We start from the raw sequence: 142,037 nt of genomic DNA on the forward strand, positions 1-142,037 counted from the left end.
AGAGGGGGATTTCACTGAGGTGTTTGTGCATCTCAGCATTTGCACACAGCAACAGCATAGAGGGAAACAGCAACACAGAAACACTGAGAGGCCGCGATGCTGCTTAATAATGCACAAGAACAGAAATCAGAGGGGGAATTCTTATGTGGGTGCAGTGTGTGTTGGAGCAGAGTCCTGACAGTGGCAGCAAGGCAGGAAGGTGAGGGGAGGTGGCACCGGGTCCCCAGTCAGTGGGCAATGGGCACTGGGCAGACAGCAGGGGATGGCAGGCAGTGGGCATCCTGAGAAAGCCACATTCCACAGGGATCCCTCCCGAGCTGCACTGCTGCCCTGCAGGAGCAATTCTGAGCCATCCTCAGACAGTGCATCACCTGTCAGAATGCCCTCTGTCACCTGGCCCCAGGGGCACAAGGGGCCCATAAACAGATGGAGGTGGTCAGAGCCATCACCTGTGCAGCACCTTGGGGAGCACAGCACCCAGGGCGTGCCAAGGGCAGCAGGAGCACAGCAAAAGGGAACACAGGGACAAAATGCTGGCAGGTCAGCATGATGCTGAGACTGCAGACCAACGCAGCCAGAACAATCCAATGAGCCTGGAAAGCAATAACTGAAGTGCTGTCTGGCTGAAACACACAGAGCAGCAGCTCAGACACTGCTTGTTTATGACCCTTTGCACTTCCCAAGGGGTTTTACTCCACCAAGGGGTGATCCCACACTCTGAGGCAGGATTACCCTCCCTCCCTCCCTGGGTTCTGCCGAGCACACAGCCCCGTATGGATTATTGAGCTCCTCATTTGCCATGCACTCTGGGTGATGGCAATCTGTGTGCTGAGAGGACAACCTGCCGATTACTCAATTTCCATGTGCATTATTAACATGGCACATCGAGTACACACACATCAACAGCCCACGGAAAACCCTGTTTGCTCCAGACTCACACATTATGCAAAGCAAAGAAATTACTACAAAGAGGGCTTCCCCCCATTTGTTAGCAGGTTCAATTACTGGGCCACTTAACCTGTTTTAATGTTCATCTCCTTCTTGCTCCACATGAAAGCTTTATTGCCAGCACTACAATCATATAAATATAAGCTAAAGCCTGAGCCTGCTGCAGGGTGTTGGTTCCAGAGCAAGTAGAGGAGCACAGCAAGAGTTACTGAATGGGAAGGAGGCCAGCATGCACCATGCTGTGGGTGGGTACATCTCCATTGCCATTGCAGGGACAAATTAACTCCTGGGTTTAATTAAAGGTGAAAAGCCTGGTTTAGCTCTCCTGATGCCAGCACGGCACAGGGAGGCTTAGCGAGGCCCCTGTCCCCCAGCATGCACAGAGAGTCTGTCTTTGTATTTGCCTCTGTCAGTCACACATATCTGAAGGGTTGGTAGAAAAGACGGCCATATCTCATTTCTTTCCAGGAATCAGAGAGCAGCTTTCATTCAGGCACCGTGCCATTCCCTGGAGGTGCTGGCCATTCCCTCAGCAAGCAGCAAGGCTGCACCGAGGGCACCTGGTGCCCCACAGGGCTGGCAAACCCCTCTGGGCACCGGGCTCACCGGGCACCCCTGCCTGGGGCTCCACACGGACAGCTCAGCCCCGAGCTTCTTCATCAGCAGGGGCGGCAATTAAACACATCCCACTGCGGCAGCGCTTTGACCACACTGCTTTGGAATGCCACCACAGCTTGGTCACAAAACACAGAACAAATGTATGTGAGAACTTTAGAAAACTCATCAAAGTAGCACCAACATTTCAGTCTGACTCTGGGACTTTCACAGTGTTCCTTCATTCTCTTTTAGACTTCATGAAATATATTAAATACCTGAAAACTTTTTCCTGAATTTGAAAGAGATATCTATTTAGGGAGACACAGAGATGCCATCATGATTTAGTAGAACAATTCATATAAAATCAAAATTTTCAGTAGGCTTACTCAATCACACTCTGTCTTTACATATGTAGAAGAGAAAGATCTACTTATTTGTTCAACACTTCACTTTTCAAAGAGTAACATAATAAGTGAATTGATAAGTAGTGAAAGCATTAACCGTCATATGAAGATTATTACTCTGGTGCTTGGTCATACAATTAAATTTAGTGTTTGTTTCTCTGTCTCTGTGCAAGACAATAAGATTTCCCTTATGAATATCAAAGAAGGGACTGATAACATGAGGACAACTGCTCTGGGTGGCCAATGTAATTCATTACTAACCATGCATGTCATTAAAACTAAATTTTGCAATTACCTTAAGTGACCTCAAATGCTAAGGAAGAAGGTAATATTTAGGTGTGATTACAATAAATATGCATAAAACTATCCCCAAACCAGGTCACCCATTAAAAAAAAAAAAAAAAAAAAATCAGAACTCATTTGAATAATACTGAGGTGTAAAGCTGCATCAATTTTTTTGTTGTGTGTTCTGTGATGGACAGTAATAGAGGTGTGATTACATCCAGAGATATGAATTTATAGTTCTCATTTCTGGATAATACAGCCAGGAATGCATTAATAACAACTGAGGATCAATCAAAACCAGAAATGCTTTCTGAAAAAGGGGTAATTGAGAAACAGAAAGCTAGACACCTACAACAAATGGTTCTTGAGAGAGAGACATTATTTGAGAAATATGTTGACTGTTATCTAATTAAATAGAGGAAAACATGCTGGTGGCTGGACGCGCAGAAGGCAGCCTGCAGTTGTTGCTCAGAAGTGCTCATTAGCTGGGGAGCTGTGGTGGGCTGGAGCAGCCTGCAGAGGAGCTCGGTGACTCAGGAGCTTTGCTCACCCTTGGGAGACAAGGAGCGCCTCGCAGAGAGAGCAGCACAGTTTGGAGAGCAAAGGGCTGCCTCACCAGCCAGAGCCTCCAGCACAGACAGTTCCTCTCACTCCCGTTGGAATGTCAGCGCAATGCTCACTCCCGTTGGAATGTCTGTGTGATGCTCACTCCCATTGGAATGTCTGTGCAATGCTCACTCCCACTGGAATGTCTGCACAACGCTCACTCCCACTGGAATGTCTGCACAACGCTCACTCCCATTGGAATGTCTGTGCGATGCTCACTCCCATTGGAATGTCTGTGTGATGCTCACTCCCGTTGGAATGTCTGCACAACGCTCACTCCCGTTGGAATGTCTGTGCGATGCTCACTCCCATTGGAATGTCTGTGCAATGCTCACTCCCATTGGAATGTCTGTGTGATGCTCACTCCCATTGGAATGTCTGCACAACGCTCACTCCCATTGGAATGTCTGTGCGATGCTCACTCCCGTTGGAATGTCTGCACAACGCTCACTCCCATTGGAATGTCTGTGCGATGCTCACTCCCATTGGAATGTCTGTGCAATGCTCACTCCCATTGGAATGTCTGTGTGATGCTCACTCCCATTGGAATGTCAGCGCAATGCTCACTCCCATTGGAATGTCAGCGCAACGCTCACTCCCCGCTGTCTCTGGTTACGTGGTGGCCAGCTCAGAGCAGGCTCAGGTGTCCGGATGGAACAGCAGGCTCCAGCGATGACAGCAATGATCGCCCTGTCCCCTGCTTCACCAGGCTGTGCTTCACAGCTCACACATAACTCTGTGACAGGCCCTAACAATGGGAAGAAGCTGATCCAGTTCAAGCCAGCTCAGCTGTAATTGCGCTGTGTAGATGACCAGGCTGTCCTCCCAGCAAAGCTGGGCTCTGTCATGCTGCCCCGCGTGCCCGGGGGCTCTCAGGGCTGCTGCCACATCCTGCAGGCACCAGATCCTGGTGTAACACTATTCCTGGCTGGTTTTCCAGCCCAAGATCTTCCTTTCCATTCATTTTTACCACAGCATCCCTGTATACCCAGGCCTCACAGCAGCAAGCCACCATTGCAGAGACAACTGAGCACTGCCACACTTATTGAATCCATTGAATGCTTCCTTGATCACCTGAATTGTTGGTGATCCAAACCCATTTAATGTCCCCAGGAGATTCAGTTCATCAAGGTGGTACAATATGTGATCTACAGGATGTGACTGGTGCTGTTAAACTGACTACAAGATAATTAGATGCTAATGTCACCACTGTGTCAAGACGACAAGAATGTCACCCTCTAACACATCTGTATAATTTCTGAGTGACTGCAATGTCACCTTGGAGGTTGTGTAAGGCACCCTGATGGCATGATTGCAGGGCTGCCCCATGAAGGGTGGGCAGAGCAGGCACCAAGAGCAGTACAGGGGTGGAAAACTGTCTCACCTACCACAGCACAAAACCTGCAGCCAAGGGCAAGGACATAAATGCTGGCCTCAAACATGTTAATTAATGTCCCCCTGAAGAATGAGGACAAAACCTGAGATATTCTTCTACACTCTCTATTTAAATGTCACAGATACATAGAATAATGGAATCACTGGCTTGGGTTGAAAGGGGCCTTAAAGTTCATCCAGTTCCACGTCCTGCCATCGGCAGGAACATTGTCCCAGGTGCTCCAGCCCCAGTGTCCAGGCTGGCCTTGGGCACTGCCAGGGATCCAGGGGCAGCCTCAGCTGCTCTGGGCAGCTTGTGCTTTCTGAGCTCCTTGCCAGGCCAGACACTGATTTCTCCCAAGGGGGATTTGGGTGACAGCCGCCTCTGGGGAGCCCCATCTCCTCACACCTGCCGGTCTCCCCACCAGCTGCAGCCACAGCAGCCCAACACAGCCCCTGTGCAAACAGGGAAAGCCCAGTCAGCAACAAACACCTGGTGTGACAAGGAGAGGCCCTTCACAAGGAACTCCACACTGCCAGCAAGGACTTCACATGGATGATTACACCTCTGACTCCTCAGTGAAGCAGCTGCAATAAAAGGCTGCAATAAAAGATTTCAATGGCCTTTGCAGCATCTGGACCAAGACCAGCTCCTGTCCCATGTGATCTAATGAGAGGGTAAATGAGAGTTCAGCGCCCACCATGCATCCAAACCTTCTGCTTTTATGGGGTCTGGTATGTAGAAACTGTTCTCTTCTCTACCACAAACCTGAAGTCATTTAATCTCAGCTGGATCTTATCAGCTGTGATGTACCCATCAGCTCTTTGACACAGAAATCAAAGAAAACACTCGAAATAAAAGTAGACAGACATAGTATGACAGAGGAAGGGGTTATCAATAAAATATTATGAACTTTAAATGCGCAAATATAGTCCAGAATCCCATTCTTTTTTTTTTTTCTCAAATAAAATGCTGTTACAGACAGATGCCCTGTTCATAACAAAGATCATCAGGAGGAGCCCCATGGCCTAGAACAAACCCATTCATACCTCCCCTGGCCTTGAATTTAATTGAGCAGTCAATATTGGCCTTAGTGTTTTAATTATATGCTGAAAACTTTCTTAATTAAGGACATGTAGAATGGATATGGACACTTAGAAGTGCAGACACAATCTCTGTCTTGTAAATCCATTTGCCTGTGGTTTATGAGATCGGGGCCCATGCATCACCTCCAGTTCCCGTCCAGCACCTCCAGCTCCTGTCCAGCTCCTCCAGCTCCTGTCCAGCTCCTCCAGCTCCCGCCCAGCACCTCCAGCTCCCACCCAGCTCCTCCAGTTCCTGCACAACACCTCCAGCTCCTGCCCAGCTCCTCCAGCTCCTGTCCAGCACCTCCAGCTCCCACCCAGCTCCTCCAGTTCCTGCCCAGCACCTCCAGCTCCTGTCCAGCACCTCCAGCTCCCACCCAGCTCCTCCAGCTCCTGCACAACACCTCCAGCTCCTGCCCAGCTCCTCCAGCTCCTGTCCAGCACCTCCAGCTCCTCCAGCTCCTCCAGCTCCTGTCCAGCACCTCCAGCTCCTGCCCAGCATCTCCAGCTCCTGTCCAGCATCTCCAGCTCCCGTCCAGCTCCTCCAGCTCTCCTCCAGCACCTCCAGCTCCTGTCCAGCACCTCCAGCTCCTGTCCAGCACCTCCAGCTCCTTTCCAGCACCTCCAGCTCCCACCCAGCACCTCCAGCTCCTGCCCAGCATCTCCAGCTCCCGCCCAACACCTCCAGCTCTCCTCCAGCACCTCCAGCTCCTGCCCAGCATCTCCAGCTCTCCTCCAGCACCTCCAGCTCCCACCCAGCACCTCCAGCTCTCCTCCAGCACCTCCAGCTCCCGCCCAGCTCCTCCAGCTCCTGCCCAGCATCTCCAGCTCTCCTCCAGCTCCTCCAGCTCCCGCCCAGCACCTCCAGCTCCCACCCAGCTCCTCCAGCTCCTGCCCAGCATCTCCAGCTCTCCTCCAGCTCCTCCAGCTCCCGCCCAGCATCTCCAGCTCTCCTCCAGCTCCTCCAGCTCCCACCCAGCACCTCCAGCTCTCCTCCAGCTCCTCCAGCTCCCGCCCAGCATCTCCAGCTCTCCTCCAGCTCCTCCAGCTCCCGCCCAGCATCTCCAGCTCTCCTCCAGCTCCTCCAGCTCCCGCCCAGCACCTCCAGCTCCTGTCCAGCTCCTCCAGCTGCCCTCCAACACCTCCAGCTCCCACCCAGCACCTCCAGCTCCCACCCAGCTCCTCCAGCTCCTGTCCAGCACCTCCAGCTGCCCTCCAACACCTCCAGTTCCCCTCCAACACCTCCAGCTGCCCTCCAACAGCTCGGGCTCCCAGGGCCATGGCCTGTGCCCACAAACACCATTTATCCATGCATGTGACCAGTTAGGTACATAATTACCACTTTATATTCACTCTCAGCTGGAGCTTTTGAGTGCTGGGCATGTTCAGAGGCTTGACACTAAAACATGCAGAGCAGTGCATTAAGGCATCAAAAAGGGTAACTTAAAAGTCATTGCCATGGCTACATGACAACTTATTTTGCAGTATAATATGTTCTATGAAATATGTATGATCCTATTCAATATATATCATTTGTTTTTAGCATTTCATTTCTGATAATAGCCTTTTAATGATAATCATGGTCTTTTAATGACTGTAATAATTAGACTCTTATAAATCAACAAGTTTTATGTTAAATATGCTGAAATCCTTTAAAAATATTTATTTTTCTCTGCAGTTTAGAAAGTGCTTTGCTCTTTTGCAGTGTCTGGAATCTCTTTAGAATCACATTAAAAAGTCTTCCGGGAGCCTCACTTCCTTGCCTGTCTGCCAAAGGCTTCTCATGTCTTTTTCTTCTTCCTTTAAGGATGTGATAAAGACAAGAAAAATCAAGCACCCATTTTTTGCATCTAAAATGTAATTGGTAACATTCTCCATCTTTTAACTAACCAGAAACCATTAAATCTTGGTGCTGAAGTTGTAAACAAGGGTCTCAGAACAGCAACACAACACTGAAGTTGTTCCAGACCCATCACTCCCAGCACCACTGGCTCCTGGATGTCCACACAACCAACAATAGCTCTTTGTAGACTTTGCTTTTTTCCTTGCAGAGCCAATAGTAGGCAGCTTTGTAGTCTATAACTTCCCCATTCTTCAAAACCCCATATCGTTCATTCTTTCTTGGTGAAAAATATTGAGAGCTTTCAGTGAGGTCATATATCCAGAAGGGAAACTCACGGTTCATTCGATCTTGCAGCGCCCCAGATTACACAGGGAGGTTTAATTATACATCTAACAGTTACTCATTTCAACACAGCTTTGTTAGACTTTTATTAAAGACAGGGATGGAAAAAGAGAGAATTATTTGTAATTCTCTCTACTTTTTTCTACTTTTAAAGGGAAAGCTATATGCTGTGGAAGTTTTCCCACATGTCTGCCCCCTGACACAGACCTGACCCATCTCCTCTGTTGGTCATACAAGAGTCAAGATTAATTGTTTTTCAAATAAATAGGAAATACTGCAAAAAGTTTGAAATGAACAGCACATTGCTTTGTGCCTGCCCTCCTGCAGCCTGCCCTGCACACCCCCAACAGCAGGATGACCAGGAGACAGAAGGCACATTTTGGCCTGGCCCGAAGCAGCACATTTGGTCAATATAGGTTCTAACATTTTCAATTACGAAAAACTCAGTTTAAGCAATAATTATAGCAGATCCCCTCTATATAGTAGCAATGGAAGGAGAACACTGTCACAATTGCCTATGGCAACAACTTGAACAAAAATGGGTTAGAGGGGAAAGAACATAATTAGGATGAGACACACATGCCTGACTTTGAAAGGCAGAAAGACAGTTTCTGCCTGATGCATTAGAGAAATGGCTCCAGAAGAGCTCAGTAAGCCCTGGGCTTATCTATCCCACACAGGACGTGGCACACAGGCTCCATGGAGCTGCTGGAGCACTGGCCAGTCTCAAAGGCAGAAGAAAACCTCTCTTCTTTCTCTGTTTCCTTCCTTTTCTTCCTTCCTTGCCTTTGAAGAAAAAATTCCCAAAAGACATTTGTGCAACCAATAGACAATAATATATTTATAACAAATAAGTGCAACAGAAACATAGGCGATATATTAAAGGAAAAAAGTGCAGTATTGAAAAGGGAAAGTGCTGGGAACGAACAGAAAATAAGAATATTGATACTGCTGCCAGGAGCAGTACAAAATAATCATTCCTGTCTTCCTGCATCAGCATCACCGTTCAGGGAGCACATCTGGAGAATGCAAAGCCAGTTTTTGCTACCCACCCCTCATTTCCAGTACAAAGCTGCAAGGTCAGAGCTTGGTGGGTGTCAGGAGTGAGCCCTGCTCAGGGTGCCCAGGCTGGGCCCAAGGTGGGTTCTGGGGCTGAGCCTGAGCCCAGCTGAGCTGCAGCACGAGGCCACCACCCTCACTGGGGAGATCCTCAGATGGCTTAAATAGCAAAGAACAAGCCCAAACCTCTAAAACAATCAGGGAAAAAAACCCACCAAAACAAACAAACAAAAAAAAAAGAAACATTTCTCAGGTACATTTGCTATCAGGGAACTTGGGTCCAATCCCATCAATGCTACAAAAAGTATCATCACTTTTAGTGTAAAGCCTGATTTACAGGACCTCATGTTCCTGTCAGAACAAACCAACCCCATCCCCCTGCCTTGCTCTTTCGTGTCTCAGGCCCAAAAATCACACCACAGTCAGAAACAGACACCTTCTCCCACTCACTGAACACTCCACTGGAGTCTTTCTGCTGAACTCCTCCACTCTGCTTCTCACCAGACATTTTTCAAAGAGTGATTTACACTAGGAGTAATAGTTATCAAATATTTGGTGATTATATCAAAAATAGAAACTTGTACACAACACTGTAATGATAATACATTGGACTTCTGCTAGCATCTCCTCCATACTTTTTGAAGATTTACTGTGGTTGGGGTTGGGTTGGTTTTTTAAAGAAAGACTGAATGTATGGTGCCATCTCCTGGACAGTATAACCGAATCTACCAACAGTTAAGTGTTTTTCTCAAAAAACCTTGAGAAGCATTTGATTTTACTTCCCTACAGTTCACAGAATCACAGACAGGTTTGGCTTGGGAAGGACCTTAAAGCCATGGCAGGGACACCTTCCCCTGTCCCAGGTGCTCCAGCCCCAGTGTCCAGCCTGGCCTTGGGCACTGCCAGGGCTCCAGGGGCAGCCACAGCTGCTCTGGGCACCTGTGCCAGGGCTGCCCACCCTCACAGGGAGGGATTTGTCCCTAGTCTCCAATGTAAATCTCTCCTCTTTAGTTTAAAACCATTCCGCCTTGTCCTTTCACTATCTGCCAATGTAAAAAGTGACTCTCCCCCTCCCTAAGTTCCTTTAGAGACTGGCAGGGCTCTGGGCTCTCCCTGGATCCTTCTCCTCTCCAGGTGAGCACCCCCAGGTGTCCCAGCCTGGCTCCAGAGGGGCTCCAGCCCTGCAGCAGCTCCATGGGTTCCTCTGGGCTCTCCCCATCAGCTCCAGGTCCTTCCTGAGTGGGGGTCCCGAAGCTGGGCATGGTGCTCCAGCAGCCCTGCAGTGCCAGCTTGCCCACCCCAGAGCAGGGAGAAGGCAACCCAGCCCATAAAGTGGCAGCTTAGCTTCAGACCGTTTGTATAGAGGGAGAGAGACTTTTTTTCTGGGCTTTGTCAATTTATTTCTAGCAGGTATCAATGTCTGTTTAATTCTAACATACTGCCCCATGGGACTCATTAGCAGTTTAACAAACTGTCCGGGTACAAACACACTGCAGATAAAAAGACAGAATCTTAAAATATTGTATGTATGCCTGCAATAATAATCTGGGTGAATGATGAAGGGTGTCAGGGAAGTGCTCAACCAAATCAAACATTGAAAACATTCCTGAGATGGGCTGTTTAAATATTAAATAAATACCCTGAACTTCTGCAAATGTCAAACAGGACAAATGATGGAATGCTATTTTTCCTAATCTGTTTCCCACTGTAATTATGGACTCTATACTCCAGCTAAAAAGATCATTTATCTTCTGCTAAGCATTTCAATTGCTTTGTCTCCAATAAATTGCAGATATTACCTTTGACAGGTATCTAAGCCCAGCACAGTCACAGCTGATGTGCCTAGAAAGTATTTAACATTTTTCTTACATATGACTTTAATAAAATGTTTACAAAATGTTTCACCTCTACTTTAGTGGAAGTTTTTTTACCAAATTATGTATTGCTAAAAAAATAATTTCTTTTACCCAGATATATTTTAAGGAGGCAAAGCTTATTTACAGGCAAATGGTCTGAACTGTATCCCCTTTTTTTATAATACCACCAGTGTAACAATATTTATATTAATATACAGTAGTATACAAATAACAACACATGTAAGTTATTTTTCCATGAGCTGACCTGGCCATCAGCATGCAGTGGGGACACTTCCACTGTGACACGGATACACAGATAATTTATGCAAAATAAACCCAAAGCATAAGTAACTGCATGTGTGAGAACTGGGAAACTAATCAAGTAGAGACAGCGCTAATGAGCTGGCAGGCAGGAGCAGGGGCTGCGCCAGGCGTGGGGACAGCGGGGAGGGGAGAGCGGGAACAGAGCGGGGCACGCTCTGCAGACGGAGCAGCGGGGCTGGAAGCACCTGCGGGCTCACCGGGAACCGAGCAGGGCGCGCTCTGCAGACGGAGCAGCGGGGCTGGAAACACCTGCGGGCTCACCGAGTGCCACCCGGGAGGGGAGAGCTCAGGAAACACCTGCGGGCTCACCGAGTGCCACCCGGGAGGGGAGAGCGGGAACAGAGCGGGGCACGCTCTGCAGACGGAGCAGCGGGGCTGGAAGCACCTGCGGGCTCACCGAGTGCCACCCGGGAGGGGAGAGCTCACCGAGTGCCACCCGGGAGGGGAGAGCTCATCCGCGGGAACCGAGCGGGGCACGCTCTGCAGACGGAGCAGCGGGGCTGGAAGCACCTGCGGGCTCACCGAGTGCCACCCGGGCGCCATGCCCCTGTCCCCAGCCCTGAGCGCCCCTCCAGGGATGGGCACTCCAACCCTCCCTGGCAAGGCCTGAGCCCCTTCCAGCGAGGAATCCCTCCTGCGTGGCACGAGCCAGCACCACACCTGTTTATTTTTGCCACCCGAACCACGTAGGCATTTCCTCCCATTTTTATGCAGCATTTAAAATCCAGTTCTAAGGAAAAGGACCATAAGAGCACAGATTCACAGCACTTATCAACACATTTAATTCACCTTGAAATACCAGATATTTACTGTTCTGGGTGGGAGTATAGGAAATCTGAGCTAAATCACAGACTTTAATTTAGCAGTTATTTTTTGTGGCTATTTAAGCCAGGCAAAGCTGAGCAGCGGGTCTGGTGTTACAGGTCCATCACTGCTGAGAACAAGCAGTTTCTCACTGTGCCTCTGCAAGAGCTTAGATTACAAAAATGACATAAAATCTCAGCACTTTCATAAATATTCAGGGCTTGAGCATTTTCCATCTGAGGTGTTGGAGGGAGTCGGGCTCTTCCACTGGCAGCATAGCTCACACCACAGGTGTGGGAAACCTCTCCCTCACACAGTTTGATGGGATTTGGTGGAATAAGTGTACTCAGAAACAAATGCCCGTGCTTGTTTTTTCACCGCACTACTCTAGCACAGCCGCGAGTGAAGGGATACTTGCTCAGTGATAAATGCAGCTGGGGTTGTGTCCTGCAATCGCAGCACAAGCGAGGTGCCAGCGCTGCGGGGCCGTGCTGGAGGTGCAGTGCCAATATTGGAGCGGGACATCCTGGGCATGCTGGTGCAGCATCCAAAGAGAGATCCTGCCCAGCCCGGCCAGGGGCCACAGATCCGCGGGGCCTGCAGGGCCTGGGCGCTGAGCAGAAAAGGGCTGCAGGGAAAGCCGGGACTGCCGGGCAGCATTGCTGTCAGCAATGAAAACCCCGCACGAAAGAGCAGAGGTGTAGCTCCAGCAGAAGAGAGCATCGTCCTTACTGGAGCGGGTCGAGAGCACAAGGAAGGATCAAAGGGATCTTCGTGGTGTGCATTGCTCTGATTAGGACTGTTATCCCCTGCATCACAGCCTCACACTGAGGAAGCACAGTGAAGCATTTATCTTTTTTTTCTTTAATCTTCTCTGTCAGCGGTTTACAATCACGAAAAACTATGGATTTATCGTACATTTTTTTAACTTCATAAATTCTTTTTTTTTTCCCAGTAGCTCCTATTGTGCTTTTACAGCTACTTTTTATTGTGAGATTTGTGTATAATGAGATCTTATCACAGCAAAGCCTTCTTTCATTCCCCTCTGACTGCATTTGGTATCTGTAATCTCACCAGACTCTCAATACAAACGGAACCCGCAGATCAAAACCCACAATATCCGAGGCAAGGAACCGCAGAGCGAAAAATCTTCAGCAGGAAAAACCTTCCGCTGTGTGACTCCTGCCGGTGGCTATGAGAGAAAGCAGGCGCTATCGGCCTGGTAGGTGCCGCTCCCTAGCTCCCAGCGGGGCGGGAGGGGCGGCAGACGGCAAAGGGCGAGTCCGGGAGCTGCTGGACTCTGCTCCTCAGCGGATTTACAAACCGGGCACCCGCCTGTACCCTCGGTGGGTGCAGGGAGCGGCCCCGAGCCGCGCCCGTCCGGAGCCCCGCAGAGCCGAGCCGATCCGAACCGAGCCCAGCCCCGCACAGCGGAGCTCCGCAGAGCCCAGCCCCGGCCCCGCCCGGCCGGGCGGTCCCGAGGGTTCCGCCCGCCCCCGTCCCGCCGGCGCTTCCGGGCCGCGCTCCGGGCCGGGCCCCGGCGCTCCGGGCCGGGCATGGGGGAGCGCAGCGCGGCGCGGCGGGAGGACACGGCCCGGCGGCTGGCGCGGTTCGCGGCGCTGCGAGGTGCGGCGGGCTGGGGCGGCCTGCGGGGCCGGGCCGGGCCGGGCCGGGCCGGGCCGTGTCCCGCGGGGCTGGGGGCGGCCCGCGGGGCCGGGCCGGGCCGTGCCGGCGGAGGCTGAGCGGGGCCGTTCCCGCAGGCGCGGCCGCCCGGCCCGGCGAGCTGTGGGACGTGGTGGTGCTGACGGCGGCGGACGCGGCGCAGGCGGGCGCGTTCCGGGAGCAGCTGGCGGAGAAGCTGCGGCGGGAGCAGCTGCCCAGGGCCGTGCGGTACCTCGTGTGCGCCGACCCGCCGGGGCCCAGGATCGGTGCGTGCGGCTCGGGGCTCCTGCGCGGCCGGGCCGCGGCTCCGGACAGCGCTTGGGGCTCGCTGCGGGGACGGCGGGCATCGGGGCGGCGGGAGCCCGTGTGGGACCGCGGGGCTGCTGCGGATCGGGCTGTGCCGCTCCTCGGAGCGTGTCCTCTGGGTGTGGGATAGCACTGACTCGTGTGTTGCACATTCGTACTTGCCTTGACCTGGTTATTTAAACAGTCTGATTATGTTTTAGTACACTACCCACTGGTGATGTAAAAGTGGTCTCGCTGCTCATAATACCTTCCTGTAAGTCTTAATTCCCATTCACTTTGATGTACAAATTAAGTAATCTCAGTATTATCTGCGGTGTAGAGTAATATGCAGAGGTTAATTCTCAGGAATCTGGCAGTTTTAAGTTGCATGAGCTCATAAAATATCCCAAACCGTTCCCTCAGATCCCAAACGTTTCTTATTTCCATACTGTAAATGTCAGGAGTACTTCTGAACACTGCCTTGAATCCATTACTAGGCTTTTATGTGACTTGTTTCTTACAGGAGCTGTTTTTTGTGGCTGAGTTATGGCCTATTTGATTGATTAAATGCTTCAGATGGTGGGGCTGTGCAGAGGTGACTGGGAGGGGAAATCACAGAGATTTCTCTGGAACTGTCTGCTCAGGATGCCATCCCCTCAGAGAGCACAGGCTTCCAGAGGGACTGTCCATCAGCTTCTGTGTGTGATCTTATCAACCGTGATATGGTAGAAAGTCTATCCCATCTCTCTGGCTGGGCACCAGTACACGTCACCTGTCAGAACAGGTCTTACTGGAGCTCTTCTCACAGATGCTAAAATGCTTTTCCTTTAGGAAATGGTGGATCAACTCTTCATGCTCTTCGGTGCTTGGAAGAGCAGTATGGTGATCAGTGGACTTCCTTCACTGTGCTGCTAATCCATTCTGGTAAATTTTATATATTTTACTATAAAGTGATACCTGTTCTTTTGTCCTTCCTTAAAATAATAAAGTGGCAGAGGAGCTGGAGATCCAAAATACTGTTCCCTGAGAAAAGTAACCCATGTGTCTGATAATTTGAAATTAGGCTAGTGCTTGCCAGATGTTACTGTCACTTCAACACTTTTTCTCAGCACCTAAAGTTGCTCAGTCAGTGAGAAAGATGTGATTCACAGGTGTGATTTAAATTTCTGCCTTGAAACATCCATTTAAGGAACACAACCCTCCCTCAGGGGACCTTGGGCTCCTCATGCCTCTGGGCAGGCTGAATACTTGCCTTCTCATCCACTGAGTCAGGCCACTTCCAGATGTGGGAGAGCATCAGTGCTGCAGAGGAGAAAGAAACCAAGTGATAACAAGTGTTGTGACCAAACCTTGGCCTATTTGACCCATCACTGGCTTAAAATTCCCATGAGGAATGTGGTGATTCTCCTCCAAGCACAAAGCGGGTAATGTTTGCTTTTGTCACTTCAGCAATAGATAGCTCTAAAACAAAAAGGTAACAAATCAATCACAGTTTTAATATGAGCTAAATAAGGCGGGCTGGGTTTTGGACATAAGGTCAGATGTGCTCTGAGACTTGGTGTATGACCAAGCTGAGAGGTTGTTAACGCTTTTGTGTAGCTGTGAAATAGCTGCCTAGGTTTAGTTTTTTGCTCACTTACGTGCAGTGTCTGTGTGGAACTGAAAGAGTCTTTTTCCAGGTGGTTACAGCCAGCGTTTGCCAAGTGCAAGTGCCCTGGGCAAGATCTTCACAGCCCTGCCGCTGGGCGAGCCCGCGTACCAGATGCTGGAGCTGAAGCTGGCCATGTACGTGGACTTCCCCCGTCACATGAAACCAGGAGTGCTCGTCACGTGCTCGGATGACATAGAGCTGTACAGCACCGGAGTCACAGAGGCCATCACCTTTGACAAACCTGGCTTTACTGCCTTGGCCCACCCCTCAGATCTGGCAGTCGGGACCACGCACGGGGTGTTTGTGCTGGATCCGTCCAGCTTTTCGGGAAAGGGAGGGCTGGAGTATGGATCATGCTATCGCTTCCTGCACAAGCCTGACGTGCAGACCATGCGGCAGAGTGGTGCAGTGTGCGTGAGGAGGGGTCACCCTCAGCTCGGCTCCCCTGGGAGCTGCGGAGACTCGGCCGTGGCCTCGGAGTGTGTGTACACAGACAGTGTATTCTACATGGACCGCAGCACTGCCCAGCAGCTGCTGCAGTTCTATAAGCAGATGGGCACTCTTGGCTGTGAAATAGATGCGTATGGTGACTTTCTCCAGGCCCTGGGGCCTGGAGCCACCCCAGATTACACCAAAAACACAAGTAATGTCTCCAAGGAGGACCCAGGGTTGGTGGCAGTGCGGCAGCAGCTGTACTCCCTCCTGCAAGGCACCGCCCTGAATGTCATAGTCCTCAACAACTCCCAGTTCTACCACATCGGGACTACTCAGGAGTATTTGTTTCATTTTACTGCTGAGAGCAAACTGAGATTTGAGCTTGGCTTGCGGCCTGTGGCTTTTAGCATCTTCCCTGACTCAGCCAAGACCTTGGATCAGTTGAGCATCATCCAGAGCATCCTTGAGCCCGGGTGTGTGATAGGGCCTGGCTCTGTCGTTGAATACTCCAGAATTGGGCCTGAAGTCTCAGTAGGGAAAGGCAGCATTGTTAGTGGGTCCTACATAAATTTCAGTGTGGACATACCCTCACACTGCTTCCTGAGTTCAGTAAGTGTGAAAATGACTGATCGAGTGGAGTATGTCACCATGGTGTTCGGTGTACGCGACGACTTGAAAAAGTGTGTGAAATTGCTGTCAGATATACACTCCCTCCAGTTTTTTGGAGTCACCTTGCCAGAATGCCTTGACCTCTGGAGCTTAGAGGCTTCAGACCAGCTCTTCTCCAGAGACAACACACGTCTGGGGCTGTGGACTGCAAGGATTTTCCCTGTTTGTTCTACTCTGAGTGAATCGGTTAGGATGTCCCTGAACATGCTGAATTCTGTGCAGCACAAGTCAGCTTTCAAACTGAGTGGCTTTCAGCTTCTGTCTGTTGAAGAAATGCTCACCTACAAAGATGTGGAAGACATGCTGAAGTTTAGGAAACAAATTTATTATGAAATCTGCCTACAAAGACAAAAAGAGAAGTCTGATTATAGAATGAACGGTACTTGATCAAACCTCCTGTTTTCATTTGTGGACAATTGATTACTTCCCTGCTTGTAAGAATCCTAAGGGAGAAGTACACAGATCTCTTCTCTGATCTCATTGAAGTAGAAATGAAGGAATTGCATAACATTAATAAAGCAGCAAATGCAGATAAAGTGTTCTTTGATTAAAACAGGGAAATATTTCAGATCTAAAAACAGTATTTGGTGACCTTTTGTGGGTTGGATGTTGTGTCTTGTAGCTTTTTGTCAGAATACAATAGAGAAAAAAATGTCTATTTGGCTGAAAACAGCTTTAAAAGCTTTCACAGGGTAGAATAGTAGCAATGTGGAATAATACAACAACTTATGTTTCCCTCTTTTTATGCTGCCATTTTGCAATACAGTTTCAGACAGTAGTTAGGTGGAGGTAAAATGATTAAAAGTGCTTTTAATTCAAGACATCTTGTCCTGGGCATTAATAAATTTTTCTCTTTTGTTTCTTAACTTTTTATTCTTTCTTGGTTTTTGTCAGAAGAAAAAAGATTGGCATGAGTGATTATTCTTCCCCTTGTGACTCATAGTACTGGGGTCAACACCAGTCATCAAGACATAATGATTTATTTTTTTTCTAGTAGTTGTTGGAAGCTGGCAGTGTGATGGAGAAGCTGCCAGCTCTTTGTCACCCACGAATTGACTGATGTGTGCCTTGCAAAAAGAATCACCTTGTATTTCTCTAAACTGAGCTGTTGCAGTCTTTGCTGTCCTTGGTGGGGCAGAGCAAAAGCCAGAGAGGTTTGTTGTGAGTGGCCCCACAGTACTTATCTTCTTGACAAACCCTCTTCCCCTTCTTCCCCTTCTGCAAATAAAGTTAATATTGAAGTCCTCCTGTTTCTACTTTAGATGCCCAAGATCCAGGTCCAAACAGATAAATCTGCTGGTTTTAGGAGTATGCTGTGCAGTGTATCAGCATGATTTGGCTGTAAATGTGATGCATCTTTTTCTCTTGAATGTCTCTGTGGGTTTTCATGTTTTATTTAATGTCTCATGATGACAGTGTTTATCTCCCTGCTGACTGAAATCCCAAATGACACCTTTCTTATGCCACCTACGAGGCAGCAGAGTAATGTCCCCTGAGCATTACCCACCCTTCTTTAACTGGCAGTAGGTTTCTTCTTCGTTAATAAACCTTCCAAGAAGAAATAGAAAGAAGTTAAATGTGGAGGTTGGGAATTGCTGGAGTTGGCTTCAAAGGAATAAGAATTTCTGAGCAAATAGTCTAACAGTCAGTATGAATTACTAGTTAAACAATGGAAGCAGTAGGTTTGGGAACACTCAAGTCCAAGATAAGCCCTTTAAGTCAGAAAGTGAAAGTAGTCATAGAGCATGGAGTTGTCATTTGTATATCGTCTTGTTTGCATGATTTATTAATCTATTGCTGCACAAAAGATTTTAGGAGAAACATGTTTGATGCAGACTTTGCATCTTGAGTTGGAGACCAAACTTTGGTTGGTACAGACTTCCCTGAGGGTTGCTGTGCTGCCAGCTGAGTTCTCTGAGTGTTTGGTGACAGTGAAATGCATCCTTTTAACATGGTTATCCACTTTAACTGATACAATTGCATTTGTTCTGAATTCCAGGTATTGATTTCATTACTGAAAGCAAACTGGATAAAAATAGGAAGTGGATTTGTTTCTGGTGCATAAGTATTGGCAGAATGAGGAAGAGTGGTGACGGAACAACTTGTGGAAAAGGTTGTGGTAGGTGGGGCCAGCAGCAGCTGCTGTGGTTTAGGGAGCAGTGTGAATTCCAAGGCAAAAAATAAAGGAGTGTCATCCTGGTGGTAGCCATGGACCAGCACAGCTAGCCCCCAGGTCAGATCTTGAGGCAAAGGTTTTAAGGAAAAAAGAAAGTCTGTTGTAATGGAATAAGCATGGATTTACCAGGTAAGAAACATTGCACTGCTTTAATTCTGAGTGTCACCCACTGCTTTCCTCTTACTCTGAACATTTTTGTCTCAAATTGAGAAGGCAGATTTCAGTCAGTATTAGCCCTGGATAGCATCAGCAGGCTTAATGGATTACTCTACGGGTATGGGAATATCTAGTGGTGTACGATTCCTCATTTTTACACTGCAATCAAGTTTAATGTAAAATGTTATGAAAAACATTGTATATTTTATTTACAGACAGCTATACTAGTTATTTTCCCCTGTGATATATTCAAAAGCCACGTGGATGTGGCACTTGGAGACAGAGGTTAGTGGTGGCCTTGGCAGTGCCAGCGGAGTGGTTGGGCTTGATGGTCTGGGAGGGCTTTTTCAGTCCAAATGCTTCTTTGATCCTACAGTTCTCTGTATTGCAGCTATTTGTGAAGTGTGTACATTTTTAGCTATAACAAATAGCAGTCCTTACAGCAAAGATCATGCTACAGTGTGAGTGCATCTTATTAAAATCAGAAAGCCTGCAGAGCAGACCCTTCCTGACAACAATAATCCAAGGCTGAGGTATTCAATCCATGTATGTATTTTATCCTATTGCATTTACAGCTCTGGGTAATCTTTGTATTCCACAGTCAGCTGTTAATGTAGATGACAACAATTTTCTCATGCAGCCGGCTGGGATAAGTGTGTCCCAGGGGAACTGAGAAACTTGTGCAAGGCCACCCAGTAAAAGTCCACAGCAAGGTCAGTAATTTGGGGGTTGCTGGTTTCCAGTACCAGGCCCTTAAAACAAGACCATCACAGCATCCTGGCCCATGATTTTCCTGCAGTCTGAGTGATGAAGGATGCAGTCGTGAGAGTGCCAGGCATGCAGGACCTCTGTGGATGTGAGTCATCTACTGAAACCTAGAGTTTGATTTTGTCTGATCCTCACAGTTTCCCAGATGGGTGCAACGTTCATATATCCTCTAGATCATTGCCTGGCTCCATCTCTCCTGAAATGCAATTTGGGCTGGTACAATCTCAAACAAACTCAAGATGAGCTTTTAATGATTTTTTTCATGTCAGCTTTCTTTATTCAATTAGTTTTGCTGTGTAGTGCAATAATAGGGCTCATAATGAACATGATTGCAATGATTTCCCTGAATGCCTTGAGCAGGCGCCGTGATCAGCAGAGGTTTAGCCCTGCTGTCTGTGCTATCCTGAAACCTGAGAGGGGGTATTTCAGTGACCTTTGGTGCAGGAAACTGAAACCTGAGAAATTGGGCCCTTAACAAAGAGCACAAGGGAGGGCAGCTGAAATAAAAATGAGCAGCTGAGAAGAATCTGTGCCAGAAGGATTTGGGGACCTGGCGAGAGGAAGTAAGCTCCAAGGATCAGTTGGATCTGCAGAGTGATGTTCGTGCTTTGTCAGGGTGCTTTTGCTCGAGTTCACAAGTTCCAGCCTCCTCTCGTTCCCAAACCTCTGATGTAAGAGCTCTGTTTTTTGCTCTCTGCACTTGAGCCCCCGTGCAAAGACCTCTCTAATGTTGTGGAGCAAAAATAACAGCGCAGTGCTGCTGTGCACTCTGTTCATCTGCTGCCACAGGGGAGCCACTGCGAACACCTGCTCCCTTACAAGGGCCAGGGTTCCTCCACTTTCTTCTTGAAAACATGTGTTTTCTTTTAGCGCCCTTTTCATTACCTGGGACATACCTTAATGTCACCATAACGGCAATGAACTTTATAGGACCAGCTTACAGCTTCCTCAAGTAAATGATAGATGTGGATAGTGTTAACTGTGGGTGTGTTCTGATTATCTGAAATAAAGATAATTTCAAAAGACTTACTCCTGTAAGCCCTCCCTGCAAAGGACATTTAAAACCTCAGCTCTCCCAGTTGTTTGGAGACTGGATGTGGGAATCAGTTGCCAGGCTGGTGCCCTTGTGCAAATCATTGGTCAAATATCACAGGATACACTGAGACAGCAGTTCAGACTCTTCAGACAAAGATCCTTGGGTTCATATGTAAGTTTCTGCGAGTAAAGGGACAGGCTGGTAGTGCCAGGAGTTCAAACTCTTCTGAAATAGATCCTTGGATTGGTGTGTAAGTTTGTGCAGGTAGGCACAGGCTGGTAATGCCAGCAAGGTTGTTACAGCAGGCTGCAGCGTGTGGGAGGATTTAGAGATGTGTGTTCTGTTAACTTGTCTGCTTGCCTGAAATCCTTCACTGCGATGAGAACTCACACACACAACAGCTGCCAAGGTCAATCACCTCACTTTAAATACATAAATATATCAATATAAATATTTATGTGTGTATGTTTGCATTTCACTTTGAATTCTATATTGCCCTTCCTGAGTGCCATCCCCAGATGCTCCCAGTGCCACCCCCTGTGCCAGGGGGTTGTGAGGGGCAATCATCCCTGGCCTCTCTGAGCTGGGCACCCCTGCGCTCCTTGGGGATCCTCACAGAACACCTGGGATTCAGGTGCTCAAATTCCCTTTTCTCTACAAAATCAGCAGCAAGCTGCCAAATTACCACTTCCCACTAGTTGTAAGTGCTCCGCAGATGAAGGCAAGTGTTTGTGTGGGAATGAACTGGGGATTTTAAGCAAGCTCAGTGGGTGTTTCTATGACTTTAGCCCAGTGGACAGCACAGGCTGTTTCGCTCCATGCTATTGTTGCATGACATTCCTCTTGGCACAACGTTTATTTTTAGCCAGAGACTATCACAAGTATTTTTCAGCAGGACTGTCACTGCCCCTGAACAGGGAATCATATTACTGCAAGAACTTTGCTGAAACAAAGAAGATAAATTGGACAAATGGGAAATTATAAATCTAGACCAACCCAGACTTGCACGGGTAACTAATGTCACTTTTTTACAGGCAGTGTGCCATCCATCCATCAGAAAGGAGCAAATGGTATTTCAGGAGATAACTCATTCCTGGTTTACTCTTGAGTTCAAGGCTCAGGTATTGTTCTTGACTTAACCCAGATACAGGCTGTGAAAGAAGACAAAAAAGCCAAAAAATCTACTAAACTAAATTTATTTGGGGCAATAATATAAGATCATAATAATTTGTATACTATGTTGATTTAACTCATACTTCATGAGAAAAACCTTTAAGTCTCTAACCTTTTTCTGCTGTGTGTCTGTTGAGGAAAAAAGAACTAACAAATGCAACCTGAACTTTAAGTTTTCTCTTGAATATTATTTAATATTAAAATACATATGCACTGTCTCTGAAATCCTTGTATATGGTTCTATATTAGCTGCAGTAGGAACAGTTTAATAGCTGTAATATTTTAAACTTTATTAGAAATATATGTGAAACTGTACAATTGGACGTTTAAAAATCCAGTGTTTTGGTTACTGCGACATTGTTATTTCTGTGCTTTGAAGTGTTTAATCAGTTTGGAGTTTTTGTTGTAGATGAATGGAAGAAGAAAGTCAGTGAATCCTATGCCACAGTCACGGAGCGCTTGGAGGACGACCTGCAAATCAAGGAAAAGGAGCTGGCAGAGTTAAAGCACGTTTTCAGGTAAAATATTCTGTGAATCTGTTTATCGATTTATTTAAAATGACTATTTGTTATCAAACAGTGTTTCCAGTTTCAGGTGTTTTATATGGACAGAGTTTCTCCTGTGTGGAATGCATGTTCCTTATGTCTATTTTTGGGAATATGTCATCACAGTGCTGGCTAGAGCCCCACAGCAGAGTACCAAAATTAGTGGCAGCTGATTATTAATGCCAATATTTTACAACACACACTTATATACTTTTGTAAAATAGTTAGCTCTAGTACAATGTCTGATTTTGCTGTGCACTTTTCAGTTTTGCTGGTGTGTTTCTGCAGACAGGAATATTGCTGAAGTGTACCACTGTGAGCAAACACAAAAGCAGTGGATTCAAAGTTAGGATGGGACTGGTTTTCTCAGAACAGCACATGCTCACACTCAGGCTCACCCAGCTGAGTAACACAGACCTGTTCGTTACCTGCAAAGCTCCAGTGCAGCCAGCTCCCAGCTCACAGACTGGAAAGGAGCTGAGAAAAGTATCGAAACTTCTTTTTTATTGTAACCTTGTTAAATACCTGTAATGGTTGCTCCTCCCTCAGGGTGGGTTTATTGTTACACAAATCCGAGTGTTCTGCAAACTCAGGGTCACGGGTGTGCTGATACTGGATGGAAACTTCTATGGGCAGGCCAAAATTGAGATTCTCCAAAGCAATATTAACTGTAGGTGTATTTTGTTTTCAACAAATATAATTACTTAGAGTGTCTGATGGATCACTAACAAATTAGTCTGTGCTGAAGGAAACCCACAAGGCTCAATGACAAAAGCTAAAATGTCCGAGTACTGTCTCATTTAACAACCTGTAAGCAAGCACAGTGATCACTGCCCCTGTCATTTCATCTGTGGAGTATAAACCCACTTTTTGATAGGCTTTTCCTGGTTATTCTTTTCATTTAGCAAGATGGCCCCTGCTATATGCATGTCCTACTCATTGATTTTAAAATCAATACACATATTTTAAAAATACATCATACTTATTATTACATTAATATAGACGTGTAGTTTATATGGATTGTTTATATTTTTAAAGAGTCTTTCTTCTGATTTCCCCTAATTTAGATAAATTTAGAATGTATATATTGTGATTGCATAGCCAGATTTCTCAGAAAACAATAAATCTGGACCACTCAACATGATAGTAGTAAAGTATTTCTAGATTTACAGACTGTACCCTGGGTATAAATTCAACCTCGCATCTCAAAAAAAATTGCATTGAGATTTCTCTTTTAAATGTTTCCTGTATGCAAGAGGCTGTGCTGAAAGATGAAAGAAATACTCATCTGTGAAATCCCTTTTTCAGCTCTGATGAAGCCTTCTGCAAAGTGAACCTGAATTACCGCACGGAGAGCGGGCTCTCGCTGCTGCACCTGTGCTGCGTCTGTGGGGGTAGGTGTGGGGCACGGCACCCTGCCCCAGCGCGGGTCTGCCATGGCTGGCAGAGGCCTGGGCCCTCAGGGAAAGCCTCAGCTGTGTGTGGGGTAGGTGTGGGGCACGGCACCCTGCCCCAGCGCGGGTCCGTTCTGGCTGGCAGAGGCCTGGGCCCTCAGGGAAAGCCTCAGCTGTGTGTGGGGTAGGTGTGGGGCACAGCACCCTGCCCCAGCGCGGGTCCCTTCTGGCTGGCAGAGGCCTGGGCCCTCAGGGAAAGCCTCAGCAGCATGTGTGGGGCACGGCACCCTGCCCCAGCGCGGGTCTGCCATGGCTGGCCGAGGCCTGGGCCCTCAGGGAAAGCCTCAGCTGTGTGTGGGGTAGGTGTGGGGCACGGCACCCTGCCCCAGCGCGGGTCTGCCATGGCTGGCCGAGGCCTGGGCCCTCAGGGAAAGCCTCAGCTGTGTGTGGGGCACGGCACCCTGCCCCAGCGCGGGTCTGCCATGGCTGGCCGAGGCCTGGGCCCTCAGGGAAAGCCTCAGCAGCATGTGTGGGGTAGGTGTGGGGCCCGGCACCCTGCCCCAGCGCGGGTCTGCCATGGCTGGCCGAGGCCTGGGCCCTCAGGGAGCTCTCAGCAGCATGTGTGGGTAGGTGTGGGGCACAGCACCCTGCCCCAGCGCGGGTCCCTTCTGGCTGGCCGAGGCCTGGGCCCTCAGGGAGCTCTCAGCAGCATGTGTGGGGTAGGTGTGGGGCACAGCACCCTGCCCCAGCGCGGGTCCCTTCTGGCTGGCAGAGGCCTGGGCCCTCAGGGAAAGCCTCAGCAGCATGTGTGGGGTAGGTGTGGGGCACAGCACCCTGCCCCAGCGCGGGTCTGCCATGGCTGGCAGAGGCCTGGGCCCTCAGGGAAAGCCTCAGCTGCAGCAGCAGCTCTCAGCTGTGTGTGGGGCACCCTGCCCCAGCGCGGGTCCATTCTGGCTGGCAGAGGCCTGGGCCCTCAGGGAAAGCCTCAGCGGGAGCAGCAGTTCCCAGCAGGGCTCTGAGCTGCCCTGCCCGAGGCTTCAGTGGAGCCCAACAAGGGCTGATCCTTCCGTCTGACCAAGGCTCTGTGCATGATGCAGCATGATCCACTGCAGGTGTTCAGCTCATCCTAAATTGCTTCTGATTGATCAATCCAAACCCATCGCAGAGCATTTCTGGCTCCACATTTCTGTCCTGGCTCGGGCTCCAGGACAGGAACCTTGTTGTAGCGGCACTTTGTGGTACTTACACCACCAACTTTTCTACCGTAATGAAAATATCTGTATTTCATTTCACACTGATTAAAAGAAGAATTACTGAAATGCTTTGCTGAGAAGCATCAGCTGATAGGGCTTTTCCAGATAGCGCATCAGAATACACAAGGGAGGAGGGCAAGATGTGTTCTGGGATGCTCATACAAACATACTAATGGTGGGATTTTCCACTTGGATCCACACAGCTGCTCTGTTATCCACAAAAAAGTCATTAGTTCATGTACTTGCTTTGCTCTTGTTATACAATTTTCAGCAGATACTGGCTGAGAGAGGCAGAGACTTTTACCCTGAGGTTTCAGCTCTGCAAAGTACTGACATGCATAAATGATTTTATCAATCTTAGTTAGATGTTCACTATGAGGAACAACCTGATCCTGCACTACTGAAAAATGAGTGGATCTTTACTTGTCATTTTTGAGTGCAAGATCCTATCCAAAGATGGCATCAATACATGGGAACATCAGTGCAGATGGGGTAGCTGAGAGGAAGTTTAGGAAAACACACACTTATCATTAGTTCTGTGAACACTCAGAGAAGGGCAAAGAACTGCTAGATCTGACATTGTCCTTGGCTATTGTCACAAATGCTCAAAAGGCAGATGAATTTATTGAATTTATGTATTTATTCACTGTGTGTCAGAAAGGTCAGAGCAAAGCTCCTGGCCTGGACCACATAAATGGAGCCACATTAGCACTGCCCAAAATGACTGTCCTTGTGAGGATGTCCTGTGTAGGGAGAGCAATGCTCCAGTTCTGAGATGGCAAAGGAGCTCAGTGACAGGGAAACCAGAGGCTCCAGAAGCACCTTCTGGCTCATGGAGCTCTCTGCAGCATGCTCTGCATGCCAAAGGAGGAGTTTGCTTCTCTAGAAGCTCAGCTACCCTTACCAAACCCTCATTAAAGTGTGAACAAACAGTGAGCTGGCATGTGGCCAGACCTGCAGTTGTCCCAGCCAATGAGGTATTTCCATCAATCTCATCATTCTAAAGTTTCAAAATATATATTTTATTACTTGCCTCAGGTCAGCAGTCAAGATATTTCTCTGCTTTCAAACTCACACAGGAGCTTCTTGCCTCATCTGCATGTTCTTTCCTGTAACTGTCTTTTCTCCACTTTTCTCTCTAAAGGCAACAAATCCCACATCAGAACTCTCATGCTAAAAGGGCTGCGCCCGTCCAGACTAACGAGAAATGGATTTACAGCTCTGCACTTGGCAGCTTATAAGGTAAATTATTTTAAATAGAATTGATGACGGGAAATCAGAACTGAGCAACTGATTTGTCTGAACTGTCCAGATGAGCTCTCTAGTCATTATTTCTGGTGAAAATGTAAGTTTCACATCTGTGGTGCATAGAGAAATGCCCTTTAATGAGCCCATGCACAGAAATCAGCGTGTGCTTTTGCAGTGTCATTCGCGCAACTCCAGTGCAACATCCAGTGCAGCTCGAGGCAGAGGAGCTGTCCAGTGCCACCATAAAATGAGGACAGAGAGTTTTTCAGCAGCCAGGCCTCAGTATAGAGAAGAGAGGCCTGGTGCTGGCAGAGCTGCCCCCGCCTGCCGCGGCACTCGGCCCCTGCACCGCGGCTGCTCCCTCTCCACGGCAGCCAGGGCTGGGCTGCGCGCTGCGGCTGCGAGAGCCTGTCCCAGGAATGATGTGCGTTCATCCCGGCCCGCAGGACAACGCGGAGCTGCTGACGGCGCTGCTGCACGGCGGGGCGGACATCCAGCAGGTCGGGTACGGGGCGCTGACAGCGCTGCACGTCGCCGCCATCGCCGGCCACCACAAGGTACGTGTCCCTGCGCTCTGCGGGACTCGGGTGAGTGCTGGCGTTGGCTGGTCGTTCTGGTTTACTGTCTTTCAAAACACAATTCAGAACTGCTTAAGTACAGCTGGATTTTGTTTAATTTTTTCTGCGTTTTGGGAATATCGTATCTGTGCATGTATTTTTACACTGAACAAACATGCACAAAAGGACGCAGGTCAAAGGTTGGACTTGATAGGTCTTGGAGGTCTTTTCCAATCTTGATGATTCTTTGTGATAGTTCAGTGCAGAATGATGGTGGAGCTGTTAACCTGAGCCCTGACTCTGGGATGGTCCCATTCTCAGGTATTTACTGTCTCCTTTGTGGACAGTACAAAGAGATCTCCTCTGAGCACTCTGGGGTTTCAAGCAATTTCTAAAACATCTGGGCCTTCTGCCCTAAATGTCAAAGGCAGACCTGCTGTTGCTCCCTTGTCCTGAGCTCCTGCTGAGGTTATGGGCACGTTTAGGGTGCTCACAACCCAACAATATTAACTCAATAAGAAATAAACTGTTAGTAGTATTGAAAACTTTCTTATTTCTTCCTTTGGAATGATCAGCTCTGTATCTGAAGCATCTATATAGAGTGGGACTCTATATATATATATATATATATATATATATATATATATATATATATATAAACTCATTTGGTTCATCTGCTGCTCAGGGAACCAAGGATTCGTGGTCCAAGTTCTTGCTTTCCTTCTTTACATAGCTGTGAGTTTTTCAGTCAGCTTAGAAGTTCCTCTGCCAGATAAAGTAGCTTGTTTTGTCCACAATTTCATTAATATTTGTGGAAACATGGAATAATTTTTTCAAACCCCTTTATAAGGGTGGGTTTTTACCCCTTGCCCTTTTCCAAAAGACAAAGTCCTTATGATGTCTGTCTCATGGGGTTTTTGTTGGCTCCCTCTAACCTTCAGAGTGGCTTAATTAATTGTCTTTGAAGTGAGATCATTGACTTGAGTGTTCAAAAAACTTCTGATTAATAAACCTTTTGTAAGAGAATTTTAAGAAAAATTGCAAAGTAAGACTATTGTGCAAGTCGTTTAAAGTATTGTTTTGAAATAACATTTGGTTGTGCAAGGAGAGGGAAGCATTAGCTCCCCTTGTTCTCCAGGCTGTGCGGTGTGAACCCCTCTGGGATGCTGCGGCTGCCTTAGGCCAGCCCACCCAGCTGCTTTCTCTGCAGCTTGGGAACGTCCCCTGGGTTACAACTTCACTTCCACTCACTGTCAGTCTCCTGAGGATAAAAATCTTTGGGTTTTTTCCTACTTAGTTTCTGAAGTATTTCTATCCTTGCACATCCCTCCAGCATAGCCTCCTACTTGTGATGCCTATGACAGCTTTCAGTGCTTTCTAAGACTGCTTTCTTCTCTCCTAGAAAGATATCTTGTCTGGGAGACTATCAAGCCTGTCTCTGTACCCCTCTCATCATTTACACTTGAGTGGAGTTTGCTTAGTACAGCGCACAGAATTCTATTTATCAGGGGATCACAAAGCAGCAGGCACGGGTGCAATTGCTACAGCCTGGAAAATGTGTCAAAACCCATCTAGTTTTATGTTCATCATCAGGGATGGATCCACATCACTCAACACAGTTTTTTCACCTTGAAGATCCACCTTGAAAGCTTCTAGATGAATCTAAATTTTGAATTCCAGCTCCCAAAGAGTTTGAGGGGAATAAGGAGTTATTAATTGGAGTTATTCACATCCCTGAATGTGTTACAGCCTCACACTTCATGGCTAAATTAAAATCAGCCTAATCCAAAGACATTTCAGTTATATTAATGTAAAAGCTACGGGCCCAAACATCTCTTTTCAGAGACAACAGCTACAACTTCAGGTTTTTTTCATGGTAGTTTGCTGGAAAATGTCTTAGTAGACTAAGCATTTGAAAGCCACCAAACCATTAAATCCCTGGCTGGCTGGCTCTATGTTCCCACCTCTGGCTCACCAAGATATTGAAAATTGGCCAGACACAGGAAACACAGTGGAGGGAATCAGCTGTGTTAGCTAAATAATGGAGTGTGTTCTTTATTTAGCAGCTGAGCATATTCCCACCCATCCCCTGAGTGCCTGTTGCTGAGCTGATAGAACAGCCAGCAGAAAGATCTCAGGGGATCTCTCTTCAGATTTTTGTTATGTAGTCAAATGCTTTTTTGAAATCAGCAGCAAAACATATGTGACATTTGGCAAGGGAAATTCTGACTGTATGTAAAGGGGGAGAGGGGATCACAACGAGAGTGATGCAGCACTGAGGGCATTCCAGGGAGGATGCAGAACCCCACACTTGGCAATAATCACACCTGGCCCTGCAGTGCTGCCTCTGGGGGAAATCATAGCTGATGCCATGGAAAAATGGTTAAAAATAATGGGAAATGGATACATTTACATTTTTCAGGGCACGCACTTTGTGCAGAAAATATCTTCAGGCCTTCCTATGAAAAAAGAATAATTGTAACTGTGTAAAGAAGCAATCCCTGTACACTGATGTTGCCTGGGAAGAGTTTGTGTTCTCAGAGCCCTCGAGAGTTGCATGGGCTGGACTGACTGTCCTTGCTGTTGCATGTTTTATGTGATTTGGGGGTCTCAGCTGAGCGAGCCGGTGACAGAGGTGCACGGTGACACCTGGCACTGGCTGCCCTCCTCCAGGGGCTGTCCATGGGCAGGCACTGGTGTGAGCAGCACAGTGCAGGATGGCCCTGCTCCATCCTTGGTAGCCTTTCAACCCCAGCTCTTTACTCTCCATGGGCAGGCACTGGTGTGAGCAGCACAGTGCAGGATGGTCCCTGCCCCGTCCTTGGTAGCGCCTCAACCCCAGCTCTTTACCCTGTCCTGACTCATGGTTCTGTGTCCTTCATCATCATGACTCTCAAATCTTTGCACCCATCAAACTGGTATGCAGAATTTCTGAAGCAATCCCCAGCCCAAGCCCTCTGTGTGCCCAAGGACTCCCTTGTGCTTCAGGAAAACCCCCTCGGGCTTCAATGTAGAACCCAAAGTGGTTTCATTCAGCCTTCTATTTTGGCAGCTATGCAGCAAGGCATTTCCTGAGAGTTCATAGCTTTCAAAAAAACATGGGCCTCCTGAAGGACCAAAAAAAAAAAAAATTTGAAAGAAAGCACTTAGGGTTATTTATTGAAGCCAAAGAGCTGTTATGTTCTAAAATACAAAGAAATCTTTCCGTGTTTGAGGATTTACCTTCACACATTTAAATTTAAAAGGATCTTTCATTTTGTGTGACTTTTTCACTTCTAAAAACTCTGGTATGTTTACAGCTCTTTGTTCATAATGGCTAGAAGAAAATTAAAGGTTGTTTGAGACAGCCAGACGGCCATTTCTGCATCTCTTACTTAATAAATCAGTTTTTTTAGTGGCACGCCGATTTTCAGGCTCATTTGTAAAGCATCAGTGACATTCAGTGTTCAGTTCAAGTACTGTAAGCTAATCACTTTTACATGCTCTGCACCTTTCTAACCCGTTTGTTCGGGGCTGTTTGACGTGTTTTAAATGGGAGGCATGAGGTCTCAAAGTCCCGTTTCTCCAGCTGAGCACATGCAATGCATGCACGGAGCATTGTAGCGGGCCCGTAGCACACCCCCCCAGCGCTGGTGGTGGGCAGTGTTGCTGTTTCCTTGCAGGCTGTGGACATGCTGCTGCAGCACGGGGCCTACGTGAACGTGCAGGACGCCGTGTTCTTCACGCCGCTGCACATCGCTGCCTACTACGGCCACGAGCAGGTAAGGGCCCTCAGCCCTGCCCCGGGGCACTCGGAGCCTGCTCCTCTCTTGTGCTGCTTGGGCTCTGTGCATTTTCACAATTCATGTGTGCTTGCTTTTGAGAATTTTAATATTTTTATAGACATGTAACTTGAAAATGAGTTTCCTATTGAATCAATCTCTTCTCCCTGTTTTAACTTTACAGAGATGCCCATGTATAGTATCACCCAATGCACTGTTGTATCTGGTTTCCTCAAGGTTTTATTTTCATGTAATATTTTAATCAACCCTAATTAATTATTTAGGTAACCCACCTGTTACTGAAGTTTGGAGCCGATGTGAATGCGAGTGGTGAAGTTGGGGACAGACCTCTCCACCTGGCTGCTGCCAAAGGCTTTCTCAACATCACAAAGCTTTTGATGGAAGAGGGAAGCAAAGCTGATGGTAAGAAAACATATTTAAAAATCCTCTGTAACACTGTGTTTTCTAGACAGAGTCCTAGCTTCCTAACACATCCTCTTTGTATGTGTGTCTGTGTATCATCTTTGGACAACTGAAACAAGAAAACAGCAGTTGGAAAGCATTCCTTGGTTAAGCATGCTGGTTTGTCATCTCATGTTTACTTTATTTTCAGTAATAAGTTAGAGGTAAAAAACAGGGGCAAAAAACAAACTTAAGATTAATATACAGAGGTGGCTTATTATTTAGACATTGATTCAGGTAGGGAACATGTGGCCATGTGGTGGGGATCTGTAGTCAAAGTGACTCAAGTGCACAGAGAAATAGTGAACGCGGTGTAGGAGAAGGATTTAAAGTCAAAATTATGCTGCAAGTAATTTAAAATAATTCATAAGGAAGTCCAAATTCCACAGAGACTGTTTACAAGGGCCTGTAGTGCCAGGACAAGGGGAATGGCTTCACACTGGCAGAGGGCAGGGTTAGATTAAACACAGGGAAAAATCCCTCCCTGTGAGGGTGGGCAGGCCCTGGCACAGGTGCCCAGAGCAGCTGTGGCTGCCCCTGGATCCCTGGAGGTGTCCACAGCCAGGCTGGACACTGGGGCTGGAGCACCTGGGCAGTGGGAGGGGTCCCTGCCCACAGGGAGGGACCTGAAAGATCAGGGTCCCTTCTAACCCAGGCCATTCTACGATTCTGTGAAATACTGAGCAAATTCCAAATTATTTAAAGATTGTCTTATCCTCAGAGTAAGAGAAATGGTTTTTGGGACGTAGCAGTACATTGCTTGGAAATGTACTGCTCGTTAATACATCAATTTACCGTGTTCTCTGGGAGTCCTGCCTGCAATCACACATCCTCCTCCTGCAATAAAAATGCATGGAGGGAAGCAGCACAGTCAGGTCTGTGCGTGCTGTTTTCAGAAGTGAGCTCAGGGTGTTTCAGCCTCGATGTGTATGCACTGGGCTGAAATAATTATAATAAATGGGGGGAAAAAGAGACGTTCTCTCATCATGACAAGGCAGTGGGAGGTTTGCCCTCTGTTAGAGAGTTTATTCCAAAAGGAAAGAATCTGGGGCACCATTTCAGGTCCTTTTCTTTAAACTCAAAATCTTCTGCACAGAAAAAAAGAAAAGGGAGACTGGAAGCTGGAAGCCTTTTGCTCTTAAAGTAGCACACTTTGAAACTTGCTGTAAATGCAGCAGCAGAGGAAAAGTCTTTAGTGCCCAGGAATGAAAGGAACTGGGGAAAGAACCTGAATAAATTTGGCACTGTTCAGTGCAGACCAGTAATTGGGGTCACAAACTTGAACTGTTTCTTTTAACGCAGTGTGAGCCCAAACCTGCAGCAATTGCCCATCCCATAAGCAGGCAGAAGGCTCCCTGGCATGGGGAGCTCCATGACAGCTGGCAGGCTCCAGCACTCCCATCTGCAGATCAAGGATCCCCCAGGGACACTCTATGCAACTGCCCTTGGAATGTTTTGCTACGACTGGTACATGCCAGCAGTTCTGTGCTGCCTGGATGTTCCCAGTTCTGTTGATGTTGTTATTGTCTTACTTTTGCTACAAAATTGCTGTTTCTAAAGGTCATTTATAACTCATGATTCCTTCACGGAAAGCTTTGTCAAAAGACTCAATAAGTTTGCAGATGGAAGAAAGCAGTCATGCCCCAAGTTCAGAAAATCACCTTGACAGTGCACTGCAGGTGGCACAGAGCAATGTGGGTTTGATATCCAAAAGATCACAGAAATTTCAATTTTGAACAAATACACCCCCAAATATTGTTCCAGGAGGTTTCAAAATGCATAGACACAACACATAAAATTCTACTAAACATCCCAAACCACCCCAGATACACTGTGTTAAGGATAAAATCCTTTCTGTGGTCTTTCTCTTGGTGAACCGGCAGTGAATGCTCAGGACAACGAAGATCATGTGCCTCTGCACTTCTGCTCTCGATTTGGGCACCATGATATTGTCAAGTTCTTACTGCAGAGCAGCTTCGAGGTGCAGCCCCACGTGGTGAACATCTATGGAGACACACCTCTACACCTGTGAGTGCCCTGGAGCAGCTGCTGGGCAGGTTTGGGGCTCTTGGGAAGGCTGGTCTGGCTAACTCCTCTGTACTGGCTTCCTCTTCAGTGCCTGCTACAATGGGAAGTTTGAAGTTGCCAAGGAAATAATTCAGCTCTCAGGAACAGAAAGTCTCACTAAAGAAAATATATTCAGTGAAACAGCTTTCCACAGGTGAGGTGTTCAAATGCCAATGTCAGTAGAGCTTCACTTACACACGCGTGCAGCACAACACCCAAAATTACAAATGTGTCACAACACCCAAAATTACAGATGTCTCACAACACCCAAAGTTACAGATGTCTCACAACACCCAAAGTTACAGATGTCTCCCCACACCCAGGTGAGAGACAGAGCAAGCAGGGAGCTACACAGGGAGGGTGAGTTTGTGTCATGAGATACATGACAGGGTATGAAGCAAGAGGCAAAACAAGGCAGTGAAAATCAGATTCACCAACACCTGATTGGACAGTGGTTCCTCTCCTTGTCCAGTCTGAACAGACTGTTTGCACAACTGTGCAAAATTAGGTGATTCAGCAATAATTAGAATGTTTCTGAAACAATAAAAATGAATATGCTCTGGTGGATTAATCATGCATTTGCACATTTCTAATCATCCTTTATTACTGCATTTTTATTTCTTTGGAATTCTTTTTTGCCTACCCAAAGTACTTCTTTTATGGACTGTGGAACTCACCACTCCCTTTACTTCTGCAGCGCTTGCACCTATGGAAAGAACATAGAACTTGTCAAGTTTCTTCTTGACCAGAATGTTGTAAGCATCAATCATCAGGGGAGAGATGGGCACACAGGTAACATCTCCATACTTACTGTGTGTGAGGGTATATACCAGCCCCACAATATTGGGAAGCCATGCACCACCAGGATTTCCAGCACCCCAGTACCTTTCAGGCAGAGCACAGCTTTCTTGAAATATTTTTACTGGAGGCATAGAAGTGATAAGACTTCAGTGAGGATGTATCAGGCTCATTAGGGTGTATATGAGTAACAAAACCTGTTCCTCCCATATTAAGGCTTCTAAGTAGTGTTACAGATCATTCTGCAAAGAGATAGGCTTCTGGAATGTAGTGTCTGAAGGGCTGCACACCCTCCTGTCCCCACTACACAGAGCTGCCTTTGTTTCCACTTGCTTTTTCTCATATACAGAGTCGTTAAATGGGGTTTGCAGGTGGCAAAGTGGTGGCACATTGTGCAGAGGCAATAGATTGGTTCTTGCAACCTTAATGTTTAATTTTCACCTCTTGCCTCAGGTATTTTTTGACAACATATTTATTTATCGAGGAGATCAATTTGCACTTTACAGTTGTTGCTGCAGTCCCGTTCTGTGTTCTGACAGCTGTGCTCCCCACGCTTCTCTGATGTTGCAGGATTGCACTGTGCTTGCTACCATGGCCACATTCGTCTTGTGCAGTTCCTGCTGGATAATGGAGCTGATATGAATCTTGTAGCTTGTGATCCCAGCAGGTCCAGTGGAGAAAAGGATGAGCAGACCTGTTTGATGTGGGCTTATGAGAAAGGTATTTCAATTCTCCAGTTTCTGCTACAAAACCCACAGAAGCTGTGCAGGAAGGAGAGGGCAGCATGGGAAGGAGATAACACTGAAAAACAACCTGCCAATGTCTGCAGACAGAGTTCCCACCACCTGTTCCCCAGGCACTGGCACAAAGGGTTATAAACACCAGCCCTTCAATTGTCATCTCAGATCTCTGCTAAACATTCATTTAATCCAGCAAAAAAGAGTTCACTGAAGACGATTGTCAATTTCCTTTGCAGGATTTCTGCCGCAGGGTTTTCCTTTGCTGTATCTTGCATTTTAGGTGGACTCAAGAAAATAACATGCTTGTTTTTACTGGCAGAAATTTCCCATATTTCTACAATTAAGAATCACAGTAGGTTTAGATTAGCATCACCATGTGTTTGCATATTTAATAGTGATGTTTTACATTTTTTTAAAAAATACCCTGATTTAGTATAAAATAATATTTTTTAAGTCTTTTGAGTTACCTGCAAATCTTCATATTTCTCTTTCCTTCCTAGGTCACGATGCAATTGTGACCCTCCTGAAGCATTACAAGAGACCTCAGGATGAATCCCCCTGCAATGAATACTCCCAGCCTGGAGGAGGTATGGGCTGAGCAATCATTTTATTCAAGGGGCCTGATCCAAAGACTGCTGAAATCTCTGGAAGTGCTCCACCCATGTCAGAGAGCTTTGGGTCAGTCCTGTCCAGCACAAATAAAATCACAGTCATGAGACTCAGCACTTTCTGGCCATACTCAGATTCCTTTCGAGGCTGCAGCCATCCAGCACCCCAGTCTGCTGTGCTTGGTATAGTGAGGAAAATGAACTGTATCCCAGCCCAAGCCAGCTCCCATCAGATGTGTTGGTGTGTTCATCTGAATTCTCACCCTTTATTATTAATTCTTTCTGGCATCATTGACTCATTAATTTATCAGCACCATCACTTATGTTGTCGTTGAACTCCATCATTTCCTTCTGTTCTTTATTTCAGATGGTTCCTACGTGTCAGTGCCATCCCCCCTAGGGAAGATTAAAAGCATGACAAAAGGTATTTGCAATGGCAGATTGGGAAAACGTGAACTTTTGTGGTCCTTTGATCCAATGTGTCTGTCAGCCTGAGCATCCTACACAGGATTCATTATTCCTGGACTTTCTGTGGTACATTGTTCTATTTCCCTGGGGTAATTTTAGGAACATACTTAGCTTTGTTACTCAGTATAATGACAATTCCTGTATTTGTCCTGTTTTCATTAATTTTTAAAATATATATATATTTCTTTTTATTTCTTTGAGGAAAGGCTGTGATGTGAAATAGCACTAATGAAATACCCATTTCTCCATGAATGCAAAGTATCATTTAAATCACACCATAGAATGCCTGAATTATCCTTATAAGAAAATTTCTGTCCAAAAATAATTTGTGTTGCTCTGAAAAAAATACAGCTGAAACATTCAGATAAATATTTTAAGATATTTTAATATGTTTCCTCTTTTTTTTTTTTTTGTGGTACTTTGAATTTTCAACTTTAAATGTTCACTCTGAATGTCATCAAATCCTTGCATCCTTCACATAGCAGCATCAAAATGCTCTGTTTAGAAATATTCTGATAAACTTTATAATAATAAACTAAAAATTTCAACAAGAGAAAGACATTTGACAACTAAATTCAGTTGCAAAGTTTAGATTCCACATTTCACCAAGAGCCAGTGAGCTCTGGAGTAGCATCCCCAGCAGCAGCAATGGGCACTGGCTGCACAGAAAGAAGGGATGAATTCTCCATGTAAGGAATTCTGCACTACCATCCCATGGTTCAGGCAGAGTTTGGGGACGTGGGGCAGTGCTCATGGCTGGCAGGTGCCAAAGCCAGGAGGGCCCAAGGCAGCCTGTGGCATTGCAAGGATGTGTCTGTCACTGGGCTTTGCTGTAGCAGAGAGCAGGATTGGCAGTCCATTTACAGGGAAAAATCAGCTTTCCCAGCGCAAGAGCTCTGAATTTCAGTGCTTTTACGCTTGGTCCTCCCCCGGCCATGTTTTACAAACGGAATGGGTGTTTCTCTTGCAGAAAAGGCTGATGTCCTCCTCCTCCGTGCTGGTTTGCCATCACACTTCCACCTGCAGCTCTCTGAGATAGAGTTCCACGAGATCATCGGCTCAGGTACCAGAAGTGAAAAGGCATTCACTTTAAATGTTCCATGTTCATAACAAACATATTTGAGCTTATTTATTTTAAACTATTTTAGGGTCTTTTGGAAAAGTCTATAAGGGACGATGTAGAAATAAAATTGTTGCAATCAAACGGTAAGTTTGTCGTGCTTTTCCATCCTGCTTGGTCAGTCACCTAGTTTGAAGCATTTCAAAAGCCCATACTTTATGATACCTTTGCCTTCTGCTTCCTCTCATGTCACTCCAAGCTACCGAGCCAACACCTACTGCTCCAAGTCTGATGTGGACATGTTCTGCCGCGAGGTTTCCATCCTCTGCCGACTGAACCACCCCTGTGTCATCCAGTTTGTGGGAGCCTGCCTGGATGACCCCAGCCAGTTTGCCATTGTCACCCAGTACATCTCGGGGGGATCACTCTTCTCCCTGCTCCACGAGCAGAAGAGGTATTGCCCTCATCCACCAGCGGGCCTGCTTACAGAATTTGGAACAGCAGGGAATCTAAGCTGATGTAAATATCCATTTCAGCATAGGACAACAGGGAAAGGAACACCCTAGAAAATGCTGAGCTTTGGTTCAGTTTATTAGGTGTACAAGATAAACTGATAAGTCTTCACAAACTTGTTGTTGTCATTATTTTACAGTATATAGATTTACTTCACATAGATTATGTAACATTATTTTGCATGTAAAACAGTTTTAAATGTTGCATGATTTACAGATCAGAATAGTTTTCAACTGTCTATTAACTTCAGGTAATCTTTTATTTTATTTTACAAAATACAGAATTCTTGATCTGCAGTCTAAATTAATCATTGCTGTAGATGTGGCCAAAGGCATGGAGTACCTCCACAATCTCACACAACCCATCATACATCGGGATCTGAACAGGTCAGTTTCTGTCTCTAACCTAAAAATTTAGACAACATGAAGGCTCAAAGCCACAGGGACACTGTGCAGTGTCCTGCAACCCCAGTGTCTCATTAGCACTCAGTTGAAAATAATCTCAGGGGTTTTATACAAACCTGTACAAGTCACAATAGCTGAACTGTGGTTGTCCTGGAAGGCTGCAGTAGCTGACAGTGTTTTCCTGCACCTGTTTGTTTTCCTGAATCTCTGTTTTCCAGTGCTGAGTTTCAGCCTAACACCGTCTGTCAAAGGGCACTTGGTCACATTCCCTCTTCACTTCCTCTCCATCCCTTTGCTTTGTCTCTTTTGTGTAAATATTTCCCCCCAGTCACCGAGTTGGTGTGTTTCTTGGTTTGCTGAGCTCGTTTGTTACAGCTAACTAACAGCAAGCAGCTCTGATTGCTGCCCCTGGGAGCTGGGATCTTGCATGGGACTGGGCACTCCTCCATCTCCTTGGTGGTGTCCCAGTGGGAGCACTGAGGCCTCGGTATCTGCAGGGAAAAGCCTGTTCTTTCTGTTCTAGCTATGGGAACAGTCTTGTGCATGTTGCAGCAACAGGGGATGAAATACTGAGCTGCACTGACTGCAAGATTGAAGTAGAAAATGACCCTTTGCTAAAGCCAAAACATGGTCCTTTGCTCTCGAGGGCTGACAGAGCTATAGGCAGGCTGGAATGGCATCTGCACTGTGCTTTGAGCCTCCTTCACATACCTGCATCCCTGCCCAGTGCTTCCAGGCCACAAACCTGTGTTGTTCCAAGGGACAGCCTTGTTCCTGAGGCAGTGGCACGAGCCAAGAGCCCCATGGCTGACTCTGCAGCCTGTGGAACTGCTCTAGGGCAGCCAAGGCTCAGACCTCACAGTGCAGCCCCATGCCTTGGTGGCTCTGAGGAGAACAATTCTGCATTGCAGGATTTTAGAGAATTATTTCCTCAAAAGAAAACCCAAACCAGTACCTTCCTAGAGAGCCAGAAAGCCCCACAGCAGCCATACAGATCATATTTGTAAGGGTCAGAAGATAATGTGCTCTGGGGTTGTTGGTGCCATTCATGTGTGCTGCTGAGAGAACTCAACTTCTGAAAGTTTAGTGCAAGAGCAGGAGTCATGTTTGCAGCATGAGTCCCAGCCAACCCACAGGCACAATTACCAGATGAAAATCTTTGCAACAGCTTAAGAGAAAGACTAAGAGTGAAATTCTGTGTTAAGTTTTGCCAGTGGCTTCACAGGAGCCTCATATTTTTTACCTTAAATTTTCACATAACTCATAACCACCTTTGTGAATTCTGAAATCTAATGCACTGCATATAATGCATTAAATAAACCTGCAATATGGCTTGACAGAATAGAGAGGAAAATTAATCTTTCGTGTCTCTACCCTGGAAAAGGGGTTATCCTTCCATTTGAAGAATAATTGGGAGTTTTATTTTGCTTTTCAGTTCTGACTGCTATCAGAAACGGTGACATGCATCAACTTATTTCCACTTACACCATGGTGAGGGATGGCAGCCACGATGATTATAGCACTTTAATAAAAGAGACCATTTTATTATCCATTTAATTTAAGCCATAACAGCTGAACATGGCTGGAGGAAGCCTTTGAGCGACTGACCTGCTTTTGATGACTCTGACTATCTGTGAACACTTCTGAGAGCTGCTTGGTGAGGGAGATGAAAGAGAGGATGGCAGCCTGGTGTAATGAGGATGGAGTCTGCGACTCCTCTTTGTTGAAATATCCCTTGTGAAATCTTAAAATATCCATTGCTTTTCATTACACCCACAGCATGTTAAAGGCAGAAGGATCTTTTAATGGCCCGAATCCCTGTGAAAGGGACATGCTGAGCCTGTCACTTGCCATGGGAGAGAGAGGCCTCCGTGCCTGGCAGACCCAGCGCCACGTCCTTTCACAAAGCCAGGATGATTGCACACTCCTCGTTCTTATCTCGTTTTCTTCCTTCCATGGTTTCATGATGAGAACAATGCCTGCTCTCACCACTGCAATCCCTGTGTGACCTTAACAGAAGACAATTAATTTCTGATTCTGCTGAACTCAGTATTAGTCTTCTGCCAGCTCAGTTCAGCTTGGATTTTTCTTGCTGTATTTCTCAAAACACAAGCTTAAGAGTTACCTGTTTCATCTGAGGTTTTCAAATTTTCAAGTGCCACTGAGGCAATAATAGCATTTTTAAGATGTACCTTCCAAGCCTTATTTCTGTGGGGTGTATTTTTTACTTTAAAAAAGAAAAATCAGTAACTGTAGTGCTTCCTGGAGGTAGCAGACTGACAAAGCCCTCCCAGAGCCTGCTTCCTGCTCTCAGATATGCCCATCAATGCACTCAGCAGCAAGATGAGCATTTCAGCACTGTTGCTCAGATCCTGGCCCAGGGGAGGTTCAGGTTGGGCATCAGGGAGAATTTCATCACTGAAAGGGTGGCCAGGCATTGGAAGAGGCTGCCCAGGGCAGTAGTGTATTTCCCTTCCCTGGAGATGTCCAAGGAACAACTGGACGTGGCACCCAGTGCTCTGGCCTGTGGCAAGGTGGGGATTGGTCACAGGTTGGACTCTGTGATCTTGGGGGTCTTGGAGACTTCTTTTCCAGTCTCAAAGATTCTGTGCTTCTATGAAAGGCTGATGCATGCCATGAGGAGAAAGGGAATTTCAGTTTATTTCTCTGCTTCTCCACAAAAACTGTCAGCCTAGGTCTTCATTATGTCTTGACTTGTCAAGTTGGATTTATTCAGGTCTACACAATCCTGGAATAGATTGAAGTTGAAGCTAGGGCTCAGTGCAGTTTATTCACATTGAGACATGGTGATATTTTTTGTCCCTGCTGACAGAGGCCAAATTTGAGCAAAGACCACAGCAAAGTCTGTAGCTTTGTATGGCTTGTGTACCTGCACCTACCCTGGGGCACAGCCTTCAAGAGTCTCTCTAGTTCAGCCTTGTGTTTGATTCATATTTTCAGTTGGCATATGGTGTGGGTCTCAAAACAATTCCACGTGTCATACTAAAATCATGTCAATATTTTGATGGAAAGTACGTGTGAGAGCTAAAATCAGATCAAAGATAAATCAAGAGAGTCATGGTTACAGTTTTATGGTTAAATTTATCATCCCAAGGGTTGGATTTAGGTGAAGGCGAAAATCTTGAAGACAGTGATTTGTGGGAGTGCTGCTTGAGAGAGCTTAAATTTTTTTCTGTCCTAAGACTGTTATCTGTTAAAATTTGTGTTCCTCACTTGACTGTTCTTGTTTGTATCCGCAGCTCTAATATAAGCAAGTTGTGCTTTTTGTTGAGACCATCAATATTACTTCCATTTTCCCTCTTCATGTAAACTCTTGCCAACTTTTTCATTTCTGTTTTTCATACACTTTTCACTCTTCTGAATTTTCTTGGCTCAGTCAGCATTTGATAAATATCCTGAGAGCACTGTTGTGTCCACATTCCTTATGTTGTGATTTGCTCAGCCCTTCCACAGCCCTGTGCCATGAAGGTGTAGTGACTGGGGCAGGGAAATCTTCATCCCCAGAGGAACTGGAAACCTGTGACCTAGCTAAAGCAGCTTCTGGGTCTTTCCCCAGGTTTCCATTTTGTTTGAAACCCTGAGTTTTTGTTGCTGATTTCTAAAAGTCTCTCTGGATTTGTTGCATACAAGTCAGTCAAAGGTTGGCTTGCCCTCTTGGGGTAATGTGTACTTTCTAACAGTAAATATGAGGCATACCTATAGACATTTAGCTATCTGAGGAGGTAATTTGAGCTCAAATGTTTAGCTAGGACCCAAAAACTATAGCATTTTCACCGTCTTTAAGATGCTATCAAACAATTACCTATGGTTTTTTTTCCCCAGTCACAATATTCTCCTGTATGAGGATGGTCATGCAGTAGTTGCTGATTTTGGAGGTAAGGAGTTTTTATGAAACACTTATAAATTAACCCAAATTCTCTAAAAGTAAACATGTGCTTTCTGAGGGGGCACATGGAAATCCCTGTGAAATTGCACTTAAGGTAGGAGTTTTGTATAGTAAGTGTATTGGCCTGAGAGTAATTCTTTTTCTTGCTCTGTTTCAGAATCTCGATTTCTACAATCCCTGGATGAAGACAACATGACAAAACAACCTGGGGTTTGTTTCTTTTGTTTCTTGCTTTATTCCACATAGTTAATATCAAATAGGCAGGCAAACACAGTTTAGGAGAAGAAGACATTGGAAATACCTTTATTGGAATAGGTGGACAGGTGTAGTATCAAATCTCTCTCAATGTTTCTCTGTCTTGATTTTATTTTTTTCCTCTGTCTTCAATAACAGAGATGAGGGAATATATAACATCTGCAGCAGAAAACAATGCTTTATAAGGCTATCTTTGGAGCTCTGTTGCTCCAATTCCTTACTAAAGAGTTATTTTTAATCCACTCTTCCCTACTCACATTCTGTTGGCAGGTGGTTCCTTTTTCTAACAGCTACTCAGCACTGGTTCCCTTATTTCACGGTTCTTTTCTTCACAGCAGCCTGCTGCTCACAGTCAGATTTACAAGACAGCTGTTCTCTTCGTGGGTTTGCGTCCAGATGTGTGCTGTGTGTCACTCCACGGCCAGGAATGTTCACATTATCCCAGCTGTTAACGTGGCCCGGGGTGGGTGATGGCATGGAATGGAGGGGGCAGTGCCAGAGGATGGTGGTGCTGCCCCAGGCCTTGGCAAGCAGCTGGTTAACACTCAGGAGTGGCACTCACTTCGTGGTGGAGGGTAGGGAGCACAAGGACTCTAGAAATCCACCCTGAACCCATCACCCCAGAGAGAGAGGAGTTGCTTGTGAAGCAGCCTCAGAACTGGGGGTCTGCAGGGAGCAGCGAGACCCCAAGAGAGCAGGCTCCAGTCCAATGCAGCTATTGCCAGCTTTTACTTCTGCCAGCTGGAGCAGTGGTTAATTCCCATTGAATGGCATGTGGGCATATATCTCTCAGACCGTGTGATGTGGTCTCTGGACCTTGAGCCTGGGGTTCTGCTTTTATTCTCACCCTACTGTGATGTTTTAAGAAACATCTGTGGCTCTATGGACCTGAGACAGCCCCAAGCTAATGCAGGTACATATCATGCACTGTAACACACTGACTGGATCTTGCAAGCCAGGTGAAAGCTTTTCCTGGCAGATTACCAATTATTTTATGGAGTGTTGGAGGCAGGAAATATGGAAACAAAGGAAAACAAGCATACAAATACAGGAATAGGTGCTTGTTTGAGGAGGCAAACACTGCTAATGTGTGATTGCTGTTTCCTGGTGTGCAGAACCTGCGCTGGATGGCCCCTGAGGTGTTCACCCAGTGCACAAGGTACACCATCAAAGCCGATGTCTTCAGCTACGCTCTGTGCCTCTGGGAGCTGTTAACAGGGGAAATTCCCTTTGCTCACCTGAAACCAGGTAACATGCTCAATGAATTAATGTTTTAAATTTTGCTGAAGTCGAGAAGTAGCTGCACTGTGTAATTTTTAACCCATACCATACTGAAGTGTGCTATTAAGTGCTGAGATACGGCATTTGGTGAAGAGCACAGAACTATCCTATCTAGGTCTAGGACTAGCAACAAGACACTGACTACAGAGTGTCTGTCTCTCACATGAATATTGGGATTGCAGAGCCATTCTCTGGTACATCTCCTTGGTGTGCCTCAGGACAGCATCCACAAACCAGGGGTAAAGGGGGGTGTACAACAGCAGAGCAAGATTTCCAGGGCTGCCCTTTGCACTCGTGAGATTCTGCCCCCTGGGTGTCTGACAAGAGCTGTTAGGGGACATGAGTGCTGCAGGACAAGGTCAGAGCCAGCATGGGAAAGGAGGGAGGGTTCAGCCCCTGTGCCAGTGAGACCCTCACTGCTGTCTGACCTGTGACAGATGGCCTGGGGCCATGGCATGGGCATCCCAGTCTGCTCTTGGTCCGATGGAAAAAGCCTCCTTTAACCTCCAGCCAGCCTTTATTCGTTGGTTGGACGGCTCAGCAGAAGGTTTCCACACCTGCTGGGTGTCTCAGCAGCGGGCAGGGGTGTTCCTGGGGTTGGTGTGACTGCAGGGCTGTGTCTCAGTGTGGGCAGGGGTGTTCCTGGGGTGACCCCAGGTGCTGATGGTTGTTGTCTCTGGCTGTCCCGTGCAGCGGCAGCAGCAGCAGACATGGCTTATCACCATGTCCGTCCCCCCATCGGCTACTCCATCCCCAAGCCCATCTCTGCCTTGCTGATAAGGGGCTGGAACGCCTGTCCTGAGGTGAGTATCCCCAGCAGAGGGAAAATGGGCTCTTAGCTCTGGCTGATGCCCCCAAAATCACAGTTTCTGTGGGAAGGGTCACTGCAGAAAGCCCCCAAGCAGGTAATGGGGTGTGTCAGGAAATACAGGAGAGTTGGTGAATTGAGGAGGAAAGTAAATTAACACTTAGCCTTTCAACAAAACTTAATTAATCACGTAATGCTGATTGTGACTTGAGCTGTTACAGAATGAGTAGAAAATTCCTTGCTGCTCTCAGATTTTTGTAAGCAATGGTTAATGACAGCATGTAACACACATTCATTTTAAATTCATTAATAAGATGTCATATTAAAGTGCTGACTTAGGTGGGCACTGAGATGGGTACAGTCCCTGTGTCTTGTCACCATTCCCACAGCCAGTCAGCCCCTGTAAGGAGACACCATCTTTTCAGAGCCCCAGTACAGTTTGTTGCCCATTTGTGACTCCAATGTCACTTCATCTTTAGAGCTTCAGGACAGAACTATAAAACTATTGATGGTTCAATCAGCCCATGGATGGCCAGAACTTTGCACAAGATGTGATCAAAAACTTGCCAAAATTATCTTTATTAAGGGTTTTTTGCTATCGTTCTTTATTAGGCTCTATTTTGCTTTACTAAAAGTGTTTTGCTACCATTTGTTATGGAAAAATGGTGAGTTTTGGGGCTCAACGAGTGTTCTCAAGTAAAATCCCCCACTGGTCCCCAAAGGTCTGCTCAGTTTAAAGGAAAGAAAGGGAGTGGGGGTTTTGCTGGATGGCCATGACATGCCTCCAAGTTAGAAAATGTATCCTTTTATTTATCTTTCATTTCATTCAAGGCTCATCCCAGCTGAAAACTAGTTCCCATGTGCCATGTCCCTGTTTCTATTTATCAGGTAGTTGAACATCTGTTTCCCAGAATCTTTTGACAGCAGCTGTTTCCAAAGGCAAACTGGTGATTAGAAGATTAGCAGCATCTCCTGAGAAGTCGTTTTCATTGGCTAATTGGATTTGTGAGCTTTAATTAGAGCTAGGGAATTCGCCATAAGGCCTAGGGCTGAGCTCTGTAAAGAAGTAAACAGTTTTATTAAGTGCAACTCTCATGGACGAGGGAGGGAGGAGGATGGCCACACAGACAGGCTGGCCAGGAACTCATCCACTGCTCATCTCTGCTGTTGCTGTGTCTGAAGTCCTGTTCATGGCCAGAGAGAAAGTCAACCTAAAGAGCAGAGCCAATAATTTATTGATAGTTTTTTTGTGATCTAGTCATCATTAGCTGAAATCTAATTGTTACAGAAAGACAGATCAATTGCAGTTAAAGTTCATATGCACACACGTCTTCATGTTGTAGCTCAGCACTGAACTTGCAGATTTCATCAGATTCCCAGACAGACTGACAGCTATGCCATGAAGTTCAGAGAGGGGAAATGATGGGGACTGTGGCTCATCCCTTCCCTGTGTGTCAATCTAATCCCATCAGATTTGTCCCCTTCCATTTTTAACCCAGCTCTGGTTTTCCTGCTGTGTTCACAGGGGAGACCAGAGTTTTCAGAAGTTGTCACAAAGTTAGAGGAGTGTCTGTGCAATATTGAGGTAAGGACCTGGCTGCCAGCAGGGGAGGTCTGTGTGTGTGCAAGCGGATGGGAGTGCCAGTGGGCACAGGGACAGTGGCAGCAGCCGGGGACAGCGGTGGCTTTGGAGCAGCTGCAAAAGTCCAGGGAAAAGTGGGATGCGACTTATGAGAGAGATGAGGAAGGACTTGTAAATATGCCATAATGGTACCTTTATTTATTTTTTTTTTTTTTAATCCAGTTAATGTCTCCAGCCTCCAGCAACAGCAGCGGGTCCCTGTCTCCCTCGTCCTCCTCGGACTGCCTGGTGGCCCGGGGTGGCCCTGGCCGCAGCCACGTGGCCGCGCTGCGCACCCGCTTCGAGCTGGAGTACGCCGTGAACGCGCGGGCCTGCGCGGCCTGGGCACAGGGGTGGGTACGGAACCCCCTGCCTGGGCATGGGGTGGGTATGGAACCAACACCCGGGCTGCTTGGGCATGGGGTGGGTATGGAACCAACACCCGGGCTGCCTGGGCACAGGGGTGGGTATGGAACCAACACCCGGGCTGCTCATGGGGTGGATACGGAACACCCTGCCTGGGCATGGGATGGGTATGGAACCAACACCCGGGGCACAGGGGTGGGTACGGAACACCCTGCCTGGGCATGGGGTGGGTACAAAACACCCTGCCTGGAACCAACACCCGGGGCACAGGGGTGGGTATGGAACCAACACCCGGGCTGCTCACGGGGTGGGTACCCAACACCCAGGCTGCCTGGGCACAGGGGTGGGTATGAGCCACCGCGCCCTTCAGGTTCCCCTGACGTGACTGAAGGACAGAAGCAGGCTGTGCTGCTGGGAGGTGGCATGGCAGGAGGGGAGAGCACTGGACCTGTGCCATCAGCTTGTCCATCCCAGAGCGCAGGCTCCATTGGGAGAGCAGCGGGGGAAGGTGAAAGTGTCCTTGCTGAGAAGGGAAGGGGCAGGTGGACAGACAGAAAGACAGAATCCAGAGCCTTGCAGCAGCTACAGAGGCAGGAGACAACTATGTAAGGAAGAGCCTGACAGAGGTTTGTGGCAGTCAGCATTTCTGGGACTGGTTCTACCAGGGTACATCCTAAAAGCTGGGTATCACTCATTTCATGACTACAGAACAGTAAGAATGCCTGATATTTTTAAGGTAGGGACACACATGGGATCTACATTATTGTACCATTAAGAACTGGTTTCAAGGGCAAGCATAGCAACTCCCATCTCTAGGATCAGGGATGAACCACGTTAGCAGGATAGTGGGTTTTGTCCATGACTGGAAGATAATTCCACTATCTTCTTTGCCTGAGAAATGTATTTGCAAGAACCTTATAGCAGTGACACATAAAATACATGTCAATGACCCCGGATTGATGCCTGGAATTGTTTCCAAGATGGCAATCCAGAGACAGTTGTGAAGCCCCAAATGGAGTATTTGAGGGCAGTTACTCTGAGAAGGTAACTGTGTGCCAGTAAGCCCTGGGGGCCATGGTCTCACTTCATGACTTATTCTTGCTTTTTGTTTACTGCACTGCTGTGGCCAGGCCCCACGCTGATGTCTCATGGTCTTTCCTTCCACTCTGGAAAAAAAGTGCTCATTGTCTGGAGATGTGCCATCATCAGTCTCACAAACTGACACCTCGTGTTTAAATTGCAGCAGTGGGCAGCCCCCTTCTCAGGGCCTGTCTCTGGATGACATGAGAAGGACCTTCCAGTACCCAGCCGTGGACAAGAACGGTGAGCTGCTGCAGAGCGCTGCCCGCGTTGCCGGGGCACGGGCCAGGCTGCCGTGCTGGCACTGCGGGGCAGGGCTGGGGAGCACTCTGTGCCAGCTGCAGGGACCCTCTCTGCTCCGCAGGCTACGTGTCGGACCCCTTGAGCACCATGAGGTTCCACTCCTGCAGCAGCAGCTTGGAGGACAGCAGCTGAGGGAGGGAGCGTCCGCTGCCCCAGCCCGGCATCACCGCGGAGCCCTGAGTGTCACGCTGCCATCCCTGGGCTGAACAGCTTGGGTGTTGATGACAAATGTCCCTGTCCTGCATTCTGCTTTTGCACTCCCTCAGCTGACCACCCCGTGCCCTGCAGCACCACCTCTGACCCTGGGGCATTGAAAAAGAGAAGAGAGGCAGGGCAGCAGAAGTTGAACTCTTCCTCTAGAAGCAATTACAGAGTTAATCACGCTGATATTTTCTGGGGTCTTTTTTTCAAAGTAACAAAAGTTATCTGCAATACTGTCTGTGTGGCCAAGGCAGAGCTGCCTCCCTGGCTGAGCAGGAATCAGTATTTCCCATTGATGGCAGGGTTCTGTGATGTTATTGAGGATGCTGTTTCTCTGCAGCCATGATCCCTGAAGCAGGTCTGCAAAGAGGCCTCAAGCAGTGTGACAGACATGAGCTATGACTGCATGGTGGGCTCTGACAATGGCACACCTGCCATTACTTCAGTAGTGCTGAAGCAATAAAAATGGGGAACATTTCAGTAAGTAAAGCTTAGAGGTCGTTTTCCATTGGTTCTGTTTCACTTGCTGAAAAGTTGATTGGGAGGAAGCTGTTACAGCTCTGTCACAGCTCTCCCAGCACTGCCCCTGGTACCAGTCAGTGGTTACCACTGCTCCACTGGGCTCCTGTCTCAGGTGCTGTTCCATTTACACCAGCAGCTGCTGGGACAGTAGAAATGCCACAATAAATACGCAGGAAAGCCTGGGATGGGGCTCCCCAGGACCCTGCTGGACCCTGTCTGCAACTTCCAGGAAGTCACGAGATTCCCATGGAAGGGGCTGAACAAGAGGAACTATAAAGCTCCAGCAAACCACAACAACACAACATCCAGATTTGTCTACAACTGGAGGAAATCTGCTGTATTTTTTCTAGGAGTACAAGCAAGGTTGGCAGTTTTCATGCTGTGAGGGAAGAGGGGCAGAGCAGAAGGGAGAAGCTGCATCTGGGATGCTGATGAAAATTGCCTGCCTGACTCTAATTGGCCAGAAAATGATCTGCTCCACATGGCTGAGCTACAGAAGCACAGGCAGGGAAGAGGCTGATGAAAGAGGGTGGATAGAGATAAGGTCTCATTCTGGTCTTTGCATTGGCCAGAAACACCATTGGTGCAGAAAGGATCCACTGTCATATCTGAAACATCAGTTCCAGCACAGATTGTTTTTCAACAGGTATCTTACAAATATCTCTGCATTCTTTTTCCCTTGCTTAAAGTAACCAGGCAGTGACTCTGCATTCAGTGACTGGGCCTGAAAACCAGAAACTAAACTGGATTAGAAAAACAAAAGTGGAGCAAGGAAGCAGACTTCATGGGCATTAATACCTCTGTGTACTCACTGATACCTGAGCTGCTGGTGTCATCCCTGAGCACCTTCTCAGAACATGTCAGAGGGGAACACAGGGAAACAACAACAACAAAAAAATCAGAATGCAAAACTTTTTTAGTTTAAAAGCTCTTTAAAAAGACAAGTGCTTGCAACTAATTTTAATACTAATTAAAATTACTGGTTCCTTGAAGAATACAATGTCTTAGTTAATTGCTCTCTATAGCAGAAAATCAGGCTCAGGGGGAAAATGTGTTTCATAGGAGTGATCACTTAGTGAAACAAACAAAAACTCTGAAATATGTAAATGAGTAGAACATGTTCCAAAGCAGTTTGTAAGAGTGCAAGTAGCCTGTGCTGTTTCCAGAGAAGCCCCAGCACTCCAAAATATTTACCAAGAATGAGATGCTAAGAGGATTCTTACCCTGTTTTGGACACCTGCCAGTGCCTGGCAGCTGTAGTGATATTTTAAATGGTTTAACATATCAGCAGTAGGTGATCTAGATTAAAACAATCTGGTGTCCAACGAGACAAGGGTTTGGACAGCAGCCAGAAGTGAGCCCAGCAGCAGGTCCCAACATTCCCCAGCATGGCACAGCACAGAAAAGCCAGGACAGCACAGAACAGAACAGCACAGCACAGCACAGCCAGGACAGCCAGGATAGCACAGCACAGCACAGCACAGCACAGCACAGAAAAGCCAGGACAGCACAGCACAGCCAGGATAGCACAGAACAGAACAGCACAGCACAGCCAGGACAGCACAGAACAGAACAGCACAGCACAGCACAGCCAGGACAGCCAGGACAGCACAGGACAGCCAGCACAGTCAGTACAGCACAGCCAGGACAGCACAGCAAAGCACAGGACAGCACAGAACAGAACAGCACAGCACAGCACAGCCAGGACAGCCAGGATAGCACAGAACAGCACAGCACAGCACAGCCAGGATAGTACAGCACAGCCAGGACTGCGTGGCTGGCACAGCACAGGGGGCTGCCTCAGAGGCTCAGCCCCAATGGGCAGGCAGAGCAGTTGGTCCTGTCTGGTTTGTACAGCTGAGCTCCAAAGCCACGCAGCAATTCCCAGGCAGGAAACCCACCTTGCAGCCCTCGTTTCAGACAGATGGATGAGCTGCCCATGCTGTGCACCCCCAGCATCCTTGGTGGTGTCTGTGAGTCACTGTTGCACGTATCTGCCAGCAATGCCAGGGCTTGGTGCCCATTCCAGGAGCTAGACTTTAGACTTTCCCCATCCTGTGTCCACAGTGCACAGCTGGCATGGTTTTGAACTGATTCAATGCATCTCTTCAGCTGTGGAATGTCACCAGGTTCCAGCTGTTTGAGGCACATCTGAGGCACAACCATCAGAAACCAATGACAGGCAACTGAAAATACCTGACACTTCAGGGAGTTAAAAAAGCCTTCCTGATGAGCCAAGAATGAGTTTTGCCAGTGGCAACACTGTTGGATAGTTTGCTTTGCTCACATATGCTCACTTTAATAATTAGTCTTTTTTTCTTTTTGCTGCACATCTTGTTTTTCCCTAAGTGCAACCTACTTTTCATTTTGAAGTTAATTACTAATTAGCACAATATAGGAAAGCAGAAAGGACTATGGGAAGCTTTTCCAAACCTATACAATTATCCTTTTCCATGGTTTCACTTATTACCAAACTTCTGCCTGCTCAAGTGACAGGGACACTAACATTTTGGAAGTCCACATATATGTTCCTAACCGCAGGATTCTTTCCCCCAGCTGTTACAACCATACACATAAGTGTCAGTCATAAATATTTCAAGACTGTTAAATAATGATTTGTCAGCATTCCAGTTCCTTACAGTCACACTGCTCTGTTCATCAAGGCCTTCTCTGATGCCCTGGCTCTCCTGCAGCCCCAGAGGGGCTCCCAGGGAATCTCTGCCAAGGCAAATCCCTGCATCCCTCTCTGTCTCTGCTCACCTGTCCCTGGGAATTGCCGCCCCTGGGTCCGAACACCCCGGTGTGGCCACACCTGCAGCCCTGGGCGTGAGCTTTAGAGGGTACCTGCACAAGGCAGCTTTAGTGGCACAAACATTCACCCCAACATCAGTCAGCCCATTGGCAACCAGAGGCAGACACTGGAGCTCAGGCCCTGCTGCACTGGCAGGGCTTATTCCTACAGTTAAACCCCTGGCACAAACTGAAGGAGCGGCACAGACTGGTACAGGTATTTAATAGGCCTGAGTGAACACGTAGGCATGGGTATGGACAGAGAAAGCACAACCCTCTGAGACATGTGCAGACTAAACACACACATGCAACCAGCTCTAGTACAGGAATGTCTCTAGAAGCAAACACACAGCAACCACTTGATCACGTCTGAGTTTCCAGTTCCATGTATATTGATCTGACGTGACTCACGGCACCAATCCACTCAAAATCCTGCCCATTTCAGCGTCTTTTCCCTCCTTGAAAAGGCAGTTACAGTCCCCACTCTGTGGGCTGAGGCTGCTGCACCCACCAAGCTTGGAGTGCCTACAGGCTGCTGCACACCCAGCCCCGCAGGGGTTTTGCCTGGCCCAGAAGGGTCCTGAGGCCCCAGTGCTGCCAGAGGCGCAGCAGAGCTGAGAAGAGCCTTGGGCAGCAGGGAAGGGCAGCCAGGCTGAGGCAACTCTAAACTCACCACCCTCCTGGCAGCCTCAGCTGAGGCTCCGCTGACTACTCCTGAGTGACTCCAGCAAAAGCAGAAGGCCAAGCTTTATGCATTTACAAATACCTGTTGCAATTATTCTGATTTAACAAATTTCAACATTTCCACGTGCTGAGAATGCCCTGGAGTGTGGCCAGCAGCAAGCCTGGATGCCCAAGGGGAGGGAAGCCCCCCACACGCTCCTGGCACGGGGGCACTGTGCATGCAGGAGGGCTCCCCTGCCCTGGCATGGGTGGGGAAGATGCCAGGATAACAGCCCTGCCTGCCTGCAGGAGCAAGCGGCGCCTAGGGGAGGAGGGGAAGTTCAGTCAGCCCAGTACTTCTCTGGTTTTCAAGAAAAACAAGGCAGACAGGTGCGGAACAATCCTTGTGATTACTGTCCTCGTCCTTCCAAAGGAGTGCTGCTTCCCGGGCTGGCAGACACAAGCTTGTTCCCGTTGTCTGCTGCACGCTGAGGAGCTGCTCCAGTGAAACGTGACAGGTGGCTGCGCTACTCACGGGGTGAAGAGAGAGAGGAGCGACATCCCAGCCGGCACAAACCCGCGGCCCGCTGAGAGCATGTGGCAGGACACAACACCGAGGGGCTGCAGGAAAAGCTCAGAGCAGGGTTTCTTCCCCATCCTCTTCTGAGGACATGATGAGTGGGTCTGGGTATGCACTATCCTACAAAACAACAACCAAACATCACAGAAAACGTGCTGAACTCGGAGCTGCTGAAGTACTGCTGTGACATCTCCTACAAGGAGAGGCCGGAGTCACAGGGAAGCCGAATGCTCCCAGGGCTCACTCGATGCCACAACAACTGTAACACCGCCCGGAGGGGAGGGAGGGCGGAAGGGCTGTGAGAATTAGTGCCACAGCAAAGGCATTTATTTGCACGCGATTTTGGGAATAGGAAAAAACGCAGAAGCCGCCACTCAAAAGGACTTATCACCCCCTGACCCAGCTACCGTCAGCAGACATTTGAGGAACGGATAAAGAATGGGACGAGGTGGTGCATCCCGTCTGTGACAGAAATCGGCCTGGGCACTGCCGGGGGCAGTGGCTGCCCCAGGCAGGACTCACCTGACGGGAACTGCGGCTCGTGTCGCCCCCGTCAGCGGCCGCCGGGACACTCGGGCTCCCTCCGACGGGACCGTCCTTCCTCGGCTCCGCGGCTCCGGCAGCGGGCCCGGCACTGGCCGAGACAGCGGCCACCTCGCCCTCTCCGGTGTTCTCAGGGGCACTCGGCTGCTGCTCCCCGGCTTGCCCTGCGTCCCGCTCCATGCCCGGCTCCTGCCGCCCGTGCCTGCCCCGCGCTGTCCCTGTCGCTGCCGGCTGTGGCGGGGTGCCCGGGCACGGCCCCTCGCCTCCCGCTCCTCTCGCCCTCGCCGCCACTCCCCCGTGCCCGGGGCCGCTCGGGGCGGTCTCTGCAGCGGCCTGCTCCCCCAGCGCCCCCGCTCCGAGCCCCCCCGGGTGCCCGAGCGGCTCCGCGCCCGGCTCCGGCTGCTGTGCTCCGGCGGGCGCCGCGGCCCGCGCCTCGCCCCCTGCCGCCGCCTCCCGCTTCCCCTCGGGCCCAGCAGCCGCAGGTGCCCCGGCCGGCCCTTCCCCGGCCCCTCCCGGCTCCCCGCCCGCCGCCGACACCGGCTGTGCCCCTGCCCCGCTCTGTGCCCCCGGCGCTGCTGCCGTCACCGCGGCCTGTGCCATGGCCCCAGGGCCCAGCCCGCCAGCCCCGGGCACTGCGGGTTCCCCGGGCACTGCGGGCTCCCCGGGCACTGCGGGTTCCCCGGGCACTGCGGGCTCCCCGGGCACTGCGGGTTCCCCGGGCACTGCCGGCCCCCCGGGCACTGCGGGCTCCCCGGGCACTGCGGGCTCCCCGGGCACTGCCGGCCCCGCGGGCACTGCGGGTTCCCCGGGCACTGTGGGCTCCCCGGGCACTGCGGGCCCCCCGGGCACTGCGGGCTTCCCGGGCACTGCGGGCTCCCCGGGCACTGCGGGTCCTGCGGGCACTGCCAGCCCCCCGGGCACTGCCAGCCCCCCGGGCACTGCGGGTTCCCCGGGCACTGTGGGCTCCCCGGGCACTGCGGGTTCCCCGGGCACTGCCGGCCCCCCGGGCACTGCGGGTTCCCCGGGCACTGTGGGCTCCCCGGGCACTGCGGGCTCCCCGGGCACTGCGGGTTCCCCGGGCACTGCCGGCCCCCCGGGCACTGCGGGCTCCCCGGGCACTGCGGGCTTCCCGGGCACTGCGGGCCCCCCGGGCACTGCGGGCTTCCCGGGCACTGCGGGCTCTCCGGGCACTGCGGGTCCTGCGGGCACTGCCAGCCCCCCGGGCACTGCCGGCCCCCCGGGCACTGCGGGCTCCCCGGGCACTGCGGGCTCCCCGGGCACTGCCGGCCCCCCGGGCACTGCGGGCCCCGCGGGCACTGCGGGCTTCCCGGGCACTGCGGGCCCCCCGGGCACTGCGGGCTTCCCGGGCACTGCGGGCTCTCCGGGCACTGCGGGTCCTGCGGGCACTGCCAGCCCCCCGGGCACTGCCAGCCCCCCGGGCACTGCGGGCTCCCCGGGCACTGCGGGCTCCCCGGGCACTGCGGGCCCCGCGGGCACTGCGGGCTCCCCGGGCACTGTAGGCCCCCCGGGCACTGTTCCCCCGGGCACTGCCAGCCCCCCGGGCACTGCGGGCTCCCCGGGCACTGCGGGCCCCCCGGGCAGCGCTCCGGGCCCGGCCTGCCCGCCCAGCACAGCGATGGCCACCAGCCCCGGCTCCCCGGCCCGGCTCCCGCACGGGCCCGCCGCCCACTCCCCGGGACACGTCTCCTGCCCTCCCGCTTGCCCACACCTCAGCCACCCCTCTGTCCCCGCTGCCGGCTCCTCTGAACCTGCTGCTCCATCTGTGGCCTCCTCTTCATCCCCCGAGCCCGCTCCGGCCGCCCCTGCAGACCCTCCCACCGCCTCTCCCTCGGGTTTTCCTTCCACTGCTCCCTCTGTCTCTGCTTCGCTGCCCTCAGATGGGTTTCCACTCCAAAGTGCTTCTGCTGCACCCTCCTGCTGCACTGCCAGTGTCTCCTCCACCTGTGATGACCCCTCAGTGACAGGATCCCCCCGAGCAGCCCCCAGTGCCCCTAACCCAGGTGCCACTTCCCGTGCAGGACCCTTGTCAGCCTCCACAGACTCTTCTCTTGTGTCCTCCAATCTCTGGAGAGCCTGAGCACTCTCAAGTGCTGCTGCAGCTCCGGGGACAGCTTTCCCCATCTCCATCCACTCTTCCTCTGACACTTTCAGCTGGGAAAACTGACTTGGCTTAACAAACCCTTCCCCTCCAGACATTACTTCTCCTGTTTCCATATCCCCTAGTGCTTCCCAGAGAGCCCCAGGCTTCCACAAAGCCTCCTCCCCTTCAGAAAAGTCTCCTTCAACGGCCTTTTCTCCTTCAGGGCCCACAGCTCTGGCATTCCCATCTGTAGCTGCCACATCAGCATCCTCTCCCTCTGACACAGCCGCCACCGTCGTGTCCTTCCCTGCAGACCCTCCCTGCCCCAGGGGCTCCCCTGCCTCGGACACTGGCTGGCCCACCTCCTCCTCTGCTGGGGGCCCTCCTGCTCCTTTGAGGCCTTCGTCTGCAGCCTCCTCCTCAGTGGTGCCCCCAGCCCCCTCCTGCCCCTGGGGCACGGTTCTGTGTGCCTGCCCCCCTGGCAGTGCCCCAGCCGGCCCCTCTGTGCCAGCTGCTGCCCTTCCCAGCGCCACCTCTCTGTCCGTGCCCTCTGCCAGCACCTCCTGCTCCCCAGGCGACCCCTCTGTGCCCAGCTCCACTGCCTGCCCTGTTCCCTTTCCTCGGGGCCGTTCCTGTGCCACGGTGCCCTCCTCGGGCGCGAACTCCCCCAGCGCAGCCCCCGTGCCTGCCTGGGGCAGTGCATCCCCTGCACCCCCTGCCCCTGCAGCTTTTCCTGCGGCCTCTCCGCTGCCGGCATCTCCCCCAGCAGCCCCGTCCCGCGCCGGGGCTCGTCCCGGCCCTGTCGCCTCCCCTGCTCGTGCTGCTGCCTCCTGCACATCCAGGCTTCTCCTCCCTTCTGCCAGGAGCCTTCCATCTGCTGCTGTTGGGAGATAATCAGACATTGGTTTGCTCAGCAGCCTGCCGGTGCTGCATGCTTCACAGGGTTAGTGCTAAAGGTGCCATTTCTGCCCAGCCATGAGGGACAGCAGCCTGGGCACCCAAAGAGAACGTGCTGTGCTGCTGCTCATCACATCCCTGCACTCTGACCATGATTTGGTACTGCTGTTCTGGCATCTGGCATAAGGAATTTAACTAAAAGTGTTGATGCAAGGCCAGTCATGCTTGTCCTGCCTGCTCTGCCTCCCTCCCTACCTGCAGGGAGCTCATGTGTGTGTGCAACACCTGTAAGCTTGACAGTGACACTCAGAAAGTCAGAAATAGCTGACAGATTGCTCATGTGAAATATGCTCAGAAAGGACAAAGAACATTCAGCTTCCTGTGGATTCTGTAATTACACCAGGAAATAATACAGGGTTAATTCCTGCCCCTGGGAACCAAGGCATTTCCCAAGGAGGCTGCACACTACCAGGAAGCACATGGTACCTCACTACATTCCTGCTTTCCACAGCCATTTTCTGACTCACAGTTTTTTCATGGCCTGGATTCTTCTCCCAGAACCATTTAACGGCCAAAAAAAGCATTAATTATACATGACTACAGATGCCACCTAGTCATCACCTGATTTTTACAAGTTAGGTAAGAAACAAAGCACAAGGAGACTTAGATAGCCAAAGGAAAGGGAAAGGGCAAACACTTCCATTACAAGACTTCAGGTAATCCTTGTGTCTGACTGACAGCCAATCTTACCTCCACTGGCACTATGCTCTGTATTTGCTGCATTCTTTTCTCCCTCATTGGCACACAAATCACCAGGCTCAGGGTCAGAATTCACAGGATGATCATTTCCAGTTGCTTTTGCTGTTTCCTCCTGGACTGGTTTGCAGTCTTCAAAAACTATCACAAAGAAAACAGGAAGCAAGAAAGAGAAACCATTAAAAAACAAAAAGGGAGTAGAAGCCATTCAGCCATCTCAGCTTTAAAATGGTTTAAAATTCATTTTTGGCCAAATCCTTTAAGCACTAGCAGAGAAACACTGAGCCAGTGTAATGTTGTGAGTGGATATTGAGCCCACAGCAGCTCCAGCAGCTCCCCGTGCTGCAGCACAGGTGAGTGCAAGGCAAACAGAGCAGCACGGGCATGCAGAGCTGTGCAGAGGGACTGTACTCACCCCCTCCTTCCTCACGCCAAGGGGGCTCTTCGTTGCCATCCTCCTCCTCACTCATGTTACTTTCTCCTGACCCAGTCTGCTTGAATTCCCCGTTAACCTCAGGGTTTTGATGCTGCATTGCCCTTATGTTTTCATGAAAAATTCTAGTATCTTCCCTTGCTGTTAGATCTTCTGGTTTTGTCTTGTCTGCTTCATATATTCCTTTCTTTTCCAGCGCAGAATTCTCTTGATTTTCCTTCACTCTGAGCAGTTTCTTCTCCCCATTCTCATTTCCACAGTGTGCATGTGCTGCACTATCAGATGTACTTTTGATATTGCAATCCTCTTTGCAATTCCCATGGTCTGCCTTCATTTCAGCTTGCGAGTCAGTCTCAGAGCTGCACTGAGTGCTCATGGATGAGAGAGAGTCTGCAGGTCTCCTCTCTGAAAACAGCAAATTTTAATTTAGTATTTGTCACTAAACCTCTGCATTCACTGGGCACTCACAAAGGGACACAATCCCATCCAATAGCATTCTCTGAATTATACCATCTGAGGATATTGTGACAAAATTCCAGTAAGTGTAAATAGAAGAACATTGCCCAGATGTATGAAGTATTAAAATGAAAGCCATTTAACATGGAGGGTTTTTTTCTGATAATAGAAATAAATCAAAGATTTATAGAGTAGCTCTATCAATCACATAGAAATACACCTCCAAATGCACCTTTAAATATGGCTCAGACAGGGTTTAATACAGACTCTTCAGCTTCCTTAGATAAAATACTTCAACTACAGCAACAATCCCTCAGCACCCTTCTGTTAACTCATTGAATATTAGAAGGATCTCCAAAACCATGTGTAAACCCTTCAGGCTGAACTGGAGATGAAGTTCACTGTCTCCTCTAGAAAAGCATTAGAGGCACCATCATATTAAATTCATAAATGGAAAATTTGAGGGGAAAAAAGACTGTAATTCTCCATCAGACAGTGAGCTGAACAGCAGAGCTGACTTGCTGCTGTCCACAATCTACAGGGCTCAAGGACAGATTGGTCTAACTCAAGACTGAAAAATCTAGTCAGGCCAAGAAAATAAAAGTGTCAGAACTATAATCCATGCAGAAGTGCACTGCACTTCAGTGGCACCATTAATGGCAGATAAAACAGATTTCAGTAGGAAGGGCATATGCAGATCAACATACATACTGGACACGTGCAAACTGTAAAACATGCATCAGGTCAGCTTCTCCAAGCCTTGTCATGACCAAAACTAACCTGGCAGATTATCTTCAGAGTCCCTGTCATCAGAATATCTGCCACTTTTATCTTTCTCACTGTCAGAGGCCTGCAGTGCCTTCTGAGATGAGGTTTCACTCTCCTTTCCATAGTCTAAATTATGGTTTTTATCATTTGAGGATGACTTTGACATTCCATTCATTTGGTCACCAATCTGTCCCTCTTCATTAACTTCTTCATCTTCAAAATCTTCATCATATTCTAAAATAGAAGAATTGTATTGTGAGACAGGAAACAGAATTCACAATTTTAAAAGTTCTTTTTAAGCAGATAGAAACACTGAGCCAGTGTTAATGTTCTGAGTTGATATTAATTAACGTCATTAATCTCCTTTTGCCCTTGAATTTGCACAGTCTTTTTAAAGCCATGAGAGAATCTAAGACCACAGATAGGAATTGTGAGAGCATATTATCATAAAAAAGCATTGTGTTTTTCATAGAGTAGCAAAAATGTAGCAAAACTAAAGGTATGAGTAATACATTAAACCAAAAATAAACAAAGTTACCAGCCATGGAAAGTGAAAATTTAGAGCTGGGAAAACTCAGAAATTAAATGTAAGAATCTCTCGTAACAGGAGAAAAAACTGGATGTGATGAAAAGAAATTAAAAGCAATTGAGAAAGCTGGAGAAAGGTAATATAGTATACTGCAAAGTACAATAAATGTATATTGACATGGCTAAATAGCAAAGAAGTGTCTTATAAGCTCAATGAATTTAATGAACACCAGCCAAAGGGCACCGCAGAGGCACGCTGTTATCACAGTGCTCTAACGTGCTCCTCCAGCACCCGGGGGAAAACCCAGAGCAAAGCAAGCCTGCACAGAATCACCACTCTTATATCCACATTCTGGAGCTCAGGCAGGCTCTAGCCTGACGTCTGATGGACCACAGAGTAATCGTCTGATGGACATCTGAGAGATCCCTGAGCTGGAGGGGACCCACAGGGAGCCTCGAGTGCCGCTCCCGGCCCTGCACAGCTCTCGGCTTGGCTCTGGAGGCGGAACCCTCTGCATGCAGGAGCTTTAGAGAAGCTCCCCTGGCCCCAAAGCTGTGCTCTGCACACCCCAGGCACAGCACGGGCATGTCGGGGATTCCCACCCAAAATCCAGAGCAGCCCTGCAGCCGCGGGCTCCCTGCGCACGCAGGGCAGCTGCACTGCTGGAACACGCTGCTGGAACACCAGCTGCACTGCTGGAACACGCTGCTGGAACACCAGCTGCACTGCTGGAACACACTGCTGCCACACCAGCTGCACTGCTGGAACACGCTGCTGCCACACCAGCTGCACTGCTGGAACACGCTGCTGCCACACCAGCTGCACTGCTGGAACACGCTGCGCCACGCAGGCCAGCTGCACTGCTGGAACATGCTGCTGGAACACCAGCTGCACTGCTGGAACACACTGCTGCCACACCAGCTGCACTGCTGGAACACGCTGCGCCATGCAGGCCAGCTGCGCTGCTGCCACACCAGCTGCACTGCTGCCACACCAGCTGCACTGCTGCCACACCAGCTGCACTGCTGGAACACGCTGCGCCACGCAGGGCAGCTGCACTGCTGCCACACCAGCTGCACTGCTGCCACACCAGCTACGCTGCTGCCACACCAGCTGCACTGCTGCCACACCAGCTGCACTGCTGGAACACACTGCGCCACGCAGGGCAGCTGCACTGCTGCCACACCATTCCTCACTTTGCAGGTTTTTTTGCTGCCCTCCCTTCCTTCCATCAGGGCTTTTAATGCACGGAAGTGACAGAACACCAAGGACAGAAATGAAGAGTTCCTGATGCAGAACCAGTCAGGCAAACAAACAATTACCAAGACAATGAGAACTAAGGGAATAAGGAGATTTATTTTTCTGTATTAAAAATCAATTGAGATTCCAATTGCAGTGTTGGCAGTGAGGTCTCTGTCAGAAGGGCAGTTCCTCCTGAAGGAAAAAGGCTTCATTAATCCCAAACACACATCCGGAGGGACTAACGACTGTCAGATGAGTAGCAATACTGCAGAACTGTGAAAGCAAAAATAGGAATAGGAAGTAGGAATTAAAATCTCTCTGTGAATGCGATTGCCTCCAAAGAAGATTATGATAAGGAGGAAGTAAAGGCAGAGACTGAGCTTGATGCCTCTTCCATAGCTGAGTACACCTTCCACCATCCCAGACTGCTCCAAGCCCTGTCTGACTTGGACTTGAATGCTTCCATGGATGGGGCAGGCACAGCTGCTCTGGGGATCCTGTGTCATTGCCTCACCACCCTTCCTTACTCACTTGCTTGGCTCTTGCAAACCACCTCATCCTGTTGCCTGGCTGAAAGGAGCCCCTCCAGTTCTGTGGCCCAGATACAGACATCACCGCGTTTCTCATGCCCCAGTCAGAGCTGGCGGTCCACAATCCCAGACCTCCTCCAGAACCATCCCCTCCCATTTCTCATCCCCTGCTCATGTTTGGGAATACTATACCACTTTCACTGGTGGTTTCCTGAGTGGTGGTTTCCTGAGTGGTGCCTTCGGTCTCCACAAAAGATCGGTCTTCTGTTTGTGCTTCTTCTTCTACTTCTTCTCCTTCTATTTCTTCTATTTCTTCTCCTTCTTCTTCCTCTTCTTCCTCACAGCACTCCTGTTCAGAGTCGAGAGTTTCGTCGATAGTGTCCACGCTGTCCTCTTGGCTGGCTATGGTGAGTGACACCGAGTCTTCAATGGATTTGGGCGGCACGTTGCTGTCACAGGGCTCGCTGTGCGCGCAGTAAGGAGAGCAGGAGCACATGTGCGGCCTCGAGTAGAACTTCAGCTTCTTCTTGGGAGGGTACAGCTTTTTGTCCAGACCCATCGCGAGAAAGCACCTATAAAATAACGCAGATTGGGAAGTGTCACATTTTTCTTCCTTTGAACAAGAGAGGGCAGCAGACACAGCGAGTTCAGCTCGTCATCAGCAGGGACAGCAATGCCCATCTGCCTCTGCCCGCAGGAGAAGCGCCCCGAAACCCCCGAGAGCTCCCCCAACACGGATGCAGCTCTTCCTTGAAGCACAGTTATGCTGCCTACCCTGAGGCAACAACTGACACACAAACAGAACCAAAATTATTACAGGTGCCCATTCATTTGAAGCTGCACCGAGCACTGGCTGTGAAGACAGGACCACTGAGAAAGGCAGACAAGCTCTGACGTGCTCTGGATCCAGATCGTGCTGTAACTCCCAGCAGCGTGATAACTGAGCGTTTGGGGGTAACACTGGGGGTTCTGTACTTATCTGCTGGGTCTAGAACTGTGGGGGAAGAAGGTTGAAAGTAATTTTCTGTTTCTGTTCTGTTTACCTACTTAAAAGAAACCCAAAGAGATGGAAAACAAAGCATTTTGAATGAGTTGTTGAGACTGCCCCTCTTGTATAAAATGGAGTGATATGCTCCCCCTCTCTCTCACAGCCAGGAGCTCCACAGAACTGCAGAGCCTGGCCAGCAGAAAGCTCTCAGAGCAAGGCTTGCAGCATGGTACAGGAATCCCTGCAGCATCCCCTCGCTGTGAGCCAAAGCCTCGACCCACCAGGGAGAATCAGCTGGGACTTTACTGGCAACCAGAGTGGGCATTCCATGTATGTCATACAGCAGAAAACAAACCCAAGTGCACTTGGCCTGAAGAGGCGTGAAAATAGTTGTCATTTATGGGGAAAATCAGGTTAATGGAGACGATTTTTAGTCATCAGATAAGGTCAGCTGGATTGATAAGAGGCAGGAAAAGAGAGATATCACTAAGTGTAAGAGGGAAAGGGGGACAGAAAGGGAGAGTAACTTGGGAATTAATTAATCAATCCAGTTTTTGGATACTATATTAAATTCTGAAAATTCACTTCACATCTTTATAGAAATCACAAAAAGCTGAGATTGGGGCATTTCCTAAAATCTGTAGCCACTAAAGGCATTCTGAGTTCAGATGCTTCTCACTCCTTTGAACATGCAATGAACATAAATCATGTTCGTTGTTAGACTGGAGCAAAAACTATGGTACAATAAACTATCATTTTTTCCAAGAATTTAGTCCTTTCCTGAAGGAACAGACTACACCTCTGTGAAGAGTCTCTTGTTCCAACTGCTAGCTGCTCTTTTAAAAATTATTTATTAAAATAATACAGAAGATTTTAAATTATCCACATGTCCGTAAGTTTATGTATGGCCTGAATTAACAATTACAGAAAAGGAAGATTTTATGAAAATTAAATCCTCTTGGCGGAATCACAGCTGTTGGTCACAGCACTGACATTTGCCCAAGACCTTTCTGCACAGATTTGGTTTCTGAACCATAACAAATATTCAGTGCTGCCTTATTCTGAAGCTGGGACTATTACAACAGAATCTCACTTCAGAGGCAGAGCTGGTTAAAAATCAATTATGACAAAAAAAGCCTCTGGAAACCACAGCTAACTGAGCAGCACACTCGGTGTTTATTCCACTGCCACTGTGCCACAGCCACACGGGTGGCACACGGAGCCCACCCCGGAGGCACTGCCCTGTGCTCCAGCACAAGCGGTGTCCCCTCTGTGGGCACACAGCACTGCAACCGGCCGAGCTGGTGCCCTGGCATGGCAGCCCCGACAGGTGCCCTCACCCTGCCCCAAGCAGTGTCCCCCCTGTGGGCACACAGCACTGGAACCAGCTGAGCTGGTGCCCTGGCATGGCAGCCCTGACAGGTGCCATCACCCTACCCTGGCATGGGAGCCCCGACAGGTGCCCTCACCCTGCCCCAAGCAGTGTCCCCTCTGTGGGCACACAGCACTGGAACCAGCTAAGCTGGTGCCCTGGCATGGCAGCCCTGACAGGTGCCATCACCCTGCCCCAAGCAGTGTCCCCTCTGCGGGCACACAGCACTGGAACCGGCCGAGCTGGTGCCCTGGCATGGCAGCCCTGACAGGTGCCCTCACCCTGCCCTGGCATGGGAGCCCCGACAGGTGCCCTCACCCTGCCCTGGCATGGGAGCCCCGACAGGTGCCCTCACTCTGCCCCTTCCACGGGGCACTGAGAAACAGAGCAGGCTCCACAGAGCAGCGCAGATGGAGCCAGGGAGATGAAAGAAGAGAAACCAGCTGGAAACTCTCCAGGCGGAGTCCTTGTGAGCAAAGCGCGCTCTCGCCATACCTGTAGCAAGGAGGGGCTCCTGCCACGTGCAGCACCCTGAAGTAGGTGTTTCTGCGCTGCAGCCGGCAAGGCCTCTTGGTCTGAAAGCCTCTGTACTCACAGCAAGAGCTCAGCCTGTCAACTTGGAGCCCGTTCAGGAAAAAGGTGAGGCTGAACGGGTAACCGAGGTACCTCTTAGAGATGAACTGGAAGGTGTCTGCAATCACAGAAAAAAAGGGTTCAAAGAAGAACATTGTGCTTCGCTGTCAGCCTGTAGCAACTGCTCTATCTTAACTGCATCACCACAGCATCACCACATCACCCTCTGTGGACAGGCACTGGGGTTCTCAGGGCTGTCCGACAGTTGGTTCAACTCGACCCCTCCACACACACAGCCCTGGCTCTTGCCAGCCCCAGATTCCTAAGGTGGGACAGCTGGGACAAGTGTCACACTGTCAGCCTGGCCACTCACTGCTACAGCAGGACAAAGACCAGAGCCTCCCAGCCATTTCCTGTGTCCAGTTTTCCAGAACACAATTCATCTTTTACTGCTGTGATGAAATTGCACTCACACTTCCCAAAAACAGATGGGAACTGGGCTCTCACTATGTACTTTTACTTCTGGAATAAGAAGCAACATTCACTGACCCATATTAGCAACTCAGATTAACCCCCCTTTAAGGATGGTTTATTACTACAGCTGCTCTATTAACCATATAACTCTAGAGATAATTAGCATAAGCCACAAGTATTTTGTTAAATCAATTCTCTAAATTCTTCTACCATCATTGCAAAAGTAATTGTAACCTCACTTTCAATCATGGGACAGTAGATCCAGGTTTAATGTGGAGGCAGATGGTATAAACATCCCTGGATGCATATATCTTGACCAAGCTGAGCTGTAATCATTCTGATGTCAGGGCAAAGTTTTAGCAAAAAAACGACGTTGCCACAATCAATACGAACTCTCTGGCTCCATCCTTACCTCCTTCCAACAGGTCGCCTTTATAGACACAAATGTTTTCTGTTCCACAGTATTGCTGATAGACTTTGATTTCATCCTTGTGATCACGGAGTGACACGTGCTTACTCTTTCCCAGGTAGATCATGGTGACCAGGGCGTTGCTGCATAATGGGGACTTGGGGAACCCATTGGTATTCTGCAGCAGAAAATGCACAGAAATGCCTTCAGCTCCCAGCTCCAACAAGGGGCAAAAACACGGCTCACATCTGTGCAGCCCACGCTTGAGACTTCCAGGCTTTTATAACAGGAGGCAAGCTGATTAAATGGGGAAGTGTTTGTGACATGTAGAGGGTGTGGGATACATTTCCAACTGAAAACCCAATGCACTGGATAGCCCCAAATGTCAAGGACCAGGTTTAATGACCCATATCATCCCACCCAATCCAGGGCTCCTACAACTTTATTTACAGGAGTTAAAACTGGCTGCAGACAGTGTAACTGATGCACTGTTCACAGACTCAAGGCATTTCACAAATCCCAGAGATTCTAGTGCCAGAGACAGGATCAGACTGACTGAAGTGGCAGGCTTTGAATAACTGTTAATCTACGTAGTTGTTCAGCACCATTTTTTCTCCCCAGCTGATGAAAAACACCAAATGTTTTAGTTTACAGGGACATGCATAGCAATTATATATATTTTAATAGTTATACATTTTCTTTATGCAAACTAGGCATGCACATCTTTCAGCATCAGGCAAACACACCAGCGAGGAATGCAACACGCCTGTACGGGGACAGAGAGTACTCACATTGATCAAGAACTGCTCATTGAACCCCGTGGTGGAGTGGAACCATCTCTCGACGGGCAGCCCGCGCCGGATGCCGGGGATGCACCTGTCCCCGACGTGCGGGCGCGGCGGCGGCACCGGGGCCACGCGGCGGCGGCGCTTGCTGGGCCGGTACGGTGACGCGCCGGACACGTAATCCATCGGGTTCCTGAACTTGAGCTCGCTGCTCTGCCTCTGGAAAAGCACCTCAGTGACGGGACACCGCCTCCGCAAAACCCCGAGCGTACGGAACCGCCGCGGTCTGACCGCTCGGTACGGCGAGCAACAGGCACCCTTCTGACACAGCTCCTGACCCAGGGCCTGGAATTCTGCTCGTGAAAATATTCCCGTGCTAAACCACTTTCTTTTGTTTGCAAGGCAACATTCACATTGCTTGAAAATGTCACCTTCAGAGATACAGACAGCACTGCACACCAAGCCCTGGCTCCCGCGCCACCGAGATCCCATCTCAGACAGAACCCTGCACAGCCCTGCAGCACTGCTGCTCCCTTGCAGCTGGAAAGCACATCCCAGAGCAGCCAGTCATCCAACAGAAACATCCTGGCATCAGTTATACAGGATGTGCTTCAAAATGCTGCTTGCTCATCTGACTACAGATTTAGTCCTCTGCAGAATGAAATGGACCACAGCCCATAAGAGTAAGACATTATGGAGAACAAGTTCTGTAAACGCTGCTTGCTGTGGCTCTGAGTTCTCATCATGTTCTCAGAAATTACATCTGATTTAGTGCTCACAACTGTTTTGTCAGTTGTGAGCACTAAAGAAACCATTAAACCACCCATAATTTGAGTAGACATAAACAGGACCAACCAGCAAATTCTTGAAGAACCATGACCATGCTGATACACAGCAAGCACAGATCAGAAGGGAGCTATTTACACCAGTGGTAGCAGATCACAGTCCCAGTCCAAAGCCCTCTCACCCCATGGAATGCATATCACAAAACCAATTACATTATGTTTCTCTAGAATAGAAGACAAGTCCAAATGTCTCTTGAAAGTAACTGCAAATATATCAAGACCATGTTTGACTCTAATTCTCTAAGCCCACTAGTGTGATTTAGTAGAAGGAATCATCCAAAAAAAGGAATTTTTTGCTACTTTGCAGCTCCTTTGTAGGTGATGATGAAAACTTGTAGGGCTTGCAACTGAAAATATTCCAAAGTTCCTGGAGTCAACCAGGTGCTGCCTCTCTCTCTCTCTCTACATAAGAGAAAATCTACATAGAGGGAGAAAATTTTGTATGCAGAAAGATTTTATACTATAAAAGGTAAGTCACCACATTTTTCCTCACTGTGATCAAGAACTGGGAATTAGACCAGTAAGACAGTGTCTTGAAAACTGAGGGGAAGTGAAAAAGGACAGTTTAAATAAAAGTTGATGCCATTTGAAAGGGATGTTCCCTGTCATGTATACAGTTCTGGGAACCACAGTACTTAAACAATATTACAAAACTGTCCCTAAAGTGGGACAGTTTATTTTCAGAATGAAGTACAGCCTCACCCCACAGGCAAATTGCTGATAATGTTCCAGTGCATGGCACTTCTGTTTGGAAGCCTTTGATACAAACCCTGCTGCAGCCCCACCAGGAAGGGGGGTATATTTCCTGTATATTTCCTGGAGCTGTATTTGGTCACAAGGAACTCTACAAAAGGACAAAGAAAACAATGACAAAATCTCAGAGTATAGCTCCCAGTGCAGAGCAGCACCACAAAGAAAAATAATAGCACTGATGAAGATACCTGGAAGTGGTGAGTGATTACAGGTACCTACAGGACATGACATTTTCTAGTCTGCCTCCAAAGAGCCAGACCCCTTTAGGCACCTCTAACTGACCAGTCAAAACAACTCTTGGCCATAAATACAAGGTTTGCTACTATCTCCTCCTCACTATGCAGTCTTGTAGCAAACACAATGAACTCACAGAAACTGTAGCAGTGTGCTGTGACTTCAGCACACGGACCCAGGGAGAATGCACAACAAAAATGTACCGTTTTTGTTCAATTTCACAGATTTTTCTGACTGCTTTATTCCATGTTTTCCTTGTATACCCTTCAGAATACCAAGTTAAAACGTTAACATCCAACAGCACTGTTGAACTGAGGTTCACTCACCACCTTAGAGACGGGAGGCTCCTTGGCTCGGAAATAATAACGCCCATCACCATAATCAAATCTAAGTCTGGGTCCCCTCTATATGAAAAAAAAGGTCATTCAGGACTCAAAAGTTTCTCTTCAATCTGCATCAATTATCATTATTGATATAGAGAACCAGTTGAAACTGACCTAGATATTTGACCTTTGACTTCAGGCTTTAGTACTATTATATTTCAAGTATATTTTCATTATATTAACACTCCTTCTTTGCTGTTCACAAAGAGCAACAGCCAGAGCTCCTAGACACAGCCTTCTGAAATGACCTCCAGTCTGATTTCATTCCTTCAACTCTGTTTTCTAAAAGACTCCCACCTTTCTCAGGGCTTTACAACATGCGTAACGTTGCCCACAGCCCCTGTGCCCACTGACAATGCTCAACACACTGATACTGGCCTGCCTGAGGTCATGAGGCAGCTCAAAGGGAAAGACTGAAGCAGATTTGTCAGACAGAAAAGGTTTTGGGGTTTTTTCCCAGGTTCTGACGTGCCATTCCTGCAACACTAGCTTCTAGAGATTCTTTAACCCAACCCAGCAAAGAGGAAAAGAGCCTCAAGTGATGAAGGATGTGGTCCTAATGCAGAATGCCCCAGTGCTGGGGTCTGTGGGCACACCTGGAGCTGGCTGTGCCCCCATGGCAGAGTGCCCCCAGCAGTGAGTGCCCTGTGCTGGGGTCCCTGGCACACCTGGAGCTGGCTGTGCCCCCATGGCAGAGTGCCCTGTGCTGGGTCCCTGGCACACTGTCCCTGGCTGTGCCCCCATGGCAGAGTGCCCCCGGCAGTGAGTGCCCTGTGCTGGGGTCTGTGGGCACACCTGGAGCTGGCTGTACTGCCCTAATGCAGAGTGCCCCCGGCAGTGAGTGCCCTGTGCTGGGTCCCTGGCACACTGTCCCTGGCTGTGCCCCACGGCAGAGTGCCCCATGGCAGAGTGCCCTGTGCTGGGGTCCCTGGCACACTGTCCCTGGCTGTGCCCCACGGCAGAGTGCCCTGTGCTGGGTCCCTGGCACACTCAGTGTCTGTGCCCCTGGCAGTGAGTGCCCTGTGCTGGGGTCCCTGGCACACTGTCCCTGGCTGTGCCCCACGGCAGAGTGCCCTGTGCTGGGATCTGTGGGCACACTGTCCCTGGCTGTGCCCCACGGCAGTGAGTGCCCTGTGCTGGGATCTGTGGGCACACTGTCCCTGGCTGTGCCCCACGGCAGAGTGCCCCATGGCAGAGTGCCCTGTGCTGGGATCTGTGGGCACACTGTCAGCTGGCTGTGCCCCATGGCAGAGTGCCCTGTGCTGGGTCCCTGGCACACTGTCCCTGGCTGTGCCCCCATGGCAGAGTGCCCTGTGCTGGGGTCCCTGGCACACTGTCCCTGGCTGTGCCCCATGGCAGAGTGCCCTGTGCTGGGATCTGTGGGCACACTGTCAGCTGGCTGTGCCCCACGGCAGAGTGCCCTGTGCTGGGATCTGTGGGCACAGTGTCCCTGGCTGTGCCCCACGGCAGAGTGCCCTGTGCTGGGGTCCCTGGCACACTGTCCCTGGCTGTGCCCCACGGCAGAGTGCCCTGTGCTGGGTCCCTGGCACACTCAGTGTCTGTGCCCCATGGCAGAGTGCCCTGTGCTGGGGTCCCTGGCACACCTGGAGCTGGCTGTGCCCCCATGGCAGAGTGCCCTGTGCTGGGTCCCTGGCACACTGTCCCTGGCTGTGCCCCACGGCAGAGTGCCCTGTGCTGGGTCCCTGGGCACACTGTCAGCTGGCTGTACTGCCCTAATGCAGAGTGCCCTGTGCTGGGTCCCTGGCACACTGTCCCTGGCTGTGCCCCACGGCAGAGTGCCCTGTGCTGGGATCTGTGGGCACACTGTCCCTGGCTGTGCCCCACGGCAGAGTGCCCTGTGCTGGGATCTGTGGGCACACTGTCCCTGGCTGTGCCCCACGGCAGAGTGCCCTGTGCTGGGATCTGTGGGCACACTGTCCCTGGCTGTGCCCCACGGCAGCCCAGGGGGAGCTGCTGCACTCACCCGCAGCGAGCGCCCGGTGCGCTCTCCGGACACCAAGGGACAGAGCGCGTGGTGGTTCCTGGGGGCGACGGGCGGGTGGGGGGCGTACAGGGGGGACACTTGTCCCATCAAGCGCTCGATCTGAAAGAAAGGCAGTTTATGTCTCTGAGGCACTGGATCCAAAACCAGTGCTGTCTGTCTCATTACATCTGCCTGTCACTGGACAGCTGTGACAATCAGCTGGCCTGGATCCGATGGAACAGCTGGTTAAGGAAAGAAAGAACATCATGGGAGAGTGTGAGACTTGTTCCCACCTCTGATTCATTTTCCTGCAGCTCTCTCCAGCTGCTGACCCACTAGAATCAATTCATGTCTGTTTCTGTGTATCTCACAATTCTTGGTTTGTTTAAAGGTCTCTTTCTTTTTTAAATTTGAGGGCACCTGCCACTTTCCTGCGGTGACTGCAGCCTCTCCCCACCTTCTCACCTCACCAGCCCAGTGCTGGGATGGCTGCCCCCTGGAAACAGACAGCTCTGTCTCTCACCCTCCCTTGCTCAGCCATCTGCCTTTCTCCTTTCCTTTCAGATGAGCGACTCAGATGAATTCACTAAACAGATGAGGTGAGAATTAAATTACACCACTGGCTCCAGCCAGGCTCCTGCACCCCAGCACAGCACACACAGATCAGGTGTCTGCAGGTGTCTTTCTGAAGGAAGCAGTTGTGGTTTACGTTCCAAAATTATTCAAGCCCAGGATCCCTTGACAGGGTGCCTGAATCACTGCTTCCACGGGGTGACTCCCTACCACAGGAGTTCCATCAGCAAACTACACCTTTTCAATTTCCATGGTTATCAGTGTCTTTCAGGAAAATCTCCTCCTCTCTTTATGCCATGATTTGCTTATAGATGTATTATTTACAGTTTAACACACCTGACATTGTTTACCAGCTGCTCAATGAAGCAGCCACCTTCTCAAGGCACTCTTCTCAAAGCACTCAGGTTCCTAATACAGAAATAAAATTCTGAGCATGTTTCTGCCAAAATGAGGATGACTTTTCCCATATGAACTCAGGTGATTGCATGGGGAGAAGAACCAATGACTTCTATGGGATTTCCATGACTATAACTAGAGAATCAAGTTCAACCTACATGACAGCTAAATGAAGACTCCTAAAACTCTTTGATTTCTCACATGCCAGTTCTGCCCAAATCCTGTGGTGAGGCAAACAACCAAACACATGAGCTCAGTGCTCATCAGCGGTCAAAAGCAGAGAGGTCTAGAATTACTGGGAGGAGAACGTATCTTGAATTATTCATTCTGGTATGGTTCCCCATTTCAAAACAGAAATAGTAGAACGAGAAAAGGTAAAAAAATAGCAACGGTAATGAGAAGCCTGGAGTGGTTCACCTAAGAAAAATTCAGACTGAGGACCTTCGGCTTGGAAAACTGAGAAGGAATGAGAAGAACGTATGTAAAACCACAGACGCCTTGGAAAAAGAGAACATTTAATAACTTTTGTCATACCGAGAACAATGGAGCATCGAACAGACATATCAGACAGCAGATACATTTATTATTATGCAGAAATGCAAGGAGATACCATTTCATGCAATTCATTATTAAATCACCCAAACAAGACCACAGCAGAAGTAGAAGAATAACTAGATTCAGAAGGAATTAAATGCATAAATGGAAGCTCCTGAACTTCTGGACAAAGGAGATGTAACTGGGGCGGGATCATCCTCTGCTTGCCTGTTTCTTGTACTTTTCCACATCAGAGGCAGAGCACTTGTCTCAATGAACCACTGGTCAGGCCCACGGTTGCCACCCAACACAGCAAAACTGCTGAAGCCTTACCTTGGCTGACTGCATCGTCTCTTTCCTTGCAGAACAATCAAGTCTCCTGTTAATCCCCAGCTGATGATGATGCTATCAATATAAGAGGAAGAGAAATCCCATTACTGGCCATCATGAGATGTCAGTGTGTGCAAGATCTCTTGCTTCTGTCCTGCTTGTCCCATGCCTTCTCCCTGGCCACTACTCTCATTGAGCCCTCTAATAAAACTACTGTGTATTGAATCTCTTTGCATTTCACCTGCATGTATTCACGCAGCCAAGGGAACAACTGAGCACTGGTACAGTTGGTAAAGTTGTAGGAACCAGCTCCATTCCTGATATCCCATAGGAATGTGCCCAGATTTTGTACTCAGACAGCATATATATAAATATGTTCAAACTGGTTTGTTTTTATCAGATTTTTTTTAAGCAAATTAGCCCTGTGAATATCATCTCATAATCTGAGAGCTGTCAAAAAACAAGGAAGGCAGGACAGTGCCTGCTCTCACAATAGCATGGTGTGACAATGAGAGGCCCGTGGAGGTTTCATGTGGGGAGCCTCAAGCACAAAGTCTGTCCTTTTTCCCAGCAGGAAAGAGCCTTCCAGGGGAGCACGAGGGCACACGAGGAAAACAGCCCAGTACACGTCAGCAGCCCCTGGCTGTCAGTGGGGAAACAGCCGAGAAGGCTCATATAGTAGGAGTCTTAGTAAAATATCTGTATTGTATATTGAATATCTGTATATGGGCCTTGCCCTGATAAGCCCCGGTTGTTTTTGATGGGCTGCAGCGGCAATGTCCTTCATTGGGCTGCAGCTGTAGCTAGCGAAGATAACTGGGATAAAAGGGGCTGGGCTTGGCCAGTCAAGCTGAGCTGACAAGGAGCCCTGATGAAGAAGGAGCAACAAGCAGGAGAAGAAGTCAGAGCTGTGAAGAACTGCCCCCAAGAAGTATCACCGAGAAGGTACGACACTTTAGAAATATGGTTGCGACAGTATGGGACTTTAGAAATGCAACAACAACAGGCTCACATGTCCTCAGTAAGGGCACACCTCAATGTCAAGGACCTTGTGATATATGGCATCAGCCAAGCAGCCCTGGACGTGTCTCTGGTGGTCCCTCCTTATGGCATTGAGGCGGTATTCCTTCTCCGGTATGATTCTGCCGCTCCTGGAGATCTGCCACACACAAGCAGAACGTTACTGAAAAGTACAAGACGAAATAAAGTACGTTTGGAAACAATACAATTTCCCAGAAGACCGCTTCCTCCCTCTGGCTTGTTTCCGCTCTGCCCCTGCCATGTGTGGAGCTCAGCGTGCAGCACTGCGCTGTCTCTGAGCCCACGAGCTGCACCAGCCCCATGGCAGGAGCAGCAGCCGCATTTCTGACAGCCCGGGGCTCAGCCTTACCCTCGCAGGCCGCTGCCCAAGGGCGGCAAGGATCAAACACTTGCTGCCCTACTGCACCTGGCCGTGCAAACGAGGCACACCCAGGAGGGCACCAGGTTTTTAACAAAATGTTCGGCATATTCACCGTTACCAAATCCTTCAGTTTTCCATTAAACACTTCTGAAAAATAACACTGAAGCTATTTAAACAAGCCAAAGATGCTTACATTTCACAGTGTAAAAACCATGAGTGAACCAATGTGATTCTGTATATCTGCAAACTGAAACACTTTGCAGAGGGAAACTCGAATGAGTAAAAGGAAATATTTGGGGGGAAAAAAGCATAAAAACATTTTGAATTGAATGTAGAATTGAGGAAAACTTTTCAGTCTCACCAGTCCTGATTTCTGAAGATGTCGTCTTATCCTGGCATTGCTGAAATATCCAACCAGGTGTTTGTCTGTAAGACTGTTATAGGTTTCAAGAATACTGCAACAAAAAATGGAGATGTTTATAATCTCCTTGACTGACAAATTATTACAGTCTACATTAAACAGAGCTACCCAACAGTTTACTACACAAAATGAACAACATATCTTACTTCACCCTCTGGAAAACAGGACAAATAGAGAAGTCAGTGACACTAGGATGCAGTTGGTAATAGTCAAAATCCTTTCCCATTTGTACAGTTTGCACACTCAGGTACATGTCACATAATATGTTCAGACTGATCTCTAGGCTCTCTGGGCTCAAGTTACTCAAGAGACTGAACTCTTTTGTTTTCTTTGCTGTAGATTTAAATGCACTGTGCCTCTATTACATCCCTTTCAGCTGGATAACTCAGTTATATGTTTATTGCCAGGCTGATCTGCCACACACAAAAGCATATTCAAGGAAAGAAAGGAGAAATGCTTTGAAGAAATCATGGATTTACAGGAATTTTACATAGGGTTTCACAAAAACCTCAAAGGTAGCTGCCCACAATAAATTAAACTTTAAATAAACAATGTAGGTTACCCTTTTATGCCTGTTGGTTAAATACTGATATTTATAGCAACTGTTCTATGTTACCTTTTTAATCCAGAGTTTGTATTTGAAACCACCAGATTCTACCAATTTTGCTAAGTATTAATTTATGGTATCACCTGACAGCTGCATGTTGAGGCAGAGGAGAAACTCAATCCAACTCCTTTTAATTTACCTCCCTCCACCTAAGACATCCTGGACGACATAGCTAGTTAAAATGCAGCTCCCATCTGAACACAGTGATGTGGCAATTTCTGTTTCACCAAAGTCTCAGAACATGTATTTTCTCATTTAAATTATGAACAGGCGGGCCTTCAAATATATTGAATTAAATTCAGAGTTGAAAAGGGTATGAGAGGAAATAAGGAATTGTGTTGGGCCTGAACCAACATCCATGAAATCATTGTAAAGAACGCAAGCAGGCCCATCAGGGTCTGGCTGTGCCACAATTCCAGCCCTGGAACCTCCTGCAGCCATCAATGCTGGCATGCACCAGTGCCTGGGGGTAATTTTATATTTCAGGAACACTCCAGCAAAGCAACCACTGCTCCCGTTTAGCCTGCTCCTGGTATCAACACAAGGATCAGAGAAGCTCTTGTCTGAGCTGTCTTGTTCAAGGTTCCGGTATTAAAGAACCACACACAAAAGTCACCTTTAAAACCTCTGCAACAGGCAGAAGTGCAGAACTGACAAAATCCATGTCAGGAAAAAACACAGCAAAGGGAAAGCACCAGCCTCAGACAGCTCTATACAGCCTGTGTGTCACAGTAATCACATCCCTTTTCTGAGTATTCCTGGGACCCCTTTATCTCTGTCCATTTATCCTCTTCATTCTTCTCTCTGAAAATGCTGGGGTTTTATTAGAACAGCAGACAATTTTCCTGGCACAGAACCTAAACTGACTGATCTGTAGATTCCTGGAGTGTGTCGAAACCTCTTCCCAAGATGAGTGTCATGTTTGTTTCCCTGGCATCGCAGCCAGTGACAACATGTCACTCTTAGGTCAGTAATTTTATATTTCAGGTTATTTAGAGTTCTATGATGCTATGATCATCAACACTATTATTTATTGACAGTATATTTGTTCTCAGCTGGCAGCTTACCCAAAGCCCTACACTCAGACCCAGAGCTGTGTACCACGGTAAATTTTAAGACCACTCTCACTCATTTGGAAGGGTATCAAGACAAAGCCACAGCAGGCATCCTATGTGTTTTGTAAAGCAAACCTTCACAGTTAATATTTCACAGTGCAATTAAATTGGAGATCACCAAACAAATTATGTAAGAGAGCACCAAGGCTTCAGTTATTAATAGCAGAGCCACAGGGCACCATGGTGCCTGTGCTCTACCTGGCACCCGTGCGCCATCCACCCCCCCGGAGGAAGTTTTAAGCCTCACAACCACACACGGAATTGGGAGCCAAAGGTGTGTTCTGCTACTGATCTCTTGTGCGGCCCAGGAGCAAGTTCTACCGCTGCTTGCTTACTCAGATCATCGCCCACTACACCAGGATGTGCCAAATTCTGTCACAGAGCCCTGCAGAGATTCTCTGTTCCTCGCTGTTTGTCTGTGACATCAGCTGGGGGGAGTCCGGATGCTCTGAACCCAACACCTGCGGGTCCGGAGGCAGGTAACCAGGGACTCACCTGCAGGCAGCAGCCCCTTCCCCACGGCTCCCGGCCCCTGCGCAGAGGAGGCCTTACCGAGCGGAGCCCCGGGCGGCTCCCGGGCTCTCCAGGCAGGTCGGGCACCCCCAGCCCCGCTCCGTGCCCCAGCCCCGCTCCGTGCCCCAGCCCCGCTCCGTGCCCCAGCGGGCTGCAGGGAGGCGGCCCCGAGCCCGGCACGGTTCCCGCAGCGCCCAAAGGCCGGCACGGACCGGCCCCGGCCCCGGCCCCGGCCCCACTCACCGCGGCTGCGGGGCGCTCATGGCAGCGGGGACAGCGGGGACAGCGGGGACAGCGGGGACAGCGGGGACAGCGGGGACAGCGCGGACAGCGGGGACAGCCTGCCCCGGCACCGGCGCGTCCCGGGCGTCGCCAGGAGACGGAGGGAGGGACGGAGGGAGGGACGGAGGGAGGGACGGAGGGAGGGACGGAGGGAGGGACGGAGGGAGGGACGGAGGGAGGGACGGAGGGAGGGAGGGACGGAGGCAGAGACGGGAGAAAGGGAGGCAGAGACGCGCAAGGGGGAGCGAGAAGCGGGAGAGGGCCGGTGCTCCGCCCGCAGCCCCAGAATCACAGAACCCCAGAATTGCTGGGGTTGGAAGGCACCTCTGGAGAGGCCAGGTCCAATCCCCTGCCAAGGCAGGGTCAGCCTGGGACAGGTGACACTGGAACGCATACAAGTGGGTTTGGAATGTCCCCACACCCTCCCCAGGCAGCTCTTTCAGAGCTCTGCCACCCTCCGTGGAGAGTTCTCCCTCACACTGAGGTAGAACTTGTTGTGCTTTAGGTCATGGCCATTGCTCCTCATCGTGTCGCTGGGCACCACTGAGCAGAGCCCGGCACCGTCCTGTGACGCCCCTTGGACATATTTGTATGGATTGGTGAGATCCTCTCTCAGCTGTCTCTTTTCCACACTAAGCACGCCCACCTTGGGCAGTCTCTCAGAGTTAGAGATGCTTCAGATGCAATGTGCCTCATCACCTCTGCGACCCTCTGCTGGACCATCCCCAGCAGCTTCTTTAGTTGGGGCACAATGGGATTAACCAAGAGCAGCTGCTTTTCAGAACAATTCCACTCTTTTGTGTTCTAGAAACACATAGAACAGCAGCTTCCATAGCTTGCATTGCACACAACTCCTCACTTTGAACCCCAAACCTCTCCTGCAGATGCCAAAGTCGGCACAAATACAAGAGCCTGTTCAGCCCTTCCAATCACCCATGGCAGCACCAAGCAGGCTGCAATGGGGAACCACCGCCTCCAAAATCCCATCCAGTCAAATCAGGAGAAGATTCTCACCAAACTGAGATAATTATTCTGCCAAATTCAATAGTCTGTGGCCCCCACTCTCTTCCTCATCCTTTTCTGCACTGCCAAGGAGCAGCATGTCCCAAAAAGAGAGCGAAACCAAAGACTCTCCAGGATGACATCTCCTAGATTGGTGGCTTGCACAAATCAGACATACCTCATTAGTTCTATCCACAGTACTTCTTCCAAAATTAAAAAAAATCCTTCAATTTATACAATGCATTGGAAATTGACAGAAGAATAAACGTTATACGATATTGCCAACAAGTCAGTCCGAGTCCTGCTGCGCTGTTCTGCCAGGTCACCTGGCAGGGAGCAGCGATAATGGGGTAACATTACATTGAGAACATTACATGTGGTAACATTACATTGAGCAGCAGAGCTGCTCTGACACCTTCTGGTGACAAACTCCACTACAACCTCGGCCCTTGGGACAACAACGGCGAGGGCAGACCAGAGACTTGCTCTGAATTTCTCCTCTGAACATCATCCACGATGCAGTGGCAGCACTAAGCAAGAAAGGAGCCACTGCAAACCATCAGCCTCTCATTCATGTCATGGACCCCTACTAAATTAAGACTGAATTAAAAATATTATTTGAATACAGAATATAGGAGAAAGGTATATACTTTTTATGCACATCTCCAAAATCTATGTCATTAACCATTACTTTTAACCTCTGTTTAGTACTTTGATATTAAGAGATGTTTTACTTTCTCTAACAGTTTTCAAGAGGAATAGCAGGTTCCCAACTGACACCACTGCTCAGGCCACATTCTGCTTGAGACAGCAGGAACAGTCAGCACCTTTCACCCGGATAATCAGCAGAGACACTAGCTACACACCACTTGCACCAGGTGAATCACTGAAATCTTCACAAAAAAACACAGCTCCCTACTGCTGTGGGAAGTGCTAGGAACAAGGAAACCAGCTCCAGTGCCCTGGGGCAGCCCAGAGGGAGGAAGGAGCCCACTGCACCTTGGCAGACAGTCCCACAGCTGAGCTGGCTCGTCGAAACCACTCGCTGAAACACTAAATGGAAATTATTAACTCTAGAAACATTCCCCCATCTTCCTGGCAACACCACCTGTTGTGCAATGGACTGAAGGTTTATGAGAACAAGACACAATGAAATGACCCTACATAGACACCTGCACACAGCCCTAGTGTGAGGCTGTGCCCTGCCCACTTCAGCAGCTGGAATTTCAGGAATTTCACAGCAACTCTCCTGCCACAAAGCCATGCAGCCTCCACTCTCCCCTCCGCTCTCAGGGCAGCCAGGGATCCAGGAGACTTTTATTAAAGCTCATAGGAAGAACTGAAATCTTCACACTCAGCTATTCACCATCCAGAAATGAGCTGCTTTGGTCACGATTGTCATTTCCAAAGAGGCGAATCCCAGGATGCAGCTCCAGAGTGACAGTCCCTCTGGATGGGCCAGGATGCTGTCACCTCAGCCTCAGAGGCACAGACAAGAACAACTGCCTCGGCTCCAAACAGTTCACGTTTGAGAGATTCTGCCCATCTTTTCAGCTGGAAAGTAAACTATTTTGTCAGTAAAAGCTTTAATTTCAAGTAAATTACGTGACAAAATTTGAGTACAAAATTTGAGTACACACTTTGTGGCTAAAAGAATTTACAATTTGTATTAACACACAGAGTGAGTTGTTTACTTTTGTGTATCTGTCAAAAGCATCTTCATTCTGTTACCTACAGTGGCATTCACATGTTCCATGATACCAAACCCTACCATTCCCTGCAGCACAAAGTACGCCAGCAGAGAAAATTTATTATTGCCACATCAATCAAAAAAGCTACCAAAATTACATTACAGTAAATGCAACTCTGCTTATTACAAAAAGAAAATGTTAGCTAATTCATCTAAGTGAGCATTTTCTGCTACTGTCAAACATGATCAAAGGTATGTTTATAACATACATTTAGTGAACCATGTAAGCAAAGGTGCAGGTAGAACAGCTACAAAATAAACGGAAAAGGGTGCTCCTTTATAGAAGGAGCACCATCTTCCCTCGGGCACCACTGCTACAAATAATGTCTTCATGGGCCTTGGCTACTTTCTCCAGGGGATATTCCAAGCCCACAACTGGTTTCAGCCAGCCAGCTTCTATGCCATCCAGGACTGCTGTGGCACATTCACGCCTTTCCTCCTGCATGCAACAAACACAGAGTTTATGACAAGGTCTTTGCATTTCAGAATACTATTGGCAATTTATGCAATAATTAAAGCAAATTCCACAACCTGAAAATATTTTATGATGTTCTGAGATTGAATCAAAACATAAAGGAATGAACTAACAAGTTTGTTACAGTGAAATTATTCTTTCATTCTTCCAACTAATTTTAACTGTAAATAGAAGGGTGCTGGAACAAGTCAATAAAGCATACTTAGAAATAGAAATGCTTCTCACCTCAGTTGCAAGAAACAGACTCACTCCAATTATGCTGGACTCCTTGCTCATTGTGTCTCTTGGGTTTATCTCGATGCGTCCCCTGCAGCCCACGACCTGCCCAGAGGAGTCAGAGCTGCTCAGCGTGATGCCGAACGCACAAAGTCAGTGACACAAGCACCCATCAGCACCTCCCTGCCCGGGACACAAACACTCGCTGTCACCAACGCACAAAGTCAGTGACACAAGCACCCATCAGCACCTCCCTGCCCAGGACACAAACACACACTCACCATCACCCTCCCTGCCCGGGACACAAACACACACTCACCATCACCCTCCCTGCCCGGGACACAAACACACACTCGCTGTCACCCTCCTGCCCAGGACACAAACACACACTCGCTGTCACCCTCCTGCCCACCCTCCCTGCCCAGGACACAAACACACACTCACCATCACCCTCCTGCCCAGGACACAAACACACACTCACCATCACCCTTCCTGCACGGGACACAAACACACACCATCACCCTCCCTGCCCAGGACACAAACACACACTCACCATCACCCTCCCTGCACGGGACACAAACACACACCATCACCCTCCTGCCCAGGACACAAACACACACTCACCATCACCCTCCCTGCACGGGACACAAACACACACCATCACCCTCCCTGCCCAGGACACAAACACACACTCACCATCACCCTCCCTGCCCAGGACACAAACACACACTCACCATCACCCTCCTGCCCAGGACACAAACACACACTCACCATCACCCTTCCTGCACGGGACACAAACACACACCATCACCCTCCCTGCCCAGGACACAAACACACACTCACCATCACCCTCCCTGCACGGGACACAAACACACACCATCACCCTCCTGCCCAGGACACAAACACACACTCACCATCACCCTCCCTGCACGGGACACAAACACACACCATCACCCTCCCTGCACGGGACACAAACACACACTCACCATCACCCTCCTGCCCAGGACACAAACACACACTCACCATCACCCTCCTGCCCAGGACACAAACACACACTCACCATCACCCTCCCTGCCCAGGACACAAACACACACTCACCATCACCCTCCCTGCACGGGACACAAACACACACTCACCATCACCCTCCCTGCCCAGGACACAAACACACACTCACCATCACCCTCCCTGCCCAGGACACAAACACACACTCACCATCACCCTCCCTGCCCAGGACACAAACACACACTCACCATCACCCTTCCTGCACGGGACACAAACACACACCATCACCCTCCCTGCCCGGGACACAAACACACACTCACCATCACCCTCCCTGCACGGGACACAAACACACACTCACCATCACCCTTCCTGCACGGGACACAAACACACACTCACCATCACCCTTCCTGCACGGGACACAAACACTCACCATCACCCTCCCTGCCCGGGACAGCAGCTGCAAGTCCGCATCCAGGTTGACATTGGAGAGCATTTCTATGATGATGTCCACTCCTCCCGGCCCTGTGCATGCCTGTGCAGGACACAGGATGTTACTTCAGTGCTTGGTACCATCTTTAATTTTAAACACTACAGAAAGTTTCCACTTTACAGCTCATTGTTTAAATTTTCAATGTGGCCTTTGTGCTGCAGCTGACAGCAAATGAGCTGATTTGTAGCACATTTTGCTGTGCTAACTTGTGATGTGATCCCACACTAGAATTTGCTGAATGCAGGCAGTTCTAAATGCCACAGCCTGTGAGGAAAGCTCAGCTCTTCCAGCCCAAGAAAGTTTTTCCTTGTGTAGAAATGAAAAAGGTAGTACACTATTGATCTACATAAATCTATTTTAAAGTCTTCTGCAAACAACTGTTCACAAGTTGTTAAGAACAACACTACCTGCATTCTTGAGTCCAGACACAGGCCTACCTTAATTTTCTCTGTATAATTCGGGTCTCTGTGATTAAAGGCTTGGTGAGCGCCGTTTCTCAGGACCACATTCATGCCCTCCTCAGTCCCTGCTGTGCCCAAAACCTTCAAACCACAAGCTCTGGCAATCTGACATGCTGCTAGTCCCACCTGAAGGGAGAAAAAAAAAAAACCAAAAGAGAAATTATTTTACCTCTTTCTTAGCATTTTAAATAGTCTACCAGCAACTTGGAACTTCCCCATTTAAAAAGCTAGTCTGGTAAAGTGTTTTTTAACCAATAATTTGGATCCCAAAGACAGCCAAATACTCTTTAAAAAAGAAAAGATATTTACCAAGGCATGGTAAATTTTTGAGGTTTTTGAATAGCTATCAACATTTGACACACATAGATGTAGAATGCCGAGTATCTGTCAAACCTGAGCCCAATATTTCTTATACAAATCCAAGGAAATTCTTCTCTTCACAGAATCACCTGCTATTAATACCAGCATTACACATTGCAAAGAAAATCTGCAGGCACAAATTTTACTAACACTACTTTAGAAAGTGAATTCTCAATGTCTCCTACCAGCTTTGCACTCCAGTAAAAATAGAAGCACTACATTTAGTTTATGAAAATTTTAAAAAGGATTTACGATGCTAAATGCCATTCTAGTATCTCAGAATAAGATATCAATTCATCTTTTTGTTGTCTAAAAAATAATTAAGGAAACTTGGCCTCTTCACAGAAGCTGTTTGGTGCATCACCAGAAATGAGCAACTACAGAGTGTGGGAGATAAACTAAAATGTTGAGTCATAAAGATCTAAAGTAAATTTGTCAAGAAAACCCAAAGAAAACTAGAAGTGCCATTTCATGCAGGTTTATATATTCCAGCACCTTTCCTTGTGCAGCCAGCTGTTGGCTCATGGGTAAAAACATGAGAATGCAAACAGAAATGCACAGTTACCCTGCACCAGTGACTTATTCTCAGAGGACTGAGAACAATTTGTACATATTGGAAAATTAGAGCTTTCTGCTATCAGCAATAAAGCTTCCAGAGCAACCACCACCCGCAGCAAACACCCGTTCAGGATGTGACCCTCTGACTGGGAACTCACACCAGCACTCGTGCAGTCTCACAGTTATTGGGAATAACAGGGTTTTTCTGAGAAAGTGTACCCTAGAGTATCTGAAATAAACACCTAATCTGCTAATCTATTGACACAAATATGACCACAACTTCTACCCCAGGAAGAAGCAGATGCAGGGACAGAGAGCAGGGCTCTCTACCCCTTGCCCCCTTGGAATACTTACCCCCCCACTGGCACCATGAACCAGCACGCTTTCCCCTGCTTTGGCACAGCCTCTAGGAGAAGAACACAAGAAATGCTGGCACTGTGACTGCAGCACACACTGACTGAGCACGGGGCTGCAGGTACTGACACCAAATCTCATTGTTCACACAGCATTGCTTCCAGTTTATGTTCCAATTATATTCCAATTTATGGCTAAACAGATATCATAAGCCTTTTTGGGAAAACAAGGAGGCAAAATAAATCCTGTGACTGATGACTTGAAGCAACGTGCAGCCAGCAGCCAGTGAGAGCCTGGTACTGAGCTTCAGTTCAGGACTTTGGCCTGCCACAGGAAGGCAGTGGTTCTGCTCCACAGCACCTGTCTGCTTACTGAGGAAATTAGAACTATTGCTCTTTTTCTTCCCCAGCCAAAATACCAGTGAGTACTGAGAGGGAGTCACATATTTTATGCCATGAAGCCTTTCCTGGTAGGTTCTCTCAAGAAAAAAGGCTCAGCAGGAAAACACAGTCACAAGCTGCTAGATCACAATTATTTGACAATTCCATCAGCGTAATGTTTTTAAACATCTCCCAGTCACCAACCTCCCCCTTTTATAGGGCAGTGAAAACACGAACTTTGGCACTGTAAATAGCAAAGGTTAAAGTGCACAAGCGTGGTTTGGTGCCTTACTTCTGGAAAAGGGCCCGGTAGGCAGTGAAGTAGGGCACTCCGAGCGCGGCTCCCTGCCTGAAGTCCAGTTTGTCTGGCAAAGGAAAGACTCTGCTGGCTGCAGCCACTGCATACTCTGCATATCCTCCAGAAAGCGTTTCAAGGGTGAAAACTCTGTCACCTTTCTAGAATGGACGGAGAGAACACAGAGAAATCAATCATTTCCCTTACTTTTTCCTTCATAAACATTAAGATGAAATTAACAGAGGCTTGGGCTATTTCTAACAGTTCTCCTATCAAAAATAACCAGTTACATTTGTCAAAGAAATTTTTATAAAATCCGATACATACCAGCAATGCAACACAAACTGTATAATTTCTTATACTTAAATCTAAGTATCATAATTATAACCCCACCCAGCAGTGTAACACACAAACTTACTGCCTCATTAATATGAACCTTAATGAACTTTGACTGAAGTCAGGAATTCCATGCACAGATTCCAAATGAAAAACCTCAAAAGCTTTTACAAACACAAAAGAAACATTTCTAAATTATTTAAATGTGGAAATATTTTTCCCCTCAATATACCCTAAGACATCTCTCTCTCATTCAAGCCCAGAGCATCACAATTGTCAGAGGAAGCAAAAAGCCACACACAGCAGATATAGCAAGCTGTTAGTAAGAAAATATGAAAAAAGATTATTCTTCTCTCTTGATAACCCTGTCTCTCAGATCTCCCAAAATTGTTACATAAATTCCAAATCAGGAAATTCCAGCCCAATTTTACCTACAGTTTTTATGTTGGTTTGGGACCAAATGTCTAATGACTTAAATAGGAGAACCAATTTAAAAACTAAATTGGCGTCATAGATATCTTTCTTAGCAACTGATATTTGCCTTCTCCTGTCCTGAGACTTTCCCACTGAGAAATCCAAATAAAATTACTAGACAGGAGTAATAGGGTATTTGAACAATTTTAGTAACAAATAACAGAATTTATGGAGCTTTATAAGTAAGCAATTTCCATTTCTCAAATACTTCACAGGAAAATTTTTAGTTCTGCCTGAAATTACTACCCCCAGCAGGAAGCTTCCAATCTCAACTTCTTCTGCAACGCCAGAAAAATAGCTCCAAACCCCAGCTTTTGTACACCAGATACCAGTGCTTTGAGCAGACAGAGTGCAGTGCCTCTCGTGAGAGCCCTGAGCTTCAGGAGGGCACAGCATTCCTCACAGCCCCACCAGCAGGCTGGCTTGCCAGTGCTTGTACAGTCCATGGAGGGTTTCCCCCCTTGAAGAGATTAGGTGATTATAAGCAGCAAAACCAGGTACAGTGTCACAGCAGTCAGCCACAGAGGACCCACGAAGCAATGGTGAATATACCCGGAGTGTAAATACCTTGAATGCAGTCACGTGCTCCCCAACACCTTCAATCACCCCAGCCACATCCGAGCCGGGAGTGTAGGGCAAAGCTGGTTTCCTGGCATAGGTCCCAGAGCGAATGTATGTCTCAACAGGATTGACCCCACAGGCATGGACTTTAATTAATACCTAAAAGAAAAGACACTTCTGAAGCAGTAACTAAAATGATTTAGCCCTTGAATTCACAGCATGGTGTTGTAGCATTTTTACTGAATTCTCAAACAGCCTCTGTAACAACCCAGTGTCAAAGGGAAGCTAATTTCAGGGAAATCTTGATGTGGAAGCCCACAGCAGAGTAAAGAGTCACATCTGTTAAGCATGATATCTCAAGTAGTACGAACACACTGACCAAAACTCATGTACTCTAGGTGTAGGGTTTTGGTTGTATCTCATTCTGTCCTGCAGGCACTTGTTAACATTCATTATCACTATATTCCTTCACAGAGCTCACATGTACCTGGTTTTCTTTTGGAGCAGGAACTAACACATCTGACTGGAGTTTAAGCACTTCAGGGCCACCAAATTCAAACACCCGGACCGCTCTCATCACAATCCTGGTGGCTGCCATGGCGACCAGGGGACCTGCTAAAAGACACAATGAGACCCCTGGTACCTGTGCAGGTCACGGGCAGCCTGGGCCACCTGCCCTGCGGACACCGCCTGGAACACGGCACGCACCGCGGGGCCGAAGGGCGATCGATCCTGTGGGAACGAACCGAACTGGAGGGGAGGCAGCGGGGCAAGGGAAGGCCCCGGGCTGCTCTGGGCCCTGCCACAAACACACCTGCACCGCCGGGCCCCGCCTACAAACACACCTGTAGCGTCAGGCCCCGCCCTCAAACACACCTGTAGCGTCAGGCCCCGCCCTCAAACACACCTGTAGCGTCAGGCCCCGCCCATAAACACACCTCTGCCGTCAGGCCCCGCCCACAAACACACCTCTGCCGTCAGGCCCCGCCCACAAACACACCTCTGCCGCCAGGCCCCGCCCACAAACACACCTCTGCCGTCAGGCCCCGCCCACAAACACACCTCTGCCGCCAGGCCCCGCCCACAAACACACCTCTGCCGCCAGGCCCCGCCCACAAACACACCTCTGCCGCCAGGCCCCGCCCTCAAACACACCTCTGCCGTCAGGCACCGCCCACAAACACACCTCTGCCGCCAGGCCCCGCCCACAAACACACCTCTGCCGCCAGGCCCCGCCCACAAACACACCTCTGCCGCCAGGCCCCGCCCACAAACACACCTCTGCCGTCAGGCACCGCCCACAAACACACCTCTGCCGCCAGGCACCGCCCACAAACACACCTCTGCCGCCAGGCCCCGCCCACAAACACACCTCTGCCGCCAGGCCCCGCCCACAAACACACCTCTGCCGTCAGGCACCGCCCACAAACACACCTCTGCCGCCAGGCCCCGCCCACAAACACACCTCTGCCGTCAGGCACCGCCCACAAACACACCTCTGCCGCCAGGCCCCGCCCACAAACACACCTCTGCCGCCAGGCCCCGCCTCTTGATACGCCTCGCGGTCAGGCCGTGCCCCGGAAGCGCTCCTTGCGATCAGGCCCCGCCCCTTCGGGCCGCCTCGTGCAGCCGTCGCCCCCGTGTAGCCCGGCCGTGTCCCCGTGGCTGTGGAGCCTGACACGGGTAGCGCAGAGCCGCTGCCTTATCGGCCCGTCTCCCCGGACGAGCGCCCGGGAGCCCCCGCGCCCACCGCCTACCTGCGGAGCGCCGCTGCCGCGCGGCGGAACGCGGAGAAGGGCGGGGCCGTACCACCACCGGCCCCGCCCCGCCGCGCCGCCCGGCCGCGCGCCGAGGTTTGTCCGCCGTGAGACGCCGTCCCCCCGCGATGGCGGCGTTCGCGCGGCGCAAGGCGCAGCGGCTCGCGCGGCCGGACCCCAGCCGGAAGCGCGCGCTGGACGCGCGAGCCGCGGAGGTCGCGCGGTTACTGAACGCGCGCGAGAGCTTCTGCACCACGAGCTCGTGCGACGGGAGGGTGATGGTGACGGTGCGTGAGGGACGGGAACGGCACGGGGATGGTGACGGTGCGTGAGGGACGGGAACGGCACGGGGATGGTCACGGTGCGTGAGGGACGGGAACGGCACGGGGATGGTGACGGTGCGTGAGGGACGGGAACGGCACGGGGATGGTGACGGTGCGTGAGGGACGGGAACAGCACGGGGATGGTGACGGTGCGTGAGGGACGGGAACAGCGCGGGGATGGTGACGGTGCGTGAGGGACGGGAACAGCGCGGGGATGGTGACGGTGCGTGAGGGACGGGAACAGCACGGGGATGGTGACGGTGCGTGAGGGACGGGAACGGCACGGGGATGGTCACGGTGCGTGAGGGACGGGAACAGCGCGGGGATGGTGACGGTGCGTGAGGGACGGGAACGGCACGGGGATGGGGATGGTGATGGTGACGGTGCGTGAGGGACGGGAACGGCACGGGGATGGTCACGGTGCGTGAGGGACGGGAACGGCACGGGGATGGTCACGGTGCGTGAGGGACGGGAACGGCACGGGGATGGGGATGGTGATGGTGACGGTGCGTGAGGGACGGGAACGGCACGGGGATCGTGGTGGTGCGTGAGGGACCGGCCGGGTGATCGTGGCAGTGGGTCTGGTCGCGGTGTGATTTGGCTCTTGCTTCAAGGGGCTGCTTCTTTATTTCCAAGGAGCGTTTTTGTAGCAGCACGAGATTAAACCTCACCGAGCTGCCGAGCCACTTTAATGGTTTCTGTCCATCACCAGGACACAGACGGCACGGGCATCCAGAAGAAGAACTGCACGTGGCTCCTGGTAACACATGACCCGTGTGTCAAAGGCGATGTGGTAAGGGCACAGTGAGATACAGCCTTTATTTTTATTCATGGAAATGCTCCAGTTGTCATAGAAAACACATGGTGTCAAAGGGTTTTTATTCCTGCTACTAACATGAATTGATACTCGACTCTCAAAATTAACTTTTCCACAGATGTGTTGCTTAATAAATTCTTCAGGCCTGTTTTAAGAGAATGCTTTTAAACTCAGTATCAAATTCTCTGCTCAGTTATAAAGGCAGCTGATATTCCAGAAACCTAGATAATTTCATACTGTCTGGAGTCATATTTAAAACTCTTGAATTAAAAAATATCTCTTGAGCCCAGCTTGCTGTGCTCGCAGACAGATACCTGAAGGTGGTGTAACAGGGAATCTCTTATATAGCATTGTTAATTTAGTATCATTAAATACCCTGAAATTAAAAACATCTATAGTGCAGGATTTTTCATTTTTAATATGCTTTCAAAATAATCTACTCTTTGCATATATTGCTTTGTCCCACAAAAGAGGCAGTTGCAAGATCAGCATGTTCTCACTCAATTTGTAGTTCACTTTACCATACATATACATTCTCACACATGCACAGGAGTGTCCTCCAGAATATTTGTTTTCATTAGTATTTGTTCCAGCAAAGCAAAGTTTGCTGAAGTTTCAGGCCAACACAGCAGGGTGTTGTTAACTCTTAGGAGAGGAAGTACTATGATTTTTATGTAAATATTATGGTATATTTTCCAGATGACAGCACTGAAGAAAGCCACTGGTGATGCTGTGTTCAAGTTTGAACCATTTGTTCTTCACGTGCTGTGTCGGGAGCTGCAGGATGCGCAGCTGCTGGTAAAGCCACGTCGAGTGCAATGTGGCATTGTTCTGTTACATTCTTGCCTGCAAAAATAAAACTATTGGCTCCTGGGTAAGCAGTTGCACTTAGAAGCAGTCCCAGGTGTGCTGTGTGTTTAATAATTAGAGTAGTAAAGTAAGCTGGTGAGAAAACACAGCTTTAAACTTGGTGAGTGTTTTACTGTACTTAGAAAGAAAAAAGACTCACCTGCAGTTCAGTCCTCAAGCTGAAGCAGACTGCTGCATGAAACGCTGCCTGAGGGGCCTGGGCTGCCCTCACTGGCTGAAGGGGCTGGATTTTAGATGGTACCTTGCTACCAGCCAGGCCATCTGGGTCTGTTTTCAGTGCACTGAATGATGCCTTTGCCTTCTGCTTTTCCAGTGTGGCTGCGGAGAGCGATGTGTGCTGAGCTGGGCTTGTTTTGGGTTCAGTGCAGGAGAGCTGAGGGACTCGGGTAGAGTGCAGCTGCGCTCATCGTTGTGAGTGCGTGGCACGACTGTCTGTGAAGTTCCAGCTCCTTGGCATAAAACAGTTCAGTGCCCAGAGAGACATTGCACCCTTCTGCACCGATGGATTCAATTAGGATCCACCGTGGGCCTCTGAAAACCACCCACCATTTGTGGGTTTGATCTTAAAAAGTATTTTAATGTAACTGTTTTTTAATAAGTCTGGGTAGATGATTTGAATATGTTTTTTGCAAAATTGAGATTGTACGTTGCATTGCAAGGCGTCCATAAATATTTTTTGCTGTGAAAGTGTACAAGACCTGTTTAAGTATTTATTTTTTCTGCAGCATTCAGTGGCTATTGACTCTGGGTTCAGGAACTCTGGTATTACAGTTGGCAGAGGAGGAAAAATTACAATGGTAAGTACTCTGCTACTGTAAGGGATGTAATGAAGTTGTGTTGTTACGTTAACCTTGATTTTTGTACCAGCCAAGACCTGACTGGTGCTTAGGAGCTGTCACAGGGCATGCTATAGCAAAGAAGTAGCTTGCTGCTTTAGGTGACAGCAACTTAAATAATTGTATGGATAAGCAGGTTTTTTGTTATAATGAACTCCATACATTATTTAAATAACCTTCATAAACTAAAAAACTTTATTCCAGGTAAATCATGTTTGTGTTTTCAGGCTGTGCGGAGCACTCACTGCTTAGAAGTTCCATTGAGCCACAAAGGGAGATTGATGGTCTCTGAAGAATATATTGAATTTCTGGTACATGTAGCCAATCAGAAAATGGAAGAAAACATAAGGAGGATTGACAGGTTTGTAAGAAAACACCAGTTCTGTTCATGACATCTAATTTTTCTTCAGTATTAAGTAAAATGTTAGCAACCACTTTTCTCCCCTTGCATGTTTTGATTACATTCTAAAAGCATTCGTTTCTCAGAGTAATTTTCAGATCCTGAGCAAATGTATAAAGACAGTAACTAGAGAATTGTTTCTGTCTAGATTCCACAAAGGCTTGGAGCTGGCTCTGGAAGCTGCTGTCCCCGCAGACACCTTGTTTCCCGAGGGGCCAGAGAAGAGCCACTCTGTGTACGTGCATAGAAGAAAGAGACGGCCTGCTCGGGAACAGGCTGATCCCAGCAGAGAGCTGGAGCCCCAGGATGATACTGAAAGCAGCCTTGGTCTGTTGGCTGAAATCATGATATAGACTAAGACATTTGAAAGCAAATGGCGAACTGAAAAAGTTATTGTAATGCTCTTTTTAAGAGATTTATGTACTCCTGTGCTCCAAGTAGTAATATTCTCATGGACATAGACCAGAAAAAAAGGTAACTAACAGAATAGTGAGCAGGACACAGAGAACAAAGCCATAGAATGTTTCGGGAGTTTTTAAAGTGTACTGTTAAATTAACAAAGTGATACTCCATCAGTTATCTTAGAAATAACTGGTTTGCTGCGGCTTTTCACTGTGTTCTGTGTGGCAGCATTTCACTTCCAACTTCTGGGTTTTGCAGAGCCAGCTGGCTCTGCAGGTTTCCCCTTCAGCAAGGGGAAGACAGGCATTGAAGACTGAAGACCATCCAGTACATGCAGTGGAAATTCCTCAGAAACCTTCCAAAGTAGCGCTGTGTGCCCCAGTCTCAGGCCTCATGTGCGTTTGGGCGGACTGGCTAGAGTATGACTCAATCGAGGGGCGTGATTTCTAACAGTGCAGAGCTGCTGGCCAGGAGCTGTGTGAACAAAACTGGAGTCCCACAGCCCGTGGGGCAGCAGGCAGGCGGTGGGAGCAGCCCGCAGCAGGACAAAGCACAGCAGCTCCTCAGGTGTGGGGACATGGCTTCTGCCGCAGGTGTTAGTGCACCATTGTTGGGATGCGGGCTTGTGTCAGACCTTCCTCTCCACTCTGAGGGTCAACTGCCTGTCTGGACTGAACTGAAACTCCAGGGCTTCCATCAATGAAAAGCAGCATCTTCCTCCATGCAGAGGGTCCTCCCAAGCTGCTGCCTTAGCACAGCCCTGGGGAACCCCTGTTGCCATCCCCACTGCTGGGAGTCCCACCATTCCTGCAGATCCCTCTTCACCACCTGGGGAGCACGTCTTGCACACAGAGGAGGTAGTTGTTGCTTGTGGATTTCAACCTTCCTCTGCATGTGACATTTCTTAAAATGTCTAGTACTGGTCTGTTGGACATGGCTCAAGGGACTGATGGCAGCAGCACCAACCACAAGCAGTGCCCACAGACCCTGTAACAGCCCAAACCCTCACCCTGTGTAACAGCACTACAGTATTTACATTCTGAGAAATAGTTTGTCAGAAACTGATCCCACATTCCTCTGAAAAATGATAAAAAATTCAGGAAGACTTTTTGGCGTCTTAACACAAAAATGTTATCCTAACCCCATCCAAGGCTGCAGAGGGTGATGCTGAGGAGGTTTCTGGGACCAGCAACGCCTTCCTCCGTGCACCGCTGCCCTTACACCTTGCCCCATGCTCACCCAAGTTGCACCAGCTCATTTTGAGGTTAATTTTATCAAGCTGTGTTTTATTTCCAGCTGCTGTATGGGATTCTGTTGGGCTGTCAATGTGGGAATTGAGGCAGCAATTGGGAGGAGCATCCAGAGGCATCTGGAGGCAGCACCCTTGAAAAGGGGATTCTGGGGCTTATGGCTGCAGGGAAATTCACCAATAAGCAACAAGACTCCTAAAACTCAAATCTTTATCATTTGTAAGTGTGCTTAGCCACTTAATTAATCTAAAAGGTATTTTTATACTTGCTCTAACTGTGTTAAATTTTTTTTAAATTACAGTTTCACTACCTGTGTACTCAGTTTTCCTGGGGACACAGATGGGTTCATTCACTCCAGGAACTGATTGTCATTTCTCACCCCATAGCATTTCACATCCACACCAGGAAGCTACTCAAATCAGCGCCGCAGCATTCCCTGTGGCTGTGCCACAGGTTCCCAGCCAGTTGTGCTCCCCAGCGCATCCGTGCACTTGACCCATTCGCTGGGATAATTCTGTACATGCAAATCACAAGTGTTCGCTTGAAACAGCTTCCTCTGAAATTCAGATACTTAAAATGGTTTACAAGAGCATGGCAGTAACAGCTGCAGAGTGCAGTGAAATCCGTGTTCTCACATGGGGTTAAACATCTCCAGACCAGGGTGGCTTTGCACCTCTCAGCTTCCACTCCTGCCAGGGCTTCACTTGGATTTAACCAGGTCTCAATTTAATTTAATCAGTCTCAAGTTTTTGAATTTATCATATTATATGTATAATGCACTGGAGGCTTAGCAGCTCTTCAGTACTTTTGGTTACTGAAAATACACAATTATTTTGTAATATCTTGTGAATTTGATTTTACATAGTGGGATATTATGGGAGATATTTCACTTCTGATCTAACCATATTTGAAAGTACCCCAGGGGAACATGCTGGGTGGTTTTTTTTGAAAAGGTGTGTCTTTAAAAAAATTGTGCCTTTAGAAATTATATACATACCTAAATTTCCTGAGCTGCTCGCTTCATTTCTTCAGACCAGGAGAAAATAAAGCTGGCAAGAATTGCTGTCAAGCATGCTGTGTTGGCAGTGGTGTGACAGCAGGCAGCTACCTGAGATCAAGGTCAGAGAATTCTCCGTTTTTTTTTTTTTTTTCCTTAAATCAGAGAATGACACCCAAATTCCATATAGAGATTACATGAAAGATCTTGTTCTGCTTTGTGGATGCAGTTTATTTATGGTACCTGAGCAGTTATGCTATTTTGGTCAATTTTATACTGGAGGGGAAAAGCTTGTTTTTATTTTCTGCAGGATCCCGAGAAAAGAGAAATATTTTTCTCAAAATCAGCTTTTATAGCTGTAATTGTGATTTTTGCGGAGCAGTTCTGACAGCTCAGAGCCTGGTTGCTGGGTGCTTGGCCCAGCTGGCAGAGGACACCCACTCTGCCCCATCCCGCACCGCCTGGCTCTGCCCAATCCCGCATCGCCCTCTGCCCCATTCCGAACCGCTCGGTTCTGTCTCAGCCCGAACCGCCCGGCCCCGCTCCGTTCCGAACCGCCCGGCCCCGCTCCGTTCCGAACCACCCGGCCGTGCCCCAGCCCGAACCGCCCGGCCGTGCCCCAGCCCGAACCGCCCGGCCCCGCTCCGTTCCGAACCACCCGGCCCCGCTCCGTTCCGAAGCTCCCGGCCCCGCTCCGTTCCGAACCGCCCGGCCGTGCCCCAGCCCGAACCGCCCGGCCCCGCTCCGTTCCGAAGCTCCCGGCCGTGCCCCAGCCCGCCCCGGGCGGTGAGCGCGATGCCGCGGGGGCAGGACCCGATGCTGACGCGTCCCCTCGGTGCTCAGCTGACACCGTCCCCCCGTCTCGGGGATTCGGGAGAAGGGGAAGGTGCCGGCGCGACCAGCACTAACGGCGGGTGAGAGTTCACTCGTACAGGCGCTGGGGCTCCTCCGTGAGAACGGAACAGGATTTTTCGTTTCTCTCAATAAGGACCTAGTAAGTTCTTTTTTATGGCATGTTAACACTGCGCAGGGAGCGCGGCTCTCCGCGCCGGCTCTGCTCCGCCAGGCCCTGCTTGGCTTCATGTCCCGGCGGGTGCCTGGCGGCGCCGAGGGGCGCCGGGACCCCAGCGTGGGCACCGACGAGCGCGGAGCCCCCGCAGCCGCCGGTCCCGCTCCCCGCGCCGCCGAGCTCGCCAGGCGCCCGGGAAAAATCAGCCCTTGAGCCTCCCCTGCTCACCCTCCGGCCGATGGCGAAGCCATTTAAACTCCCGAAACACCGAACAGCTGGCAAGGAAAAACCTGCTTTCCTTGGGATGATCAGCAGCTGTCCGCTAATGGAGATACAGACGGCCCCATCACTTCCCAACCGCTTGTCCCCGATAGATTCAGCATCCATGTTACACAGGCAGCACTGCTCTTTTAAAATCTGCTCATTTAAATATTTTTGCATAATATTGCTAGCAAAAATCAAGAAATATTTACAAGGGAAATGCATCCAGATTTCATATAAATAATCCACTTTTTTTTTTTTCTGTTATTTTACATCCCTTGATGTCTTATTTCAGAGTTTTCTTCAATCGCACTTAGTCCGAGACTTGTTTTGTTTTCTCTCACTTGAAACACCTTGAAAGTACTGCACAGAGAATGAAAGGAAAGCTAAATCTGCCAGGATTTCACTTAGAGCTCTCTGCAGGATCTGCTCGTTTTTCCTGTAACATATTCACCTCGTAGTGACATACAGGATCCAGGGACACACCAGTTTTGGAAAATACTCAGGAATGCTGCGGGTAGTTCTATATGAGACCAGAATTTGTCCCAAAATGTACAATATTAAAAATGGCAATTTTCCCTTCATTCCTATTACCTAGATATGAAAGTTCCAATTCAAGAATGTGTTTTCACATCCACAGCACTCTGGGGTAGTATTAAATGAACTCTGTTTAATAAAACACATTCCAAGCTGCTATTTTGATTGAAGCATTATACTTCTTGTCTTGCTATAAGTAGTTCACATTTCACTGGGTCATTGAAAGTTTTTGAATCAGTCTCTCTTCAAATCATATTTAAAATACAGACATAAATAACTGAGACACAGATCCCTTCACAGCACAAACCAGGAGTAAGGGACTCTGTTGCACAGCCAGTACTGCAGTTACCTCCCAAGACAGGGAGGAAATTTTGTCATTCTCCAAACACACTGATCATACCTTTCATAAAACATCTCACAATCATCCAGGGAGACAATAGCATCCCATTTTGTCCTTGAATCATTGAAATAAGAAGTATTTTGATCACAAATGTCTGCTATTATCAAAACATCATTATGATTTCTGCAGGATTGGAATAGGTAACCCAGGTGAAGCTGTGCACAGGTCTCCCCCAGCACAGGTCCCCCCAATTCTGTTTTTCTGCATCAAGTTTTATCTGTTTTTAAACACTCTGTCTGTGAGAACAGCAGCACCAGGCAAAGTCCTTAGTTCTGCCCAGGGCAGCTGTGGCCCTCACAGGTGATGGCCAAAAGGAACATTGCCCAAGTTCTCTGTTTTGATATTTTCTGCCTCGAAAACCCTAGAATCACAGAATTGCTTTGGTTGGAATAACCTCTACAATCAGCTCTGACGTGCATGTGAAAATCACAATAGACTTGCAGAAGATGGAAAAAATATTCACATAAACACTGAAATATTTACAGATGCAGTTCTCCCTGCTTGAACCAGAAAATAAATGCAATAAACGGAGCTCAGGGTTCCAGACGTGGGATTTCCCGTCAGGATAACCTATGGCTCAAATGGTTAATGTCCCTTTGCCTGCTCCAGACAGTCCAGGCAGGACTGGGACAGCAAAGCACCAGCTCCATCCACTGGGTGGGCCTGACCGAGGCCAGGGGGCTCCAGCGAGGGCTCGGGCGGGCAGCAGGCTCTGGCTGCACCAGCAGCCCAGCGCCGCCCGTCCACCTGCATGGTGGGCCTCATCCTTCCCTTGGGAACTTCCTGATGCAGGAGGTTTCTCACTCTAGGGAGCTCACGCAGGAGCCCTGGGCTGGGAGCAATGCTCAGCGCCCCTCTGATCCCTGCATGAATCTCTGGGCACCCTGCAAAGGGAAGAGCCATTGCACCTTTCTGTGCTTCATGCCGGCTTCTACACGGCACAGTCCCACGGTCAGAGGATCCCTCAGACTTTGCTTTCTTACGTATTTCCCCTGTGCATTACTTCCCTTCCAGTATGAGATTAAGGAGAAAAGGAGTGGTGGAAGTAGGAGAGCTGTAGCAGGAAAAAAATATCTGACAAACAGCAACAGCTCCCCAACACCCCTTAAAAGTAATGACGATTTACCAAATGGTTGGGAAGTTGTTATAATTCCTTTTCCAAATTATTACTCACCCTTTAGATTAGAAATGAGGCCAGGGTTAGCAATCAGCCATAAATGGTAGGATTTCTGAAGTAGAAGCACTTGTCTGATTGTGAAGTGGAGGCCATTATTGCCTTGATTGAGTCTTTTTTTTTCCGGGTTGTTTTTTTTTTTTTTTTTAAGCTTGCTTGATTTGTGGCTGAGAGCACACATTCACCACAGTACTGGGAGCAATCAGAGTCTTCCCTGCTCTTTTTTGCTCAGCGATTTAGGGTCCACTACTTTGGCACAGCTGCCACCTTTTAGCCTCCATCAAGCAGAGATATTTTTAAGTGAACTGCATTTTGTGCTTGTCTTTTATCCTCCCATTGCCTTCCTCATGCTTTTTATTTCTTTTTCTTTTTTTTTTTTTTTTTTTTTTTTGAGGGGGGATGGGGGGGATGGATGTCTCTGAAAATATTGTGTGAACTTTAGTTACAAGTATGAAGTTGAAAGAAGGCAGATGAAGCTGGCTAGTTGTCATCTGGCTCTATGTACATATCAGATCTGCAGTTACATGAAAAATGTAAAAATAGTTGAAGTAATTTGCTCAAGTACTGAAGTAAGCCAGAAGCACTGACGGGTGTTTGGGTGCTGGAGTTGAGTTTAGTTTGCCTGAAACTCAGAGTTTAGCCAAGAATTTGTATTCACAGGATTTATTTCCAGACGTTATCTGCTTTGCTAGCACACTGTATTTTAGAGCTCCTCCCAGGCTGTCTCTGGAGGTTGAAGCACAGCTGAGGGGCCAGGGCCTGGCAGACCCCGGGCTCACCCTGACCCCAGCCTGGTGCAGCTGTGACAGGAACTGATGCAGCCTGGGCACAGGAGCAGCAGAGCAGCACCAGGCCCACCCTGCTCCATCCAGCCGCTGAGCCTGCCAGCACGTTGGGCTCAGGATCACATCAGCACATCTGCAGGATGCCACAGGCACAGACCTCTTTCCTTCAATTGCTGCTGCTCTGAAATAGCTGTTTTGCCCCATAGTCCATTTGCAGGCAGGAACCATGTCAGCTAACCCAGTAAAACACTTCCATGGGCCACTGGCACATCCCTACGACCATGGTGAGTGGAAATGCACCAAATCCCCAACTACAGTGGTGTGATAGGCCCTGGGAACACAGGGGCCAGGCTGTGCCATGTAAAGCCATGTAAATTGATGTAACGTTTGCTGTGCAATGCAATGTGATGCCATGTAGTGTGATGTGATGTTGCATTAGAAGGATAGTCCTGTTGACTGTGTGCAACAACAGGCAGTGGGAAAAGAACAGAACTAACATTTCCAGGTCCTGGAAACTGCAAATGCAGCAGAACAGGTTTTTAGTGCATGTCTGTAACTCAGCTATTCCTCAGACATGTTTTTCAGAATGTCAGCTTGCAGGATCTAGTGCATCACTGACATCAGCCACCAGCCAGCAGCTCGCCTGGGTGGGACACAGAAGAAGTTGCTCCAGTAGGTTGTGTCTCCTTCTAAGGACAGCCCATTTGGAGCCAGAGAGGGGCTGGGTGCCAAAACCATCCCGGAGGGGAAACGGGAGGCAGAGAGCAGCCGTGGTCACAGGGCCAGCTTGCCTCTGTCCCTGCAACATGCCCCAGGGTTTATCTGCTCATCTGACAAGAACCTTCCATCAACTGAAAAAATGTTATATTTTGAACAATCCTTAGTTAAAGTTTCAGCTCAGTTGAAATCTTGGGGTAGATGCTGTGGTTATTTGTGTGGAACAACTATCTAGTATTTTTCCAGGGATAATTTCTTTTTTCTAAATTCATATTTCAGGAGAGGTTCTGTTAAAAACAAACACTGAAGGAGGTTGGCCAGTTGCTGTTGCCCATCAGCCCGCTCAGAGATCTCTCCAGTTGTATTTTGTCAGCTCTGAGGAGCTTGCCACTGGGGTGACTTTTCAGATATCCACACCCTGTGTGTTGGCCAGTTTTATGAATTGAAGGGTGTTGCTCTGCAAGGACTATGAGAGCAAAAGAAAATGGTCCATTTTTCACACGTGCCCCTTTTCCAAGACCATACCCCTCCTTTTCCTTAGGTCAGGCTGTGCTGCTGCAGTCACCGCAGAGGGCTGGCCAGCGCGGGACAGGCAGGATTCCCCCGGCCAGCACGAGGTCCAGCCCCAGGCAGGGATGCGTGTCTCGCTCCCTCCCCGCAGCCCGAGGCTGAGAGCAGCGGTTCAGAGCTGTCACTAATCATTATCAGCTACATCTCCTGCCCTCCTGGCCGCCCCCACAGCAGAGGCTGCGCTGCAGGGTGGTAGCCTGTCACCGGGGCTCCCAGGGAGAGGGATAACCATCTTGGTACAAACTTGACATCTATAAATTGATTACATAAGTGGGCAGTGGTGGTCCTTTCAAGTATGTTCCTTTTGTTTCAGCTTTACAGTAAAATTACCAGCAGCAGTTTACAATTAAGGGAAATAGTAATAACTGCATATGCTTTCATCTGCACATACAATTACAATAAACTGCTTGCTTTAATAGGATTGTGAAAAATCTATGCTTGACCCCTACAAAAAAGTAAACATTCTTGTTCTGGATACTATATCATTATCACAACAAAGGGAAACTCCTGAAATCCGATGATTTAAACATCTGGAGAATGTTAATCACTTCAAAATGACGGATGTTTTTTATTTCAGCTTTTGACAGACACACTCCTTTCATAGATAGATGATTATTTACATAAATTACATCACCAATGTGAAAAAAAAAGTCCAAAATAACTTCAAAGGATAAAGAGCTTAATTAAAAGGAGGCCTTTGCATTTCTTTTGTTGTAGAACACAGAAGGAATAGAAGAATTTGCAAAGGGAAAGTGTAACGCCACCATTTTAAATGTTTTGCAGTTTGGCTGTTGGCTTTTCCCCTGTGTGCTTGGGCTGTGGGAGCGCACTCTGGAGGGGGCTGAGGTGCAGTAACAGTGCTTGCAAATGTGGCTCACACTGCCCCTGCCCCAGGCAACGTTGCCAGGGCAGCTGTGAGATGGGCAGGGGGCCCAGGGGCAGCTCAGCTTCCCAAGCATTTTCTGCAAAGGCTCTGTAAAGGTTTTGGCTCCACTCTGGCCAATACCTGCAGCCTGCACTGCTCTCTTACAACCAATTCCATACAATATAAAGCCACTGACTTCAGCAGAACTGCTCCTCACAGCTCAGATTTGTTTGGCTTTACATGTATAAGTAAAATAAATAATGTTAAATATATATCAAATGCATAATATGTTCTGTATAACATAACACGTTCTATTTAACATAATGTGGTCTATTATAACATCCAGATCTACAAAGAGCAGCACCGAGGCACTCATCAAGAGTGGGATTACGGGATCTGCATCCAATCCTTCAGTCCCGTGCCTCAGTGTTACTCATCAGGAAGCAAATTCAGCATCCTCCCCCCTGCCGTTGTGGATGATGAGAGCAGGCTCAGCTGCAAGCTGCCAGCTCCCAGATACTTGTAAGACAACAGTTTCAAAGGAGGTTGCAGGAATGAGAGAGAGGAGCACGCAGGACAATGTCACAGTGTGCCATCTGCAGAGACCCACGAGCACTTTGGGTATCCTGCGTTGGACCGAGCGGTCTGAAAGGCGGCCGCACGCCCAGCGCGGAGCCAGAAGGGTCCCGTGCTGATCTAACTCACAGCCACCGCTCCAGCTGAGCTCTGCCTGCTCCAGCAGGGCTGGAATTGGCCACGCTGCAGCTCGGCCCTGCCGCAGAGCCCCGGGCCGGGGCTGCCACAGCCAGAGCCGTCGCAATTTGGCTGATCCGCCGCAATTTCCTCCTACACGCTGAGCCGATCCGCACGCTGACCTCAGCCAATTTGTCTTCTTTCTGGCAGAAATGTCATCTGAAAGGAAGTTATTAAGTCAAGGAGGTAATTCTGCAAGAGCAGTCCACTGTATAAACAGAACTTGACCTAGGGTAATTTATTTCCAGTCCTGCACAAATGTATGACCAATGCCTTAAAAATATTCATGAGGAGTTTTCTCTAGAAAATGAGAAAGAAGTGTAAAACAGCCTTTAGAATCAGAAGAGATTTGGTATCTGTATTTAGGAGAATAAACATCTGCAGACAGTAGATCTTGGCCTAGAGTTTTGCTAACCAATAGCAAATTTTATTTAATTTCCTCCCTAATGTGTTAAACTACATTGATGTTCCTCCACTTAACAACATTGCAAAGGGATCATTTACTGTCTTTTTTCTTTACCAACTTGATAGACTGCTTAAAAATCATTTTTAAAAGGAGGCAAAGAGTGAAAAAAATACTAATTCCTGCTCTCCAATGTAGAAAAAAAAATTTAGAATGCAGTTGGAGGCTGTCTTCCTTACTAATATTAAATTAATGTTTTGCTTAGCCTAAAGCAATTTCCTGACCCAAGTCCAGTTCTCAGCACATCCAAGAACACAAAGCATGGGTGGGCACACAGACACCAACAGCTGGAGGGAACCTGCGGCCCCCGGCCCCTGCAGCGGCCAGTGCTGCCCCGGCACCCGGGGTCCCGGCCAGGCCCCTCCGTCCTGGGCAGGGCGACAGCCACAGGCCCCTCCGACATGCCCTGGTGTGGACGCCCTTTGGGCTGGCTCCAGGAAACGGCCCAGCAGTGAGAAGACGGGAAAATCACCAAGCTGAGTCTGCAGAGAGCCGCTGGAGCAGCCTCCGTCTGGGCCAGGAGGCGCCAGGGCTGCTCTGCAGGCAGGAGCTCACATCCAGTTTTTGGCAAAACTGCCCGCAATGTTGCCACAGTTTCAAGAATCAAAAGAGTACAGAGGGCTAATGTCACAGTTCCTACGTCATCAAACCTTTTCTTGGTGTGCCAAGGTATGAAATGGTTAATTGTATTTATATTGGGCATGCACATGACTTCCCGAGCTATGGAAAGCGGCTCCCTTTCTTGCCTGGTATTTACACTTACATTAAATAACTCACTTTCTAGAAATACCAGCATTTGAAGCTTAAGGAACTTCATGGTATCAAATGTTCCCTTGATGGCTGCACCTGGACCCGGATGAGCTCATTGTATACAACTACAGCCCCAATCAAATGCATTGCCTGCTCTGTTTGCTTTCACCAGTGAAACATGATGTATGTCTCCAACAAACACAGAATCTGCTTTTTGTTCTTGCTCTTGTCACCCAAAAGGAATTTCACAACATATTTTATTTGGTTATCACATAAAGTCGTGTTATTTGCAGTGAGTTTCATATCAGACATGCCTCAGATTCTTCCTACAGCTCATAGTACCCATCAGTCCTTCATACTATTATCATAATAAATAATTGTTTGGAATTATCATTACTGTTATGTATGCAGAGAATAGAAAATTAAAGTAGCACACAAATCAAATGGAAAAATCCATTTTAAAAGACCAGAATTCAAATCTAAAATGACAGGCACAACAACACTACCTCTCTGTGGAAAAGATGTGGATCTTCACAGCTGTGGATGAGGCACTCCAGAAGATTGTTCATCAGTATACATTTTAATACAACTTTAAAATATTAAAATTAGAACTGGGTGAGAAGTGCTCAGCCAAATAATTTCAGTTCTGTTTCAGAACACAAGCCCCTCTGTTCCCTTCCTGCCTCCTCACTGTCAGCCACAGGCAAGGGGACAGTGGTGTCACCCAGCAAGGTGTCCCAGGGAGTTTCACATCCTCCTCCAGCTGCAGCACAGCCAGAGAACCCACCAGTGCAGCACAGCTTGTGGGGAGCCCTGAGGGCCCAGGATCCCCTGGCACAGCTGGTGCCAGCCCTGGACCTAGGCCAGAAAAGTGATTAAGGGCAAAACCAAAGGAGGAAATTTCACAAACAAATATTTCTTTCTGTTCCAAACCTTAGTGATCTTTTGTCTGACAGTAACAGGGATGCATTAGCAGCCTAAGTACCCGTGCCACAATCAACCAACACACAAACACGACACACGTGTCCAAGTTACTGAGTTACACTCTTAAATCTGGAGCAAGATATCCTTTCAACGAGTCAGTCTGGAATTGATGTCAAAACACTGACTGCTTAGGTCAGTCTTTGAGCAAATTGAGGACAGAGGGTGGTTTCCAGCGGGATATCAAGGTTTAGTAATTTGATGGACAATGTATGATTGGACCAAGCAAAAGTAAACTGCAAGAAGAGTTTCCTGGTTATATATATAAACATACATACTAGCACGAGCAGTTTTACCATGGCAAGTGCAGCAGGCAATGAACCATTGCTCTGCCTCATTCCTGCCATAGGGAGCACTGACACCTCTAGGAATTTAACCAAACAAGCTCCTGATAAAAGTGCAAATAACATAGAGTAAAAGAGATTTGAAATTGTAGTTGAGGCCCCCAGCTTGAGAGAATTGATCTCTGTCTTTTGCTTTCCAGTAGCTATATGTGTGACTCAAATATATGCCCCACTTTACCTGTCTTTCCATAAGCAAATAACAGTTTGCCTTTTAACGCGAGATTTAGCTCTGACTGTGGCTGCAGCGTGCCCACAGCAGCGGGGAAAGCACCTGCTGCTACCTCACAGCCCCGCACACCTTTGCCTCGCTCGTTTCTCTTGCCCTGCCCCGCGGTCTCTGGAGGCACACCCAGAGCAGAGCGGAGCAGAGCCTCGGGCAGCTCTCCCCAAGCAGCAGCGCTGAAATCCGCCAAGGGGGTCCTTGAGGCAGGGTGAGCTGTTACAGAGCTTGCCCAACAACAGCCTGGTTTGGGGGTGCCTCAGCCCGTGCTGCGCGCCCCTGGTGCCAGCGGAGCCCTGTGGGTGCCAGCCGTGCCCTGAAACAGCCCTGAGCGCCTGCGAGCAGAACCGAGCCCAGAGAAAGCCCCAGACAGACACACAACGGCTGGGTCTGAGCTGCAAACGCAGCTGATGCCCAAAGCAAACGCTGCAATCCACTATTGCTCACTGCAATCCCTCACTACTCACTGCAGATGGAAACAGTGTAAGCCTACACTCTTCACACCACATTTTGATTCAATACCAGCCAAAGACCAGAGCCAAAATTCTGTCAAGACTCTGCTCTTTTCAGTTTTCATTCCTTGAGAAAGAATCTGAGGGAACAACATGACTAGGACACCTTTAACCTAATTAGAAACTTATGCCCTCTTACAAATGAATAGAAGAGATACAGACAGTGAAAGGAAATGTCATCAAAATCCCAGGATTCCAACAGTCACAGGGATGTGAGCAATCCTCTGGTAACCCTATAGCTGCATCAAAAGCAGCCAGTGAACCCCAGGCAGTATTGCCAAGATGATTACTCAGTTCCTCTTGGAAGTTTGCATCCAGCTTCATATCTTGCGTGCCCCACACTCTGCATTCTGCAACAGGTAAAAGGAAACTAAGCCATGTGTTCCTGTTTTAATTACAAATCCAACCCTTTCAACTCATTCCTGGATGACTTAATCATGCTGGGAGATTGAGCAAAGCTGACAGGTGAATGTGAACATAAGGAACACACCGTTGTTAATCTAAACCTTTCCTCTGCACTGGGGGCCTCCCACCACGACTGGCAGGAGTGAAACACCCAAGGGCCCCAGGGAGGACTGGTGTGGTTGCAAGGCTCCAGAACCTGCACAGCTCCCCATCTCTGGTACATTTTCCTTTGTAAAACCCCTGGGAAATGCAGTTGTGAGCCATTTTGCAGAAATTGAGAGGAGGCATACCAAGGAACCGAATGATTTACCCATGGGCATACAGATGTCATGCCACTGACATGACAGGGGACTGACATTCAATGTCCAGAGTCCTTGGCTCCTTTGCCAAGAGCACTCTCCACAGCCAGTCCGTGCCCAAAGGCCTGTGCCAACCAGCCAGAACCAAGAGAATGGCAGAGCCTGGGGTGTTAAAGTCACCTTCCAGCTGTAACCACGCACGGCTCAGCACGCACTGCCCTTGTGCCCAGCACGGTGTCACGGTGGGGAACAGAACTGCCTCTGGACTATGGCAGGACTGTGGCAGAAAAGCAGAGGGAGGTTTGACCTGATTCAGGATTTTCCTTCCAACACCCACTACCACATACAGCACAACACTCAGTATCCAATTGAGATCTCCTAGCAGACTGGTGATGGAACATTCCAGGCCCTTCTCAGCCCTCAGGATGATAGCAGATGGCTCTGCACTTCACCACTCAGATGAAAACCCATGGGTTCAGAGGTATTTCATCTCTCTGCAGCATGTCTCAGCTTTTTCTCTACCCATGACGATTATTCAATGAAAGTTTGTAACTTCAACTTCATATCCACAATATAAATCAGTTTTAACTGCACAGTCTAAATATGTGAGTGTTCTGGCAACCAATTGAAAACAGATAGGTTCCTGCTCACAGCTCCATGGCAGTGAAAACCATGACAAGCTGAGGAAGGTATGCTCAGAAAGGAAAATCTCACACCAGTGCTCATATGGAAATGATTTTTTCAAAACACTGTGGTATTACAAACCCAGCCCAATAAATAGCAAGGTCACAGTAGCATTGTTCATCATGGCATCTCCCGTAAAATTCAGCTTATTCAGCATTTTTGGCAGTCAAGACCCTATTTGCTCCTCAGTGTAAAAAGTTAACAGCTGCACAAAAGAGTCATCTTCACCATTACTAGTTATTTCTAAAGGTTCTCAAGCTCAGGAATTAGGATATAATCTCCCAAGCGCTGTAACCTTACCTGTAATATAATTGCCTACCTACCAACATGAGACACTGCACACTTGCTACTTATAGTAACAAAAAATAACAACTTTATTCATTAGCCCAAGCCTGCCAGGGCTCAAAGATCTCTTTGGAGAAAGCTCTCTGATACACGGTTTAACTTTCAGTTGCTCTGTGTGGAGTCGGGAGCTGCACTCAAGGGCTCCCATGGGCCCGTTTCAGTTCAGGATATTCCGTAATTCTATGCATGTTGTTGGGCCAAGACCAAAGCACCCATGATAACATGTTCAAAAGTCGTGTACGTGTGTCAGTTTACAGAGGTCTTCTTGAGAGCCTGTGTGGGCTGCCCTGGATATGTCTGTGCCTGGAGAAAAGCCATGATCAAACACACACATTTAAATTAAGAGGCAGGAACAATTACTCAGAAAAATTCCTGAGTGAAGGCTAAATTTGGTCCACTTGGAGATTTCATAAATACAATGTAGTGGTGAGCAAAGGTACCATAAAACAACGTGTTTCTACCCAGTCACGCAGCCCTGAGCAGGGGCTGGCCACCTTTGGGTGGCTGGGAGGATCCAGATGCCAGCTGTTCTTCCTGGCAGCCCTCAGATGGACAGACAAGGGGAAACAAGCATTCCCCTGCTCAGGGTGCTCCAGCTTCTTGCACCGGGGAAACCCTTCAGCTGCTGCTGTGCCAACCATTCTTGTGGCCTGCACACCCTCATACCAGACACTTTTTCTGTTTTCAATGGTTCCTAATCCAGGACAGGAATCAAACACGTGCTTAAACACATACTGGAGTCCCATGGAAGCAAAGAGAGCAGCTTAGGAATCAGTGCCAAAGCAAGGAGAGTTATTTCAGTGGCTTGGGAAACAAAGCTGTGGTTTTGCTCTCCCCTCCCTTGCTCCGAGCTGTCTGTTCTCAGCCCACCCCCTGGGCCAGCGAGGCCGTGTGCCCCTGCCAGAGGAACGTGGCACCAAACCCCACCTGACATCCCTCCCCACAGGTGTCCCTTCAGGGCCTTGCCGTGCTCTGCTCACAAACTGCATCTGCCCAGGAGCCTGTGAGCGATGCTCAGGGTGCTCGGGGGCAAGGACTGCGTGCTGCTTGAAGATTGGGGCCACATTATTCCCAGGGAATCTAACCTGCAAGAACCATCAGCACGATGAGAGGAGATGGCCCCAAGGTGCACCACAGGAGCTTTAGATTAGATATTAGGAAAAAAGTCTTCCTGGAAAGGATTGTAAAGCCCTGGCACAGCTGCCCAGGGCAATGGTGCACTCACCATTCTTGTAAATGCTCAAAAAAGTATGTGGCTGTATTACTTAAGGACATGGCTTGATGATGAACATGAGGTTGATGGCTGGACTTGATGATCTTAGAGGTTTTTCCCAGCCTTAACAATTCTATAATTCTGTGGTTGTAGTTTCTTCTCTGTTATTTGGAAAAGCCATGTTTTTACTATATTTTTCACTCGGGCAGCTCCTTGCAGACTGCCACGACGGTGTCACACAGGGAGGGGCAAAAGGCAGCTCCAGGAGCAAGAGTGTCTGCTGGGAAGGAGACAACCAGCTTTGTCTGTAGAGGAAAGAGGAAAAGTATTGCTGCTACCCAAAAAATCACACTGTGACTGGGCAGCAGGCTCTCGGAGAGGTCTGAGCAGCCACAGGATGGCTGCAGTGACAGTCAGCCTTCCACAGAGGCGCTTGCACATCACAGACACAACCAGCAGAATTCAGCTCGTTACAGCCCTCCTGGTTCTGGATATGCATTTTTTCCTGAAATGTACCTCTGCCATCTGATTGCTTATCAAATAATTAGCCTAAATTTGGTCTTTGAGTGGTTGCAGCTTTTGGGGGTGAATGAGAGTTTCTAGCAGCTCGTTCCTGTCCTCTCACTGACATGCATGATGGAACATGGGCGAAGAAAGGGAGTAAGGCAGGGGCCTCCAGCACTGGGTGGGCAGGGCTGAGCACCCTCCAGAGACAAGCCCCCACACTGCTCTGGATGCTCGGGGATCAATCAGCCCTTCCCCATATGTTGTGGCAAACACTTACGTATCCCACGGAGGGGCTGTGTTCACTGATAAATACCAGATTGCCTCAACATGGCTGTTCTGGGACTTAAGTTTCTTGAAAAATGCAGCTTTTATTAAAGACAATTAAGCATTGTTTTTTTTTGTGTGAGTCACTGAACTGCATCATGTTCTGTCTTTGCATTTTGGATGATCTGTATGATGATACTGGGAAAATATAATAATTTTGATTACCACAGCAAGAGCAAGGGCAACAAGTTCTGATCTTAAATTTCACAATGTGCATCTATTACTACTCCCATATTAACAGAGCAGAGGCTTGAACATGTTCATTTTTTACCCATGCTCCTTGGGAATATTGGAATAGTTATTGTTCCATCCCAGTTCTTAGATACTACAGCTCTGCAGTTTACCAGCTCAAGCCAAATTCATACTGACTTCAGGAAACTATTAGAATATTTCAGCCAATTTTCCTCTAGCAAGAAGCAATCACTTGGGAACAGAAAGGATTAAACTCCATCTTCAATGGGGTCTAAGCAGTTTTTTAGGCACTTTCTCAGGAATACCACTTTGGAGAAGCCAGTTTTCATAGTCAGCCTTGTAAAGGATTTTCCAGCAGCAGTAAAAGCCTTCGGAAGGGCACCAAGACCTTGCTGTCATTCAGTCCATGGAGCCAAATCCTCATCACCCGTGCAGAGTGGGGGCAGGATTTGCCTCTGGCCGCTCAGGGGGATCAGACACTCTGATTTCAGGGCACATCCACCTCATGCACAAAGGCAGCGCTCCAGGGTTCCAGTTCCCATCAGAAATTATTCTCCCACCGTGATGTAAAGGTGTTATGCCAAAGATGTTGCATAAATTCCTCGGCTTTCTTTTCTGTTATGACTGCTGGCTAACTCCCAGGCAAAAATGGGCACGTGAGTGTAGACACACTAGGGTTTACCTCCCTCCCCTCAAGAGCTGCCCAAAAGTCAGTTCTGACTTGGTGGAATTTCTATTAATTACAAGATCCTGTGCCTATTGCAAAGGTAAAAATCTGCCTATTAAGAATAAAAAAGTGTTAGGCATCAGAAATTACCAAGCAGACTTTCAGAGCCTCAGAGACTGTGCTGAAGCATTTTCTCATGATCTGTTAACAAATGTTGTGTTCCCTGAGAAGAAAGACTCTCCCCTTGGTTGCTAAATATAACTCAGACCTCTAAGACCTGTACAAAATACACTAAACCCAAAATAATAAAGCAGCAGTTTGGATTCCACTTCCATCCAGATTTTTGGAAATTTCTGTAGTCTGATCTCCAGCTGACGAAAGAGGAGCATGACCATGTCTGCGAGAAGAATCTGCTCCATGATGAGAAAACCAGCTGTGCTAGGACAAGAATGGCCCTCAGGACCATTATTCTGTTGTGCAGCACAGGTAACAACGCCCTGCAGCTTACAGCAGTGCCAGCCTTGTGATTGCTGTGGGAAGCTTCAGCCTTAGTTCCTTTGTCTCGCAGGTTTGGATTTCAGGAGGTTTCAGGGCTTAACAAGTCCTTGAAACACTTGGCCAATTGCTGTTTTTTCCTTTCATGTAGTTAGAAAACAGAGACTGAAATGGGGAAGAATCTTTCAGAAAAAAAAACCCAACAATTATAGTTGTTCTTAATTATTATAAAAATATGAAGATATATAGAAGAGTTAGATTTCATATGGAAAATTCTAATCTCTAATTAGAATTCTCTTTAAAGCTTGATTCCCTACAAAATACATCTCTGTGACACAGCTTTCCAAAGGAGTCCAATTAGTTTCTACAAGATAAAATCACAAGAATTTCTCAAGGGGTTGGTTTCTAAACCATTTTTATTCTAAATTAATTTTTATTCCTAATACCAGTAATAAATTATTTTTACCATATTCTTTTACCACATTCTGAGTTACAGGCTGCCACAAAATTACCAAGCCACACTACTGGAATAAAACACTTTAAAGCTTACCATTCTTATGAAATATTTTGATTACATTATTCCGTTGATCTTAAAGATAAAAAAAAAATCACAAGGGAAATTCTTGTGTGGTTCAAAGCTATATTCACCTGGTTTGATCTTTTGTTTTTGTCTTGAGTTAAAGCTGCACTCATTAACTTGAAACAATACAAGCAAACTTTTAACACTTGTGAGTTGAGTTTGACTCAATGTCCTGGCAGCTTTCCTGGGGAGGTGTTGCACAGTACCTTATTTTGCTTTCACAGATGTACAACAACATAGAGCTCCATAGATGATGCTGGTGCCTCTAAAATAGTCCAGATATATTTAAATTTACATTAAAACACAAACACTAGGCTGCCACAGCCTTACAAAGGGTGACCATAGTGCCAGCGTTTACACTGAAAACTCAGAGTAAATATTGGGATGTTCTTCTGTGATGAAGAAAGGTGCAAAAAGCAAGGACAAATGGGTCATCAATTACTAAATAAGATGTTGGATTTTCCTGAAGGTGCGTGACTGTGCAAACGCCATTTGTCAGCAGGAGGGACTTTGCAAGAGCACCTTTCTTACCACCATGTAGTTTGATTGTGAGCTTTGAAGGTCTCTGGGGTACGGTGCACAGCCTCTGCCAGGGGAGAAAATTAATCCCCGCAGTGTAACCTGATGTTCAGGACACCCCTCTGCCTCTGCAGCCCCTAAACACAGCCAGGGTTACCTTGGTCACACACAGGTGTCACTGTCACAGGAGTGCTCACTGACAGCAGTGGCCAAAACAGCCCCACAGTCCCCTGAATTTAAGGCAGATGATGATTGTTGAAGTGTTGTGACATCTCACATAAGCAAGTAATTGTTGTCCTGTGCCAGCGCTGAGCCAGCCGCTGACCCTGCACACGCACAAAATGCTCGTTTTGTCCCACTCCAAAATGCTCATTTCAGGTTTTGTTGGCATGGCAAAAAAATGCAATACAACGCAGCACACTAAGGAAGCCAAAGGATGCATCCACAGAAAAGATTCGCAAGGTAATTTTCACTCATGGCAAAACTGAAGAAAATCCCAACTCCCACAACACACATACCAGGTCCAGACATAAATTTCCATCTCTGCGCACATGCTGTCTGTACTTACATTGCCTGCCAAGTGGTTTTAGAGAAACGTTTATATTAAAAAATGTGCTGATTCATCAACAGTAATTTTGTATGTAGGGAGAAAGGTCAGTTATGAGAAACTGACAGTTTCAATATCCAATCAGAAATCCAATTTTAGAAGTCCAAATTAACAGTTTCAAGTTTTTATTCGAAGTCACTCTTTTACTATGAAAAACTAATAGCTTTTTTCACAATTTTTAAAAATATAATATGAAAGGAAAAAAAAATTAAATTGAGAACATAATATTTTTAAATATTCTAAGCAAGCAGTTACAACTGACTCCCTTAATTTTTGTATTTTCAGTTCTTCCTCACATCTTAATGGCACGTGCAGTAATATGAATAGTGGTCTTAAATGTTTTCGCACTATTTTTCCCTTCAACATCCCTCTAAGTACTATCCATAGATGCCAGAGCTTTGTATCAGCATGATTCAGACTGATGCAGAGGGCTCACTTTGCAGGGAATCAAGTCCAACACACTGTGGAGGACCTGCTCTGACAAACATTTCTCGTTACAGCATTCCTCCTTCATTCACCCTCTGCCAATGCCCCATCACAGCAGGGCAGACCGTGAGCCCCTGCGAGTGTCCCCAGCTCCTGCTGCCCCTCGGGCCCACCAGCAGGGACACGGGCACCTCGGGGACCTTCAGAGCTGATCACACAAAGTCATTCACAGCTCTGCAAAATTACACCCAGGTATTAAACACTGTCCTGAGCCACCACCAGCAGCAGCAACCCAAGGACAGAAGCCTAGACTAGACTACAATTTGCTTCTACATTTTAATCAAAAATTACCTCCTAATCAGCCTTTCCTGTAAGTCCCAATTAAAACGACATCATGGAGGGTCTAACAGAATTCTCCAAAGTTTCTTTCTACAATTTTATTTTAAACAAAACAAAACAAAAAATGAAAGTTGCGTGGGATCTGTGTTGCAGGTCTTGGCTTTCAAGGCAATTAAATCCTTCTGCTTTTAAATCCCCAGGTTTTTTACGCAGCAGAGCAGAGAAAATCTCTCTGTTCATGGGGAAAATGACAACTGGGATTTACTTATTTGTTCTCACTGCGAGGCACCCCACTGCCAAAGCACTCCTCCCACCCTGACCACGCACCTGGAAAGGGCTCTGCCCCGCTGCACGTGGGGAAACGTGCCCTTGGCTTCCCACAGCCACCAGCACCAAATGCCAGAAAAACACACATGCAGGAATTAAATTAAACAAAGGCGGTACTATAGAAAGGGTCCCTAGTACACAAGATAAGCTTTCACACTTTAGCAAACATTTTACTTCCAAAGGACAGCAATCTGGGTAGCCCAGAACATTATGTAAGGGACATCGACAACAGAAGAATCATAAAGTTTAAAAGTCTCTCTTAATCAATGACAAATTTAGTACTTGTTGCTACAATTACAAAGACAATAGTTCCTTATGTCAGTGCCTTTGGTTTTGCAGCTGTAAAATAGCTTTGAATTCAGCATTTCAAGTAACAGAAATTAATAAGAGGTCATTCCTACCAGAGAAATTTTAGGGGCCCATCCTCTCTAATCATCATTAAAAACTAAATCCACAGGAGAAGAGGCACTTTACTGATTGTCAAGTGGAAGCTATTATTCATTTGATGAAGCTCTTGGCACTGTGCCATTTATTCTGCTGTAGAGCCTGCTGGTTGCTCTACTTCATCTCATGCAATCAAGGTTGTTTCTGCCTGCCAAGAGTTATTTATAGAGTAGGGGAAAAAAATAGCAATATGCTCTCTTGCTTCAAAAACAAGTTTCAAACTTTCTAAGTGAACAACTGCCTCCCTTCCCCCTGGTGACATTCTTCTTTTTGACCTGCACTAGCACAAAAACAAAAGCACTTTCCTAGATTTCATCTTTCTTGAAACATGAAAACAATTCTCGTGCCGTGGACGTTTTCATTGAGAAATCATCTGATTTTCTCCAGTTAAGATTCTGCACAGCCACACAGCCACAGCAGCAGGCAGCTGCTCCCCTCGTGCCACCCCTCGCAGCCCAGCATGCCAACGGGGACAGGCAGAAAGGACCTTTGAGGGTCCCTGCTGCAGCTCACCTGTACCTGCAGAGCAGGGAAATTGTGTTGGTGATGGGGACACTCCCCGTCTCCACTAAGCTGCCAGTTTGGGGAGCCAGCCAAGGCATTTCAGATGAGGGATGATGAATTTCCATCCCAAAGTTTGATTCTCCAGGTCCAGACCTTGTATAATCCTTAGACCCAGGTGGGGTGGGCTGCAGTGCTCTGGGAGGCCTTTATACCCTGTTTGATGTGCAAATGACTGTAAATTCCTAAACAAAAGCTTAAAGTCTGTTTTTTACCTCAAGACCAGTTTAAATTAGGAATCCTAACGTTCTTGAACTGAAATACATAAAATCAGAAACAGTCTTTAAAGTGAATGTAGTAAAACATCACTACTGTTGAGTTTGAGCATAAAACTAGCACCAACCCTTTATGGTTTATGTAGTTTTTAAGAGCAGCCCAAAATAAAGCTCAGACTAAACATCTGAAAAGGGGAGAAAATTGATTTCCTGCATGGTAAGACTAGAAGTCTCACAAATGTTTGGGGAGAAAAACTATCAAAGTGCAATTGAGTAATATTCAATTCTGATTTATTAATCTCAAAGCAAACTATTGTCGTCTCCACTCCAGGAAATGTTGTTAACCTTCAATTTCCAGAGCCATTAACCAGTTGATTTAAACAGACATGGTTATTTCAAGTTTACTCATTGCAGTCCTGATGCCTTTGCTCACACAAGTAGCACCCTATTCCATGGGTCTTTTCCCTGATATCACACAATTCTTTCCTGAGCTACCTATCACTGGTACTCTATTCCACCTTCAAACATAATAAACAAAGCACAATCTCTGCACCAGTCTCCTTCGCCCCTAGACCAAACTAACAATTCCCTGAAGGGTCCATAATAAATTCTCTCTGGTGTCTGATTTAGGAATGTCTGGGTGACAGCACAGGCAGGGGCAGGCATGTGCAAACAGCAAGGGATGCATGCAGCAGCTCTGCAGTAATCACAGAATCATTTGGGCTGGAAAAGCTCACCCAGACCACTGAGTCCAAGTGTTCCCAAGCACTGCCAAGGCCACTAACCCATGTCCCCAAATGCCACATCCACAAGGCTTTTAAATTACTCTGAGAATGGGGACTCCAAAACTGCCCATGGCTGACAAATTACTTGTTTGGTTTGCTAACTTTGTCTGGAGACTAACAAAGATGATTAAACTAGCCCTGTTTCTAAGCTTTTATTATTTTTATCATCTTTTTATCAATCTCATAGACAAAAAAGCAGAAATTTTATTTCAGATAATGATTTCCTAAAGTACCAACCAAATGCAGAAATGCTATTTTCTATTCCCTTCCTTCTGACCAAAATAAATTTTGCTATAACTTCGTGGATTATCAGTCAAACAGAATTCATAAGACATACAAAGAGCTACTTAAATACAACTGCTATGGAGAGACTACCAGGAACTCCCTTCAGTAAAGAAAATGTTGAGTATTTGTTGGCCAGTTTCCTAGGGATTTCATACATAATAAACAAAGTACATTACAAGCTCTTGATTTAACAAAAACCCCTGAATTATGCATTTGTGTAAGAACAAGTATTGTAGGCAACATTTCACAGGTATGCAAATTTTATGTAAAATATTGTTTGCATATGTGTAATACCCATCCCCCAAATAAAACATGGTATAATTTAAGGAAGAATTTTCAGCACAGTAAGCTTGATCAAGAAAACACAGTTTTCTGAAACAACCAGCAAACCTATTGTTAAAACTGGGATGTGAAAAAAAATATGCATAAATCACTGGAAAATCATGTGTGCTTTGAGGATTATGTCTTGGAGCTGGTTTTCCCTTTGGATGACATGCCAAACCCCAGACACCAAAATGGGTTATGCTGAAAAGCAAATACCAGTCATTAACTTTCCTGTGGTTTAATAATTACACCTCTTCCTGGGGATGTGATTAAACCACACACAGCATTAGAAAACAGAGGGAATTAAGTCAATATGCCTCAGAGCTGATGAGTAAGTCAATGTGTGGATTCAAGAAAAAGCTGGATCAGATGGCTGACTGAATGTTTCCAAGGTCCGTCCAGCAGTGCAACACACGAATGCAATAAGAATAACATCACTACCAGATGTAGCCGTATTTCCCCTCCGCAAGGAAAATGCAGCATTGCATTACGGACCAGCACGAGGAGCCCCATGGTCAGCACAGACCTGGCCCCCACCACGAGCCCTGGCTCTCCCAACGGAGGGATGACTCCTTGGCAAAACATTTTGGCCCACCATTTATTCCATCACCGGTGCTGTGGGTTTATATCCCTAGCTGGAATACAGAGAAGAGCACCTGAAATGCCTGGCAGGGAACTGAAGCCCCTTAAATCGTAAATACAACCAAACTGAAGCCTGTAGAAAGGAGCATTCAGCTCAAAGACAAGCACTCCCATTCCATACGTGCCTGGCCAAAGACAAGCTAAGAGTCCAGACATTTGTGCTCTCTCTCCCTTCACCCTTGACCAGCACTGCAGTGTTGGAAACACTCCCAACACAGTGCTACAGCATTGTGCCATGATCCACGTGGCCCTGTGAGACGACATAAGCCACAGGAAACATAACTTGTGAAGAACTGTGTTAAGCAAACACTCCCCCATTCCTCCATTTTTTAACTGGAGTAACTCCAGGAAATTCACTCTAGTTACATCTGGGTGGGAAGCAAGAAAGGGGGGACAAACAGTTTCTGTGTTCCTGCCTTTGCCTGCAGGACAACACTGCACGTCACACTGACTGTGGGAAACTGGCACGAACCAAAGCATCGACAAGGAGACAATGAGCTCAGACTGTGACACTGCAAGGGACAGTTTCCAGCCCTACCCTGACGTGTCTTGCCCTCCCCACATTTTTCTCAGCCCCCCTGCTTTCCAAGCCACAGCTCACTTTTGTGGCTGCAGACCAGTGCAGCGCCGGGGGAGGCTGAAGGAGGAAGGACTGCCCGTTCTCCAGGAGCCCTTGGCATGCACTGGGCAGCTCCATCACAGCCCCCGAGGAGGTTTTCAACCTGCTCTGGATCTGAACCGGTGACCAGGACAGAAGGGACCTTGTCAAGGTTTTGTCTGTTGAGCCAACCCAGTGCTTCTTAAGCTGAGCAGCCCAGCTGCCAAGTGTTTGTGGACTCCAGTGAGTGAGATTATTAGTTTTTACCTTGTACTATTTTACATTCTCTGGAGAAGAGAGCATTTTGGCAGAATTTGATGCAAGCAATAAATAACAAATTGTAAAAAACCTTCCAGCTTTATTAGGCCCACTAATAAATCAGCTAATACATCATGCATGATCTCTTCAGGTCAAGTGCCAGTCCGTAGGCAGGGACAGCTCTTTTCCTTTGCTCACTGACCATGCGCTCTGACTGTGGCATGGGAGGAGGGCTCATTCTAAAACCATTTGCAAGCAACAGGAACAAGCCAAAAACGTTTGGCAAAGTTCAGAAGGATGCTGGCTGAGGAGGCCAAAGTAATTGGCTTTGATGGAGCAACATCAGGGAGGAATTTAGGACTAAGGCATTTCAGTTGTGAGCAATTTCGGCTCCAATGTCACCATCTGGTTTTGGACAGTTCTGTAACTGTGCTGCTCAAGGCTATGCTCCTGGGAAGACCTGGCAGTTTTGTACCAGAGCAGGGACACACAGCTACCCAGATGCTGCTTGCAATCCCGGGTAGGGGGAAATAACAAAAGTGACAAGGTTTTTATTGTTTTTGAGCATTTTTCTTGAGTAGTTTTGTGGTTCTCTGTGAGATATGTAAAAAGAAGGCATTGCATCTTTCAATCATTTGAGAAATCATTTTACATAGGTGGTAACCAGATTTTGGACCAGATATACCCAATGTACAGTTTATTTAAATTGTAGGGATTGCAGGACTGAAATGTGTCACATCCTCAGAGTCAGTGATGTGATATTTTATACTCCAAGACCCAAAAGCACACCAGTTTATTTGATAGACTGGTCTATTATTAAAAAAGTTATAAAGATAATAAAAATAAATACAAATTATAAATATAAATTGTAAATAAACGTCTCTTTGCGAGAGAGGTGATAAATACATAATTTTTAATGAAGATGCAGGCCTCTGAAATTCCTCTGACCACTGAAGCAGAAATGTAATTTATCCCATTTTGATAGTCTAATCAGGAACCTTTAAAAAAACAACTATTTCACTGAATACCAGAGCCATTTCATAGCTCTTTTTATCAAAATCATATGGATTTACAGCATAAGCAAGGGACCCACGAAGGGTATGGAGCTCAAACACTTTGACCATAATGAGTGCGCTGATTTCTGTATTTTCTAATGTAAAAGAAACTGAAGAATTAAATTTAAGGTACATTTCATGTTCTGAGCTTCTTGCAAGAATCAGACTCTGCTGAAATTCAGTAGCTCTTTCCCTTGTCAGTATCTCCTCTACCTGGACTGCCTCACTATTTTCTTTAATGTATTAAATCTACTCTGTAATCACAGGAGAGGAGACCGCTCAGGTAACTGCAGTTTATCGGAGGATGTCACTTTAGCCAGCTATCAGGCCACACTTCCACAGCCACACTTAACCACATGTATTGCACATACTGATTTTCTCCCGAGCGGTAAGGAAGTACACAGCACCTGTGTGTGGATGCTCTCACTTTGAGCGAAACCACGTTACTCATACAGACTCAAAAATGCTATGCTTAAATGTTGACATTCACAAAGTTCTACTGCAAACCATATTTAAACAAAACAGATTTACAATGTATGCTCTACAAGAAGGGATTTTTCTAGAAAATTCTGGGATTAGCCTAAAGGAAGTGTGAGACAATAAATTTTAGCACTTTAATAAACATGTGATTCCCTGGAGAGATAAAAAATTTTTCAAAGAGAGGTGTCATTGTGGTCTGCAGGCCAGATTGTTTCTGTGTTTCTGCCCTGTTACTCGCTGTTCCCACTGTGTTTATTGGAATAAATGGGCAGGTCTTCTCGGAGTCAGGTAGAAGCTCAAGGATTCTTTTTCACCTTCTGTAATTTCACCCACAGCTACCCAGGGAATCAGGCTGTATAAATATTGACAAAGAAATACACATAACAAAAATATTCATCATTTCTGTTCAACTCAGCACTGAAATTTTGCTTCAGGACATGAAGTGTCCGTTTCAGTGAATCTGCTCACTAGCAGACAAAACAAGCAGGATTAGAAGATTTGTTTTTCAAACAGGATCCGTGATGCATGCCGTGGCTTAGAGGCTGTCCGGCCGACAGCGAGGCCGGAGGAGCCTTTGGCAGAGCACAGGGGAGATGGCGTGCCTGGCTCCCTGCCCCGGCAGCGCCGCACCAGAGCCCACAGCGCTGCTGGCTGAACGGAGCTCGCTGCGGCAGGTGCAGGGCAATAAATGCACTCGTAAGCGCCTTATTCTGACTATATTGAAGCAAAAAGACATTTTTCCTGGACTGTCCTTCCTAGGAGATTCCACACAGACTGGAGTATGAGTAAATATTGAAACGCAGACGGATTCTCAGCGTAGCAGCAGAGCAACGCCATTCCCAGTCCAGCCAGAGCGATTTCAGTGCTAACAGTACAACACGTGGAAGAAGCACGGCGCCCAGGTCAGAGTAAGTGGAGCCCTAGCACGATGTCAGTGCCAGCCCACACCTGGCTGCAGCCCAAAGGAGAGCGGGCACAGCAGAGCCGCGGGGATGCCCAGCGCCTGCTGCTCCTTTCCTGCCAGTGCCACCTTCACCAGGAACCTGGCGAGCACGCCGAGGACCCTGTTCTTGACAACCTCAAACAGCAGCTTGGCTTACTGAGCCAGTTTTCTGCCATCTGCCATGAAGAAAATAAGGGGAGCCATGCTGTATTTGTATGAGCTGCTCAATTCCTATGCCATCCAGGCAAAACAGGAGCCCATGTTATTTCTGTCATTAGTTATAATTAGAGAACTCTAATCAACCCCCTGCCTGCCTCAGTACTCAAGTGTTTGAACTGCAATTTTACTTGTGTTCTTCATTAAGCAGAGGGAAAAAGGAAAAGAAATTCATTCATGAAATTTCCATCCATATCAAAGTTTTTTATTTTAAGATTTACTTCCAACTTACGTATCTTTAGACCTCTTAAACAGAAATACAGTCTCGTCCTCTACCATTCTCTTTCATGCAACATCTTTGTAACGTCTGTTAAAAAGCAGAGAATTCTCATTCTTCTGTTGAAGTAACTACTGGAATTTGATGCAGAGATGAAGAAGAAATATTAAGAGAACACAAAGATCTTTAAGACAACAGAGGTATTTATTGCACATACTTTCTGGTGCAGAAGGTCAAAATTACTTAAAAATCTTCAGCATCTTAAGTCTCAGCTATTTCCAATAGATGGAGCTGACGACATAATTACTAGTGATTAAATTTTAACATTTGTTAGTGAAGGATCTTAAAAGGCACAGGTTAGCAGCATCAAGCCCAGAGTGAAATCTTCACCAGGACTGCCCAGATGCCATGACACCAAATTTCACTTCCACCCACTCCACTGTATTGACACTGGGTGTCACAGATTTCACAGGTTGCTGGATTTCAGAGGTTCCTAGAGACCAGAGAGAGGGATAAATAATCATCCTTTTACTCCATCGTATGCTTTCAGGAAAATGTGCCATCTATGAGAGCTACATCAATCAAGGCTTCTTTTGAGCCAGGTGTTTCTCTCTTTTTTCACAAACAGAACCACATGCTACTAAGAGAGCCTCAAGGAGACCAAGCCACCTGAGCCTGACATAGTGACATTTGCTGGACATTGATACAAGAGACTGACACAGCAGAGTTCAGACACCAAGCTGATCAAGGCATGTAAAAGTTGATGAAAAACTACACAAAAGGTTCTGTTTTAGAAGAGATCACTCAACTGCTGACTGTGATATTAGCAAGACCTTCTAGCCAAATATCAGGGAGGAATACCTTTTTTTTTCCCCAGAAACCCAGGACAGTTTATTCAGAATTTGGCCTCAGACACAGCTAATGGCCTATATACTTTAAAGAACTAGTAAAATTTAACTAAAATTTCATGCTGCCTTGTGGAGAAGAAAAGTCCTCTGAACCTAGAGTGGGCAGAACCTCGAGTAGAGCACATCCTGAAATATACCCATGTATAAAACGTGGCCAAACTGCCAGCCCTGAAATCCCTGCAGTGTGCTGTGAACTCCAGCAGTAACTGGGCCAAGATTTACTGGATTCAAGGAGCTCAATGTCACCAAGTATGCATCTTGGTAACATTTCCAAAGAGGCTTTCCAGACTGGAATCAGAAAGGATGACACCATACATCAGCAACAGCCTCACCCTCTTTCTGGAAAAAAATCTGCTGTGTTCACATCTGGCCTGGGTCTGCATTTCCCTTACCTGAAGCTGCATGGTTTTGCTCAGCTGTAGCCAGAGCCCCGATTCTTCCTCAAGATCCCCAAAAGCCTGTTCCATTTTGTGGGAAAGTGTCTCGGGTATCAAGCAGGTACCAATGTATGACCAAATGCATGTTTTTCAAAAGGCACCTGGTAGACCAGCAGGCAAATAAAAAGTGTTTTTAGCATTGGTCGTCTCCTGAATTTCACCCACACAGGAAATGGAAAATGTTCTCTCTGCAAAGTTAGAAAGGAAAAAATGGACCCAGATTTCAGATCTGTTTTTTAACAAATCAGGCTAAACATCTGGGAAATTCAAATCCCCTAAAAGGACAAGGACAGTTTTAAACTCTACTTACATTTGTCAGAAATACTAAAAGTCTTAAGTTTACTCTGAAGGATTGACATTTCATTTTATTCACCCTGAAACAAAGGGATGATAAGAAGTACCACCCAAGTCAGGAATAAACACAAGTACACAAAGTCAGGATCATCTGAGAATCTTAAAAATGCAGAGGGAGCTTGGAGACAGACCCCTAAATTTTAAACTTCTACTAAGGGAAAAAAAAAATGTTGCACTTTGGTCTACAAATTTAAAGTGACTGGGTGCATCCTGATGTTTATGAGGATGCAATAAAGGAATGGTAGATCAGAAAAAGGGTTAATAAGGAATTATCTAATTATAAATGTAACTAAGGTAAAGAGTACATCAAAAGAAAATAGCAAACAATTCCAGTCTGTGAAACATTTTGATTCAAAAACAGCTGATTTCAGCAAGCAAACTCAACCTATTCAGTTACTTATGAAAGGGGGAAAAAAGTTGTCTTTTCAGGAAATCTTTAGCATTACTGATTTACTGAAATTTGACAAAGGACTGATAATGAAACATTTGAAGAAGATGTTGTGGTGGGAGATTCAGCAGAGTACAAGCCTCAATAGCCTGCAATTAAGATCAAAAGCCTCCAAATACTGTTACTATCCCAAGTTTCCTAAAACTTGTGGAATTTATCGTGTCCTTAGATGTAGCAATGGAAAGAATATTTTCCTATGTAAACATATTTGGACAGAGTTCAGAAAACTGGCAAACACAGGTTTTTCTGGGACTGGGCTTAAAGGTAAAGCCAAAGTAAAAAAATGCATGAAAAAACTTCTTTGTTTAATTCAAAACATCCATGACACGTGAGAGCAGAAAGCAGTAGTCCAAACAACAACATTATTAATGAAACAGAGTTGCATATTTGAAGACAGTGAAAATATACACTAGAGGGAAAAATACAATTAACAACAGGGAGCTGCTGCTTCCCTAAAACACTCATTCAGAGAATTTCCTCTTGCTTTTCAGGCAGTGTGTTTCTTTCATGCAGGACAGAGACAAGCTCCCGAGTGTCGGAGCAAGCAGCGCTGCTCTGGACGCGCGGCACGGCCAGGGTAACGCGTGGCAGGAGGGGAGTGAGGGAGAGCAGGGACCTCCAGGCTGGAAATGCTGCAGGGCGCAAGTGGGGGCTGCTGGCACCTGCTTTCGAACTCCTCCTGGCCTGCTACTTCCACAGCTTCCCTGAGAAGCCACTTTCCGTAGCAAGGAAACACTGCTGACCAAGCAAAACCCACTTATGCATTCAGGGCAAAATAGTCTGCCTTTTTGTTGGGAACCATAAAAATAAGTGCAATGAGAAAAATAAGGCAGTCACACATCATGTCTGACACAAAGCCCTAATCCATCACCACCACCTGGGGTTTGGCCGTCTCCAACCTGCAGCCACTCCTCCCTGCGGCGCCTCAGGCTCCCGCCGGCAGCACGGGGAGCTGGTGCCCTTGTGCAGGGTGCGCGGGTGCCAGGAGGAGCCCTGAGGATGCCACCCACGTCAGGGGGCTCTGAGCTGAAGCTGGGACCTGCAGCGTGTTGGTGCCCTGCCACTGCAGGGCACAGCTTCCCCCAGGACGCACGGCACGGGCGGCTGCAGCAGCCCACGCTCTGCGGACAGCGGGAGCGGGAACCCAGCCCTGCTCCAGCTGCTATCGCGACAGGGGCAGCTGCACCAGCCCAGCAGGAGCGGGAACCCAGCCTTGCTCCAGCTGCTATCGCGACAGGGGCAGCTACACCAGCCCAGCAGGAGCGGGAACCCAGCCCTGCTCCAGCTGCTATCGCGACAGGGGCAGCTGCACCAGCCCAGCAGGAGCGGGAACCCAGCCCTGCTCCAGCTGCTATCGCGACAGGGGCAGCTTTCCCAGCCCAGCAGGAGCGGGAACCCAGCCCTGCTCCAGCTGCTGTCGCGACAGGGGCAGCTTTCCCAGCCCAGCAGGAGCGGGAACCCAGCCCTGCTCCAGCTGCTATCGCGACAGGGGCAGCTTTCCCAGCCCAGCAGGAGCGGGAACCCAGCCCTGCTCCAGCTCCCATCGCACCGTGCCAGCTGCAGAGAGGTGGGACGTGGCTACCCGACAGGGAAGGGATGCAGTTTTAGCTCTGGGTTAGAGGAGCTTTTGCCACCTCGTTAGCCCCGTGCTCCCAGTCGCGACCGCGTTCCTCAGCGCTCGGCTGCCCGGACGGTGGTGTCATGCGAGCAGCAGGCTGCACAGATGTCAGATGTCACGCTCTATCTGATGAAGAGGTCTCTGCCTCGGGCTGTTTATATATAACCTACCAGAATTTCCTGCTGCATGATGAAATAATTAGGGGGCCCTCATGCAGGGAACAATGTTGTGAGTAGGTTGCAAAGGCATTACACATACAGAAAAAAGAAAATTCTAGGCATTTTCCTTATCTGTGATACAATCTTCTAAGATTCCTTATATACCAACTTGTATAATTCAACTTGTTTGTATTATTTCTTTTAATGTTCTTCATACAGATGCTAAATGAAGGCTTCAAAAAGTTCAGCAGCGGTCTTTCCTTTATGCTCAGATTACACAGTAGGAATAACAGCATGGGAAAAACAGAAAAAAAAATGGAGATTTATTTCTTTGTTTTAAATCAGGATTGCTTTTTGCATCTTAAGTTGGTGAACTCTAAACTGCGGATAGCTTAATAGAAGCTGATCCTGTCATCAGACTCCTTTTGTGGCACTCTATTTTTTCTAATCTCTATTTTTTCTAATCAGTTTTGATTTACAACTGGTTTTACCCATAAAGAGATCACCTATATGCCCACAGACGCTCCATGTGCTGCTTCATCTCCCAGCTCACTACAACATCCAGCTGGATCATAGCCCCAGCTGCAGTCTGGATCAGCTTTCCTCTGATCATCAAGCCCAGGAGGGAGGCTGGCACGGGGGTCTGTCCAGAAACACCCCCAGAGTGGAGACCCTGCAGCCCCTGAGCCCTGCCAGGGCTGTGCCAGCACCCTCACCCTCTGCTCTGAGGTGCAGAGCTCAGGGCACCGGGAGCTGCTGGCAGTGAACACGGGCAGAGCTCAGGGCACCACGAGCTGCTGGCAGTGAACACGGGCAGAGCTCAGGGCACCACGAGCTGCTGGCAGTGAACACGGGCAATGATCAGGGCACCACGAGCTGCTGGCAGTGAACACGGGCAGAGCTCAGGGCACCGGGAGCTGCTGGCAGTGAACACGGGCAGAGCTCAGGGCACCACGAGCTGCTGGCAGTGAACACGGGCAGAGCTCAGGGCACTGGGAGCTGCTGGCAGTGAACACGGGCAGAGCTCAGGGCACCACGAGCTGCTGGCAGTGAACACGGGCAGAGCTCAGGGCACCGGGAGCTGCTGGCAGTGAACACGGGCAGAGCTCAGGGCACTGGGAGCTGCTGGCAGTGAACACGGGCAGAGCTCAGGGCACCGGGAGCTGCTGGCAGTGAACACGGGCAGAGCTCAGGGCACCACGAGCTGCTGGCAGTGAACACGGGCAATGATCAGGGCACCAGGAGCTGCTGGCAGTGAACACGGGCAATGATCAGGGCACCGGGAGCTGCTGGCTGTGAACACGGGCAATGATCAGGGCACCGGGAGCTGCTGGCAGTGAACACGGGCAATGATCAGGGCACCGGGAGCTGCTGGCTGTGAACACGGGCAATGATCAGGGCACCAGGAGCTGCTGGCAGTGAACACGGGCAATGATCAGGGCACCACAAGCTGTTGGCAGTGAACACGGGCAGAGCTCAGGGCACCACGAGCTGCTGGCAGTGAACACGGGCAGCTGCACACACTGGGCCCTCCAAAACCTCCTGGGGCTCCGCAAACCCCGTTTTAATGAGTTCAGCACATCTGAGGCAGAGTTGGAAGTCATCTTAGGGGAGAAAGTTTGTTGAATATTTGGCATTGGGGTAGGCTGCCCAGAGACACTGTGAAGATACTCGTTGTCATTTGTTTTGAGAGTGCAAAAGTATTAGATAGGTCTCATGGTTCGAATTAAAAAATGAATGAATATCCATTTTCAGATTGGGTGTGTAACTCATAGCCAGCCACCTAGCCTGGATTTAGACTTTCTCTGGGGAGAGCGTGAACAAGTAATAAACATGTAATTAAATGGTCAAAAATATGTCCAGAGAGTTAATCAATGGGGTATTCTCAGAGAAGTGCAGTAGGAAACAAAGATATGCTGAAGAAACACCTAGACATGATAAACGAGTAAGTCAGATTTTTTTGTAAATTCCTCATATCACAAAGTCATTTGATAATTTTTACTGGAAGGAACATCAGAAGATGATCTCGGGACCTGTACTCAATGCAGGGACACCTCAGCCTCTCAGCAAGTGGCCGTGGGGGCTTGGCTGCCACCAAGATCAAACCACAGCAATCATGCTGGACCTCAGCGTAGAGCAAACCGGGATGAACCATGTCACCTTTTTGCTTCTTACACACCCTCAAACAATGCATCAAGACATACCAAAAATCTTTTCAGAATTCAGAATCAACCTATCTTCCAAACAGCTCAAACGGTTGCCGTAAGTCTATCACATTTACTTCCCATAATTCAAATGACCCCAAATAATTGGAAATAAGATAACAGCATAAGACAAGTTTTCTGAGTGCTCACCATCTATATGTTCACGGTTAGGAAAACTAGATCCATGCTTTTATTAGAACACAGCCTGGAAAAGAAATTGACATTTCCCAAGTATCAAAACGTATATATGTCGCTGTCCTACAGATACATAATATAAAACAATTTCTAAATTATCATTGCCTTCCTATGTCTATTAAACATCTCAGCGGTCTTCCTTTACCCATCTTCTTGTCTAAATGGATTCTGTCTTTCACTGAGCAATGATTCAGGCACAATAAACAGACACTTGTTTGAGTGTGTTGTCTCTAGAGGTATCAGTTCACATTAACACTTCTGAAGTTAGGTTTGCATATAGCACAGCTTACAGCACCACCAAGGTAATCAATCTGAAAGGCTGAAATAAAACAACATTTCTTTGATCTTAGTTTTCCATTCAGCTCACTATTTAATAGCTTCCTTAAATATATCAAGGAGAGAGACACTCATTTTTTCACCACCATTAAAACCATACAAGTCCTGAACGTCAGTGAGGCTCTGGGTGGGGGCACACGGGAGGTGGGAGCGCCCCTCACACCACGAGCAGCAGCATTCTGCCTCCTCTGAACCAGACAGCAATGCATTCCACTGTGCTGCTATTCAGCCTCTGCCAGCTCATTTGGAGTTCCTTATTCTCGGTGCACATTCAAGAAAGAATAAAAAGGCCATAAGAGAAGGAAATTTTTGCTGCTCATGTATTTGAAGACTACAACCATAACAGACATCAAGCCACCTATCATCAAGGGCAGGACACCCTCGACAGCAGTCATTCCTCTCTGTAAGGGAAAATCAGCAATGACATGTGATGATGGAAGGCTTTGCCTTCCTCAAGGGCCAATTTAGCACAGCAGGAGAAAAGTAGCTCAGGCAATATGCATCTCAAAGCAGAAGAAAAATTTAAGGCAGGAAGAGGAAGACTGGATTTGGAAAGGAGAGTAAGGGATGAAAGCAGTAGCACTAATTGTGGGAAGGATAACCATGACAAGGGCAGTGGATAAAGTGGAGAAAATTTAGTCCTTGCAGCTTTTTAGTGTATAGGATACCTGGACTGAGAAAACTGGGAGAAAACTAGGGTTGGAGCCTAGACAAGTGTAAGTTACAAGAACGGCTGTTTCTTTGTTCAGCTGCTTTCTACCAAAAGGTAAAAAACCTTTAAGAAGCCAATACCTGCGTGTCAGGTGTCTTGCAGCAGGCTTGCAGAGCTACGGCTCTCGCTGAGTTCTGACCTCATCTCTCAGCTGTGAACGCCTTGCTAGGGCAAATAAACGGGAGCAGCTTCTGGCCCAGCATGATTGTCCCCAAACCCAGCCCAGATGAGGCTGTTTCCCTGTTGTCCATCCACCCTTCTGGCCCGTGTTTGGCACAACCTCCTCCACACAGGAACATCTCTGTCTTGCCTAGGCAGAACTCTGCATGGTGCTGCCCAGCTAGCGAGAGCCTGCTCACACCACACCACACCACTCGTGTGCACCACGTGCACTGGGGCGGCACCGTGCTAGACCCCCATCCTCAAGGACCCCAGGCAAGTCATTAATTTCCCTGCACCTCTGTTTCTGCCTCCAATAAATTTTACTGACTTACCTTACACAGCTGAGAAGAAAGATTATTAAATTAGCAATTAAAAGTTGTGGAGAATTCCCTTCACACTGTCTGCTGCCAGAGCCCTGGAACTGTATCCTAAACAATTTACAAGTCCTATTAGTGCCTGTTTTTTGAATAAATTATTTGTTGAATGAGCATTATCTTTTGACCTCTAATTTGTAACATCAAGTTACAACTTCTGCCTAAATGTACCTTTTAAACAAAAACTCAGTAGTGGTAGGATAAAGGAACAGCAAAGCCTTATAAAAATTAAATATGATAATTTGAAGTTGATGTATGTTACACAAAACTTTTCACCTATTGTGCTCTGTCCTTCAACCCAAAAATTTCATAAACTGAAATTTTTTCCAAGTTTCTATGGATTTAGGCAGTCCATTTGAAAATGGAATTCCACCTGTCCTGTAGGCAAAGGACACAAAACAGAGACAGGTCCATTTTTCCAGGCTCACAGGAAATTTTGTCTTGGTGGTCCACTAAATCCTATATATTGGTGGACAATACTGAAATGTTTTCAGTGTGAAAAGGACTCTAGTCTAGGGGAAACCTGAACTCCTTTGCTGCCCGTCCCCATGATTTTTGTGATTATATATATCCTTATCTTAGTTTTTCCCTATTCTTAGTTTTCCTTTGCAACATTTCTAAGTCCTATTCTGATAATCATTTTATTCCCTTGTTTTCGTTTTGTTTGGCAACAGCTGAGCTGGCAGCAAGCCCAAAGCCCGGTAAATGACAAATCACTACCAGATGAAGCTGTGAGTTTTACACAGAGCATGTCTTCTAGCAATGGAATACTTTTGAGGCCCAATAAAAATTACCAAACTGACTGAGAAGACAAGTTCAAGCCTTTTACACAAAGGCCTGCCATTAACAAAAAAACAGATTAATTCTCAATCAGTGAAACTAGTGATTGGGCTAATGAAGCCTCTGAAAAGCTGAAGAATCAGAAGCAGAGATAGAAATGCAAATCCTTAGCAGGGCCCCCAGGCTGGTTGTAACACTTGCTGCCTCACAGGAGCAGGAAAGACCCTCTGTTCCTCAAGCAAGAGGGAATCACAAGCCAAAATGATCTCAAGAAGCACTAATGCCCCTTCCACCCTCCGTGTCCGAGTTGCAGCTCTGTGCCAGGTGACCTCCCTGCAGAGCACCGAGCTGACACGGGCACAGAGAGCTCCCCAGCATCCCAGCACTGGGGCCAGAGAGGAAAGTGACCCAGAGAGAATTCCTGCTGCCAACAGCCATCACAAACCCTTCCCTGCAGGCCGTATCCCCTGAAGCACAGCTTACAGCCATCACAAACCCTTCCCTGCAGGCTGTATCCCCTGAAGCACAGCTTACAGCCATCACAAATCCTTCCCTGCAGGCCGTATCCCCTGAAGCACAGCTTACAGCCATCACAAACCCTTCCCTGCAGGCCGTATCCCCTGAAGCACAGCTTACAGCCCTACCAAACCCTTCCCTGCAGGCCATATCCCCTCAGAGGGTCAGCCCCCAAATGGGCTGAAGTTAGGACTGGGAAAAAGGACGTTTCCCCTGGGTGCCCTCCAAGCAGGCCAGCACTGCCTTTTTCCCAGGAGTCCTCCCTGGGAACCCAGCATTGAAGCCACAAGGCACAGAATGTGAACGCTTTCCTGAACCTTGTTTCATCCTTCCCAGGCTGACACCTCAGGACATCACCTTTTGTTATCCAAAATTACCAGACAAGAACTGAGGAAAGCCACCTTGCAAAAACGTTTCCCTGTCTTTTGCTAGGTAGGTGTTTTAATCAAGGATTTGGCACTCACAGTACCCTTGCAGGTCGTGTAGAGAGGATCATTGCCTACTCTAGTAATATAGAGAGAGAGGCCTGAATTTCTGTGAGTAGTGATTTTGTAGTAGATATAGAATGATATGTGGATGTAAACCAACAGTGTTCTGAGTCACATAACATAGGCTGGGCAGCATCTGGCTGTGGACATAGCCAAAAGATGTAAAGTGAAGCCGTCAGAGTCCTGAACATTCCTGAGGTGCACCCTTCCCAGATTGTCATAATGGACGATATATCCGTGCAGTGAATGTTGCAAAGTAACATCAGAGGGGAAGGAAAAATCTCAATTAAAAAAGAGTGTTTGGCTATAACCCTGTGTCCCTGGATGTCACACGACAACAAAAATTCCCTGCAGCCTCTCCCCTGGGCTGCCATGGAGAGGGCCCCCATAGGCACCCATTGCACCCCAGTGTAAAAGCAAGGGCAGCACCCATGGTCCCCAGGAACACGGGCCAGGGAACCCCAGCACCGCCACTGCAGAAAGCTGCAAGGTAGAGGTGAGAGCAGCCTCAAAGGATTCAGTCCAGACAATACTTCCCTGTCCCGGGGGCGTCAGACACCGTCTGGGAGAGGCCTGTCAGCCTTCATTGGCTACAGGTAATGGTATAGGGTAATTTCTCCTGATAATGTCACTGCAAGAGGAAATCCTGCAGACTAAACTCATTAAAGTCTGAGGGGAGCACTGTGAGGGGCTCCTTCTGCAGGGAGAAGGACTGTAGTCTGGGTTTGTCTGAGTGGGAGAGCATCTCTTTTGGCATACGGTTGGAAAGCTCTCAGGGATTTCAAACACCCTTCTTTGGCCTAAAAGTCCAAGTTCTCACTTCAAAGTCATCCTTCCTTCCAAAATGCAGCCCCCCAAGGGAAAACAAAAATACCAAGGGGAGATGGTAGATCGGTGCTCAAGAACCAGTAATTTAGAGGCAATTGAGCAACTGTCATTCATTTGCACTCTTATATCAAGCAAGCAAATAAATAAGACACTATATTGCTGTAAATGCTTGTTCCAGAGGCTGTTAGGGCTTTGAATCAAGACTGATAATGCCTTGAGTTGCTGAAGGGCAATGTCATGTGCCCAAAACAAGCACTGCTATCTCTGCAAGGCACCTGAGGTGCACGCAGGATTTAGCACCTGGCTCTCCCCTCCTCTGTGCTTCCCCAGGCCTGGAGTGAGGCCCTTGTGGCACAGGAGGAGGGGGCACCACGACAGGGGCTGTCCGTGGGGTGAGCAGCCAGTGCCCACTGGGCACAATTTCAGGACTGGTGAGCAGCCAGTGCCCACAGGGCCCACCGGGCCCTGCCAGCCCTCAACCACAGCTCCTCTGGCCCCAACAGAGTGCACACACTGGGTGTTCTACGCTTGGCCCACACCTGGTCTCTGGCTCTGAAGCATTGACCTGCGCATTGGCAACAGATTTGAGAAAATGGGAATTTCCTCCTCTTCTGAGAAGCACAGTGGGACAACTTATCTACTCAGCTCAACAGAAAAATGCCCTTGATTTCAAAAGCAAGGCAGCCTGATCCCTGATCTTTTGTAGGAAAATATTTTGACAGTGTAACAGATGAAATTAGCTAAAGCTAGGATGACTGGCACTTAATCTGATAATCCCTCCAGAAGCAATTACCTTGAAACTATCTGATAAAATTTGTTCCGTGTGTGTCTGTGCCGTGGCAGGGCAGGCAAAGCCCAGCTGGCACGCAGCTCTGACCTGGCCATCGCTGAGGCCGCGGGGCCTGGGGACAGTGTCCTGCTCACGATCCTCTCCTCCAGCCATGCCACTCCTTCCTCCACAACACAGCTGGTTCCCACACCTCTTGAGAAACATGGGACTTGACACAGGCAAAATTCAGTTATCTGGTTAGAGAACTTCAGCTTCATCACAACAAAACAGTTGTGGCTTTCATCAGCACCAGTCAGAAAGTTTCTGATGGACAAGCACTTTAAGAATCAGCTTGCCGCAAGTGAAACAATTTAGGGAAACAATGTCGCTTTTGCAGAATATTAAGCTTCCTCCAGTATCCCATTTGCAGAGGAAGATATTAGACCCCTAACTGCATCCATGATTCTTCCAATGCTTTCCTAAAATAATTGTTTTTATTTGGGAACTTAAATGGAAGGAGGCATACATATGTAGTGCAGAATATATTTGAGTCATCACTTCTATGCACTAAGCTGGTCTAATTCTGTTTCCTTCTTCATTCCTGACAATGGACTTTAAAGCCATTTGCGTCAGATCCATGAGTTTGTGCTTTTGCCCAGATATTACCTCACACTTAAAATGAGAGAAAGAGGGTTGTAAACAGACAAATCCTGCACCAATGTGACCCATGGGCACTCAGCATGGAAGGACAGTCCTTCAGGTGACCCTGAAGAAGGTGAGGGCCGTTCTCTCTGCTGGACCGAGCTGGAAGGAGCCTCCTGGCGCACCATGAGATGCACCTGGCTAAAGACTGACACAAACCCTGAAGAATGCATTTTGTGGGAGCAGATGACCTCAAATGAGCTTCAAAATTATGAACTTTTGTCGGAGAAGGTGTTTAACTGTTCCCTGAAAGTAAGGCAGGAGGAATATTTTGCCTCATCCCATGAGAAAATGAGAGATGTTGTGGCCATTGAAATCACAAAGACACACTTGGAGAGCAGGCTGTCCTATCTTAACTACTCTTGGTATTAAAATGTGACTGGTGCTTACACAGAGTGAGTAAAAGCTCATTTGCCAAATGAAACTGGTGAAAACATACTTGGTTCTTAATTTTCTCTTACAGTAAAACCAGAGTTTCTACAAACCCTGGAGTACAGCAGAGCTGGAATGAAGGGATGCTTCAACTACACCAAGCAGAATTCTTTAGTGATATGAATTTCAGAGAAAGGAGGACCAAGGAATATACTTAATATGATTTATTAAAATTGACCCTGAAATAAATTCTATTTCTCTTACATCCCTATTTTAAAACATGGAGGCTTTTTCTACTTAAATAAAACTGTTTCTGTATTTGAGGTCTTAATTATATAATTAGTAACAACAACAAATTAAAATGAATTAATCCCATTCTGATTTATTTTGCTTGCGGTGTTAAATAAGAGGTACACAAAACACAATTAAGTAATTTTAAGTCTTCTGTTTAAATCCTAATCAGAAATTGCCACATCTAGATAAAGCCAAACCAAAACAAAGCTTTTCATTTGTTATGAACTGAGAAGTGTGTAAAGTGCACAGTGCCCACTGACTCCAAGATAAATACTTCCGCTGCTTCTTAGTATTTCTGGCTAAAAAGTTGCTCAACAATTTCAGGACTGTGCACAGATGATTACACAGAATCTACTACTTGGAATAATTAGTGCAAGAAAGTGTAACTACAGTGTACAATATACAGACAGACATTACCCTGAGGATAGGGAAGGTCTGACACTCTCTAAAATGAAGAGAGGAAATGTTTGCAGACTTGCACTGGTATCAGTACACAACCCTCGTGTTGTGTGCTGACATTTCTGCACACACCTCACCCACAGGCAGCCCGCTTTGTTCAGTTTTAAGCACACAGACTTGTGTCTCTAGCTAAGGCATTGCACACACCCAGGTGAAGCTCAGCACGTGGCCCACAGACCCCGTTTGAGGGTCCAAGCCCTCCCTCAGCTGACAGCAGGCACAGACAGATGTGGGCACTGAACAAGCAGGGGCAGTGCAGCGGGGCTGGGGCACGGTGCCAGCCCTGCCAGAGCAAGGGCTGCTGGCTGTGCTGGCACAGGCTGTGCCCAGGGACACAGCACCAGCAGGAGCACAGGAACGCTGTGCCCGTGCCCAGGGCAGGGGGACACTCAGCTGCTGCTGTGCTGGCACAGGCTGTGCCACAGGGACACAGCACCAGCAGGAGCACACGAAAGCTGTGCCCGTGCCCAGGGCAGGGAGACACCTCAGCTGCTGCTGCACCGGACAGGCTGTGCCACAGGGACACAGCACCAGCAGGAGCACAGGAACGCTGTGCCCGTGCCCAGGGCATGGGGACACCTCAGCTGCTGGCAGTGTGACTGCACCAGAGAACAGAGCCTCACGTTCCTTCCCATCCCATATGCCATATCATGTGCATGTGACTAGCAGAGGTCCAGGAGTTATTGGGCTGTTTTGGGTGTTCTAAATTAGCCCACCTGTGCACACACAGAGACACTATCTGCCCACAGATGTACATGTGTCCCACCAGTGCCCATTGACACTCATGGGGTAAGTCTTGGAATGGAAGTTGGTAACCCAGTAAGCACAAATCAGAAAAAAAATATAACATGAAGCAGATTATTTGTTGGAAGGTCCAGCTGCTCTCCCACCACCTCAATGCAGTTTGTGGGTCCCCCGTCTCATCTCATTTTTCTCCAAGTGGTGCCCAGACTTCTCCCCTGCATGGGTGGACCAACCTCTCTCCTGAAGATGGCAAATGTGACCCTGCACTGTTGGGCTGCTCCTAAAGCCTGTTGAGAGCCAAAGCTTGCAACTGTGTGCAGCACAAATGAGAAGGTCAAGAAAGGGAATCAACATAGCTGTTGATTTTTCAGGCAGCCTGAGCACCAGAGAAAGTGTTGTTCCCTTGGAATGCACCAAAGATACAACCAATGCTAAACACAAATTCTCCTCATGACAAAAAACACATAAAATAAACATTGCAGAGAGAGCTCTTAACTATTCCCAGGGCATCAGGCAATGAGGAAGGTACCTCACCTGCCAGTTTGGCAAGCACATCAGTGAACTGTGTCCCCTCAAGGAGTGTCATCATAGACCACACCAATTCCTTCTTACTGCAGGGATGAGTCCTAACCAGTGCCTCTGTCTGCTCCAGTAGATGTATTTGTGGTTAGATGGGCACTGTACATTGGACATTTTCATTTCTCTGCTGCACAAATCAACAATCTTAACCTACATTCACTATTCATTCAATATGGGAAGGAGTCCTTCACTATACCAACACCTTCTTTGGTCTTTAGATGTAATTGCTGTCTGGTCGACTCCATTCTTCTTGTATATATCATCTAGTCACACGTATTATAGCTGAATAGCACATTCATAGCCTCTAGCTCTGAATAGAATCCATATGTTCTCTTCTTGTACCCCTGCAGAGATTTAGCAGTCTGAAATACTTCTTATGGGATCATTCATATCCCATTTTAGACCAACATTCAGACATAAAGCAGCATCATGAGAATGTGGGGAACAATCAAATATCAGTATGAAAATCCCCCAAAACACTGGTATGAACTGCAGTGAAGAGAGGATAAATGTAATTTCCATTTCTGAACTGTCTATGATTTTGTCTCCCCAGAAAGTGCAGATTTCCACAGTAAAAGTAGAAATATAGCAAAAAACATTACATAATATAGGCAGTAAACAAGGCAGAGAGGGGCCATGTCTCCCACTCTGCTTGCAGCCACCTAGGAGGCCAAACCAGGCAGCCCTGGTGCCCTCGCAGCTGCTGCTGTGACAAAGCTGGCAGGCGTTCACAGAGTTGTGTGTGTGTTCCACCTGCCAAAACCCTGGGCTCCAGCCCCACCGGGCTCCACACACCAGGAGACTTTCAGTGGGCAGCAGCATGGCAATGCAAGGGCTTCACTTTGGTGGAACTGACGCAAAATGCTGAGCATGGACCCATTGCATACTTTGTTTTGTAAATCTGCCTCTCAGTGTCACCAGGAGCTGATTGAAGGGGATGTAAGTGTTTGGATATTTATAATAGAGCAGTAGACTCTATATTATAGTCTGTATAATTGTGATGGCAAGTCAATGTTTCACTGAATTCTAAGTTTTCTTTCATCCCTCAAACTTTCTTTCCTTGAGAGTTGATGAAATAATTTTTCTCCTGCTCAAGCACAAGCATTCAGATTGGTACCAAGGAACAGCAAAACATTAAACAATTAAATGCTGTTGTATGTAAACCCTTTTTGAGGTTATCAGCCAGAGGTGACTCATCTCAACAAGTGTTCCTTGTATATATTAAAACAAACAGTTGCTTTTAAAATTACTGTTCTTTCTGTCGCTCTCTTGTCCTTCTGTAATATCACGTTAAGCAACAAACAGAAGCCTATCTTACACGACCAGCAAAAAAAGCTCATTTTCTGTTGACTTCTGTTGTGGAGTACAAAGAGTACCTAGAGTGCTTAATGAGAGCACAGCATCTCTCCTGGGCCCCAAAAATGTGATGAGTGGTTTTGCGTAGAGCAGTGGGGTGAATAAGACTGTGTTGTTAACTTGCCGCTTAAGTAATCAACCTCTTCAGTTACACTTTTTTTTTTTTTAACATATGCTTACAGAAACCTATCCTTAATGTCCTTCAAAAGCAAAGACACGATAGTTGGGGTGCTGCTGACTGCAGCAGGAATAGGGCTGGATCCAGATTTCCATAATTATAACCAAGGTACCACAAAACAATGATTTTTCCTACAGCCACCATGTGCTCATAGATGAAAGATGTATTTTAAACACTGACCAGTGTCTTTTCCCGTGTGAACAGGTTAGTTAAACTCAGAAAACAGCTCAAACCAAGCAGGTTGACATATGTAGTTGTGTTAAACTTAACATGTTATTTTCCCCATTTTGTCACCTGCCCAAAAGCATTGGAATGTTTTCAGGCACTAAACTCAATAAAAGGAGTCTGACCAAAAACATACACTCTTCAGGCTCTTCATTCTCCTCCAGATCAACATCCCTCTGGCACCAGCTAAAATTTCCCCACTCAGTTCTGTGTTAGTCAAGAGCTAATATTGTCATACCAGTTTTAAAATTATAAGCACCAAGAATAATAAGATTTCTCATTTCTACTTAGAACACTGCCCTTCTTGCTTCTTAAAACCTGCAGCCTCTGCACTTTCCAAATAAATGTATTTTATTTCAGAGTATTACAGTAGCACTTTGTAAACACCAGTTTACATAACTGTAAATGTGGATTTACTTGCAGACGTAAGCAAACATTTCGTCAATTGTAACCTGTGGCCAGCAAACCAGAATCTCGTTTCTGGAGGCTCGCTGTGTTTTTCAGACCTGGTATGAACGAATCACCTTTCTTTCATTAGCTCCCTTCCCAATTTGCCCACTTACTAAACAAAACAGCGTAGCTCGCTAGTCCCAAATGTGCTCGATTTTTAACAGATATTTTCGCTTTAATACAGACACTTAACGCTGTATAAACACACAGTCACAAATTGGCTGCGGAAGAATTTGAAAGATGAATCTGCCCTGGAACTCTGTTTTTTCTCTGAAAAGCACTGGCTGTTCTGTGGGAAGGGAGCTGTCGTTCCTCGCAGCGGTGGCTGTCTGTGCCCCCTCGGCGGGGGCTGGCACCCACCGGGTGCCTGGGAGCCCAAGGAGCGCAGGGCAGCCGGCTCCGAGGGCATTGCAGCGGGCGGCGCTGCCCGGCTGCCGCTGGTCTTTGCCAGATCCCGGGCGGGCTCGAGTGCCGCTCTCGGGGACAATGGCCAGCGGGGCCAGGAGCAGGCTGCGGCCCGGCTGCCCTCCCGCTCCGCCCGGCACAGCCCGGCCCTGCTCCCCGGCCGCCCACCTTCACACGTCCTTCCCCGCCATCTCTGTCCCTCCACCGCCGCAGCCCCGACAGCGACCGCGGCCCGCGGGCGGAGCGGGCTTGTGCAGCCCCGGGGCGTGGGCGGTGCGGGCCGGGGCCCGGTGGGTCCGCACGGCGCGGGCTGCTCACGGCAGAGCCCACGCGCGGAGATCGCGCTCAGCTGCAGCGACCCCGGCCCCTCCGGGAAAGCGTTCCGGGGACAGCTGGGAGAGCGCAGGCTTTCCGCGATACCCGCGCGGGTCCCGGGCAGCTCCCCCTTGCCGGGCCTGGCGGTGCCCTGCAGAGCCAGCTGCAGGACGGGCAGACGGATGGGTGCGCACGGCCGTCGGTGGCACGGACCCCAGCCGGGGCGGCTCCGGACAGAGCAGCCGGACAGCCTGCGGGGGCACAGGTGACCCCTAGGGAAGCTCTCCTACTGCCGCACCCCTCGGGTGTTTCCCAAAGGCCGTCCAGGGAGTCGCTTCCCGCTGCGCCCTGTCCGTATGGACGACGGCCGAAGCAGCCGAAAACCTTCCGAGCCTACTGCGGCCGCCGGGCCCCGGCCTCCCCCGCACAGGCTGTCCCGGGTCTCTTCCAGAGAGTGATTATTCATCGCATGAACAGAAGCGAAAAGTGCGAGGCCGGCAGACCCGATATCTTTCAGGCCCTCCAGCGTGGAATTACCATGCTCACCGAAACCAGGACATCCTTACAATGTTGTGTCTGCGTATGTATAAACAGCCCACCATGGTTTCCAGTTTGTCTTTGCCTTCCATTACTTTAGGGGCAAAATGTACTTTTACATTATCTGATCGCTGCTCTGATTTCCTCCGTCCCCAGCGCTTTCCGTAACTGAGTGACAGCATGACACAATTAGCATAGATACTTAAAAAGTCAACTTCTACATCAAGTGTTCACCGCGATTTCAGAAACGCGGAGATGCAACACTTGATTTGAACAGGCACGGCTTGCATCCAGATAATACGTTCAGAGTGCAGAGACCAAGAGTTGAAATTAATGAAGACGTTCCACACTGGTATGTCGAAATTATTCCCTGCACGTCTGGTCGCAGTGCAAGGGCCAGCAGTCTAAAAACCTGCAGGGCTGCATCTCGCGGATTCCTTTCTTGCCATCTGCCTCCCCGCCCCAGCTCCCTGTTGAAGGGAAGGGGAAAAAATGCTAAAAAAAAATAATTGGAAATTGCATAAAAGTCTTGGTCTTGGCAGGGGAACCACAGACTCAGGAATCCAGTTAGGGAATAGGAATTTTTCCCTTTGACTGATCTTGCCACTCACAACTAAGCAAACAGAGCTCTACACTAGAAGAGCCGTGGACAAAAGCTGCATGTTTGCAGCCCTGAAACATCATAGACCCGCAAACCAGAGACAGCCCGACCCAAGTGCATTGCATTGATTTGGAAAACGAGTCGCCGGTAAGAGACTGGGCTCGTTTCCTTCCCGTTAAATCAGCCCAGAATCAATTATTCAGGGCTAGTCCAAACCCTGCATCTTTTACCACTAACCGGGATCAGTGGGGGTGCAAACTCACAGAGAGCAAGTCTGAGGGCGCTGGCTTGGCTCTTTCTTCCACAGCTCAAGACACGGCGATCTACAGATGAAAAACCTCTGGACACTTGCAGGTGTACAAACACCCAAGTAGTGCAAAGAGATGGTTGAGACGAGAGGGGAGCTTCCGGGGAAGTGAACCTTGTCCCGAGGGTGTCGGGCTTCCCTCTCTGAGCCGTCCCGCCTCTCCGAGCTCTCCTGCCAGCAGCTGCTGGGGGACATGGGGTGGCGCTCCGCTGAGGGGACGGTGCGACCCCGCGGTGCCCCCAGCCCTGCGGCGCGCCCGTCCCGCCGGCAGCGCGGAGGGACCCCCGGGCGGGCGCTGGGATGCGCGGCTCGGGCACCGACAGCGCCGTGCCCAGCGGCACCGGCCGGCCGTGGGCACCCGGTTTACCCTGGCCCTGGTGTCGGTGCCCGTTTTTCATAAGCTCACCACAGTGGCGGTATTAATTTCTTACAGAACCTGTTTTAACGGGAGAACCGGTGTCGCTGAAGAAGACTCCAGAGAGAAGCACCCAGCCGCATGCACTTGCAGCACGGTGCAGTCTCTGATGAAGGAGTCCGTGTGCCAACACCCTTTCATTAAAACAGCCCTAATTCTCCGCGTTCGGTATTTTCTTCATGCTGTACCTTATCGTCAAATATTTAAGAGATCTTTCCTATGTGCAACTGGTCAGCGCTCCCACCTACAAACATCCTGGTGTAACTCTTGAGAGAGGGGAAGCAGAACCAGATGCAGACCCCCGTCGGAGGGTCCCGCTGGACTCACCCGCCCTTCTCCCCTCTCAGCCTCAGCAGGATCAGGCCAGGGCCACCTTGCCCGCCGCCGACAGGCTCCCCTTCCCTCCCGTCTCCGCCGAGGGGTCCTACCCGGCGGCCCAAAAGGGGACACATCCTTCCGATGTGCTCAGAGACAGCAGTGGGAGAGCAGGGTGCACATGAGCCGGGAATTCTCTAGAGCCTGCGTGTCTGCCCGTTTCCATCTCTTCAGAAAACGATGCAGGAAACATTCACTAAAATATCGAGGGCGTGTAATTTAAGCGATGAAGTTTAGACTGAGCTTCGGAGAGATGGGTGATAAAGGTGGACGGCCCAAAGTGTATCCCGGATAACCAAGCCCATATACTTCCCACGTCCGCCCCGTACACGGTATCGCGTTTCTGACCGCTTCTGAGAAATAACGCCTCTCTCCAATTAGCTCGGCAAAACTGCTCACCTCTTGCGAAGCCCCTCCGGCCACAACAATAACCCGGATCTGCTGACGGACTGTTTCTGGGTGCGTTTTCCTCCTGACTCCCCGAGCCTCCCGCGCCCCGGGGCGGCCGACCCAGCCTGCGAGTCCGCGCAGCCATCGGAGAGGCCGTGGGCGAGCCCGCCGGGCCCCGCACCCCCGCAGCGTCCCTGCCCCGCCTCCGCTGAGACCCCCGCACTGCGCGGGGCTGCTCCGAAGCCTCGGGGCGGGCGGAGAGACCCGGCGGCCGCTGCAGCCGCGCCCGCTCCTCACCCGGCGGGGCCGGCTCCGGACGCCGCGCGAAACATGGAGATCTCCCGCACGCTGGCTTTCCTCCAGCACCGCACTATGAATTACCGCTGCTCGTAACCTCACGGTCGCCGCGGGAGATAACGCGCAGATAGACTTTGTTGATTCCTACCGCTGTATTTTCAGAGCGAAAAGGCGCATAGGAAGGGGATTGTTTCATAGAAATCTAACCCGCAGCCCTCCTTGGAGCGCGCACCAACCTCATTAATTATCTCGTTGAAGGCGCAGGAAATACAAAGACGATCGACAGCCTTGACACTGCTCCCGGCCGTGCCCGATCCGCCGCGACCGGGCTCACCGCGGGCTCTCATCACGGTTGCCCGGCCCCGCCGCAACGCATCCCTCGGAGCCCCTCGCCAGGTGCTCGTTTTCTGTCGTGCTACCTGCGACAGACGACAGCAGTGCTGTCCTGCCTCTGTCGGTCAGGGATGGGGAGATCCGCGTGGGGGGCAGGATGGGGGCTCGGCAGGATCCGCGCCGGTCCGGCTCCGAGCCGAGCGCTCCGCTTCGCCCCGCCGCGACCCGCGGGGCCGCCCCAGCGCTCGGCCGCTGGCGCCCCGACCTGCGCTGCTGCGGACGGAGCGGAGCCCCAGGGGGAGCCCTGCTGCGGGGGCCTGGGAGCGCGGCGGGAGCGGTTACCGGGCGCCCTACGGGGCCCAGCCCGCCGCTGCTCGGGCCGGATCGGCGGCCGCATTTGCGTCGGAGTTTGAGCGAGCACAGCCCGGCCCCTTGCGGGAGGCGCCAGAAAGCCAGCTCCGGGTCAGCGCAGGTGTTGGTCAGGGCTAGGCCGGTGCTCCCCGGGGCCAGCCTTGTCCGTGTTCCCTGCCGGTGCTCGGTGCTCTGGACGCCGAGCCGCGTTAAGGCCATCCGAAACCCCAAAGCCCTGCCTGCCTCGCTGAGTCAGCGGTGTCAGGGACACCGAGACTGGATGTCAGCGGGATTCTGCCCACGGTTAGATCGGTTAAAACCGCTAGACAAACGAGTAATTGACGGGACGTCCCGGCTTTACCGAAATCTGGCACAGCCGAGTTACGGTTTCACAAGATCGGGTCTCGGGATTTGAAACAACGATTATCTTTTTTAGCGGGAGAGCAGTACGGGGCTTCTCCTTCCACACAGCTCCTCAAACGCAGAATTCCCTGCATCATGTTTTAAAACGTAGGGGCAATTCTCTCAGGTCACTTTACAGAGGATCAACAGCACGTCCTGTATCCGTGGTGAGGCGAGGCTGAGCCACAGAGGTGAGGGGAAAGATGGAAACTAAACGACAAGTTTAATTAAAAGCAGCTGGCTGGTTAAACACCTGCCTAGAAGTAGATACCCCGTTATTTATCTCACCTGCGAGGGACGAGCTACTGCTTTATTCTGCTCCAATGTTCCGAGAGCGCACCAATGGTGCTTGATGCGAGGGAACTCTGCAGACAAGATTTGTAATCGTGGAGAAAGGATGCCCGTAACCCACAGCCTCTCCACGGAGAGACGCCGGCTGGTTCTGCAGGCAGTGAGGGACAGTCGGCCTCCGCACCCTCTGTTCCTGGTGCCACCGGGACACCGGTGTTAATCAGCAGCACCTGTGGGAGCTTAGAGCCGGAGGAGCGCTTCCATAGCTCAGGTGCTTCTATTTTAGCTAAATGAGAAAGGTTTTATAATGGGAGGTGCAAGCAGGAGGTGAGGTAGTGAGACAGATGGAGGAGCTGCGAGTTTGAGCTGCAGGATTCGCTTGTGCTTTGGAATTTAGGAGTGCGGGAAAATCGCTCGTACTGGCTCTCCCTTTCCATCGTGTCTGTTTTCTTCGCTAATAGGGAGATGCGACTGGAACGTGTGCCTAGACTGGGGTGATCGGGGGAAGTTGTGGCAAAAAATTAGGACAAATGAGGGGGTTCTCAGGGGGGTTGTTTTTTGTTGTTGTTTTGTTGGGGGGGTTCCGTGCCTCCTCCCCTCGCTAAATCCGCACGGGCTCGCTAGCGGAGATAACGGCCCCGCCGCGCTGGAAGGCGGGTTCTGTGCAGGAGGTGAGGCCAGCGGGGCAGGTCCACCCACTTGAAAACAAAACTTTTTTCCTGCAGGCGCTGAGAGCAGAGACCGGCGCGAGGTCCCCGGAGCCGGCTCGCCGCCCGCCGGGGGCTGGAATGTGGTAGGGTAGGGCCATGTATTGGAAGAGTGACCCGATGTTCGTCTGCAGGCTGGAGGACAAGGACCTGCCCGCGCTCGGGGGCCCGGCGGAGAAGGTGCGCGGGCGCGGGGGGCGGCGCGGCTCGGCGGGGCCGCGGCCTCGGCCGTGGCGCTCCCGCCGGGTCCCGCGGACACCGCGGCCTCCGCCAGGGTCCTGGCGGGACCCGCAGGCATCGGCGGGCCGGACCGGGCCGGCGCGGGGCTCCTGGGCGTGGCGGGGCGCTGACCGTTGTCTCCCCGCGCTCCCGCAGGCCAGCCCCGCAGCCGCTGACGAGGACTCCTGCTCTTCCTCCGCTGCCCTGTCGCCCTCCTCATCGCCGCGGTCCATGGCCTCAGGCTGCGCCCCCGGCAAGTGCGTGTGCAGCAGCTGCGGCCTGGAGATTGTGGACAAGTACCTGCTCAAGGTAAGGGCGCCCGACCCGGAGCCCCCTTCGTCTGGCGACTTCCCTCACCGCCGAAGCCGGAGGGCGGCCTGCTTAGGCAGAGCCTGCCCGGGTGGCCGGTAGCGCCCGGAGAGCCTCGGGGAACCGGGCCCGGTGGGATCCGGGGCTACAGCCCCCCGGGCGGCCCTATCGCTCCGCTCAGCCCTCCCCGCCCCGGACGGCGCGGAGCTGCCGCGGACACGGGAGCGCGGGGTCGCAGCGCGTTTGTTGGCGGTGCTCGGGCCAGAGAAGGGACCCTAGCTGCTGTCGGTGCTTCGGGTGGCGCTGCTTGCTCTGGGCTGCGTGCTCCTGGCGCGCCGGGAGAAGCGCGGAAGCGAATGGAACGGGGCGTCCCGGCCGCGGCCATTCCCGCGCTCTCTCGGTCAGACGGCGGCGGCGCGACCTGCATTTTACTGACATAGGTCTGGGGGGAACGGCGTGAGTCTCAAAGCCAAAAATGCCTCTTGAGAAATGGAATAAGTTATTCCTGCAAAAGGCGGCTAACTAATATATTTGAAGGAAACGAGCTGCGTGCGTGCAGAGCTGTTCTCTTGTCTTAGCAATCAGAACCGAGTAAGATAATTTAAAAACAAATAAACAAAACTAAGTGGCTTTAAATATGAAGCGTTACTGCGGGGGGAGGTGTGAGAGAGAAGTTTATTTGCTTTTCGTATTATAGCCGTTAAAATTATTCTCGGTCAGAGTTTTGCCGTCTTTCCTCTCAAAATTGAGAGTTACGATCATGGTAGAAGTCGGTTGATTCCATCAATTTTAGACGAAGTTGTTGTATAGTCGCAAATTGATAGGGGGTAACACCCCTGGAAAGACATCTGTGGTGTTGCTAAATCATCCGGTTAGGTCTTAATTGAGGTGGGGAGGTCTAAGTGAAATGCCTGCGGGAGCTAGCGTCCATTTAAAATGGGGCTGGTGCAGGAGCTGCCGCGCATCCCTGGTTCGGGTGACCCCGTCTCCCTTTCAGCAGCTTGGGCTGGCACAGAACAGGCGGGTGGACAAGGACCAAAACTGACTTGAACTCAATTTCAGTTCTGTTAACTCCTGTGACGTTTTGGCAGCTCATTGATCGTTTACTGATCACTGCTGTCTCCTATCTGAACAACCAGAATAACGGGACTTGGAGCAAAAGACCTCTAAATTATTTAGCCTTGAGTTTAAATTAGCTGCTACTGTTTCTTGCGTAGGCAGAGAGGAATCGATGCCGGTATGCTGGTGTCCAGCAGCAGCACGCCTTTCAGCTTCATCAACTGACAAACAGGAACACAGACAAATGGCATTAAATGGGACAGCCAGGGAAGCTGCTGGTGTCCCGCTCTTTGCAAGTTGTGTACACTTGTCAGCATGTGGGAAGGTGGCTGCCGACAAGGATAAGGGTTAGGAAAGCATTGGGCACACGGCAATATTACACCCTGAAGAATGACTGAAATGGGCGATCCCAGCGTGGGTGTTGGAGTCCATGCATTGCCTTCTCTGAGGTTTGTCTGGCCATGCTCTGATGAAAGGCACATTCGGGATTACCTCAAATCTGCTTTTCCATAGGGAATATATGGGCTGTTTGGTATGAGATGAGAAATTGGCTCAGTGGGGAGAAACCAATTAAAACATAATCATTCTTTGGTTTTCAGAATTCCTCCTCTACAGTATGGGATTATCCAGAGGGTTATTACTTAATTTGTGTGGTCACTAGGAGTCTTGAGTTGTCAAATCATTTATTTAGGTGATGTGCAATGTCTGTGCAATTAAGAGTTCCTTTTAAAGGAAAGTAGAAATTGAAATAATTGCTCTCATTTTATTTATTTTATATGCCCAAAAATGATATGTAAGTTTCCAAAAATGCTGATTTCTACCGCATTCCATGACTATGTTTAGTTTTGCTATGGACTTACTAAAGAAATATTGAACTTGCTATTAAAACACCTGCTGCTGTTTTGAAACTCCGATGCCATTCACCAAATTTGCTTTAACAGCAACATGGCAAATGGAGGAGTGGTTCATGGTGTTTTTCTATTTGACAGACCTTTTTCCCCTTCAATACTCGCATTTTAAAATTTTAAATAACTTTGCAACTTTTGTTTTTTGTTAGGCAGGAATCTGTACAGACTAGAAAATAGAAGTGTGTTAGTTAGTTGCCTTTCTAAGGTCACATAAGGCCAAAATCCGCTCTCTTACTCTAGTGCTATGAGAACAGAACTGGCCACAAAACACCTGCATGGAACTTGTATCTCTTGCTTCCTCTTCTACCGCTTTTAATTACAAACCCATGAAAGCTTATTCTGAAGACTCGAATCAAATTCGTTTACCTTCAATAAACGTGCAGTTCCATAGAGAAAACATTTTGCATTCAAGATAACTTTTCTGTGAATCATGGTGCATATAACATTTGATCATTTCTGGAAAAACCCCGGGGTTTGTAAATATAAAAT

General features: G+C 48.4%; 6 protein-coding genes across 8 annotated transcripts in view; 4 read left to right on the plus strand and 2 right to left on the minus strand.

The window, feature by feature from the left end:
- The first annotated feature begins 13,067 nt into the window (after positions 1-13,067).
- Positions 13,068-17,096, plus strand: FPGT (fucose-1-phosphate guanylyltransferase). Its single transcript, XM_058808278.1, has 4 exons — positions 13,068-13,154; positions 13,289-13,456; positions 14,307-14,399; positions 15,155-17,096. Exons 1-4 carry the CDS (start codon positions 13,085-13,087, stop codon positions 16,615-16,617), a joined length of 1,794 nt encoding a protein of 597 aa, XP_058664261.1. The 5' UTR covers positions 13,068-13,084; the 3' UTR covers positions 16,618-17,096.
- Positions 17,097-21,336: 4,240 nt separating this feature from the next.
- TNNI3K (TNNI3 interacting kinase) lies at positions 21,337-47,427 on the plus strand. Its single transcript, XM_058808277.1, has 25 exons — positions 21,337-21,376; positions 21,949-22,057; positions 23,393-23,478; positions 25,876-25,973; positions 26,426-26,536; positions 30,199-30,297; positions 30,582-30,720; positions 32,643-32,787; positions 32,876-32,980; positions 33,524-33,618; positions 34,195-34,344; positions 34,865-34,951; positions 35,340-35,396; positions 36,411-36,503; positions 36,589-36,646; positions 36,760-36,954; positions 37,295-37,399; positions 41,261-41,313; positions 41,482-41,534; positions 42,695-42,827; positions 43,554-43,663; positions 45,194-45,253; positions 45,473-45,642; positions 46,899-46,978; positions 47,100-47,427. The coding sequence occupies exons 1-25, from the start codon at positions 21,337-21,339 to the stop codon at positions 47,168-47,170; spliced, it is 2,502 nt and encodes an 833-aa protein (XP_058664260.1). The 3' UTR covers positions 47,171-47,427.
- A 4,286-nt stretch (positions 47,428-51,713) lies between these two features.
- ERICH3 (glutamate rich 3) lies at positions 51,714-75,003 on the minus strand. The gene is given in 17 exon segments (XM_058808098.1): positions 51,714-51,914; positions 52,317-55,318; positions 56,086-56,232; positions 56,507-56,929; positions 57,761-57,982; positions 60,242-60,621; positions 62,905-63,100; positions 63,869-64,043; positions 64,657-64,869; positions 66,198-66,300; positions 66,302-66,339; positions 66,809-66,886; positions 68,850-68,969; positions 70,686-70,757; positions 71,716-71,841; positions 72,446-72,539; positions 74,984-75,003. Coding segments are annotated over 17 exon segments (5,475 nt in total). The 3' UTR covers positions 51,714-51,848.
- Positions 75,004-77,346: 2,343 nt separating this feature from the next.
- Positions 77,347-85,480, minus strand: CRYZ (crystallin zeta). Of its 2 annotated transcripts, none has more exons than XM_058808816.1 (9): positions 85,264-85,480; positions 84,224-84,348; positions 83,743-83,895; positions 82,363-82,526; positions 81,691-81,742; positions 80,395-80,544; positions 79,898-79,999; positions 78,475-78,570; positions 77,347-78,213 (listed from the first exon to the last, which is right to left on the minus strand). In XM_058808816.1, the coding sequence occupies exons 2-9, from the start codon at positions 84,332-84,334 to the stop codon at positions 78,052-78,054; spliced, it is 990 nt and encodes a 329-aa protein (XP_058664799.1). In that variant the 5' UTR covers positions 84,335-84,348; positions 85,264-85,480; the 3' UTR covers positions 77,347-78,051. The 2 variants fall into 2 exon arrangements, with proteins under 2 accessions (XP_058664799.1, XP_058664800.1); XM_058808817.1 differs by having other exon boundaries at positions 84,224-84,351; positions 85,264-85,383.
- Positions 85,481-85,621: 141 nt separating this feature from the next.
- On the plus strand, positions 85,622-91,000 carry TYW3 (tRNA-yW synthesizing protein 3 homolog). Its single transcript, XM_058808886.1, has 6 exons — positions 85,622-85,811; positions 86,536-86,609; positions 87,333-87,431; positions 88,229-88,300; positions 88,567-88,700; positions 88,888-91,000. The coding sequence occupies exons 1-6, from the start codon at positions 85,622-85,624 to the stop codon at positions 89,090-89,092; spliced, it is 774 nt and encodes a 257-aa protein (XP_058664869.1). The 3' UTR covers positions 89,093-91,000.
- Positions 91,001-138,399: 47,399 nt separating this feature from the next.
- The window catches only part of LHX8 (LIM homeobox 8), an 11,721-nt gene continuing 8,083 nt past the window's right edge, over positions 138,400-142,037 (plus strand). Inside the window, exons 1-3 of one of the 2 annotated variants that reach the window (XM_058808864.1) lie at positions 138,400-138,617; positions 139,072-139,233; positions 139,429-139,581. In XM_058808864.1, the coding sequence (XP_058664847.1) occupies positions 139,153-139,233; positions 139,429-139,581 (234 nt within the window). In that variant the 5' untranslated portion in view covers positions 138,400-138,617; positions 139,072-139,152. Of the gene's footprint in view, positions 138,618-138,757; positions 138,787-139,071; positions 139,234-139,428; positions 139,582-142,037 lie in introns of those variants that run through there. The other variant, XM_058808866.1, reaches the window with a different exon arrangement.

The sequence above is a fragment of the Ammospiza caudacuta genome, chromosome 7 (genome assembly GCF_027887145.1).
Source record: "Ammospiza caudacuta isolate bAmmCau1 chromosome 7, bAmmCau1.pri, whole genome shotgun sequence".
Taxonomy (NCBI): domain Eukaryota; kingdom Metazoa; phylum Chordata; class Aves; order Passeriformes; family Passerellidae; genus Ammospiza; species Ammospiza caudacuta.

What these genes read in the sequence shown, in the direction of transcription:
- FPGT (XM_058808278.1), top strand. Translation starts at nt 13,085, where the DNA reads ATGGGGGAGCGCAGCGCGGCGCGGCGGGAGGACACGGCCCGGCGGCTG. An exon ending in CCCGCCGGGGCCCAGGATCG is followed by an intron (nt 13,457 to 14,306) that starts GTGCGTGCGGCT and finishes CTTTTCCTTTAG; the next exon opens with GAAATGGTGGATCAACTCTT. An exon ending in TGTGCTGCTAATCCATTCTG is followed by an intron (nt 14,400 to 15,154) that starts GTAAATTTTATA and finishes GTCTTTTTCCAG; the next exon opens with GTGGTTACAGCCAGCGTTTG.
- TNNI3K (XM_058808277.1), top strand. Translation starts at nt 21,337, where the DNA reads ATGGGAAATTATAAATCTAGACCAACCCAGACTTGCACGG. An exon ending in AGAGGGAAGCAAAGCTGATG is followed by an intron (nt 30,721 to 32,642) that starts GTAAGAAAACAT and finishes GTGAACCGGCAG; the next exon opens with TGAATGCTCAGGACAACGAA. An exon ending in CTGCTCCACGAGCAGAAGAG is followed by an intron (nt 36,955 to 37,294) that starts GTATTGCCCTCA and finishes TACAAAATACAG; the next exon opens with AATTCTTGATCTGCAGTCTA.
- CRYZ (XM_058808816.1), bottom strand. Translation starts at nt 84,334, where the DNA reads ATGGCAGCCACCAGGATTGTGATGAGAGCGGTCCGGGTGTTTGAATTT. An exon ending in ATTATACAGAGAAAATTAAG is followed by an intron (nt 80,000 to 80,394) that starts GTAGGCCTGTGT and finishes TGTCCTGCACAG; the next exon opens with GCATGCACAGGGCCGGGAGG. An exon ending in CCCGGGCAGGGAGGGTGATG is followed by an intron (nt 78,571 to 79,897) that starts GTGAGTGTTTGT and finishes TCCTCTGGGCAG; the next exon opens with GTCGTGGGCTGCAGGGGACG.
- TYW3 (XM_058808886.1), top strand. Translation starts at nt 85,622, where the DNA reads ATGGCGGCGTTCGCGCGGCGCAAGGCGCAGCGGCTCGCGCGGCCGGAC. An exon ending in GAGGAGGAAAAATTACAATG is followed by an intron (nt 88,301 to 88,566) that starts GTAAGTACTCTG and finishes TTGTGTTTTCAG; the next exon opens with GCTGTGCGGAGCACTCACTG. An exon ending in AACATAAGGAGGATTGACAG is followed by an intron (nt 88,701 to 88,887) that starts GTTTGTAAGAAA and finishes GTTTCTGTCTAG; the next exon opens with ATTCCACAAAGGCTTGGAGC.